The following is a 141,634-nucleotide window of genomic DNA, read 5'->3' as shown; positions in this document are numbered from 1 at the left end:
AGCAGAAGGTCCCAGGTTCAATCCCCGGCATCTCCAACTCAAAAGGGCCCAGGCAGTAGGTGATGGAGATGGGAGGGACGGTGGCTCAGTGGGAGAGCATCTGCTTGGGAAGCAGAAGGTCCCAGGTTCAATCCCCGGCATCTCCAACTCAAAAGGGCCCAGGCAGTAGGTGATGGAGATAGAGGGACGGTGGCTCAGTGGTAGAGCATCTGCTTGGGAAGCAGAAGGTCCCAGGTTCAATCCCCGGCATCTCCAACTCAAAAGGGCCCAGGCAGTAGGTGATGGAGATGGGAGGGACGGTGGCTCAGTGGGAGAGCATCTGCTTGGGAAGCAGAAGGTCCCAGGTTCAATCCCCGGCATCTCCAACTCAAAAGGGCCCAGGCAGTAGGTGATGGAGATAGAGGGACGGTGGCTCAGTGGTAGAGCATCTGCTTGGGAAGCAGAAGGTCCCAGGTTCAATCCCCGGCATCTCCAACTCAAAAGGGCCCAGGCAGTAGGTGATGGAGATGGGAGGGACGGTGGCTCAGTGGTAGAGCATCTGCTTGGGAAGCAGAAGGTCCCAGGTTCAATCCCCAGCATCTCCAACTAATAAGGGTCCGGGCAAGTAGATGTGAAAAACCTCAGCTTGAGACCCTGGAGAGCCGCTGCCCGCCTGAGTAGACAATACTGACTTTGATGGACCCAGGGTCTGATTCAGTATAAGGCAGCTTCATATGTTCAATGTTTTTGAATTATGTTCCCCACCATGAAATAGAACTGCCAGTCCCGAGATGATGGGTGCCAGTTAGGGAGAATTGCTGTAGGAATTATTCTGATGAGGATTCACCTTTGTATCTTGAAGCGAAATGAGGGATCGAGTACGACCTCGTCAGGTCGGCTCTCCCACTAGGCAAATAAGGCATTTGCCTAGGTTGCCTGGCTGGGGAGGGCACCGAATTGGGCTCTCCTGGCCAGGTGCCATAGGCAAATGCCCAAACTTCCTTGCCTCCACAGGCCTGGCGCCATCCCTACCTGCTCTCCGATAAATCCAATCATCAGAGCCAGTTTGGTGTAGAAGAAGAAGAAGAAGAAGATATTGGATTTATATCCCGCCCTCCACTCCGAAGAGTCTCAGAGCGGCTCACAATCTCCTTTACCTTCCTCCCCCACAACAGACACCCTGTGAGGTGGGTGGGGCTAGAGAGGGCTCTCACAGCAGCTGCCCTTTCAAGGACAACCTCTGCCAGAGCTATGGCTGACCCAAGGCCATTCTAGCAGGTGCAAGTGGAGGAGTGGGGAATCAAACCCGGTTCTCCCAGATAAGAGTCCGCACACTTAACCACTACACCAAACTGGCTCTCCTGGTGTAGTGGTTAAGTGTGCGGACTCTTATCTGGGAGAACCGGGTTCGATCCCCCACTCCTCCACTTGCAGCTGCTGGAATGGCCTTGGGTTAGACACAGCTCTGACAGAGGTTGTCCTTGAAAGGGCGGTTTCTGGGAGAGCCCTCTCAGCCCCACCCACCTCACAGGGTGTCTGTTCTGGGGGAGGAAGGGAAAGGAGATTGTAGGCTGCTCTGAGCCTCTGTCCTTGAAAGGGCAGCTTCTTGGAGAGCTCTCTCAGCCCCACCCACTTCCCAGGGTGTTTCTTGTGGGGGAGGAAGGGAAAGGAGATTGTGAGCTGCTCTGAGATTTGGAGTAGAGGGTGGGATATAAATCTAATATCTTCTTCTGCATCAGAGAGTGACTGGGGAGAGCGTCCGGCCAGCTGGCAGTCTCTGTAGCATTCTCCACTTTTGGATGGAAGATGCTCAGAGAGCGCTACAGAGACTGCGCGCCAGCCAGGTGCCTTCCCTGCTCGTTCTCCGATGATTGGAGTAATCAGAGGCCAGGTGGTTAGGGAGTCTGGCTGGCGCACAGTTTTTTGGGGGGGCAGAGTCATCAGAGGCCAGGTGGGGAGGGCGCCTGGTTGATGCACTTTTTTGGGGGGGGCGCTGGGGGCAGGAAGTTGGCAAGCTTGTCTGGGGTGCCCCGTGCCCTAGAGCTGACCCTGAACCATGTGGAGTTGAATTACATGCTGACTGCATTTTCAAAACATGCAGTAAGGAGCTTGGAAGAAATTATTCACTTCTGGAATAGTCACCTGGACTTTCTCGTTTGGAAATTGTGTACATTAAGTGGCGTCTTTTAAAAGAAGAAGAAGCCATTGGATTTATATTCCACCCTCCACTCAAGAGTCTCAGAACGGCTCACAATCTCCTTTATCTTCCTCCCCCACAACAGACACCCTGTGAGGCGGGTGGGGCTGAGAGGACTCTCCCAGAAGCTGCCCTTTCAAGGAGAACTCCTACGAGAGCCATGGCTGACCCAAGGCCATTCCAGCAGGTGCAAGTGGAGGAGTGGGGAATCAAACCTGGTTCTTCCAGATGAGAGTCCACACACTCAACCACTACACCAAACTGGCTCTCTGTTCAAAGCTTCAGGACTTTGGATCTGGGTATTTTGGATGTTCTGTTGTGTATTTATTCAACTATATTTGTTATATATATATATTCATGGAGGATTTTGTAATATATGTTTAGGAGTCATTAATTTTTTGAGGCTGGTAATCTAAGCAGTCTTTTGACTTACATCTCCATCTGTATTATCTGTGATTCTCTGTTTGACTGCGCAATCCCCAGGTGGGGGCAGGGGATCCCCCAGTTTGGAGACCCTCCCCCCACTTCAGGGTCATCAGAAAACGGGGAGGGGAAATGTCTGCTGGGCACTCCATTATTCCCTAGAGAGACCGATACCCATAGGGTATAATGGAGAATTGATCCACAGGTAGCTGGGGCTTGGAAGGACTGGGGGTTTTTTAGGTAGAGGCACCAACTTTTCTGCATAGCATCCAATTCCTCTCCTCAGAAGACCCTCCAATTTTCAACAAGATTGGACTTGGGGGTCCAATTGTATGAGCCCCCAAAGAAGGTGCCCCTATCCTTCATTATTTCCAATGGAGGGACAGCATTTAAAAGGAGTGCGGTCCCTTTAAATGTGAAGGCCAGGTCTACCTTTGGGGTTCAATGATACTTGTCACACCCTTGCTCCTGGCTCCACTCCCAAAGTCCCCAGATATTTCTTGCATTGAACTTGGCAAGAAAAGTTCTACTCAGGCAGAGTAGGACTGTCAACTCCCCTATGTGGAAATTCCTGGAAATTTGGGGGCAGAGCACGAGAAGGGCTGGGTTTCACAAGGGCGGGGGCCTCAGCGGGGCATCATTTAGAAGAGGAGTTGTTGTTTTTTTTTAACACCGTGGCTTTTCTCTACCCTAGGGAATCTCAGAGCAGCTTGCGATCTCCTTCCATTCCTCTCCCCACAACAGACACCCAGGGAGCTGAGGGGGAGTCGAATGCTATTTATTCTATTCTAGGGCTGTTTTTTGAGGTAGAGAAACCAAATTTTCTGCATAGCATCTGGTGCCTCTTCTCAAAAGACCCTCCAAGTTTCAAAAAGGATTGGACTAGGGAGTCCAATTCTATGAGCCCCCAAAGAAGGTGCCCCTATCCTTCCTTATTTCCAACGGAGGGAAGGCATTTAAAAGGTGTGTGGTCCCTCTAAAGGTGATGGCCAGAACTCCCTTTGGAGTTCAACGATGCTTGTCACAACCTTGTTCCTGGCTCCACCCCCAAAGTCTCCTGGCTCCACCCCCAAAGCACCCAAATATTTCTTGTTTTAAACAATTTATTGGTAGCATATGGTTACAAAGCTTATCTATTTCTTAATTTTTTCTTTTTTCACATTAACCCATATGACATTTCCATCCCCCCTCCCTCCAATGTTGACTTCCCCGAGGTTATAAGTTCAAATCCATACTAAAGGCACTTCTGACTGCTCAAAGTTCCGTATATATATTCTTACAACTAAAAAAATGTCCAATATTTCTTTACTTTCCAAGTTTTCTCCATATATCCTTTAAATTTTCTCCACTCCCTTTTGAATATCTCTAAATCATAGTCTCTTAGTGTTCTGGTTAATTTGTCCATTTCACACCACGATAAAACTTTCATGGTCCATTCCCATTTCTCTGGTATTTTTTCTTGCTTCCAAAGCTGCGCGTACAAAGTCCTAGCAGCTGATAACAGGTACCAAATTAAAGTCCTGTCTTCTTTTGGGTATTTTTCTAATTGTAATCCAAGTAAAAACGTCTCTGCAATTTTCTTAAAATCATAGCCCAAAATTTTGGTGATTTCTTGTTGTATCATCTTCCAGAATTCTTTCGCTCTTTCACATGTCCACCACATATGGAAGAAAGAACCTTCATGTTTTTTACATTTCCAACATCTATCCGACATTTTCTTACTTATCTTAGCCAATTTTTTCGGAGTCATATACCACCTATACATCATTTTAAAACAGTTCTCCTTAATGCTTTGACAAGTTGATATCTTCATTGAGTTCTTCCAGAGGTGCTCCCATGTTTCCATTTGTATTTCTCTATTCACATTAATTGCCCATTTGACCATTTGAGACTTTACTACTTCTTCTTCTGTAGACCATTTCAATAATAACTTATATACTTTTGATATCAATTTTTCATTGTCACCTAACAGGACTCTTTCCAGTTCTGTTTGTTCTCGTCTAATCCCCTCTGATTTTATGTCATTTTCCATCAAACTTTTAATTTGTTGCATTTGAAACCAGTCATAATTGTTATTTAGCTCTTCTGAGGTTTTTAATTCAATTTTGTCTCCTTGAATCTTAAGCAGTTGGTTATATGACATTTCTCTTTTTTCTTCAGAATCAGCTGTTATTTTTATTACTTCTGCTGGCACTATCCATAATGGTTTTCTCTCGTCCCCGTATTTCTTGTATTTTATCCAAGTATTTAGTAATGTATTTCTGACATAGTGGTGAGAGAAAAAACCATCCATTTTATTCTTCCCATAGTACATGTATGCATGCCAGCCGAATCTATTTCCGTGAGCTTCTAACCACAAAGGTTTTTTGTCTAACAGCATTATCCAATCTTTTATCCATGTCAAACAAACTGCATCGTGGTATAGTCTTAGATCGGGAAGTTGAAAACCTCCTCTCTCTTTGGCATCCGTTAAGATCTTCATCTTTATCCTTGGTTTCTTTCCGGCCCAAATGAAATCAGAGATTTTCCTTTGCCATTTGTTGAATTGTTTTGCTTCTTTTACAATCGGGATGGTTTGAAACAAATACATTATCCTTGGCAAAATATTCATTTTGATTGCAGCTATCCTGCCCAGTAAGGACAAGTTGAGTTTATTCCATTTCATCAAATCTTTGTCCATCTTACACCACAGTTTTTCATAATTGTTTTTGTATAAATCAATGTTCTTCATTGTTATCTCTATTCCAAGGTACCTAACTTTGGTTGTGACTTCACAACCTGTCACCTTTTGTAGTTCGTTTGTTTTATTTGGTTGCATGTTTTTACAGAGGAATTTCGATTTCTCCTTATTTATGTATAATCCTGCTAGTTCTCCGTACTCTTTTATCTTAGCTAACAGCAGTGGTGACACTTGAACCGGATTCTCCATTATGAACACTATATCATCTGCAAAAGCTTTATATTTATAAGAGAATCTTCTAATTTTTAGACCTTCTATTTTTTCATCTTTTTGAATTTGTTGTAACAAAATTTCAAGAGTCATTATAAACAACAATGGTGATAGCGGGCATCCTTGCCTTGTTCCTTTACTCACTTTCAATTCTTTGGTAAGGTCTGCATTTATACACAATTTTGCATGCTGATCTGTATATATTGCTCTTGTCATTTTTATAAATTGTTCCCCTAAATTAATTTTTTCCATTACCGCAAACATAAAGTCCCAATTTAAGTTGTCGAAGGCTTTCTCTGCGTCAACAAAAAATAAGGCCACTTCTTTTTCCGGGTGCTTTTCATAGTATTCCACAACATTAATAACAGCTCTTACATTGTCCCTTATTTGTCTTTTAGGAAGAAATCCCGCTTGGTCTTTGTTTATAAAGTTGGTCAGGTATTGTTTCAGTCGCTCTGCTAAAATTCTTGTATAGATCTTATAGTCATTATTCAACAATGAGATTGGTCTATAATTTTTTACGTTTGTGCTATCTTTATCTTCCTTAGGAATCAGAGAGACTACAGCTTCCCTCCAGGTCTTTGGGATTTTCCCTTCTTCTCTTATCGTGTTTAACAACTTCAACAGTTTGGGTGTTAATTCATCCTTAAGAGATTTGTAAAATTTTGACGTGAATCCATCTGGCCCTGGAGCTTTACCCTCTTGCATTGCTTTTATTGCTGCTTCTATTTCAATTTTCTCTATTGGGTCATTTAATATCTTTTTCATATGTTCCGTCAAAGGTGCCACCTGAATGTTTCGTAGATACTCTTCCACTTTTTCTTTACTTACATTCACACCCTTGAATAAATTTGCATAGTATTTAAAGAATTCTCTTTTAATTCCTTCTTGATCCACTACTGTTTTCCCATTTGCCATGATTTTATTTATAGTCTTATTTTCTTTCCTTTTTTTTAATTGCCAGGCCAGGTATTTACCAGGTTTGTTTGCACTTTCAAACGATTTCTGTTTCAAATTTTTTAAATTCCATTCTAGTTCTTTATTCAGCAAATGTTTAACTTGGGATTGTAATATCGTAATTTCTTTTATTAATTTTTTCTTCCCTGGTCTTTTTTTTAAGTCCTTTTCTTTTTTATCTATTTCATTTTGCAGTGCTGACAGCCTTTCTTCTCTTGCTCTTTTGTCTTTATTATTCAATGTAATTAATATACCCCTCATTACTGCTTTATAAGTGTCCCATACTGTTGGATATTCCATATCATCCGTTTCATTTATTTGGAAGAATGCTGCAGTCTCCTTTTCTAAGAATGATACAGTGTCTTTATTTTGTAGTAAATCCTCATTAATTCTCCATCTTCTTGATTTTCTTTGCAATTTTGTTGACCAGCATATTGGATTATGGTCCGCCCAAACCTTTGGAAGAATCTCAATTTTTTTTGTTATGAGGCCCAAGCCTTGGGAACCCCACAACATGTCAATTCTGGAAAAAGAATTATGCCTTGCTGAGAAAAATGTATAGTCTCTTACCTCAGGGTTGAACTTTCTCCAAATGTCTTCTAGATTTTCCTGTTTAATCAACTCAAAGAAAGAATTGGGCAGCTTCCCTTCTTTATCATTCTTCTTTGGACTTGATCTGTCAAGGTTGTTTTGTATTGTCCCATTAAAATCGCCCATCATCAATACCTGGTCATAAGTCTCTTCGTCCATTTGTCTATTTATGTCTTTAAAGAATTTGTCTTTCGCTCCATTGGGTGCATAGAGTCCTAGTAGTAACGTTTTTTTCGCCTCTATCGTCACCTCAACAGCAATATATCTTCCTTCTTTGTCTTTAAAGATTAATTTTGGGTCAAGTTGTTCTTTAATGTAAAAAACCACCCCTCTTTTCTTTTGCTCTGCTAGTGAAAAAAATTCCAACCCCAAATTTCTATTCCACAAAAATTTACTGTCCTTGCGTTGTATATGAACTTCCTGTAAACAAATTATATTACATTTTTGCTTTTTAATCCAATGAAATGTTCTCCTTCTTTTCTGTGGTGAATTTAGTCCATTTATATTCCAAGATAGTAATTTGTACTCCATTATGATGTTGGTTCTTTATTTTCTTCAAAAAAGCTATGCATCTCTTGTTCGCTTCTTATTGTAATCCTTTTGCCATTTTGTTCAAATCCAAGACCCTCTGGTATTATCCATCTATATCTTGTGCCCTCTGCACGCAACTGATCGGTTAACTTCTTGTACTTTTTCCTATCGCTGATCACTTCTCTTGGTAGCTCTTTCATTATTTTAACTCTGCTCCCTTCTATTGCCCAGGCTTTTTGGTACCCTTTCCTCAAAATTTTCTCTGCCACCTCTTTTGATCTTAATCTTATGACGATGTCTCTTGGCAGACCTTTATTTTTCGCATAAACTGAGTTGACTCTGTAGGCACCCTCCAACATACTCTTAAATCTGTCAGGGTCTTCTTCTATGTACTCAGTGATGATATCCACCATATAGCCTTTTAAGTCTGTATCTTCTTTTTCAGGTACCCCTCTTAGACGCACTTGTGACTCCAGCAACTTACAGTCGTGTATTATGACCTTTTCTTGAATTTTTAGCAAGGCAGAGGCCTGTGTATCCACTTTCATCTCTACCTCTTTCACTTTATTTTGAGTCTCTTCCTTAAAATTCTCTATCTCCTTCTTAAGGTCTCCAACTTCTTTTTTAATATCTTTTTTTATTGCCAAATGCAATTTGTCCATAGCTTTTAACATTTTTGCCTCCAGAGCGTCAAATTGAGACTGCATCTTGTCAAATGATTGGGCTCTTGCACGTGTTGTTCTTTCTACTGACATATAAAAAATCACCAAACCTTAAAAAAATCCCCACATAAAATTTAGCATCCAATCCAATAGCTTAGAGCCAGTTCTTTCAGATGAGACTAGTTTCGTTTTTCTCCCTTCTTCCTGAGCAAAGATATTGAATTTTAACAATTTTGACAGTTTTTCTCCCTTTTAAAATGGCAATCGTTATTTCTCTATGGTACAGTTCCAGCCTAGAGAGGTCTCTCTTCGTCTTTCTTGATCTGAGTCTTGGACTCAATTCCTTCCTAGTTCAAAGGTCGGATGTCACAGCTCTTGTTGTCCTTATAGGCTCTGATTTATTGTCCAGCCCCTTTTAGTTTCACTTCCTGTCACAGCTTAGACTGATCTCGTGTCTAGTCTCGCAGTTTTTTGAGCTGCATGAAGAAACCGCAACCACAAAAATTCACAACAATATGTCTTTTCTCCAAAATATCTTTGAAGGCAATTGTTTTTACGGCGTTCAGTTTTCACAAGCTGAATTCTTTTCCTGCTATGCCCCCCCTCAGCTCAGTTCATTCTAGGTTCTGCAGTTTATGGGCATATATACACGGCAACTCTCTTTTCTTTCTTCTGCGTCACAAGCCTCCCATTGCCAACTTTCATTCTTATCTTGAAGGGTTTTTTTTTTTGCTGTTGTTCACATCCAAAGCCACAGAGCTCAGCTTAACAAGGTAAAAGTTTTTTTTTTCCCATTCAATTATGCTTTGCCTTCGTCTGTTATTAATCCACTCAGTGTTTAAACTATATTCAAAGTCTCTCAGAGTGAAGATAAGAATGATGAGTCTACCTTTTAGATGTTCTCAACTCCCCCGGCTGCTATTTTCTTGCAATTAAAATCAGTCCTTCTAGAGTGCTTGGATTCCGACAGCCTTAAGTGACCGAAGTCACTTTAGAGTCACTGCAGACGATGGTTGACATTCCATTGCCGGACATCAAGAAATGAAGGAGTCAGCTCCCTGACTGCTCCAGTTCGATATCAACAGCATTAAAGGAAGATAAGTCGTCTTGGGTTAACCCTTGCCTAGGGTTAATGAGCATAGACCTTATCAGGGGTCTTTAATACCCTGAACAGTGACAATAAAATCCCCCTCTGTTAGGGAGCTGCAGACTGTCTTCCAGCCAAACAGGAAGTCCAGCACCCAAATATTTCTTGAATTGGACCTGGCAACCCTTCCCAACAGGTGTGACGGGGCTGTGTGGCGGTAGGTGTACTCCTCCTCAGCATTAGGCTTCCCAATCCCCAGGTCCCAGAGGGGGATCCCCTGGTTTTACAGGCTTCCCCCCTCCCCCAGCCAGCTGGGGAAGGAAGAAGAAGACTGAAGATTTATACCCCGCCCTTCTCTCTGAATCAGAGACTCAGAGCAGTTTACAATCTCCTACTCCCCCCACAACAGACACTCTGTGAGGTGGGTGGGGCTGAGAGAGCTCTCCCAGAAGCTGCCGTTTCAAGGACAGAGTCTCAGAGCAGCCTACAATTTCCTTTCCCTTCCTCCCCCACAACAAGCACCCTGTGAGGCAGGTGGGGCTGAGAGAGCTCTCCCAGAACCTGCCCTTTCAAGGACAGAGTCTCAGAGCAGCTCACAATCTCCTTTATCTTCCTCCCCCACAACAGACACCCTGTGAAGCGGGTGGGGCTGAGAGAGCTCTCCCAGAAGCTGCCCTTTCAAGGACAGAGTCTCAGAGCGGCCTACAATCGCCTTTCCCTTCCTCCCCCACAACAAGCACCCTGTAAGGCAGGTGGGGCTGAGAGAGCTCTCCCAGAAGCTGCCCTTTCAAGGACAGAGTCTCAGAGCAGCTCACAATCTCCTTTATCTTCATCTCCCACAACAGACACCCTGTGAGGTGGGTGGGTCTGAGAGAACTTTCCCAGAAGCTACCCTTTCAAGGACGGAGTCTCAGAGCAGTCTACAATCTCTTTTCCCTTCCTTCCGCACAACAAACACCCTGTGAGGCAGGTGGGGCTGAGAGGGCTCTCCCAGAAGCTGTCCTTTCAAGGGCAGAGGCTCAGAGTGGCCTACAATCTCCTTTCACTTCCTCCCCCCACCAACAGACACCCTGTGAGGCAGGTGGGGCTGAGAGAGCTCTCCCAGAAGCTGCCCTTTCAAGGACAACCTCTTCCAGAGCTATGGCTGACCCAAGGCCATTCCAGCAGCTGCAAGTGGAGGATTGGGGAATCAAAGCCAGTTCTCCCACATAAGAGTCCGCACACTTAACCAGTATACCAAACTGGCTCTGGAAGAAAGGAAAGGTGTGGGAGGCAGGGGAGGAAGTTGGGGTGGGGGAGCTCACCTAGGGTGCCAAAAACCCTGGTGCCAGCCCTGCACATACAAATTACATACCCAGGTTCACAAAATAATGGTACAATTTGAGCAATTCAATAAGTATTACAAAGCAATACTTCAGGCATACGAAGAACCTGCCTGGAACTTTGAAGTGTGAAGAGGTGTCGGATCTACGAGAAATCCCTTTGTGAGAAATATAGTTTGGAAACAGCTTCTTGTGAAAATGGAGTCCTCGGTATTCCAGAAAAACTCCTTAGCTGTGTTCCTGCAGGCCTGAAGTATTTACCTCGTCTGGAACAGAAGCATCTTCTTCAGCGGATGGGACAGGTCCCATTTTGTGTGAACAAAGGAAAAAGCATGAATGGACTTGTCTGTTAACTTTTGCTGAGGATTTTGTGATATACATCTGACACTTTTCAGGGGCATCGAATTCAGTTGTTATGAGGGACAGATCTGACATAAATGAGACCTTGCTGGGCCATGTCGGGCTGGGCCAGATGCGTACCTATTTAAGATTAGGTAGCAGAGATATAAATTTTATAAAGGATAAAGACAAACACAATTAAAGATTTCTTTTTTTTAAAAAAAAGAAAACATGCTTAAAACATTAGCACTCGTTGGTCTTAAAGGCGCTTTCTTTGCATCTCTCCCATGGGATCCAGGGAACTTCGCAAAGGTAGCTCTGGCTCTTTCCTTCCTTCTTCAGGGGACTAGGAGGGGGAGAAGCCTCAGCCAATAGAAGGAAGAGAGGCTTGGCTCAGTAGCTCTGCTGTGTGATTGAGAGAGCCTGGCAAAGCAAGGTATCCCTTCCCTCCGTTCTCCCTAAGGGAGGAGCCTCCGCCAATGGAGAAAACAGAGGTTTTGCTCTGTAGCTCCTGTGCGATTGAGCAAGCCTTGCAAAGCAAGCTGTGATGCAGAAGGAAGCAAGAGAGAGAGAGAGAAGGAAGCAGATGACAGCCAGTTGCTCAAGGGTCGATAGGAGCCCTCGGGTGGCCTGATTCAGCCCCCGGGCCGCATGTTTGACACCCCTGCTTTACCTGTTCCACCCTAGGGTTGTTCCGTGGATTGCTCATTAATTATTCTACTGCTTATACAAGAATGAATATCAGTAAGTTTGTGTTCCAAGCATTCTGAGTGTGCTTGAAGTGCTAAGTTGAGTTGCAGGATGTTTTTCATGGGGGAAGTGCCTTCCTTATGGGGGATAGGATTTCCTTACGGCAACACTAACGGGGGATAGGATTTCACCCGAGGAACTCTGCAAGATAGGTCCCATACTGGTGACAACTGGTCTCCCATAGCAACCCTCTGAATCCAATCTATGAGGAACTATTTAAGAACAGAAGAGAAACTATGTTGGGTCAGGCCAATGGCCGATTCAGTCCAACGCTCTGTGTCACACAGCGGCCCAAACCCAGGTCCCATCAGCAGGCCCACCAGCAGGGCCAGAACTCTAGAAGCTCTCCCACTGTGCCCCCCCCACCAAGCACCAAGAATGCAGAGCATCATTCTCAGAGACATAAGAACATAAGAGAAGCCATGTTGGATCAGGCCAGTGGCCCATCCAGTCCAACACTCTGTTTCACATAAGAACATAAGAGAAGCCATGTTGGATCAGGCCAGTGGCCCCTCCAGTCCAACACTCTGTGTCACATAAGAACATAAGAGAAGCCCTGTTGGATCAGGCCAGTGGCCCATCCAGTCCAACACTCTGTGTCACATAAGAACATAAGAGAAGCCATGTTGGATCAGGCCAGTGGCCCATCCAGTCCAACACTCTGTGTCACATAAGAACATAAGAGAAGCCCTGTTGGATCAGGCCAGTGGCCCATCCAGTCCAACACTCTGTGTCACATAAGAACATAAGAGAAGCCCTGTTGGATCAGGCCAGTGGCCCATCCAGTCCAACACTCTGTGTCACATAAGAACATCAGAGAAGCCATGTTGGATCAGGCCACTGGCCCATCCAGTCCAACACTCTGTGTCACATAAGAACATAAGAGAAACCATGTTGGATCAGGCCAGTGGCCCATCCAGTCCAACACTCTGTGTCACATAAGAACATAAGAGAAGCCCTGTTGGATCAGGCCAGTGGCCCTTCCAGTCCAACACTCTGTGTCACATAAGAACATAAGAGAAGCCCTGTTGGATCAGGCCAGTGGCCCATCCAGTCCAACACTCTGTGTCACATAAGAACATAAGAGAAGCCATGTTGGATCAGGCCAATGGTCCATCCAGTCCAATACTCTGTGTCACATAAGAACATAAGAGAAGCCATGTTGGATCAGGCCAGTGGCCCTTCCAGTCCAACACTCTGTGTCACATAAGAACATAAGAGAAGCCATGTTGGATCAGGCCAGTGGCCCCTCCAGTCCAACACTCTGTGTCACATAAAAACATAAGAGAAGCCATGTTGGATCAGGCCAGTGGCCCATCCAGTCCAACGCTCTGTGTCACATAAGAACATAAAAGAAGCCATGTTGGATCAGGCCAATGGCCCATCCAGTCCAATGCTCTGTGTCACATAAGAACATAAAAGAAGCCATGTTGGATCAGGCCAATGGCCCATCCAGTCCAACGCTCTGTGTTACACAGTGGCCAAAAGTCAGGTGGCATCAGGAGGTCCATTAGTGGGTCCATAAATCCAGAAGCCCTCCCACTGCCACTAAGTTTACAGCAATCTTACAATGGCCTCCAGGGTACCCTGAGGCCCCAGATCAATATTTTCCACCCTGTGCAGGACCTGAGCATTCAAGAGAGCCAGTCTGGTGTGGTGGTGAAGTGTGCGAAGTGTCCGGGTTTCATTCCCTGCTCCTCCACTCGCAACTGCTGGAATGACCTTGGGTCAGCCATAGCTCTCAGAGAGCTGTCCTTGAAAGGGCAGTTTCTGGGAGACCCCTCTCAGTCTCACCCACCTCACAGGGTGTCTGTTGTGGAAGAGGAAGGGAAAGGAGATTGTAGGCCGCTTTGAGCCTCTGTCCTTGAAAGGGCAGCTTCTGGGAGAGCCCTCTCAGCCCCACCTGACTTACAAGGTGTCTGTTGTGGGGGAGAAAGGGAAAGGAGATTGCAGGCCACTCTGAGACTCTGTCCTTGAAAGGGCAGCTTCTGGGAGAGCCCTCTCAGCCCCACCTGCCCCACAGGGTGTCTGTTGTCAGGAGGGGGAGAGGTAAAGAGGTTGTAGGCCGCTCTGAGACTCTGTCCTTGAAAGGGCAGCTTCTGGGAGAGCTCTCTCAGCCCCACCCGCCTCACAGGGTGTCTGTTGTGGGGGAGGAAGGGAAAGGAGATTGTAGGCCACTCTGAGACTCTGTCCTTGAAGGGGCAGCTTCTGGGAGAGTTCTCTCAGCCCCACCCACCTCGCAGGGTGTCTGTTGTGGGGGGAGAAGATATAGGAGAGTGTAAGCCGCTCTGCGTCTTTGCTTCTGAGAGAAGGATGGGGTATAAATATGCGCTCTTTTTCTTCTTCTCCTTCTCCTCCTACCTCTTTAAGCCAGCTAAATTGAGAAAGAGAGACTGCTCTGTACCTGGTTCTTGGCACACAAAATCATCCATCATTCCAAACCCCTCCACTTATCTCAGGAGCGAGACATAAAGTAATGAAGGTTCGCATTGTATCTTCCCGTTCACCCAGTTATCGCTCCACCGCATCTGGCAGCAAAAATTGCAGAGAAGGTAAGCGAGGGGTTCTCCCCCCCCGCCCCCCCACCCGCTTCCTTTCATACCTGACAAAGTCAGAAAGAACAACCTGTCTGCAGTCGGGGCACAGAGAGAATAGGGGAAAATAGCCCTAAGGTTTGTGAGACTCACCAATTGCATTCGCAGCACTTAAATGAACTCCCGCGCCTAAAGGGGCTTATGTCGTGTTTTGCAGGGCACGGTCATTTTGTTTCACCCTATCTGAAAAAAGGAGACCACACCAGGGTGGGAAAGGAGCCGAAAAGGGCAAGCCAGAATGATCAAGGGGTCAGAAGATTTCCCCTGCTTCATTTATTCCCCACCTTCCACCTCAACGGATGTAGTGGTTAAGTGTCCGGACTCTTATCTGGGAGAACCGGGTTTGATTCCCCACTCCTCCACTTGCAGCTCCTGGAGTGATCTTAGGTCAGCCAAAGCTCTTGTAGGAGTTGTCCTTGAAAGGGCAGCTTCTGGGAGAGCTCTCTCAGCCCCATCTACCTCACAGGGTGTCTGTTGTGGGAGATGAAGATAAAGGCGATTGTAGGCCGCTCTGAGACTCTGTCCTTGAAAGGGCAGCTTCTGGGAGAGCTCTCTCAGCCTCACCCGCCTCACAGAGTGTCTGTTGTGGGAGACGAAGATAAAGGAGATTGTAGGCCGCTCTGAGACTCTGTCCTTGAAAGGGCAGCTTCTGGGAGAGCTCTCTCAGCCCCACCCGCCTCACAGGGTGTCTGTTGTGGGAGACGAAGATAAAGGAGATTGTAGGCCGCTCTGAGACTCTGTCCTTGAAAGGGCAGCTTCTGGGAGAGCTCTCTCAGCCCCACCCGCCTCACAGGGTGTCTGTTGTGGGAGACGAAGATAAAGGAGATTGTAGGCCGCTCTGAGACTCTGTCCTTGAAAGGGCATCTTCTGGGAGAGCTCTCTCAGCCCCACCTGCTTCACAGACGTGTGCTACTTCTTGTTTGGGCAGCAGTCCAAAATCCAACAGGTGCGACTTCTTATTTTCTGGAACCCGTGCTTAAGGCAAAAGATCACATGACATGTTATGTCTCTTCCGTTTGCACGAAGACATGTTATGTCTCTTCAGGTGGCTCTTCAGTGCAAACGGAAGAGACATAACATGTCATGTGAGCTTTTGCCTTAAGCACGGGTTCCGAAACATGAGAAGCCACACCTGTTGGATTTCGGGCTGGAATTTGTATTTTGAGTTGTGCTGTATTCATGGACATTTGTAAGAATTTTGGTGAAGAATACATGAACGGGATATAAGAAATATCTGTGGAGCGATTATTTGTAATATATAAGTAACACAGTGGTTTATTTCAGTTGTTACTAATCCCCAGGTGGGGACAGAAATGTTTGCTGGGCACTCCATAATTCCCTAGGGAGATCGATTCCCATAGAGTATAATGGAGAATTGATCCGTGAGTATCTGGGGCTCGGTGGTGGCGGGGGAGAGGTGTTTGTTTGAGGTAGAGGCACCAAATTTGCAGCCTGGCATCTGGCGCCTCTCCTCAAAACATCCTCTAAGATTCAAAAAGATTGGACCGGGGGTGCAGTTCTACGAGCCCCCAAAGAAGGAGCCCGAATCCTTCACGATTTCCAAATGGAGAGAAGGCATTTAAAAGGTGCGCAGTCCCTTTAAATGTGATGGCCAGAATTCCCTTTGGAGCCTGCTTTGGTGGGGAGGGCAGGATAGAAATCAAAATAAATAAATAAATAATGCTTGTGGCAGCCCTGTTCCTGGCTCCACCCCCAAAGTTTCCTGGCCCCACCCACATAGTCCCCAGTTCTTTCTTGAATTGGACCTGGAAACCAATGTTCCCTCTAAGCTGTGGAGTCTTGTGAGCAAAAATTCTACTTTGTGAGCTACTGGCATGAAAGTTTTGATGCTACTGGAATGGAAGTTGTGAGCTACTGGCACTGAAGTTGTGAGCTACTGACATTAAAGTTGTGATCTACTGGCACTAAAGTTGTGAGCTACTGGCACTGAAATTGTGAGCTACTGGCATGGAAGTTGTGAGCTACTGACATTGAAGTTGTGAGCTACTGACATTGAAGTTGTGAGCTACTGACATTGAAGTTGTGAGCTACTGACATTAAAGTTGTGAGCTACTGACATTAAAGTTGTGAGCTACTGGCATGGAAGTTGTGAGCTACTGGCATGGAAGTTGTGAGCTACTGACATTGAAGTTGTGAGCTACTGACATTAAAGTTGTGAGCTACTGACATTAAAGTTGTGAGCTTCTGGCATGGAAGTTGTGAGCTACTGGCATGGAAGTTGTGAGCTACTGACATTGAAGTTGTGAGCTACTGGCACTGAAGTTGTGAGCTACTGACATTAAAGTTGTGAGCTACTGACATTAAAGTTGTGAGCTACTGGCATGGAAGTTGTGAGCTACTGAAATTGAAGTTGTGAGCTACTGGCACTGAAGTTGTGAGCTACTGACATTAAAGTTGTGAGCTACTGGCACGGAAGTTGTGAGCTACTGAAATTGAAGTTGTGAGCTACTGGCACTGAAGTTGTGAGCTACTGACATTAAAGTTGTGAGCTACTGGCATTAAAGTTGTGAGCTACTGGCACTGAAATTGTGAGCTACTGACATTGAAGTTGTGAGCTACTGGCATGGAAGTTGTGAGCTACTGACATTTAAGTTGTGAGCTACTGACATTAAAGTTGTGAGCTACTGGCATGGAAGTTGTGAGCTACTGACATTGAAGTTGTGAGCTACTGGCACTGAAGTTGTGAGCTGCTGCATAAATTAGTTTGATCTAGGGCAGGGGTGGCCAACGATAGCTCTCCAGATGTTTTTTTGCCTACAACTCCCATCAGCCCCAGCCAGCATGGCCAATGGAGAGCTACCCTTGGCCACCCCGCTCTAGGGCCATTTTTTCTGAGCTGCGACAAAAATATGTGAGCTGGAGGCTAAAAAATGGTGAGTTAGCTCACACTAACTCAGCTTAGAGGGAACACAGCTGGCAACCGTTATTAAGATCCAGCTTTTCTTTTGTAAAAAAATCCCATTTTGGAAACCCAAGGGCCGCCTACTGGAAGGCCTGAGAACTACAGGTGGGCTTTGGGAACCCCAAACCCAAGAAGAAAGGAGGGGCAAAAAGGGAAGGGAGTGGGCTGGGAGGTGCTGGACGCGTTGGTGGGTGGGGTCACAGGACCCGGGGTGGAATTCTAGCAGGAGTTCCTTTGCATATTAAACCACACACCCCTGATGTAGCCAATCCTCCAAGAGCTTAAAAAGGTCAAGGTCGTCCCCTGTGCAAGCATCAGTCGTTTCGGACTCTGGGGTGACGTCGCAGCATGACGTTTTCACGGCAGACTTTTTACGGGGTGGTTTGCCCTTGCCTTCCCCAGTCATCTACGCTTTCCCCTTTGACCGACCTCGGAAGGACGGAAGGCTGAGTCAACCTTGAGCCGGCTACCTGAACCCGGCTTCTGCTGAGATCGAACTCAGGTCCTGAGCAGAGAGTCTGACTGCAGTACTTCAGTTTTACCACTCTGCGCCATGCGTCAAGTCTGGCTTTAACTCTGGGTCGACCAAAGAGCATGCTGGGTTGAACCAAAGTAGAACCAAATGCTGCCAGCACTCTTCTCCTGTTCCCCCCTCCCTTCCTTAGAGACTCTCCCTGCTTTGAAATGGTGATGTGTGAAAAGTCTTACCTGAACCTTCTCAGCTCAGGCCCAGGGGAGTCCTAGGAGCCTGAATGAGCATCAAGGCCAACAAGCTTAATCAGCATGAGAATGTATTGGTAACATCTATGTGTGAATGTACCCTGCACAATTTCCCTGCCCGTAGGAATGCCTTTGAAGTACTCCTTATACGCAATGTATCTACAGTATGTTTTCAGTCTTTTCAAGCCTGGGCTTAGGCCACAAGTATCCAGTATCAATAAACTAGTTTCTTTGTATCTACATCGACTCGTTATTGAACCTGCAGACTTGACACCAGGGGGCTTGTTTAAGAATTCATAGCAATGCATATCGACAGTTTAACGATAATGTGGGTTCAATTAGATTGACCGTATTTTGATACAGGAATTATTGCCTCAATTTTAACGTTGTTTTCATCTTGACCTCTCTCCTTGGATAGAAAATGGCCTACATATCTAGATATATCTATATAACTTAAAATCTTTACTCAATATTTTATTGCATGTATGTATTCCTTGGAGGTGACCCTTCCAAAATATTAGCCAAGGAGGACCCTTTTTAGCTTCTGGGATCTGACGAGATTGGGCTAGGCACCCTGCTCCTGTAACAAGAGGAGAATACAAAACAACTGCCTAAAACATACACTTAACTTCCTTAAAGTAAAAAGGTAAAGGTCGTTTTAGACTCTGGGGTGATGTTTTCATGGCAGACTTTTTACAGGGTGGTTTGCCATTGCCTTCCCCAGTCATCTACACTTCCCACCCCCCAGCAAACTGGGTACTTCTTAGACCGACCTCAGAAGGATGAAAGGCTGAGTCAACCTGGAACCAGCTACCTGAACCCAGCTTCCGCCAGGATCGAACAAGTCATGAGCAGAGAGTTTTACTGCAGTACTGCAGTTTTACCACTCTACGCCACGGGGCTCTTTCCAGGAGCTGACAAGACTCTTTTTTGTAAGCTCTTTGGCCACCCAATGAGAAGGGAGCCCTCAATGGAGAAGACCCTGATGCTGGGAAAGGCGGAAGGCAAAAGATAAAGGGGATGCACGCGGCAACCAGCTGCTGCACCTCGTCTCTCCACCCTAGTGTTCCAAGCGGTTGGGGGAACTACGGGGTACAGAGGGACACCACTTTAAACAGACAAAATATTTATTTACAGTAATTAACTACGTACAGGCATTTCAAAGAAGAGTGAACGGAAGAAATAAATTAAAGCGGGGAAACAAACGCTCCTTCTCTCCCTGTTATAATACTTGCCCTAACTAGATGACAACTGAAATAAACCACTGCGTTACTTATATATTGCAAATAATTGCTCCACAGCTATTTCTTATATCCCATTCATGTCTTCTTCACCACAGTGCTTACAAACGTCCATGAATACAGCACAACACGAAACACAAATTCATTTCCTGTTGCTGTAACGGAACCGAAGTCCTTGCTTGGGTAAGAAATTGCACATTTATTCGTCCTGCACACATCTATCAACGAAAGGATACAGACAGTGGATTTTGGTACCATTCCAGCCATTGGAAATTAATTTGTATTTTGAGTTGTGCTATGTTCGTGGGCATTTGTAAGAATTTTGGTGACGAATACATGAATGGGGTATAAGAAATATCTGTGGAGCAATTATTTGCAATATATAAGTAACAATTTCAGTTGTTACTAATCAGTACAATCTGGTTTCCGGTCTTGCCTAACTAGATGACATGCAGGGCAGGCATCTTACTTGGACTGTTGCAAGCTTGATCAGACCTTCTCCAGACTGTTTCCATCCTAACAGACCGACTGCTAACTTTTAACTGTCTGTTTTTCTGCCCAAAATCTCCAATATAAATTGCAGTTCCTGCCCAGGAACTTTTTACCCTCTTGCAGCTATCTGGGAGACCAGCTTGAAAGACTTCCTGCCTCTCTAGGAGGCCTTCTCAGAACGGCTGTTTCTGGACAGAAGGGGAGGAGGAGGAGGAAGAAGAAGACCGCAGATTTCTACCCCACCATTCTCTCTGAATCAGAGTCACGGAGTGGCTTACAATCTCCTTTCCCTTCCTCCCCCACAACGGACACCCTGTGAGGCGGGTGGGGCTGAGAGGGCTCGCCCAGAAGCTGCTTTTTCAAGGACAGAGTCTCAGAGCAGCCTACAATCTCCTTTGCCTTCCTCCCCCACAATAGACACCGTGTGAGGTGGGTGGGGCTGTAAGGCCTCTCCAAGAAGCTGCCATTTCAAGGACAGAGCCTCAGAGAGGCCTACAATCTCCTTTCCCTTCCTCCCCCACAACAAACATCCTGTAAGGTGGGTAGGGCTGAAAGGGCTCTCCCAGATGCTGCCCTTTCAAGGACAGAGGCTCAGAGTGGCCTACAATCTCCTTTCCCTTCCTCCCCCACAACAGACACCCTGTGAGGCAGGTGGGGCTGAGAGGGCTCGCCCAGAAGCTGCCCTTTCAAGGACAGAGTCTCAGAGCTGCCTACAATCTCTTTACCTCCCCGCCCCCGACAACAGACACCCTGTGGGGCAGGTGGGGCTGAGAGGCCTCTCCCAGAAGCTGCCCTTTCAAGGACAGAGCCTCAGAGTGGCTTACAATCTCCTTTCCCTTCATCCCTCACAAGAGACACTCTTTGGGATGCTTGGGGCTCAGAGAGCTCTCCAAGAAGCTGCCCTTTCAAGGACAGAGGGTCAGAGTGGCTCACAATCTCCTTTCCCTTCCTCCCCCACAACAGACACCCTGTGAGGCATGTGGGGCTGAGAGAGCTCTCCCAGAAGCTGCCCTTTCAAGGACAGAGCCTCAGAGTGGCTTACAATCTCCTTTCCCTTCATCCCTCACAAGAGACACTCTTTGGGATGCTTGGGGCTCAGAGAGCTCTCCAAGAAGCTGCCCTTTCAAGGACAGAGGGTCAGAGTGGCTCACAATCTCCTTTCCCTTCCTCCCCCACAACAGACACCCTGTGAGGCAGGTGGGGCTGAGAGAGCTCTCCCAGAAGCTGCCCTTTCAAGGACAGAGCCTCAGAGTGGCTTACAATCTCCTTTCCCTTCATCCCTCACAAGAGACACTCTTTGGGATGCTTGGGGCTCAGAGAGCTCTCCAAGAAGCTGCCCTTTCAAGGACAGAGGGTCAGAGTGGCTCACAATCTCCTTTCCCTTCCTCCCCCACAACAGACACCCTGTGAGGTGGGTGGGGCTGAGAGAGCTCTCACAGAAGCTGCACTTTCAAGGACAACCTCTGCCAGAGCTGTGGCTGACCCAAGGTCATTCCAGCAACTGCAAGCCGAGGAGCGGGGAATCGAACCCGGTTCTCCCAGATAAGAGTTCGCACACTTAACCACTACACCAAACCTGCTAGGCCCCAAAGCCTGCCTTCAGTTTGAGAGAGACTTCTAACCACTCCCAGACAAACACAGGCCTAAAATGGTGTTTCTCCACCCACACCTATGCGATCACTAACTCACAAACAAGAGGCTAGGAAACATAGAGATGATCGACAGAGATCTTTAGGGTTTGTAGAAGCAGGTAATACTAGCTGTCCAAATGTGCAAAGGTCCATGGATCCATGAAGCAGAAGACACGGACGTGGAAACTGGCCCAAACAGAGTTTGGGGGTGAAAGTCTGAGGTAGGGTAAGACAAGACACCCTGAACTGGCAGACCACATGGCCTTATCTTACCAAATTTGTGTCTCCAGGTAATTGTATCAGGTGACCCATGACAGAGGCCAGGGGACTTATGACCCTACACAACACCGGTACATGTGAGCCCTGATGCCACCAAGGAGGCTGACAAGATGAGTGAGTCAAGATGGGTTTACCTCACCTAAACAAAGAAACAGGATGGGATAAAACGGGTCAGATTGCTTCCTACTGTGACACCAAAGCCAAACACAGTGGAGACGGTCTCCATGGCTGGAAATGGTCTTTGTCCTAGCTGCAGTTGTGTTGTGCACGTCACTGGTTTGGCTGTCCGGCAGGAACAGTCTTTTGTCCAGGTGAGAAGTCGAAATTCACAAGTCCATGATCCACCTTGCTATCTTCGCATTCGCATCTGCGTTGACACACCCGGAGTATGCAGTGCTCTTGCTTTCCCTTCATGGAGGCTCAGGAGGAACAAAGATACAGGATTTCTCCCATCATGGCTTCTGGCAAAAGCTGCTCTGGAGCACTGCCTTCTGTTGACAGGATCGCAGTTTGTGTTCTTGGCAGCCTCCGATGGAGCCTCTTTAAATCGCTTCTCCAAAGCAAGTCAGGTGGCGGCTTAGAGAATGCCTTTTAAAGTTGCTTTCTTGCCACCTTTCCGTCCCCCCCATCTATTTGCCTAACTCCCGTCTTGTCTTGCGGCTCTCAAAACATCTGACGTTCGTGTCTTGCGGCTTTCAAACGTCCGATGTTTATTTTATGTGGCTCTTACATTAAGCAAGCTTGCCCACCCCTGCTATAGACAGTAGGCAAGTGGGTACTTGCCATTAACGTCCATATCGGGTTAGTTCTTATACCCAATGTTTTCTGTTTATCGCTGAGTGTTCATAGAAGCAGTTTGCCTGTGCTCGCGCAACAGAAGTTCATCCTGTAAGTTCATAACAATAAGAGTCCTGGATCTATGACACTAGGCCAGAGTAAACTCAGTCCATAAATAGGGAAGAAGGCGGTCCAGGGGGAACATAGCCCGTTAAAGATGGAAGAGGGGGCCCATGCATACACTATGATCCAAACGCTGGCCGAGGCCGACCATGCTCAGCTTCCAGTCTGGGGGGCCCCTCCTCCCGTGGTCTGTGGCCCTGTGCCACGTCCTGGCTTGGGGCTGTCCCTGGATGGCAGGCAGGGAGTTCCCTGGCTGAAGGCAGCTTACCTGGCACTCAGCCGAGGAAGGAGCCTGGGCCTTTTCCCGCGCAGCACCCGGTGGAACAGAGGGAGCAGACAGGGAGCTTTTTTTGGGGAGAGGCTGAATGCCCATTTCCTTCCCCGGGCAGACTTTTCATGGGGAGTCAGGTGGCTGGGGGGGGGGGGGAGCAGCCCCAGCGGTGGCCCCTTTGGGTGGTGCCCATGGGCATCCTGATCCTTGTAGGGGCTTTTCTGGAGGCTGCGAGGTACTTTTCTTCCCCAGCTTTCCCAGCCTTCAGTCAGCCCCTCTCTCCCTCTTCTCCCCCGAGGGGCAGCAGACTTGAAGGGCTTTGAAGGCAGAAAGAAAAGGGGTTAGGATCCCACGAAAGACCCCAGGCCGCCTGCTGGATTTGAATCTGGCTCCCCACGTTCAAGGATTTGCCAGAGCCCTCAGGGGGGTTTGCACCTGACTCCCCATGTCCACCTCTTGCGGCTCTCGCTAACAGCCATGTTGAATCCTGGGAGAAGAGGTCAACCGTTGGTATTTAAAGCTTGTTTCAAGAGGCATTTCCAAGTCATGGTCAAGACAGGATTCCCTAGAGACTCATTTCCGTTCTCTTTGGAGTTACAGTACCTCCTTTCATTCCTCTCCCTCTTCTCGGTGAATTTCAAAAACTCCCAGCAGTGTGATTGTGTGGTATTTTACTCTTCTTTTAGTTGTAACGGCCAATGGCCATATACAATACAATAAACTACCACTACCACCAAACGGTAGCAGGAGTTGAAGGGCTTGGAAGGCAAAGACAAAAGGGGTTGGGGTCCCATGAAGGACCCCCGGCCGCCCACTGGATTTGAACCTGGCTCCCCACGTTCAAGGCCTGCCGCAGGATTCGCCAGAGCCCTCAGGAGGATTTGCACCTGGCTCCCCACGTCCACCTCCTGTGGCTCTCGCTAACAGCCACGCTGAACCCCAAAGAACAAGGAGTCAAGAGCTGATATTTAAAGCTTGTTTCATGAGGAACTTCGAAGTTATGGTGAGGGCAGGATTCTCTAGAGACTCATTTCCCTTCTCCTTGGAGTCAGTGTCTCCCCTCCTTCCTCTCCCTCTTCTCGGTCAATTTAAAAAACTCCCAGTTGGCCTCTTTCTGAGGCCTTCTCTGTCTGTTGGAGTGCTGCAGTGCATTCTGGGAAGCCCTGTATGCAAATGATCTCCTGCTGCCGCCAAGGCTGGCCCCTTGCGGGGGAAGGGGAGGACAGGAGGGCCCGAGCCCCCCCACCATAGGACCCCTACACACAGCGCCACCCCTAGGGTGCATGGTGCCCCAGGAAAGCCACCTGCCTGCCGCCACCCCTGCCACTGCCGCAGCGCTGTGCTGGGGAAGGGAAGGGGGGGTGGGCAGCGGTGGAGGAGACAAACAGGCAATTGTCTTGGGCAGGGGGGGAGCCCAATTCTCCCCCCCTCTTTCTGGCGCCCTAGGCAATGGCCTCGTTTGCCTAGTGGGCAAGCTGGCCCTGCCCCCACCCTTTCTCCTCCGGGGGGAAGAAGGAAGGTAGGAAGAGGGTGTGATTGTGTGTGTGTGATTTTGTGTGTGTCAAGATATGAGGCCTCGTGCGGGCTAGAGGGAAGGGAGAATCCACCCCATTTATTTTATTTTTTATTTTAATTTTATTTTATTGGATTTATATCTCGCCCTCCCCGCCGAAGCAGGCTCAGAGCGGCTCACCACAATAAAACATTTGCAATTCCGAACTTTAACAGTTAAAACACTAAACAAATTAAACAACGAACAATTAAAATATTTTAAAACAATTTGGGGCTAGTGTTATTTCCAGTGTCTTCAGCCTTTCAGTTTACATCCAAGTTACTTGGTACAGAGGAAACGGCAGCTACTATAGAAATGTTCCCAGAATGGCCTCCAGTGATGAAGGTCGAAATTGAGACTTTGATTTCCACATCAGCCACTGGAAGAGCCCATGGGGAGGACTTAATGCCTCCTGAATTAATAAAAACTTTCCCTGTGTGGTGGGTTCCGATTCTGTTTAAACTGTCCAATCAAATAAATAACTCAGGCCTATTTCCAACCGGCTGGAAAACCAGCATAGTAGTTCCTATTTACAAAAAGAGGGAGAAGACAAACTCTCCCAAATTATCACCCCCTAAGTCTCCTTGACATCACTTCTAAACCAGGGGTGGCCAAACTGTGGCTTGGGAGCCACATGTGGTTCTTTCACTCATCTTCTGTGGCTCTCAAAGCTGTCTCGGAGAAGGCATTTGTCTCTTTAAATCACTTCTCCGCCAAGTCAGCCGGTGGCCTGGAGAATGCATTTTAAAGTTGAAGTTGCTTTCTTTCTACCTCTCCCTCCCCATCTAGTTTCCTTCCTACCTTCCTTCCGGCTCTCAAGCATCTGGCATTCATGTCCTGCGACTCTCAAACATCTGATGTTTATTCTATGTGGCTCTTACATTAAGCAAGTTTGGCCACCCTGTTCTATAGTATAAGGGAAATACCTCTTGCAAAGATTAGAAGAATGAATTCTTGGCAATAACATCACAGACCTCTGGCGAGCAGGCTGCAGAAAAGGCCAGGAAACAATTCCCCCTCGTTACACCCTGTGTCAACTGTCCCAATCAGCAACGTCTGGTCCGACCAAAGCCTCGGATGCAGTGCTGTAGATTTAACAACAGCCTTCGATTCGATCGATAGGGATCGATTCGGGGTAAACTGATGAAGACAAACGTAGATGAGAGATTGTTCTTCTTAATCCGTGAGCGACATGCAGATCCATATGCAAGAATGAGAGGAGGCACCTCAGGCTCAGTGGCCAGTGAGATTTCAACAGGAAAGGGGGTAAAGCCGGGCTGTGTTCTAACCCCTACGCTTCTCAATCTGCATGTTAACGACATTGTTCCCAAGCTAAATGGCCCAGAATTTGTCTCACCAACTAGAGGACAGCAGAAAATACCGATACTGTTTTATGCAGATGATATGGTCCTGTTTTTCCTAACCCAAGCTGGTTTAAAGAGGCTTCTGGACAAATTAGGCAAATATTGCAAAGAAGAGAAACTTCCCATCAATGTCCTCATAAACTAAAGTAGTCATTTTTAGAAAAAGACCAAAAAGACATTCTTGGAACATTCAAGGTATCCCAGTAGAACAGTGCAAGATCTGTAAGTATCTGGGTTGAATATTTAGTGAAACGCTGAACTGGAACACACATGTAGCCTCCATCAAAGCATCGGAAATAGGAGCCATACTGAGATTCTATTGAACAAAAGGGGGCCAAACCCCAGGTGGGGGCAGGGGATCCCCCGGTTTGGAGGCCTTCTCCCCACTTCAGGGTCATCAGAAAGCGGGGGGGGGGGGAATGTCTGCTGGACACTCCATTATTCCCCTGGAGAGCTGTGTCCCCAGTCAGGGTAAAGAATATTGAGCTGGATGGATCAAGAGTTTGATTTGGTAGAAAACAGCTTCATGATCCTGACCGCTGTGTGGTCTTTTCCAGGGGCCTGGCAGGCCCTTTCTCAGCTTCCGGTCAGCCCCCCTCAATCTTGTCCCCCTCCCCCAGCGGCAGCAGGAGTTGAAGTGCTTGGAAGGCAAAGACAAAAGGGGTTGGGGTCCCATGAAGGACCCCTGGCCGCCCGCTGGATTTGAACCTGGCTCCCCACGTTCAAGGCCTGCCGCAGGATTCGCCAGAGCCCTCAGGAGGATTTGCACCTGGCTCCCCACGTCCACCTCCTGTGGCTCTCGCTAACAGCCACGCTGAACCCCAAAGAATAAGGAGTCAAGAGCTGATATTTAAAGCTTGTTTCACGAGGAACTTCCAAGTTATGGTGAGGACAGGATTCTCTAGAGACTTATTTCCCTTCTCCTTGGAGTCAGTGTCTCCCCTCCTTCCTCTCCCTCTTCTCGGTCAATTTAAAAAACTCCCAGCTGGCCTCTTTCTGAGGCCTTCTCTGTCTGTTGGAGTGTCGCAATGCACTCTGGGAAGCCCGGTATGTAAATGACCTGCTGCCACCACCAAGGGTGGCCCATGGCCCTCCTGCCACATACTTTTTCTTCCAGGGGGAGGGAGGAAGGGGGGTGACTGTGTGTGTGAGATGATCTGAGGCCTAGTGCAGCCTAGGGGGCAGGGGATCCCCCAGTTTGGAGACCCTCCCCCTGCTTCAGGGTCATCAGAGACAGAGGGGAGGGGACGGAAATGGCCCCTATGGAGACCGGTTTCCACAGGGCAGTGGTCCCCAACCTTTATGGCACCAGGGACCACTTTTGTGGAAGATGATTTTTCCACGGAATGGGGTGGGGTGGGAGCGATGGTTTCGGGATGATACAATTGGGCAATTTGTTTCTAGGAAAATCACAAATGACCCCCCCCCACACACACACACACCATTTTTTACTTTAAATAAAAACATACTTAAAACATTAACAGTCTTGCAATACTTCGTTCCCGATGCCCCAGCGCTGCTTGGAGTGGGGGAGTCTGCAAAACTAAACCGGAGCAAGGGGCACACTACGTAAACGTGGTAGCGCTCCCCCAAACTCCGCTCAAGTGGCTCCAAGTTTCCTTTGCAAACAGAGGGGGTGGGGAGGAAGATCAGATCTTGTGTGGCCCGGTTGCCAAATGTCCGGTCCGCGGGCTGGGGACCCCTGCCTGAGGGTATAATGGAGAATTGATCTGTGGGTATGTGGGGCTCTGAGGGGGCTGTTTGTTGAGGTAGAGGCACCGAAACTTCGTTTCAAAAAGATTGGACCAGGGGGTCTGATTCTATTAGCCCCCGAAGAAGGAGCCCGAATCCTTCATTATTTCTAAATGGAGAGAAGGCATTTAAAAGGTGTGCCGTCCCTTTTCAATGTGAACTCCCTTCGGGAGTTCAGTCGTGTTTGTAGGGTTGCCAAGTCCAACTCCAGAAATATCTGGGGACTTTGGGGGTGGAGCCAGGAGACTTTGGGGGTGGAGCCAGGAGACACTGGGGTGGAGCTAGGGGGAGGGGGAAATGGCGCCAGGGAGCGTGGTGAGCCGCCCCGTCTCGGAGCGGGCAACGCCGCTGCGGCCTCTTCTCCACTCGCCGTGGCTGCTCCTCCGAGATAGGCTCAGGCTGGGCCCATCTCGGAGGAGCAGCTGCGGTGGAATCGGAGGGGGGGGGCGTGGAGGCGGGCTGGGGGTGTGGCGAGCCACGAGTCCGGGTCCTAGAAGGGCCCGGATTCGCGGCTTGCCATGCTCCTGGCCTGCCTCCGCCCTCCCCTTCTCTGGTTTTGCCTCAGAGGCGGGGTGGGCGATGCCGCTGCCGTCTCTTCTCCACTCGCCGTGGCTGCTCCTCCGAGATGGGCTCAGCCTGGGCCCATCTCGGAGGAGCAGCTGCGGTGGGTGGGGAGGGGGCGGCAGCGGCACAGCGGCGTTGCCCGCTCCGAGTTGGGGTGGCTCGCCACACTCCTTGGCGCCGTTTCCCCCCTCCCCTCGCTTCCGTTTTTTGGGGGAGCGGGGGGAAGAGGCTGGAAATCCTGGGGTCCCCCGCCAGGGCGGGGGGGTTGGGAAGCCTACGTGTTTGTCACATCCTTGCTCCTGGCTCCACCCCCAAAGTCCCCAGATATTCCTTGAATCAGACCTGGCAACCCTAATCCCTGTGACTGCTATGTATTTTCTCTGTTTTAATTTTTATGGTTAGAAACAAACGGTATACTTTGGGGTTTTTGCTGGGTTATGGCCTATGGCACGGGTGGGGAACCTTTTTTCTGCCAAGGGCCATCTGGATATTTATAACATCATTCACGGGTCATAAAAAATTAGCAACTTAAAAAAAACAGTGCTCCGCCGAGGGAGAATGATTCAGGCCAGCAAAATTAATGCAAATAATTGTTTTTCCATTTGAAGTCATGTGGGGAGAGCCTAATCTGGCACGCACACTCACACACACACCCAGTCCGCCGCCCTAGGCAAATGCATAGGTCCAGGGCTTTTTTGTAGAAAAAGCCCAGCAGGAACTCAGTAGCATATTAGACCACATCCCCTAATATTAACATATTAGGTAACACACTCATTAGCATATTAGCCACACCCTCTGGGAGAATCAAGTGCAAACTGAACTGTGGCAGTAACTTTTGCAGGCCCTGCAGGAATTCTGGCCGAACAGCCAGCCAGGCCCCAGGGAGGCTGCCGCACAATACATCTGGGCCCTGTGATCCCTGCCTGGCCCTGGGGAGACTGCTGCACAGCGCGGCTGGGCCCCACGATCCTCGCTGGCTAGCCAGGCCCCAGGGAGGCTGCCACATGGCTTGGTTTGGCCCAGCAAGGCCACATATGACCCTCGGGAGGGAGGTTCCCCACCCCTTGCCTATGGTTACAATAAAATACTTTGACTCTCTGACTGGGTCAAGAGGATTGGGAGGAAAAACTTACCAAAAGGGGGGGGGGGGCAGAAAGGAAAGCAGCCCAGGCCGGGCTGGAAAGGAAGGGGGTTCTCCCTGGGAAAGGCTGCAGAAGAGGAGGCAGCTGGGGGTAGGGTTGCCAAGTCCAATTAAAGAAAAATCTGGGGACTTTGGGGGTGGAGCCAGGAACAAGGATGTGACAAGCATAATTGAATTCCAAGGGAGTTCTGGCCATCACATTTAAAGGGACAGCACGCCATTTTAAATGCCTTTCTTCCATAGGAAATAATTAAGGATAGGGGCACCATCTTTTGGGGCTCATAGAATTGGACCCCCTGGTCCAATATTTTTGAAACTTGGGGGGTATTTTGGGGAGAGGCACTAGCTGCTATACTAAAAATCTGGTGCCACTACCTCAAAAAAATAGCCCCCCCAGAGCCCCCAATACCCATGGATCAATTCCCTATTATTCTCTATGGGAATCGTTCTCCATAGGGAATAATAGAGTGCCTAGTAGACATGTATTTTATGTATTTTATCTATTTTAAATAATCACTATGTAATTGATATATTTAAAATTGCTTATATTGTTTTAGATGAATCATGGGATCCCCATGTCTGTTAGCCGCCCTGAGCCCGCCTTGGCGGGGGAGGGCGGGATATAAAAATAAAGTTTATTATTATTATTATTTATTATTTCCCTCCCCCCCCACGCTTTCTAAAGGGGGGGGCCTCCATACCAGGGAATTCCCCCCTCCCTGCCCCCCTCTCTCTTTCTCACACACACACACACAAATACTTACCGTACTTGGTCTTCTTCTAGCAGAATTTGCTCGCTGTGAAAACGAAAGCAAGCTGCACAGAAAAGAAAGGGAGTGGCCGTTCCTGTTTCCTGTGCAGCCTTAAAGGGACACATTTTAAAAACGGATCCCAAGCTGTAAAACAACATGATGCCTACAGGTATGTTCTCCCTCCCCCCGCCCCCAGATTTTTTAAGAGCGGGGGAGGAGGCTGAAAATTCAGGGATCCCCCGCCAGGGCGGGAGGGTTGGGAAGCCTAGCTGGGGGAGTTCCCTCATTCGGGGCGGGGGGGAGTAACTCGATTGAGGTTCTAGCAAGTCACGTTGGGGCTTTTCTTTTTGTTTTGCATGAACCTTTATATCTATTTCCCTGTTGCACTAAAAGTGCGTTAAGAAGTCGATAGGGCTTGCAGCAAGAAAGAAAAGAGAATGGCTACTGAAAGCACTGATATTTATTTACACAGAAATGTCTTTCAACACAACGGTGATCACAACGGGGTTCCCCCCCCCCCCCCCGAATCCAAACTCGGGTTTGTTCATTCTGTGAAATCGTGACTGGACTGTGCTACTGGGCCGCAAAAATGAAATCAATCCCTGCATGTAGAAACGTAGCGATCAGGGAGAAAGAATAGGGAAACCCTGAAATGTTCGATTTCCACAAGTTCTTCCTTTTAAAATTACAGGGAAGCATCGCAACGTGCAACCGCTCCCTCCACCCCACATCTATGGGATACACAGATGCATTCCCAGAGTGCTACAGTCCCGGAAAAGCTTTACCACCTTGATTCTGTAGACCCAGCCCTAATGTTAAGAAATGGACTATAAAAGACACTGTTCGTGCCATTCAATGATGGGAGAGAGGACACTTCCCCCTTTGCATCGAAACAACTTCCTATGGAAACAACCTACAAAATTACAACACAACACCCTCAAATGCTGCATTTGCACGAAGCAGAATACTCAACCGGACGCTGCTATCTGGCAGGCTGAAGCGGAAAGCACAAAAGAATAACTTTGGCTTGTCACTTTAAAAAAATCACACAGAGAAAAACTGACACTAAGAGAAGCAAAATTCCGGAGCAGGGGTCTCAAGAAACCACAGCCACACAAATCTCTTTCCCAACATGGTTCACTGGGCAGAGGACGCGTGACCAAGGGTTCTGTGAAACCCCAAAACTTCCCCACTCCTGCGCCAACCCCACTCCTTCCCCACTCCTGCGCTAATCTAATGCAGGACAGGACGCTGTGGGCCTGTTTTAAAAATCTTGGCTGCGCACTTCTGAAACCCAGTTGTCACCCCAAGAAGCCGCCCCTGGGGCAGAAACAGAATTTGACTTGCTAATGTTTTGAACTAATGAGCTTCCATTCAGTGCTTTGCACTCAACACTTCCAATTAGGGAGGACGCTAAATTTTTAGAGGTAGGGGGCAGCGAGACCAGATGGAAAAGCAACCTGATCCATCGATGCTGATTTTCTCACCTCTGTGTTCTGAAAGTCACATTAGTCAAAGCGGCCTTCAAAATTCACGCAAGACGACGTGATTTCATCAAACTTCAGAATACAGTTTTTTTCACATCAGACCCAATCCACCAAAGATTCCAGGATTTAGAGCTTAAAAACAGCAACCCCCAAAATACACTGGCTAGTCCACATCGGCAAGAATGAAAGTCTGCCGTAAGCTCCAAGTGTCCAGTGGGGGAATGCCCGTTGCACCCCTGCATAATACTCCGGCCTTCCCTTCTTGTAATGTCTCCACAGGGGACAGGCAACATTTCTGTGCCTCCGTTCAAGCAATAGCGAAACAGAGACTGTAGAATTAACTAGTCCTCAGTAGAGGCAGTCTGACAGTTGCTGTTATTCTCCTGAACAGGAAAATACACCCAGGGAGAGAAGCAGAAGCAAAACATATACAATCAGGCAGCTTGTAGGAGGACCAAGACAAAATAAATCGGATGGGAGTAACTCAACTGGGGGACCCGAACTTGGGACAAAGCAGGGCTTTTTTTGTAGCAGGAACTCCTTTCCATATTAGGCTACAAACCCCTCAGGCAGCCAATCCTCCAAGAGCTTACAGGGCTCTTCTTACAGGGCCTACGGTAAGCTCTTGGAGGATTGGCTACAGCAGGGAGGCGTGGCCTAATATGCAAAGGAGTTCCTGCTAAAAAAAAAAAAAAGCCCCGGAGGAAAAAGCACAACTCAGTTCACAGGCTTCTAGGAGGTGACCTGGATTTTTAACACTGTCCCAGCCACGGATATGAAAACCAGAGAAGAGAAATCTTGGGTTTGTCCAACATTCCTCAAAATCTGACACTTGCATGAGAAACGCCCCCTCCCCTGCTTGAACATCCTGATACAGTGTCCTGCAAATAGCCTCTTTCCCTAAAATAACACTATCTCTACGTCAGGGGTCCTCAACCTACGGCTCGCGGGCCAGATGCGGCCCGCCGGGTTATGGCAAAATCAGACCGGAAGTGACGTTCGACCTAAACTTGCATTAGCAATGCACACTTCCGGCACTGGGCTGAGGCGGCGGAGACAGAGTGTGAGGTGATACCGAGGTGAGGTGAGTTCCCAGGCCAGGGTGTGTGGTGTGGGGAAGGGAGAGAGATGCAGAAGACGGAGAACTGACGGCCCGCGGCCTTGTACAGTAACGGCAGTCCGGCCCTCCAACAGTCTGAGGGACAGTGAACTGGCCCCCTATTTAAAAAGGTTGAGGACCCCTGCTCTATGTGATCAAACAAAGGTTTCTTTTAAAGAGCCCTCACCCGCAAACTGAGTGCGGGGTGAAGGTCCAATGCAGCTAGGGAAAGGCTTAGAACCAGGAATGGAATTCTAGCAGGAGCTCCTTTGCATATTAGGCCACCCCCTCCCCGATGTAGCCAATCCTCCAAGAGCTTACAGAAAAGAGCCTTGTAAGCTCTTGGAGAACTCGCTACATCAGGGGTGTGTGGCCTAATATGCAAAGGAGCTCCTGCTAGAATTTCACCCCTGCTTAGACAACATCTCTTGAGAGCTAGTTCACTTTTGTAAGGCTCGTTTCAGGCGCTGTGTCAAAACACCAGCACGGTCTCTTTGAAAAGCCGCCTCGGATGGCATTCAATGGGGCTGCAGTCCCTTTTAAAAAGTGCAGCTTCTTGTCCTCCTATAAGTGCCCTCGCCGTGTGGATTAGTTTCAAAAGAGCCATACCGTCAGCGCAGAGCAAATAAGGAGAAACAGAAAGGATGCCTCGATCCGCTGTTCTTTAGACAGAAGGACATACACATGAAAAGATAGACCATATTACAGTTCATAAAACAGGCCACCATTTTTTCGAGGAGGAAACAATGGAGCAATTTGGCGGGGGGGGGGGGAGTGGAGTGGACCAATCTGGGTTGAGTCTGCCACAGTCAGGCAAAGTAGAGAGCTCACGGGTATAAATAGGCAAATAAATATAGATCACTCTGTGAGAGTTTTTACTAATGCATGTACCAAAACAATTTTATGCTAAACAACACTCAGGAGTCAGGAGTATCCCCCCAAAATACTTTCCAACAGAAAACTGGACAAGGGTCTCTCTTTGCGGAGCTACGCAAAGTCCAAGAAATTCCAAAATAGAGACGACTTCCCAAAACAGGTGTGGCTGCAAACGGACTGCTGTTTCAAAAAGAGGATGGAAACAGCAGTCTGTTTGGAGGCCCACCTGTTTTGGGAAGCTGTCGTATCTATTTTGGAATTCCTTGGACTTTGCGTAGCTCTACAAGCAAAGAGAAAACACTCCGCAATTTTCTGTAGGAAAGTATTTTTTTTGGCATACCACTGAATATTGTTTCGTATAAAATTGTTTTGGTACATGCGTTAGTAAAACCCTCACGGAGTGTTCTGCATTTATTTGTCTACGATCAGGCAAAGGGCTAGATCCAAAGAAGGATTTCTAGAGACCGGGGTGTGTTTGTGCATGTGTGTTGACCAATCTCTTCTCACGGCAGACCTCTGACTCCTCCATGCAGGTTACTGGGGCGAGGGGGCCCTCTGTTCCCACCCCGGGGATTGCATTGGGGGTATTTGGGGGTGCAATGGGCGGGGTATGTCAGGGACAGAAGTCTCTTTCCCTTGGAGAAATCCTTCATGGGCTCTCACCCAAAGTCTATACTTGGCTGAGGATAATTTCGAGTAAAGAAAACAGTTTGAATTTTTTTAAAAATTCCTTCCGTAGAACCACCAAGGGTGCGCGACAGGAATTCGTACGTGCCCGTATGGAGGCCGATAATCTCAACGTGGAAACTCCGGGATTGCTTCCCAAAACCAGGAACCAGTTCCCGAAAACCAGTCCACTGAACACGGAACTTACACGTTCAGAATCAGTCTACCTCCAAAAAGCTGGGCCGGAAACACAGTGGAGGTCGCTGCCTTTGGGACCCAGCTACTGGACTGTTCTGGCTCTCTGGAGGCAATGGGTTCAACTCTGGCCTGATCCAGTAAAGCAATATTTTTTTTAAAAAATGTTCTTGCTTCACTTTAAAAACCTCCTCCCCTCCCCCAGCTGAGAATTAAGGCACTGAAAAGAAGAAAAAAAAATCTACGTTTTGCTATGCCGCACAAAACCAAAGCACAATATAATCCCATGCAATTGCTCTTCCCGGTTAAGGTCAGAGTAAACAATGATTCCGCATCATCGTGCTTATTTTCAAATTACTTGGGAAATAAATACAGGAGCTGACAATCAAAGGGACAGTGGCCGCAGCTGAAGAGGGACAGGATGTGCAAAGCGGCCGCGGGCTCCGTGCGGGGTGGGAAACGTGTGCTTTTTCTGCCTTCCCATAATTTTGTGCTTGCGAAAGAGGAGAGAGGGCACACAACTTTGAACAAATTACAAAAACACGTTGAAGGCCTTCTTTACTGAAATCTGAAAAACCTATCAACTCCCCCCCCCCCCAAAAAAAAGCAAATTGGAAAGCTCACATCTTGTCACTTCATCAGAGCTTAAAACACTTGGTTGTTCTCAGAAGAGAAGCTGAGGGAAGAGAAAAAAATTTGTGTCCCACCAAATCCACCTCTATCATGTCGCAAGTCAGTCAGTTTGAACAAAAAGGGCCAGAAAATGACAGTGTGATTCTGAGCTGAGATGGCAGTGTGCGTGTGTGAAGGGAGGAAACGCCTTTTCTCAAAATAATTGTGTAATGGGGAAGGTGTCAGGGAATTTCACAGCTCCTGGACCTTGAAACCTCCCCTCAATACTCCTCCCTCCAAACCTCTATCCCTCGTGCTACCTTAAGCCACTACCTCACGAAAATCCTTCTGAATTATCAACTGATTCTTTTAACGAAGCCAACACAAATTTCAGTGATGAGCACGGAACTGTGAAGAAAAGGTCCCAATACTCTACTTTTAGACAATGCCCACATGTGCCAGTTTTATGAGTCGCTTCCTGGTCTGTGGAAATGGAGAAGGAAGATTTTAGGAGAGGGAACCTTTCCTTAGGAATGGAGCACAGAGGAGGAACGCCCCATCTTAGGAGGAGAGATAACTTCCTGCAGGGAAACAGGAAGTGCCTCATCACACAAAATTTCCCTTAGGGTCCTTTTTTTTAAAAGAAAAATTGTATTAAAAATAAATTCGCTTTTTAAAAAAGGATTTGAGGGCACTTTTAAAATCTGAGTAAAATCAGTAAAATGTCAGAGGCCTAACATTGTACGGAGGGAGGCGGTTACTTCTGTCAGCGAACCAGAGTCCCTGGAAAGGCCAACAACTTCTGAGCAAAACCGCAATTCGGTGGCAACTTAGCAACGGCCTGCGTGAGGTAAAGAGCAGGTGACGTTGCTGGCAGTGGTAAGGGTTTGTGTTCTTTTTAAAAAATGCGCCGTCATAATTACGCTGCGGACTTTGACCGAAGAACTATACTAGCGTCCCACAGTCCACCACACAGCACCAAATGACGACAATTCAGTTCCGAATCCCCCCCTCCCACGGCCCTCAAACTAGACGAAATTATTCGTTCTTGCCGTTCAATGCTCCCCCCCCCCCCACACACACACTTTGGCATTCACACACACGTTAAATTTCTCTTAAATATTTAAAAAAGCCGACGGAAGAGGGAGGACGGACAAGGAGGTGAGGGTGGCCAAAGAGGTCATCTTCTCCTCTATCAGCTCATTTGCTCCAGGTAAGCCGAAAGCAGGAGGGCCGGGGGGAGAAAGACGGTCCGTTTGTTGCTGACCTTCATCTGCCGCTTCCCGTCGTCTCCGGAGCCTGGGTGGAAAGATTTCAGACATTAAGACTGGTGCTCATGTCGACAGCAGCTGATTTGCAGAGCGCAGAGAAATGACAGACAGCCCTCCAAGCATATACATCTTTTAAAAATAATAATTACTGGATGGGCCATTGGCCTGATCCAACATGGCTTTTCTTATGTTCTTATAGCCAGCTTCAAGAGGGGATTGGATAAGCCCATGGAGCAGAGGTCCACCAGTGCCTATTAGCCACAGTTTATCGTTGGAACTCTCTGTCTGGGGCAGTGATGCTCTGTATTCTTGGTGCTTGGGAGGGGGAACAGTGGGAGGGCTTCTGGTGCCCTGGCCCCACTGATGGACCTCCTGAAGGCACCTGGGTTTTGGCCACTGTGTGACAGAGTGTTGGACTGGATGGGCCATTGGCCTGATCCAATATGGCTTCTCTTATGTTCTTCTGTGACACAGAGTGTTGGACTGGATGGGCCACTGGCCTGATCCAACATGGCTTCTCTTATGTTCTTCTGTGACACAGAGTGTTGGACTGGAGGGGCCACTGGCCTCATCCAACATGGCTTCTCTTATGTTCTTCTGTGACACAGAGTGTTGGACTGGATGGGCCACTGGCCTGATCCAACATGGCTTCTCTTATGTTCTTCTGTGACACAGAGTGTTGGACTGGAGGGGCCATTGGCCTGATCCAACAGGGCTTCTCTTATGTTCTTCTGTGACACAGAGTGTTGGACTGGATGGGCCACTGGCCTGATCCAACATGGCTTCTCTTATGTCTGGGGCAGTGATGCTCTGTATTCTTGGTGCCTGGGGGGACAACTGTATGAGGGCTTCTAGTGTCCTGGCCCCACTGGTGGACCTCCTGATGGCACTTGGTTGTTTGGGGCCACTGTGTGGAACCAGAGTCCTTCTAAGGACCCAGCTGGTGAAACTGAAAGGAAGGCCTGGTGACGTCTTGAGATCTTTCCCCGGCTTCTTGCAGAGAAGCAGAATTTGGAAATGGGGAGATCGCGAAGAGATCGGCAAACCGAGATCAGAGAGCGGAGGTGGCCTCGTGAAAGGAGGCTTCACAGGGCAAAAGAGAGAACCCGTCACACAGCAGCAAGCGTATATTTGAAAAAAACCATTCTCACTGGCAGAGACAAGATCCATGTACTGGCAGAGGGCATGAAGCAACAGCCGTTCGAAGCTGCAAGGAAACAAAGGAAGGTATTAACGGGGCCACAGCCCAAGTGGGGAAGCTTTTCCAGGCACACGAAAACCACGCGCTGCAGCAGAACTCATGCCCGAAAACCAAACTGCTCACTCCACGCCTTTTTGGAGCGGTTATCCAAATCTACAGGGGGGGGGGAAGGTTCTCAAATCCCAGCCCCTCCCATTTCAAAGCAGGGGGTGCCCAAACTGTAGCTCAGGGACCACATGTGGCCCTGTTACACATATTGTGCGGCTCTCAAATTATCGGTTGGCCAGCTTGGGGGGGAAAGCATTTCTGTCTTCACATCACTTCTGCAAGCCTAACCAGTCGGCAGCTTAAAGAATACATTTAAAATTAAAGTTGCTTGCTTTCTACCTCTCCCTCCCCCACCTACCTGTCCTTCCTGCCTTCGTTCCTTCCTTGCGGCTCTCAAACATCTGACATTTGATTCTATGTGGCTCTTACCCTTAAGCAAGTTTGGCCACGCCTGATTTAAATCATTTCTTCCTTTTTTCAAAAAAGAAGAAAAACTGCAGATATGTACCCCGCCCTTCTCCCTGAATCAGAGACTTAGAGCAGCTTACAATCTCCTATATCTTCTCCCCCCACAACAGACACCGTGTGGGGTGTGTGGGGCTGAGACGGCTCTCCCAGAAGCTGCCCTTTCAAGGAAAGAGGCTCAGAGCGGCCTACAATCTCCTTTCCCCTCCTCCCCCACAACAGACCCCCTGTGAGGCAGGTGGGGCTGAGAGAGCTCTCCCAGAAGCTGTCCTTTCAAGGATAGAGGCTCAGAGCAGCCTACAATCTCCTTTCCCTTTCTCTCCCACAACAGACACCCTGTGTGGTGGGTGAGGCTGAGAGAGCTCTGACAGCAGCTGCCCTTTCAAGGACAACTCCTGCCAGAGCTATGGCTGACCCAAGGCCATCTCAGCAGGTGCAAGTGGAGGAGTGGGGAATCAAACCCAGTTCTCCCAGAAAAGAGTCCGCACGCTTAACCACTACACCAAACTGGCTCTCAAACTGGAGCAAAAAAGCCATGGTTGAATATATTCAAGTGTACTCTGCCAGTTCCAAGAATGTGCCTCCCCCCAAAACACCCCAAATGGTATCCAATGATAAGCCAAATTTCTAGTTCTCATTGGCTGCCTACGGTGATGAAGGCAGCGCTGAAGAGGGTGTGAAAGGGGTGAAGATTTCTTACAGTCCCCCCCTCTCCCAAAGGACTGCCTTAACTGTGCTGTGGCTCAGTGGTAGAGCATCTGCTTGGGAAGCAGAAGGTCCCAGGTTCAATCCCCGGCATCTCCAACTCAAAAGGGTCCAGGCAGTAGGTGATGGAGATGGAGGGACGGTGGCTCAGTGGTAGAGCATCTGCTTGGGAAGCAGAAGGTCCCAGGTTCAATCCCCGGCATCTCCAACTCAAAAGGGTCCAGGCAGTAGGTGAAGGAGATGGAGGGACAGTGGCTCAGTGGTAGAGCACCTGCTTGAAATGCAGAAGGTCACAGGTTCAATCCCCAGCATCTCCATTTTAAAAGGATCAGGCAGTGGGTGATGTAAAAAACCTCTGCCTGAGGCCCTGGAAAGCTGTCGCCAGTCTGAGTAGACCAGGGGTGTCAAACATGCAGCCCAGGGGACGGATCAGGCCCCTAGAGCAGGGGTGTCATACTCATTTATTATGAGGGCCGGATCTGACATAAATGAGACCTTGTCAGGCCGGGCCGTGTGTGTACCTATTTAAGATTAGGTAGCAGAAATATAAGCTTTTTAAAGGAAACAAACAAACATGACTAAAGATTTTTTTAAAAAACTTAAAACATGCTTAAAAACGTTAGTACTTGTTGGTCTTAAAGGTGCTTTCTTTGTATTTCTCCCAGGGGATCCAGGGAACTGGGCAAAGGAAGCTCTGGCTCTTTCCTTCCTTCCCCAGGGGACTGGGGGGGAAGCCTCAACCAATAGAAGAAGAGGCTTGGCTGAGTAGCTCTGCTGTGCAATTGAGAGAGCCTGACAAAGCAAGCTATTCCTCCCCCCTTCCTCCTCAAGGAAGGAGCCTCAGCCAATGGAGAAAATAGAGATTTTGCTCTGTAGCATTGGAAAAAGTTCAGAAAAGGGCAACTAGAATGATTCAAGGGTTGGAAGACTTTCCCTATGAAGAAAGGTTAAAACGCTTGGGGCTCTTTAAGCTTGGAGAAACGTCGACTGCAGGGTGACATGATAGAGATTTACAAGATTATGCATGGGATGGAGAAAGTAGAGAAAGAAGTACTTTTCTCCCTTTCTCACAATACAAGAACTTGTGGGCACTCGATGAAATTGCTGAGCAGACGGGTTGAAACGGATAAAAGGAAGTACTTCCTCACCCAAAGAGTGTTTAACATGGCCTAGGACCTGCCTACCTGAAGGACCGTCTCTCCCCACTGAGATCGGGAACTCAAAACCTCCTTGTTATCCCCGGGCCAAAAGAAGCCCGCTTAAAATCTACCAGAGACAGGGCCTTCTCCGTTATGGCCCCTTCCTCATGGAACCAGCTGCCGGAAGAGGTGAGGGCTCTGCGGGACCTTGCTCAGTTCCGCAGGGCCTGTAAGACAACCCTCTTCCGGCTGGCTTATAACTAAGCGGCACAAGAAAGTGTGGTTCTATTAGACTTCTGTTGCTCTTAATGTTTTAAATGTTTTAAATATTTTAACTGTATTAAATACCTAAACTTAATTTATATGGGACTTTATGCTGTAAGCCGCCCTGAGCCACTTGGTGGGAAGGGCGGGATATAAATCATAAAATAAAATAAATAAACATGTGGAATTCACTGCCACAGGAGGTGGTGGCGGCTACAAGCATAGCCAGCTTCAAGAGGGGGTTAGATAAAAATATGGAGCAGAGGTCCATCAGTGGCTATTAGTCACAGTGTGTGTGTGTGTGTATATATATATATAATTTTTTTTGGCCACTGTGTGACACAGAGTGTTGGACTGGATGGGCCACTGGCCTGATCCAACAGGGCTTCTCTTATGTTCTTATGTGACACAGAGTGTTGGACTGGAGGGGCCACTGGCCTGATCCAGCATGGCTTCTCTTATGTTCTTATGTGACACAGAGTGTTGGACTGGATGGGCCACTGGCCTGATCCAACATGGCTTCTCTTATGTTCTTATGTGACACAGAGTGTTGGACTGGAGGGGCCACTGGCCTGATCCAACAGGGCTTCTCTTATGTTCTTATGTGACACAGAGTGTTGGACTGGATGGGCCACTGGCCTGATCCAACAGGGCTTCTCTTATGTTCTTATGTGACACAGAGTGTTGGACTGGAGGGGCCATTGGCCTGATCCAGCATGGCTTCTCTTATGTTCTCATGTGACACAGAGTGTTGGACTGGATGGGCCATTGGTCTGATCCAACATGGCTTCTCTTATGTTCTTATGTGACACAGAGTGTTGGACTGGAGGGGCCATTGGCCTGATCCAACATGGCTGCTCTTCTGTTCTTATGTGACACAGAGTGTTGGACTGGATGGGCCACTGACCTGATCCAATAGGGCTTCTCTTATGTTCTTATGTGACACAGAGTGTTGGACTGGAGGGGCCATTGGCCTGATCCAACATGGCTGCTCTTCTGTTCTTATGTGACACAGAGTGTTGGACTTGATGGGCCACTGGCCTGATCCAACATGGCTGCTCTTCTGTTCTTATGTGACACAGAGTGTTGGACTGGATGGGCCACTGGCCTGATCCAATAGGGCTTCTCTTATGTTCTTGCAAAGCAAGCTGTTATGCAGAAGGAAGCAAGAGAGAGGGAGAAGGAAGCAGATGAAAGCCAGTTGCTCGGGGGCCTGATTTGGCCCTTGGGATGCATGTTTGACATCCCTGCCCTAGAGGGTTCCTATAAGGCCTGCGAGGAAGTCTGCTTCCTTCTCCCTCTCTCTTTCTTCTTTCTGCGTCTCTGCTTGCTCTGCCAGGATGTCTCAATTGCACAGAAGCTACAGAACAAAGCCTCTGTTTTCCCCATTGGCTGAGGCTCCTCTCCTGGGGAGGAAGTGGGGGAGGGGGGGAAGGAGAGCTTGCTTTGACACTGTCCACAGTATTGCAAGCCTGCTAACTCTTTCAGCATGTTTTAGTTTAAGTTAAAAAAATAATTGTTTTCGTCTGTGTCCTTTACAAAGTTTATATTTCCGCTACCTGGCATTACATTTTATGACGCATGCCGCCTGGCCTGACAAGGTCTCTTTATGTCAGATCCGGCCCTCATAACAGATTTAAAGAAGGCTGCAGATTTCTACCCAACCCTTCTCTCTGAATCAGAGACTCAGAGCGGCTTACAATCTCCTATATCTTCTCCCCCCCTGTGAGATAGGTGGGGCTGAGAGGGCTCTCCCAGCAGCTGCCCTTTCAAGGACAACTCCTGCGATAGCTAATCTAAGGCCATTCCAGCAGGTGCAAGTGGAGGAGTGGGGAATCAAACCCAGTTCTCCTATATAAGAGAGCTATGGCTGACCCAAAGCCATTCCAGCAGCTGCAAGTGGAGGAGTGGGGAATCAAACCCGGTTCTCCCAGAGAAGAGTCCGCGCACTTCACCACTACACCAAACTGGCTCTTATTTATTTATTTCATATCTGCCCTGACTTTCTCCCCAACAGGGAGGCTGAGTTGCTGAACTCCTTCTGCGCTCTTCCATTTTATTCACACAACAACCCTGCGAGGCAGGTTAGGCTGAGAGCGTGTGACTGACCCAAGATCACCCAGCAAGCTTCCACAGCACAAGTGGGGATTCAAACCCAGGCCCCCCAGATTCTAGCCGACACGTGAACTGCTACATCACACGAGGCTCTCAGAAGGAGGACGCTGCACACCCAACGCCAACGAAGAACGGCCTAAATGCGGTGGTGCCGGTGTCTGGAGATGCGATCTAAGCCAGGAAACAGCAAGCAGGCAGCTCAAGTCTGACACAAGGGGGCGCCACTCACATGGAACCCAGAGTTACCTATTATCCATCATTGCTGTGTAGACAGAGTGGGGGCGAACAGAAAAAAAGGCCAGTATCTCCTCCTCCAAACCCTCCAGGGTCCCCTACAAAGGTAAGAAAGGAGGCCTTTAAGCAGGGCGGCGCAGGTGTTCAAAATATCAAGGAAAACCCCAAACGAGACAGACCCCTCCGGGTGAGAGTGGCCCCTGTCGAGGCCCCGCCGTCTTGGATGCTGCTCTCCGAAAGATGCAGAAACAAAAAGCCAAAGATGCAGAAACAAAAAGCCAAAGCCCACGGTCTGTAACTGCATTTCTAACGGACTTTTAAAGTAATATTCATACTACGTGAACCATGCACGAAAAAGCCAACTTAAGAACAAGTACTTGTAATAAAAAGTGATCAATGAGAACACTTATGTATTCAATAGCGGGTGTCTGCTGCAGTTTCTCGTGGATCCAAGTGGCATTGAATATTGTAGACTCTGTGTGTAGTCTCAATGTCCAAAGTCCCAAATTGTCGAACCAAAAATGTGCAACAGCACACCGGTAAAGCACCATTTCCCAGATGGCTTCCTTGGGTGCATGCATACTGTAGAGACTATGTTACTCCTGATGCCATCACAGTTTCTACGTCAAGTCAAGCCAAAAGGTGCTGACTTTAAAAGTCTGTAAAAAGTGCAAAGCTCCAGATGGGCAGCCGTGCTGATCTGAAGCAGTAGAACAAAGCAGGAATCCAGTCGCACCTTTAAGACCAACAAAGTTTGATTCAGAATGTCAGCTTTCGTGTGCTCTAAGCACACTATAGAGTAGAACGGCAAGCAGTCCTAAATATAGAGAAAGTGGGCTGTGGGTTAGTATGCAGAGCCATGGAAATGTTTTTTAGCAGACTGAAAGAGACACAAGTTGGGGTCTGGTGTTTGTTAGTGTTAACTGGGCCGAAACAACAACAAAAAGGTGATATAAAGGAGATTGATGTCCATGTACTAAACCCATCAGTTATCCTGAAGTGAAGTGCAAGAAAAGAGAGCCTGTTGTAATGTTTCTGTTGTTCAGTCTGGGTTAAAACGAAGGCACGGGTTATTTAGAGGTTATATTTAAACATATAACACACATATAAACGTAATTCTAGTTTACCATTAGAAAAAAGAATACATTAAAATATAGTGGAAGATGGGTTAGTATATGTAATGAGATAAACAGCCAGTATCCCTTTATATGTGTGTTGCATGTTTAAATCTAACCTCTAAGTAATCCATGTTGGGTTGCCAATCCCCAGGTGGGGGCAGGGGATTCCCCAGTTTGGAGGCCCTCCCCCTGCTTCAGGGTCATCAGAAAGGTGTGGGGGAGAGGGAAATTTCTGCTGGGAACTCTATTATGGAGATTTATTCCCATAAGAAATAATGGAGAATTGATCCACGGGTATCTGGGGCTCTGGGGGGGCTGTTTTCTGAGGTAGAGGCACCAAACTTTCAGTATAGCATCCAGTGCCTCTCCCCAAAATACCCCCCAGGTTTCAAAAAGTTTAGACCAGGGGGTCCAATTCTATGAGCCCCAAAAGAAGGTGCCTCTCTCCATATTTTCCTATGGAAAGAAGGCATTTAAAAAGGTGTGTGGCCCTTTTAAATGTGATGGCCAGAACTCCCTGTGTTCAATTATGCTTGTCACACCTTGCTCCTGGCTCCATCCCTAATATTTCCTGGCTCCACCCCCAAAGTCCCCAGATATTTCTTGAATTGGACTTGGCAACCCTAAACCCATGCCTTCACTTTAACCCAGAGACTGAACAACAAAAACATTAGAACAGACTCTGTTTTCTTGCACTTCACTTCAGGATAACTGATGGGTTTAGTGCATGGACATCAATCTGCTTCATATCACCCTTTTGTTGTAGTTTCGGCCCAGTTCACACTAACTAACAAACCCCAGACCCCAACTCGTGATTCTTTTAGTCTGCTAAAAAGCATTTCCATGACTCTGCCCACTAACCTACAGCCCGCTTTCCCAACATTGAGGACTGCTTGACATTCCTTACGATTGTCTGAGGAAGTCTGCTCGGAGCACACGAAGGCTTACCTTCTCAATAAAACTTTGCTGGCCTTAAAGGTGCTCCTTGACTCCCGCTTTGTTAAAAGCGCAGTTAGGGACCGTGGGCTTTGGCTTTTTGTTTCTGCGGTTTTACACAATCCCCTTGGTTGGTTCGGCTGTTCTTTAAGACAAACGTCTGTGCCGGCCCTCACAGAACAGCAACTCCAGGACTGGTGACAAACTGTCCTTTCCGGATCGGAGCAGGGCTCTGTGTGTCCAGGATTCGTTCACAGGGTTCAACCGTGGCACATCACGTTTTCCCACCCAGCAGCTCAAATTCATGAGACTCGCCACCCAGCACTGATTTATCGACTTCGTTTCTACCCCAGCTGTCTCCCCAAGGGGGTGGTGGTGGGGGGGACACATGGCGGCTGACATCATTTTCCTCTTCTCTATTTTAACCTCACAACAAGCCTGTAAGGTAGGGCTAGACAGAGAGGGTGTAACTGATCCTCTGGCTCAGATCTATTTTATTCAATGTATATTTATTTATAAATAAATAAATACTTATTAATTAATATAGCCACAAATAAATAAATTTATTATTTATTTATAAAAGGAAGTATTGGATAAAAGGAAGTCCTTCTTCATCCAAAGGGTGATTAACACGTAGAATTCACTGCTACAGGACGTGGTGGTGGCTACAGGCATAGCCAGCTTCGAGAGGGGATTGGATAAACATCTGGAGCAGAGGTCCATTAGTGGCTATTAGATCAGGGGTAGGGAACGTTGGCTCTCCAGATGTTTTCTGCCTAAAACTCCCATCAGCCCCAGCTAGAATGGCCAATGGCTGGGGCTGATGGGAGTTGTAGGCAAAAAATCATCTGGAGAGCCAACATTCCCTACCCCTGCTATAGATGGAACTCTCTGCCTGGGGCAAGTGATGCTCTGTATTCTTGGTGCTGGGGGGGGGGCACAGCGGGAGGGCTTCTAGTGCCCTGGCTCCACTGGCGGACCTCCTAATGGCATCTGGTTTCTTTGGCCACTGTGTGACACAGAGTGTTGGATTGGATGGGCCATTGGCCTGATCCAACATGGCTTCTCTTAGGTTCTTATGTCTGGGGCAGTGATGTTCTGTATTCCTGGTGTTTTGGGGGGGGGGGGCAACAGTGAGAGGGGGCTACTAGTGTCCTGACCCCACTGATGAACCTCCTGATGGCACCTGGGTTTTTAGCCACAGTTAGACATAGAGTGTTGGACTGGATGAGCCGTTGGGCTGATCCAATATGGCTTCTCTTATGGTGTGTGTGCCTCTGCACTTGGAAGTCATGGCGACTTCTGGTGACTGACCCCTACTGGTGGCCTGGAGGATATTCAGAGAGGTGGCTGAATAAAGCCTGCCCCTGCCCTCCCAACTCCCGGTATTCCTTGGAGGTCTCCCATCCAAGTCCTTGCCAGGGTTAAACCTGCTTAGCTTCCAAGATCTGTCGAGATCAAGGTTTGCCTGGGCTATCCGTATCAGGCCCTCCTGTTCAGATTTATTGACCTGTGTTCTTCGGCCACGTTCAGATTTAGACGAGGGACTCATTTTGTAGCAGGGGCTCCTTTGCATATTAGGCCACACCCTCCTGATGCAGCCAATCCTCCAAGAGCTTGCAGCAGGCTCAGTACTAAGAGCCCTGTAAGCTCTTGGAGGATTGCCTACATCAGGAGGGTGTAGGCCTCATATGCAAAGGATCTCCTGCTAGAAAATGAGCCCTGAGACGTATAGATTACAAGGGTTATTTTTTCCCCACCATCGCAGCGTCGGTTTACTAGTTCCACGAGTGGCTCTTACAATAAAACCCTGATCTGTGTAAGCCTTTCTAGTTGTGCAATAATCAGATGAACTGAGACTAAATATGTGGTGTTTGCGTCACAAGTGGTGTTTACATCACAAGCGCCAGTCGTTTCTGACTCTGGGGTGACGTCGCATCATGACGTTTTCACAGCAGACTTTTTTAACGGGGTGGTTTGCCACTGCCATTGTCGTCTACACTTTCCCCCCAGCAAGCTGGGTCCTTATTCTACCACCTCAGAAGGATGGAAGGCTGAGTCAACCTTGAGCCGGCGACCTGAACCCAGCTTCTGCAGGTCGGGAGCAGAGCTTGGACTGCAATACTGCAGCTTTACCACTCTGCGCCACGGGGCTCTGTTTGCGTCACTACTTTAATAATAATGATACAAAAATTCAGCTAACTTTTCTTTCCTTCAAAGCACAAGAGCGGAGCCAAAAAAGATCTGGCACCTTTCTCTGTAGAAGAAGAAAAGAAGAGAAGGGATTGGATTTATACCCTGCCCTCAGAACGGCTCACCAATCTCCTTTCCCTTCCCCTCCCCACAACAGACGCTGTGTGAGGTGGGTGGGGCTGAGAGAGCTCTTCCAGAACTGCCTAGAGAGAACTTGTGTGAATTAAAAACCGCTCAGAGGACACCATAACTTTTAAACAACCAGACAGTGTAATGTAGAGATCAGTGGTGTTCTGACCAAGCTTGCACAAAGACCTTCAAATAAATAAGAATATGTAGCAAAAAGATATTCAGAGAAGACAGTTCAAAAACAGTCTTTCCAATCACAAAGGAGTAACAATATTCCACCATTTAATTCATGGAACTAAAAGAAGCCCTTCCAAAGACGTCTGTTTCAGATATCAAGACGTTTCATCCGTCTTTCTTCAGTTTGGAGGCTTATTTATCACTGGAACTAGAAATATATACATACATATACACATATGTATATACATACGCATCATACATACATGACTATTTTTTGACTATTGTATAACAATTGAATACGACATGTACGTATATATTTCTACATTACACTGTCTTGTTTAAAATTCATGGTGTCTCTTAGCGGTTTTTTATTTACACAGCTGTACGCTAAGATCCTATAGTTTCGCTAGAGAGAATTTGTGGCTGACCAAAGGTCACACCAGCAGGTGCATGTGGAGAAGTGGGGGAATCAAACCTGGTTCTCCCAGATAAGAGTCCGCGCACTTCACCACTGCACCAAACCTTACAGATGAGGACTATGCTTAATCAGCAAGTTGGATTTGAAAGCCATCTCCTCCAACTAACTCAAGACAATTCCCTCTCTTGAAACGAAGGGGACATTTCTCCCTCACCCCGCCCCCCCATCTGGGAACCTACCGTGGGGATCCGGCCACGCTTCAGGGTCATGCGCAGCCGTCGGCTGATGCGCTGGAAACATTCTTTAGGCGTGTACGCAAGGTGTTCTGTAGAGGAAAGGAAGAAAAGGGGGGAAAACCCTATTTTCCAGCCTGTTAAATAGCGAGATCTCGCATGGGTTTATGACCCCTGAGCTATTGTTCTCTCTGCTCCTGTCACAGAAGCAAAAGAGCGCTTTAAGAAAACCGAGAAATGCAAACAAGAAGTGGTGTCAGAAGCGGAGCCTACGTCAGCTCTGCTGCTATCCTCAATAAAAGATGCTCTCCGGGTTGTCTGGGGAAGTCCTTTATTTGATAGACAGAATGTAGACACTTCCAAGGAAGTGTCAAAACTAAAGATTGCACAGGTGCCACAGGTAATATACCAGGGGTGGCCAAACTTGCTTAACGTAAGAGCCATATAGAATAAATGTCAGAGAGCCGGGAGGGAGGGAGGAAGGGAGGGAGGGAGGGAGGAAAGGAGGGAGGGGAGGGAGGAAAGGAGGAAAGGAGGGAGGGGAGGGAGGGAGGAAAGGAGGGAGGAAGGAAGGGAGGGAGGGAGGAAAGGAGGGAGGGGAGGAAGGGAGGGAGGGAGGGAGGGAGGAAGGAAGGAAGGAAGGAAGGAAGGAAGGAAGGAAGGAAGGAAGGAAGGAAGGAAGGAAGGAAGGAAGGAAGGAAGGAAGGGAGGGAGGGAAGAGAGGAGGGGATGAAGGGAAGAAGGAAGGAAGGGAGGGAGGGAAGGGAGGAGGGGAGGAAGGAGGGAAGGAAGGAAGGAAGGAAGGAAGGAAGGAAGGAAGGAAGGAAGGAAGGAAGGAAGGAGAGGAGGGGATGAAGGGAAGAAGGAAGGAAGGGAGGGAGGGAGGGAAGGGAGGAGGGGAGGAAGGAGGGAAGGAAGGGAGGGAGGGAGAGAGGGAGGGAGGGGAGGGAAGAGAGGAGGGGATGAAGGGAAGGAAGGAAGGAAGGGAGGGAGGGAGGGAAGGGAGGGAGGGGAGGAAGGAGGGAAGGAAGGGAGGGAGGGAGAGAGGGAGGGGAGGAAGGGAGGGAGGGAAGAAGGAAGGGAGGGAGGGAGGGAAGGGAGGAGGGGAGGAAGGTGGGAAGAAAGGGAGGGAGGGAGGGAGGAGGGGAGGAAGGAAAGGAGGGAAGGGAGGAGGGAGGAAGGAAGGAAAATAGATGGGGGAGGGAGAGGTGGAAAGAAAGCAACTATAACTTTAAATTCATTCTCTAAGCCCCTGGTTGGTTTGGCTTGAAAAAATGATTTAAAGAAAGAAATGCCTTTTCCAAGCCAGTCAATGGGGTGGCGGGGGCTTCAAGAGCTGCACAATATCTGTGAACGAGTCACATGTGACTCCTGAGCCACAGTTTGGCCACCCCCATTATATACCTTATCTGGGACTGTTCTGGAATCCCGCAGGAAGGAAGGAAGGAAGGAAATAGATGGGGAGGGAGAGGTGGAAAGAAAGCAACTTTAACTTTAAATGCATTCTCCAAGCTGACGGTTGGCTTGGCTTGGAGAAGTGATTTAGACAGAAATCCCTCCTCCCAGCCAGCTGACGGGGCAGTGGGGGCTTTGAGAGCCACACAGTATGTGTGAAAGAGTCATACGTGGCTCCTGAGTCACAGCTTGGCCACCCCTGGTACAGAGCAAGAAGCGCAGTTGGGGCCATTCCGAATTCCCCATCGCAGTACCTTTCCAGTTATCCTCGGCTCTGTCGGGCAACTTGCTCCTCCGCTTCTTGGTGGCCTTCTGCTCCAAATATGAGATCATTCGCTCCTGCTCTTCTCCGGAGCGGTTCACAAAATCGTTCCAGATCTAGGCAAGAGACACAGCATGTCACGGGATGCAACTAGGGTTGCCAATCCCCAGGTGGGGGCAGGGGATCCCCCGGTTTGGAGACCCTCCCCCCGCTTCAGGGTCCTCAGGAAGCGGGGGTGGGGGAGGGAAATTGCTGCTGGGCACTCCATCATTCCCTATGGAGATTCCCATTGAGTGTAATGGAAAACTGATCTGTGGATATCTCCAGAGGGGCTGTTTTTTTTGAGATAGGGGCACCAGAATTTCAGCATAGCATCCGGAGCCTCTCCTCAAAACACCCTCCAAGTTTCAAAAGGGTTGGACCAGGGGGTCCAATTCTATGAGCCCCCCAAGGAAGGTGCCCCTCCCCTTCATCATTTCCAGTGGAAGGAAGGCATTTAAAAGGAGCACAGCCCTTTTGAATGTGAGTGCCACAACTCCCTTTGGAGTTCAATCGTGCTTGTCGCACTTTTGCTCCTGGCTCCACCCCCCAAAGTCCCCAGACATTTCTTGAGTCAGACTTGGCAACTCTAGATGCAACCCTGGGTCAACTCTCTTCCTCCCCTCCCCCAATGCCCACCACCTTGGTTATCATCTGCGCTAACAGCGGCAAAGGCAACGCTCCATTATAGCTTCAGACAGCCATCTGGAGAACTCCTTCTTTGGTTCCTGTGAACCCGGCTCAAACATGTTCATTTGTCAGCTTGGCAACATGTTTTGGAAAGACAACCTCAAGGTGAATAGGAAGCTGCGTTATTATTGATCATTGCATCTATCAGCATTTAATGGGGGTTTTTTTAATGTGTCTCTGTTGCTAGTTTGGTGTAGTGATTAAGTGCGCGGACTCTTATCTGCAGGTCTTTTTTGGTAGAAAAAGCCCAGCAGGAACTTATTTGCATATTAAGCCACACCTCGTGATGTCGCCATTTCCACACACGGTTCTTTGTAGGAAAAGCCCAGAAGGAACTCATTTGCATATCAGGTGAAATTCTGCTAAAATTCTGGTGCCTCTATCTCAAAAAAACAGCCCCTCTGGAGATACCCACAGATCAATTTTCCATTACACCCAATGGGAATCGATCTCCACAGGGCATAATGGAGTGCCCAGCAGCAATTTCCCTCCCCCACCCCCTGACACCAAGCCAGCCGGAACTGCGTTCCTGGGTGTTCCTGCTCAAAAAAAGCCCTGCTTATCTGGGAGAACTGGGTTTGATTCCCCACTCCTCCCCTTGCACCTGCTGGAATGGCCTTGGGTCAGCCATAGCTCTGACAGAGGTTGTCCTTGAAGGGCAGCTGCTGTGACAGCTCTCTCAGCCCCACCCGCCTCACAGGGTGTCTGTTGTGGGGGAGGAAGGGAAAGGAGATTGTAGGCCACTCTGAGACTCTGTCCTTGAAAGGTCAGCTTCTGGGAGAGCTCTCTGAGCCCCGTTCACCTCACAGGGTGTCTGTTGTGGGAGAGGAAGGGAAAAGAGATTGTAGGCCGCTCTGAGACTCTATCCTTGAAAGGACAGCTGCTGGGAGAGCTCTCTCAGCCCCACCTACCTCACCGGGTGTCTGTTATGCGGGAGGAAGGGAAAGGAGATTGCAGGCCACTCAGAAATGACAATGAAAGCAATAAAACCAAATTTCTCCCCCCCACCCCAATCAATTGAAAAAGGGCAAAAAAGAGCAACTCGAATGATTGAAGGGTTGGAACACTTTCCCTGTGAGGAAAGGTTAAAACGCTTGGGGCTCTTTAGCTTGGAGAAATGTAGGCTGAGGGGTGACAAGAGAGAAGTTGACAAGATTCTGCAGGGGATAGAGAAGGTAGAGGAAGAAGTACTTTTCTCCCTTTCTCACAATACGAGAACTCGTGGGCATTCGATGAAACTGCTGAGCAGTCGGGTTAGAACTGATAAAAGGAAGTCCCTCTTCACCCAAAGGGTGATTAAGCATAGCCAGCTTTAAGAGGGGATTGGATAAACATCTGGAGCAGAGGTCCATCAGTGGCTATTAGCCACAGCGTATTGTTGGACCCCCCCGGTCTGGGGCAGTGATGCTCTGTATTCTTGGTGCTTGGGGGGGCAACAGTGGAAGGGCTTCTAGTGTCCTGGCCCCACTGGTGGACCTCCTGATGGCACCTGGTTTTTGGGCCACTGTGTGACACAGAGTGTTGGACTGGATGGGCCATTCGCCTAATCCAACATGGCTTCATAGAATCATAGAGTTAGAAAAGACGTCTAGAGTCATCTAGTCCAACCCCTTTCAGGAAACTCACAAACACTTCCCCACTAAATTCACATGATCTTCATTGCTGTCAGATGGCCATCTAGCCTCTGTTTAAAAACCTCCAAGAAAGGAGAGCCCACCACCTCCCGAGGAAGCCTGTTCCACTGAGGAATCGCTGTAACGGTCAGGAAGTTCTTCCTAATGTTGAGCCGGAAACTCTTCTGATTTAATCTCAACCCACTGGTTCTGGTCCTACCTTCCAGGGCCACAGAAAACAATTCCACAGCATCCTCTATATGACCTTCAAGTACTTGAAGATGGTGATCCTATCACCTCTCAGCCACCTCCTCTCCAGGCTAAACATCCCCATCTCCTTCAACCTTTCCTCATAGGACTTGGTCTCCAGACCCCTCACATCTTCGTCACCCTCCTCTGGACCCGTTCCAGCTTGTCTAGATCCTTCTTAAAATGTGGTGCCCAAAACTGAACACAAGACTCCAGGTGAGGTCTTACCAGCGCAGAGTAAAGCGATACCATCACATCACGTGATCTGGACACTATACTTCTGTTGATGCTCTGGGCAGTGATGCTCTGTATTCTTGGTGCTTGGGAGGGGGTGCACAGTGAGAGGGCTTCTAGTGTCCTGGCCCCACTGGTGGACACCCTGATGGCACCTGGGTTTTTTGGCCACTGTGTGGCACAGAGTGTTGGACTGGATGGGCCACTGGCCTGATCCAACATGGCTTCTCTTATGTTCTTATGTGACACAGAGTGTTGGACTGGATAGGCCATTGGCCTGATCCAACATGGCTTCTCTTATGTTCTTAAGTGACACAGAGTGTTGGACTGGGTGGGCCACTGGCCTGATCCAACATGGCTTCTCTTATGTTCTCATGTGACACAGAGTGTTGGACTGGATAGGCCATTGGCCTGATCCAACATGGCTTCTCTTATGTTCTTATGTGACACAGAGTGTTGGACTGGGTGGGCCACTGGCCTGATCCAACATGGCTTCTCTTCTGTTCTTATGTGACACAGAGTGTTGGACTGGATAGGCCATTGGCCTGATCCAACATGGCTTCTCTTATGTTCTTATGTGACACAGAGTGTTGAACTGGAGGGGCCATTGGCCTGATCCAACATGGCTTCTCTTCGGTTCGTATGTGACACAGAGTGTTGGACTGGGTGGGCCACTGGCCTGATCCAACATGGCTTCTCTTATGTTCTTATGTGACACAGAGTGTTGGACTGGATAGGCCATTGGCCTGATCCAACATGGCTTCTCTTATGTTCTTATGTCTGGGGCAGTGATGCTCTGTATTCTTGGTGCTGGGGAGGGTGGCAACAATGGGAGGGCTTCTAGTGTCCTGGCCCCACTGATGGACCTCCCGATGGCGCCTGGTTCTTTGGCCACTGTGCAACACAGAGCGTTGGACTGGATGGGCCATTGGCATCTAACATGCCTTCTCTTATGTTCTTAATTTTAAAAAGCAGCTTATGATGTGACACAGTAATTATAGATGAGCACACAAGAGCCTTGCTGGACCAGGCCAGTGGTCCATCTAGTCCAGCACCACACTTCTCAGTGGTCAACAAACAGGGCATCTCCTCTCATGCTGACTCCCAGATCTGGCGTTTAGAGATGGACTGCCTCTGATTGTGGAGGTTCCCTTTAGTCACCATGGCCAGCAGCATCTGCCATGAATGAGATCATAAGAAAAATAACACCTCTTATGGCAAATCTGTGCAAGCCACTTCCTCCCCACACAAGCTGCACTTTGGCTTCATATCGAGGTTGTTTTGAATTTAAAAAAAGAACGTGTCAATATTGACTCATTTTCTGGGGCACTTTGTTCCGGGGAAGAAAACTGGATGGGCAGGAAGCAGGAGGAATGACTCAACACAGATCCTGCATCCACTGTTGAATCACCCACCTGCAGGGCACACCATAGAGTCCTCCAGCAAAGGAAGCCAGAAAGGGATATTGTGGCCGCCAGGCATTTTGGTCCCATCTTTACGGCTGCAAAACCAAGAGGGGGGGAAGGAGGAAGAGGAGGAGAAGAAGACTGCAGATTTATACCCCGCCCTTCTCTCTGAATCAGAATCTCAGAGCGGCTTACAATCTCCTTTATCTCTTTCCCCCACAACAGACACCCTGTGAGGCAGGTGGGGCTAAGAGAGCTCTCCCAGAAGCTGCCCTTTCAAGGACAGAGGCTCAGAGCAGTCACAATCTCCTTTTCCTTCTTCCCCCACAACAGAAACCTTGTGAGGCAGGTGGGGCTGAGAGAGCTCTCCCAGAAGCTATCCTTTCAAGGACAGAGTCTCAGAGCGGCCTACAATCTCCTTTCCCTTCCTCCCCCACAACAGACACCATGTGAGGCGGGTGGGGCTGAGAGAGCTCTCCCAGAAGCTGACCTTTCAAGGACAGAGTCTCAGAGCGGCCTACAATCTCCTTTCCCTTCTTCCCCCACAACAGAAACCTTGTGAGGCAGGTGGGGCTGAGAGAGCTCTCCCAGAAGCTGACCTTTCAAGGACAGAGGCTCAGAGCGGCCTACAATCTCCTTTCCCTTCCTCCCCCACAACAGACACCATGTGAGGCGGGTGGGGCTGAGAGAGCTCTCCCAGAAGCTGACCTTTCAAGGAAAGAGTCTCAGAGCGGCCTACAATCTCATTTCCCTTCCTCCCCCACAACAGACACCATGTGAGGCGGGTGGGGCTGAGAGAGCTCTCCCAGAAGCTGACCTTTCAAGGACAGAGGCTCAGAGCGGCCTACAATCTCCTTTCCCTTCCTCCCCCACAACAGACACCCTGTGAGGCAGGTGGGGTTAAGAGAGCTCTCCCAGAAGCTGCCCTTTCAAGGACAGAGGCTCAGAGCGGCTCACAATCTCCTTTCCCTTCTTCCCCCACAGCAGACACCCTGCGAGGCGGGTGGGGCTGAGAGAGCTCTCCCAGAAGCTGCCCTTTCAAGGACAGAGGTTCAGAGCAGCCTACAATCTCCTTTCCCTTTTTCCCCCACAACAGACACCCTGTGAGGCAGGTGGGGCTGAGAGAGCTCTCCCAGAAGCTGCCCTTTCAAGGACAGAGGCTCAGAGCGGCCTACAATCTCTTTTCCTCTCCTCCCCCACAACAGACACCCTGTGAGGCAGGTAGGGCTGAGAGGGCTCTCCCAGAAGCTGCCCTTTCAAGGACAACTCCTGCGAGAGCAATGGCTGACCCAAGGCCATTCCAGCAGGTGCAAGTGGAGGAGTGGGGAATCAAACTTGGTTCTCCCAGATAAGAGTCTGCACACTTAACCACTACACCAAACTGGCTCTGTAGCAGGTGGGTTTTAAACACAGCAAGTTTCAAGTCTCAGAGGTAAGCATATAAGTTGGGAGGTGTGGAGGGGGGTCAGGTTGAAAACCGGGTGTGGGGGAGCTTCCTGACAGCAGATCTGATATGCAGCACCAAGAGAGCGCACGTACCCTCATATACGACTCATTGTTGCATGCTTCTGAGAAAATGCTTGGGGTAGCTGGATGAGCTGGTTCCCTCTCTTCGGTGGCGTAATCATCCCGTTCCAGAAGAGTCATAAGATACCGGGCTGGGGACAAATGGGAAAAAAAAATGTAAAAGTTAGCCAAGGATAAAAAACCTAATGCAATATAACAGGGGTGGCCAACGGTAGCTCTCCAGACGTTTTTGCCTACAACTCCCATCAGCCCCGGCCATTGGCCATGCTGGCTGGGGCCAATGGGAGTTGTAGGCGAAAAACATCTGGAGAGCTACCGTTGGCCACCCCTGGGTAGTTGTTAAGTGCGCGGACTCTTATCTGGGAGAACCAGGTTTGATTCCCCCACTCCTCCACCTGCAGCTGCTGAATGGCCTTGGGTCAGCCATAGCTCTCATAGGAGTTGTCCTTGAAAGGACAGCTTCTGGGAGAGCTCTCTCAGTCCCATCCACCTCACAGGGTGTTTGTTGTGGGGGGAGAAGATATAGGACAGGGGTGGCCAATGGTAGCTCTCCAGATGTTTTTTTGCCTACAACTCCCATCAGCCCCAGCCATTGGCCATGCTGCCTGGGACTGATGGGAGTTGTAGGCAAAAAAACATCTGGAGAGCTACCATTTGCCATCCCTGCAATATAACTGTACCAAAGTCAACAACTGCATTTCTTATTTTTCTTTTAATTTTTCAATTCCTAAATATTTGTAAACACTCTACTCACGTTTTCCATTTATACGTTCTCAATAGAAGCTTAATACTCTTCCAAAAAGAAAAAAGCAAACGTACGGACTGCTATTACTCTCATTGTTTGTTAGCTACCGTTTTGACTGCAAACTGCAACCCATACAGCATTTATTGTACTGCTTGTTAAAATAATAAAATTATATTGGAGGGGAGGGGAAGTTAGCCAAGGAAATATGGGCTTGACTCTTTGAAAGGTGGCTCTTCTTCCAGGGCCTACTGTAAGCTCTTGGAGGATTGGCTACATCAAGGGGGTGTGGCTTAATATGCAAAGGAGCCCCTGCTACAAAAAAAAGCCCTGATTATTAGGCCATGTGCCCCTGAGCCAGCCAATCCTCCAAGAGCTTACGGGGCTCTTTGCACAGGGCCTACTGGAAGCTCCAGAAGGATTGTCCACATCACGGGGTGTGGCCTAATATGCAAAGGAGTTCCTGCTCCAAAAATAAAAAGCCCTGAGACAAATGAACACAATGCTGCCCAACCTTACTGGTGGACTGAAACCCCCCCTTCGCCCTCGTAGGCTGGCTTGAGATTTTGCCAGTGACCAGGGGTGGAATTCTAGCAGGAGCAACTTTGCTTATAAGGCCCCACCCCCCTGATGTAGCCAGTCCTCCAAGAGCTTACAAGGCAGGTGGGCTGAGAGAGCACTCCCAGAAGCTGCCCTTTCAAGGACAGGAGCTCAGAGTGGCCTACAATCTCCTTTTACTTCCTCCCCCCGAAATTGACACCCTGGGAGGTGGGTGGGGCTGAGAGACCTCTCCCAGAAGCTGCCCTTTCAAGGACAGAGTCCCAGAGCGGCCTACAATCTCCTTTCCCTTCTTCCCCCACAACAGACACCCTGTGAGGTGTGTGGGGCTGAGAGAGCTCTCCCAGAAGATGCCCTTTCAAGGACAGAGTCCCAGAGCGGCCTACAATCTTCTTTCCCTTCCTGCCCCACAACAGATACCCTGTGAGGTGGGTGAGACTGAGAGGGCTCTCCCAGAAGATGCCCTTTCAAGGACAGAGTCCCAGAGCGGCCTACAATCTCCTTTCCCTTCTTCCCACACAACAGACACCCTGTGAGGTGTGTGGGGCTGAGAGAGCTCTCCCAGAAGCTGCCCTTTTAAGGACAGAGTCCCAGAGCGGCCTACGATCTCCTTTCCCTTCTTCCCCCACAACAGACACCCTGTGAGGTGGGTTGGGCTGAGAGACCTCTCCCAGAAGCTGCCCTTTCAAGGACAGAGTCCCAGAGCAGCCTACAATCTTCCTTCCCTTCCTCCCCCACAACAGTCACCCTGTGAGGTGGGTGGGGCTGAGAGCTCTTACAGCAGCTGCCCTTACAAGGACAGCTCTGAGACAGCTCTGGCTGACCCAAGGCCATTTCAACAGCTGCAAGTGGAGGAGTGGGGAATCAAACCCGGTTCTCCCAGATAAGAGTCCACGCACTGAAACACTGAAACACTACACCAAACCGGCTCTCTATCTATGGGCCTCTTACTGTTCTCCAGCCGTTGGAGGCTCTTGCGTCCTTTGGCCTTGGGAATGAGGTCTGAGTTGCGAATAGCCTGGTTAATGTAATGTTGCTTCCTTTTGGCTGGAGAGAATCTCTTGGTGGAAGAACTGGGCAGAGGCTGCAGACAGTCTTCGATCCTCCTGAGGAGAGACAGAAGCAAATGGAGAAGAAAGAACGTTAACTTGACGCTTTCCAGTCCAATCCAGTCCCCGTTCCTTCCACCGCAGTCATGAACAGAAGCACCATATACAAGATCCTCAATACCTGATCCCCTCGTCAGATGTAGTGTGCTTAGAGAGCACCCGAAAGCTGACGTTCTAAATAAAACTTGGTTGGTCTTAAAGGTGCCGCTTGACTCCTGCTTTGTTCAGCTATATACAAGAGGAAGCCGTGAAACAGACCGGCACAAAAGCAAATGCTCACGGCTGAATGCTGCAAAATGTAGACTGTGCTGTAAAAATACTCAACAAAATACTTGTGCAAAAATTCTTCCGTCCTGAAATCATTATACTACTGTGCAGAGACAGTTACATTCAACGCTGACTCGAACAAACACACCTTAGTGCCACAGGCATAGAACCAAAACCAAAGTCCACAGTAAAGCTTTAAAAATGCTCAAGAGCCTTGCTCTATCTTCTGTTGCTTGTGGATTCAAAATAGGAAAAGGAAAGATGGTCCCCTGTGCAAGCACCAGTCGTTTCCGACTCTGGGGTGACACTGCTTTCACAACGTTTTCACGGCAGACTTTTTACGGTGTGGTTTACCATTGCCTTCCCCAGTCATCTACACTCCCCCCCCCCCCAGCAAGCTGGGCACTCATTTTACCAACCTCGGAAGGATGGAAGGCTGAGTCAATCTGGAGCCGGCTAACTGAAGCCAGCTTCCGCTGGGATCGAACTCAGGTCACGAGCAGAGGGCCTCCGACTGCAGTACTGCAGCTTTACCACTCTGCGCCACGGGGCTCTTAGCCGTGCAATAGACCAGCACAAAAGCAAATACTCACGGCGGAATGCTGCAAAATGTAAACTGTATTGGGAAAATACCCAATGAAATACTTGTGCAAAAATTCTGAAATCATCACACTACTGGGCACAGACTGTTCCATGCAATGCTGACTCGAACAAACACACCTTAGTGCAACAGGAATAGAACCAAAACCAAAGTCCACATTGGAGCTTTAAAAATGCTTAAGAGCCTTGCTCTAACTTCTGTTGCTCGTGGATTCAAAATAAGCTTGGCCCAAAAGTCCCAACAGAAAGGAAAGGAAGCGCGCTACAGCAGACTGTAATCAAAACCGTTTCTCAGAGCTTCGTCAGGCGTATACTTGAAATTGGGACCAGTGATACAATCACAAATTCACTTCGAGTCATGTAGGAAATGCTGGTGTCTAGGAAAAGGAACAGACCATGCAGTAGAACAAACCAGGCAGGTGGTTTCAGATACGCTGTGCTATATTACCGTTGCCAAGTAAGGGTAGAATTAAGTTTGGTCTTAAATCTGAAACTAGAAGAAGAAGAAGATATTGGATTTATATCCCGCCCTCCACTCCGAAGAGTCTCAGAGAGGCTCACAATCTCCTTTCCCTTCTTCCCCACAACAGACACCCTGTGAGGTGGGTGGGGCTGGAGAGGGCTCTCACAGCAGCTGCCCTTTCAAGGACGGAGTCTCAGAGTGGCTCACAATCTCCTTTACCTTCCTCCCCCACAACAGACACCCTGTGAGGTAGATGGAGATATTGGATTTATATCCCGCCCTCCACTCCGAAGAGTCTCAGAGCGGCTCACAATCTCCTTTCCCTTCCTCCCCCGCAACAGACACCCTGTGAGGTAGATAGAGATATTGGATTTATATCCCCCCCTCCACTCCGAAGAGTCTCAGAGTGGCTCACAATCTCCTATAGCTTCTCTCCCCCACAACAGACACCCTGTGAGGTAGATGAAGATATTGGATTTATATCCCGCCCTCCACTCCAAAGAGTCTCAGAGCTGCTCACAATCTCCTTTCCCTTCCTCCCCCACAACAGACACCCTGTGAGGTGGGTGGGGCTGGAGAGGGCTCTCACAGCAGCTGCCCTTTCAAGGACAACCTCTGCCAGAGCTATGGCTGACCCAAGGCCATTCCAGCAGGTGCAAGTGGAGGAGTGGGGAATCAAACCCGGTTCTCCCAGATAAGAGTCCGCACACTTAACCACTACACCAAACCGGCTCTCCAACTACATACCAGGAGTGCCCAAGCTGTGGCTCGGGAGCCACATGTGGCTCTTTCACATATATTGTGTGGCTCTTGAAGTCCCCACCGCTCCATTGGCTGGCTTGGAAAAGGTATTGCTCTCTTTAAATCGTTTTGCCAAGCCAAGCCAACCAGTGGCTTAGAGCAGGGAGTGTCGAACTCATTTGCTATGAGGGCTGGATCTGACATAAATGAGACCGCGTCGGGCGGGGCCATGTGTGTACCTATTTAAGATTAGGTAGCCCTCTGCTCACGACCTGAGTTCGATTCCAGCGGAAGCTGGATTCAGGTAGCCGGCTCCAGGTTGACTCAGCCTTCCGTCCTTCCGAGGTCGGTCGAATGAGTCCCCAGCTTGCTGGGGGGAAAGCGTAGAGGACTGGGGAAGGCAATGGCAAACCACCCCGTAAAAAAGTCTACTGTGAAAACGTTCTGAAAGCAACGTCACCCCAGAGTCAAAAATGACTGTGCTTGCACAGGGGACGACCTTTACCAATTTTTTTAGCAGAGATATAGACTTTTTAAAGGGCACAGACAAACACAACTAAAGATTTTTTTTTTAAGCCTTAAAATAAAACATGCTTAAAACATTAGCACTTGTTGGTCTTAAAAGTGCTTTCTTTGTATTTCTCCCCTGGGATCCAGGGAACTGGGCAAAGGAAGCTCTGGCTCTTTCCTTCCTTCCCCAGGGGACCAGGAGGGGGAGGAGCCTCAACCAATGGAGAAGATCGAGGTTTTGCAATGTAGCTCCTGTGCGATTGGGCAAGACTTGCAAAGCAAGTTGAGATGCAGACGGAAGCAAGAGAGAGGCAGAAGGAAGCTGACAAGAGCCAGTTGCTTGGGAGCCTGATAGGAGCCCTCCAGGTGCCTGGCCTGGCTTAGAGAATTTAAAGTTGCTTTCTTTCCACTTCTCTCTCCTGCATCCATTTTCCTTCCTTCCGGCTCTCATACATCCGACATTCATTTCTTGCGGCTCTCTAATATCTGACATTTATTGCATGTTGCTCTTATGTTAAGCAAGTTTGGCCACCCCTGCTACAGACCCATCTAATACTGTATAGTCAATTGAGTCTATTCAATCTGTGCTTATACCATAAGAATTAATTATGCCTGATCTATGCTGATTGATTCTTTCAGGAAGGGACTGACACATTTCCCCACAGCAGATCCCCACCGATTGTGGGAGACATCCAGCGACAATCTGTTCCCGCCTCCTGTCTGTCTGTCACAGAGCGGGCTGGGCTGCCTTTGTGAAGCTGCTGCTTTACCTATGCAGGGAGGCTGTTCCGCTAGATTTGAATTCAGGAGCTCCCTAGAGCTCTGGAGGAAGAAATATTTCAAATCAATAAAAAAAGCTGTGCTGAAACCTGACATGGAAACCAGTTATTTCTGCCTCAGTTCTGCCTAGCTAATGTAGTTTTATCGGTTGTAGCTTTATTAAAAGAAGCACAAATATTAGGAATAACCCAGCTTCGATTTTCCAAATGTTAAAATATGCATAAATATTTCGCAGCCACAACACCAGGGATCAGTGTCCCCTCTGAGCTGAGTTAGTGTGAGCTAGCCCACAGATTTTTAGACTCCAGCTCACACATTTTTGTCTTAGCTCAGGAAAAATGGCCCCAGAGCACAATAATTTATGCAGCGGCTCACAACTTTCATGGCAGTAGCTCACAACTTTAATGCCAGTAGGACTCACAACTTTAATACCAGTAGCTCACAACTTTAATACCATTAGCTCACAAAGTAGAATTTTTGCTCACAAGACTCTGCAGCTTAGAGGGAACGTTGCCGGAGTCCACCGCAAAAAGCTTTCTAGATTCTCCCAGTTTTTTTCTCCCCTACCAAAGAATCACCCCGATTGTGAGGCAGAAGAGAGACACCCCTTCCCTTTGTTCGCTTTTGGATGGTTCCATTGTCTCTTTTCAATAAAAGGCTTTTGGTGTTCCCTATTTTCCACATAGGACATCACGGAACTAACTCATAATGGCCAGGAAAGAGAATCACGGCTTCCTGCTCAGGTCTTCTGGAGCAATCCAGTTCTGCTCCAGCCGTGAAAGAATTTCACACACATGAATGCTTGCAAAACATTTCTTTTCCAGCTCACCTTCGAAACAGAACCCAGCTAAACTGACGTGTAGTTACCTAGCCATCTTGTGGATATTATAACCTATAGTATTTATAGCACCTATTTTATCTTTTTTATTTAATTATTTATGTAACTGATTATATTTAAATTGTTGTGTATATTGTTTTATTTGAATCATGGAATGCCATGTCTGTAAGCCGCCCTGAGCCCGCCTTTGGCGGGGGAGGGCGGGATATAAAAATAAATTTATTATTATTATTATTATTATTATTATTATGAATGTTCCTCCACTGTGCTTTGAGCTCAATGCTTATTGTTCATATTGCTTGTTGGTCTTAAAAGTGCTTTCTTTGTATTTCTCCCATGGGATCCAGGGAACTGAGCAAAGGAAGCTCTGGCTCTTTCCCTCCCTCCCCAGGGGACCAGGAGGGGGAGGAGCCTCAGCCAATGGAGAAAATTGAGGTTTTGCTCTGTAGCTCCTGTGCGATTGGGCAAGCCTTGCAAAGCAAGTTGAGATGCAGAAGGAAGCAAGAGAGAGGGAGAAGGAAGCAGACAAGAGCCAGTTGCTCGGGAGCCTGATAGGAGCCCTCCAGGGGCCTGCCCTGGCTTAGAGAATGAATTTTCTCCTTTTCAGACAAAACCTATCATCCCAAGCAGCTTTCTGGGAAAATACAACACAAACGCAATTTTAAAAAGTAATAACATTTCCCCCTTGAGCTGGAAGATTTTCTTTTCAGCAGATTCAGATTCACACATTGCTGGATACATAAGAATCCTAGAGTTGGAAGGGACCTCCAGGGACATCCAGTCCAACCTCCTGCACAATGCAGGAAACTCACAAATATCTTCCCCTAAATTCACAGAAAGAGCCCTGTGGTGCAGAGTGGTAAAGCTGCAGTACTGCAGTCGGAGCCCTCTGCTCACGACCCGAGTTCGATCCCGGTGGAAGCTGATTTCAGGTAGACGGCTCAGGTTGACTCAGCCTTCCGAGGTCAGTAAAATGAGTACCCAGCTTGCTGGGGGGGACGTGTAGAGGACTGGGGAAGGCAATGGAAAACCACCCTGTAAAAAGTCTGCTGTGAAAACATGAAAGCAACGTCACCCCAGAGTAGAAAACGACTGGTGCTTGCACAGGGGACCTTTCCTTCCTTTGCCATTGCCTTCCTCAGTCCTCTACACTTCCACTCCTCCCCCCGCAAAATGGGTACTTTGACCGACCTCGGAAGGATGGAAGGTTGAGCCAACCTTGAGCCGGCTACCTGAACCCACCTTCCGCCGGGATCGAACTTGGGTCGTGAGCAGAGAGTTTGAACTGCTGTACTGCAGCTTTACCACTCTGCAAAACAGTCTAGCATTAAAATGACTTTAGCTGGCTTTGAGCATTTCTATGTAAGTATACTTTCAGGACTGAAAGCAATGCATAAGACAAAAAAGAGACGCCAAGCTCAGCAGTTTACTCCATTAGCAATTAAAGACAAGAGGACATGAAAACTACTTGCATTAAGGCAGGGGTGGCCAAACTTGAATAATGTAAGAGCCACACAGAATAAATGTTTCAGATGTTTGAGAGCTGCAAGACATGAGTGTCAGATGTTGGAGGGAGGAAGGAAAATAGGTGGGGAAAGGTGGAAAGAAAACAACTTTAATGAGTGCACTCTCCAAGCTGGCCAATGGGGCAGTGGAGGCCTCAAGAGCCACACAACATGTATGAAAGAGCCACAGTTCGGCCACCCCTGCTCTAAGCTGTGAAGTCTTGTGAGCAAAAATTACACTTCGTGAGCTACTGGCATTAAAGTTGCGAGATCCTGCATAAATTATTGTGCTCTGGGGCCATCCTTCCTGGGCGAAGACAAAAATGTGTGAGCTGGAGGCTAAAAACTGTGAGCTAGCTCACACTAACTCAGCTTTCCCCTCCCCAAGAAACAGGGCTATGGGGTACATTGCCCCTAAACAGGGAAGTTCTACTTAGACACCAACTGTAGGGCTCCAAATCGGGCAGCAGCTTTTGGGGGGGTTTTAAACCTCTTGTTGCACGGCATTCCACAAGTTAAATGCAATCCTCATTTTATTTACCCTCTCTCGTGTCTACAAATATGATAGCTCTCCTTACACGATATATCTAAAAGCCTCAGCTTTTTGATTAACATTTACTGTTCCTGATGAGTTATACATATTTTTTTCATTAGTAAAGCATAAAAGGACTGCTATTTTACTCTTATCAGTTCATCGTTGGCTACGTTTTTTAGTGTTTTGAATGTATCTCAGCATGCATTATTGTTAGACACGTTTTATGGATGCAAATAACTGATATGTATAAGTGCCCTTTTTATTATTTGTTCCTTGGTAAAGCTGCAGTACTGCAGTTGGAGCCTTCTGCTCAGGTCCCTAGTTTGATCCCAGCGGAAGCTGGATTCAGGTAGCCGGCTCCAGGTTGACTCAGCCTTCCATCCTTCCGAGGTCGATCAAAGGAGTCCCCAGCTTGCTGGGGGGAAAGTGTAGAGGACTGGGGAAGGCAAGGGCAAACCACCCTGTAAAAAGTCTGCCGTGAAAATGCGAAAGCAACATCACCCCAGAGTCAGAAACGACTGGTGCTTGCACAGGGGACCTTTTCTTTTCCTACATTAAGTAGAGGAGCCCCGTGGTGCAGAGTGTTAAAGCTGCAGTACTGCAGTCCTAAGCTCTGCTCACGATCTGAGTTCGATCCCCGGCAGAAACTGGGTTTTCATGTAGCCGGCTCAGATCGACTCAGCCTTCCATCCTTTCGAGGTCGGTAAAATGAGTCCCCAGGTTGCTGGGGGGAAAGCGTAGATGACTGGGGAAGGCAAGGGCAAAGCACCCCCGGCAAACCACCCCGTCAAGTCTGCCGTGAAAACGTTGTAAAAGCAACGTCACCCCAGAGTCGGAAACAACTGGTGCTTGCACAGGGGACCTTTCCTTTCCTTTTTGTAGGTTAGGATCTGTGAGATTTGGGGCGGAATCCCTACTCTGTCTATGGGAAATTGCTTAGCTGACTTTGAGCTAGGCACAAACTCTCAGCCTAACCTACCTCCCAGGGTTGTTGTGAAGATACAATGGAGGGGAGGGTGACAAAGTCCCCTTTCCAGCTTTGGGTCCCCATTCCAGTGCAAAGTGAGACGTAAAGGAAACAGAAACTTGCCCTGTGGCCTCAGGAAGCCTCAGTCTCTCTGCCTGCACTTCCCATCTGGAATATGACGCAATCCTTTAGTTTTTCGTGTGCGTTGTTTTCCAATTATGTCATCCTAGCCTTACTGAAAGAGCCCCGTGGCGCAGAGTGGCAAAGCTGCAGTACTGCAATCGGAGCCCTCTGCTAATGACCTGAGTTCGATCCCAGCGGAAGCTGGTTCAGGTCGCCGGCTCCAGGTTTGCTCAGCCTTCTATCCTTCCGAGGTCGGTCAAATGAGGCCCCAGCTTGCTGGGGGCAAAGGGTAGATGACTGGGGAAGGCAATGGCAAACCACCTCGTAAAAAGTCTGCCGTGAAAACGTTGTGAAAGCAACGTCACCCCAGAGTCGGAAACGACTGGTGCTTGCACAGGGGACTACCTTTAGCCTTATTGAATTGTTGGTTGGATTCCTGATTTTTTTTTTTTTTTTAACATTTTGGAATCCTCCTTGAATATGAAGCGACAATGATGGACTATACATGAAGGCAGTGAAAAAATCCTAAGCAAAGTTACATCTTCCGAGTCCATTGAAGTCAACGGTTGCCCGAGAGCTGGGGTGGCCAAACTTTGGCTCTTTCACACATATTATGCGACTCTCAAAATACCCCACACCACCTTGAAGAAGGCATTTGTCTCTTTAAATCACTTCACCAAGCCAAGCTAGCCAGTGGCCTGGAGAATGCATTTAAAGTTGTTTTCTTTCTACCTCCCCCTCCCTCCCCTCCCTTGATTTGCTTTCCTTCCTTCCTGATCCCAAGCATCTAACGCAGGGCTGGCCAAACTTGCTCAACCTAAGAGTCACATAGAATAAATGTCCGATGTTTGAGAGCCGCAAGAGAGGGAGGGAGGGGAAACAGGTGGGAGGGAGGGAGAGGTGGAAAGAAAGCAACTTTAACTTTAAATGCATTCTCCAAGAAGTGCCTTCTCCAAGATGGCCAACGGGGTGGGGTGGCTTTGAGAGCCATACAATACATGTGAAAGAGCCATATGTGGCCGCAGTTTGGCCAACCCCAATTTTAACCTTTATGTCTTTCCACCTTTCCCCATCTAGTTTCCTTTCAAGCCAAGCCAGCCAGCAGCTTGGAGAATGCATTTAAAGTTAAAGTTGTTTTTTTCTACCTTCTCTCCCTCCTTCCTTCCCCCACCCCGCCCCATCTATTCTCTTTCCTTCCTTCCTTCCCGCTCTCAAGCATCTAACCATTGGCAAGCTCGGAGAATGGCATTTCTCTCTTTAAATGCCTTCACGAAGGCGAGCCAGCTGATGGCTTGGAGAAGTTAAAGTTGCTTTCTTTCCACCTCTCTCTCCCGGCTCTCAAACATCTGACGTTTTGTTTCCTGTGACTCTTATGTTAAGCAAGCTTGGCCACCCCCGGGGGCTCTTCAGAGTGGGAAGGAAGCATGCAAAACCATGCAAGGCTGCAGCTGCTGCTACTCACCCAGGGGTCTGCTGCTCCAGGGGGGCGGCTGCTGCTTCCTCCTCCGCCCTCCCGGCTGCCCTCCCCTCGAGAACCACCATCTCTAGGGCAGCAGCCCCGGCCTGGCCGGGCCCAAACAGGGAAGGCGAGCTGCCCCGCCCCAGGAAGTGGCGTCAGAGGCGGGGAGGTGAAGCCAGGAGGGAGGGGCGCCTTGCCCGGAACCTTTCCAAGGCTGGGCTTTTGCAGAGGCAATGCTGTGTTATGTTGTGTTGTGTTAGGGGAATACTTTTTTTGTTATTTTTGGAGGGATATGATTTTTTTTTTAATTGGTTTAAATATGCAGTTGGATCAACCAAAGGGCATTGCAGAACTGGGCAGAGGGCAAGCCAATAAGATCACAGAATCCTAGAGCTGGAAGGTACGCCCCAAGGTCATCTAGCCCAACCCCCTGCACAATGCAAGAAGCTCACAAATACCTCCCCCTAAATTCACAGGATCCGCATTGCTCTCAGAGGGCCATCTAGCTTCTGCTTAAACACCTCCAAGGAAGGAGAGCCCACCACCTCCCGAGGAAGCCTGTTCCACTGAGGAACAATACAAGCCCTAGCCCTAGCACCATAGAATCCTAGAGTTGGAAGGGATCTCTAGGGTCCTCTAGTCCAACCCCCTGCACAATGCAGGAAACTCACAAACACCTCCCCCCTCAATTCACAGGATCCTCGTTGCAGTCAGATGGCCATCCAGCCTCTGTGTAAAAACCTCCAAGGAAGGAGAGCCCACCACCTCCCAAGGAGGAAGCCTGTTCCACTGAGGAACCGCTCTGACGGTCAGGAAGTTCTTCCTAATGTTGAGCTGGAAACTCTTCTGATTTAATTTCAACCCCTTGGTTCTGGTCCTGCCTTCTGGGGCCACAGAAAACAACTCCACCCCATCTTCTGTATGATGTGGCAAGCACCTTCTTTTGGGGCTCCTAGAATTGGACCCCCTGGTCCAATCTCTTTGAAACTTGGAGAGCATTTTGGGGAGAGGCGCTGGATGCTATGCTGCAAATTTGGTGCCTCTACCTAAAAAGACAGCCCCCCCCAGAGCCCCAGATACCTGCAGGGGGGGGGAACAGTGGCTCTCCAGATGTTTTTTTGCCTACAACTCCCATCAGCCCCAGCCATTGGCCATGCTGGCTGGGGCTGATGGGAGTTGTAGGGGAAAAAACATCTGGAGAGCCACTGTTCCCCACCCCTGCACGGTCTCCATAGGGAACAATGAGGTGCCCAGCAGACATTTCCCTCCCCCCCGCTTTCTGATGTCCCTCCAAACCGGGGGATCCCCCGCCCCCACCTGGGGATTGGCAACCCTAGTTGGAGCTCTGCCCTAGGAGGAAAGGTTTCTGTCGCCTTTGCATTTGGTGCACATTTCGGGCTCCGTTGCATTCCGCAGCCCGGACCTGGCAAGAGCGTCTTATTTGCATAACCCCTCCCAGAATGCAACGCGTTGAGAGCCCCAGACGGCTGTTTTCGCATAATATTTGTTTCCTAATAAAAACAAAAAAAATGCTAGGAGGTGAAAAGGATCCGGTATTCCCCAACGGGAGCGCGTAACCCCCCCAAGCAAGTAGGTAAAATACAAAGCAGAAACAGATCTACCGTGCAACTCACACCAATCTGAAAATATTTCCAAAAGAAGGCTTGAAATACTTCTTGACGCACACTGTAATTTGTGCTCGCTTCGGCAGCACATATACTAAAATTGGAACGATACAGAGAAGATTAGCATGGCCCCTGCGCAAGGATGACACGCAAATTCGTGAAGCGTTCCATATTTTGACGCCCCAGACAACCAGTTGTGTATGCTTTTTTCAGGAGGGTGAAACTCATTGGTTACGAGGACCAGATCTGATATAAACCAGACCTTGTTGGGCAGGGCCATCTGTGCACCTTTCTGAATTAGGTAGCAGAGATGTAAACTTTATAAAGGACACAGACAAACGCAAACTTTTTAGTTTTAAGCTTAAAACATGCTTAAAACTTTAGCACTCTTTGGTCTTAAAGGTGCTTTCTTTGTATTTCTCCCAGGGGATCAAGGGAACTGGGCAAACGAAGCTCTGGCTCTTTCCTTCCTTCCCCAGGGGACCAGGAGGGGGAGGAGCCTCAGCCAATGGAGAAAATAGAGGCTTTGCTCTGTAGCTCCTGTGCGATTGAGCAAGCCTTGCAAAGCAAGTTGAGACGCAGAAGGAAGCAAGGGAGAGGAAGAAGGAAGCAGACAAGAGCCAGTTGCTTGGGGGCCTGACAGGAGCCTTCCAGGGGCATGATTTGGCCCCCGGGCCGCATGTTTGACACCCTTGAGATAGTTCCAGGTGAGCTGCCACGTTGGTCTGAACTAGCAGTAGAACAAAGCGGGAATCAAGTATCACCTTTAAGACCAACAAACTTTTATTCAGAATGGAAGCTTTCATGTGCATGTACACTTTATCAGACAATGGAATGGGGTACAGTGAGCAGTGTAGGGTTGCCAAGTCCCATTCAAGAAATATCTGGGGACTTTGGGGGTGGAGCCAGGAGACATTAGGGGTGGAGCCAAGAGCAAGGGTGTGACAAGCATAATTGAACTCCAAAGGGAGTCCTGGGCATCACATTTAAAGGGACGGCACCCCTTTTCAATGCCTTCCTTCCATAGGAAATAATGAAGGAGAGGGGCACCTTCTTTTGGGGCTCATAGAATTGGACCCCCTGGTCCAATCATTTTGAAACTTGGGGGATATTTTGAGGAGAAACACTAGATGCTGTACTGAAAATTTGGTGCCTTTACCTCAAAAAACAGCCCCCCCCCCCCGAGCCCCAGATACCCACAGATCAATTCTTCATTATTTTCTATGGGAATAAATCTCCCTAGGGAATAACAGAGTTCCCAGCAGACATTTCCCTCCCCTCCCCCCGCTTTCTGACGACCCTAAAGCGGGGGGAGGGCCTCCAAACCGGGGGATCCCCTGCCCCCACCTGGGGATTGGCAGCCCTAGAGCAGTGCTATGTATAGCTGGTGGGGTTTAGAATGCTATTGGATGTGAACTTTGTACCACTTTGCATTCTACATGTTACTGCTTTCTTGGTTTTTGGGAAAGAAATGCCCTCATTTTGACCCAGTCTTATTAGCAATAAAATAATTAACAGACATTCTCACATTCTGACATCTTACTGTTTTATTGGTTTCCCACCCTAATGCTACCCGGATCAAAAGTTTTCTGAATTTGTTAATTTTACTGTTCTGCTATCGGATTTTAACTTTATATCACTTTGCATTCTAAACCCCACCGGCTATATGTAGCTCTGCTTACTGTACCTCATTCCTCATCTGAAGAAGCGTGCTTCTAGCACATGAAAGCTTACATTCTGAATTACAAATTTGTTGATCTTACAGGTGCCACTGGACTCCTGCTTTGTTCTAACGCACAACATAGAGTTTTTGCAATCCCTGGAGAAATACAAAGATGCATGCACTAGATGGCGTGGACAAATCTCAAGAGCTAAAGCGTGGTCGGCCTTGGCCAGTTTTTGGAGTCTTCCAAGAAATATTTATTTATTATCATTTAACTATGATTCAAATTTCTATTCCGCCCTCCCTGCTAGCAGGCGTAGCGCAGCTCACAACACACAAAAATAAACATAAAATCCATATACGGTAAATAGCAATTGACTTCAATAAAACAATATACACTCTTTTAAAACACAGGACTCAACAGGTCTCCACTGCATAAACTGGGCTATCTGCAATATCAGCAATTATTAGCAATATGGAGGGCGGGAGTGGGGGGGCAGAGATCTTCCGGCTCAGATATCAGGGGGCGTGAGGCGGAGGCAGGCAAGGCAATGGAAAACCACTTCTTGCCTTGGAAAACCCTACTGGGTCACCCTCAATCGGCTGGGACTTCATGGCATTTTCCCACCACCACACGCACGAAAAGGGTTGCCAATCTCCAGGCGGGGCAGAAGAAAGGTAAATAACTCTGCGAAGAACCGGCCTCAAAAAAGTACAAACTACTAAACGTTTTATAAATAAAGCACAAATGTAAGATGAACCTAATCACAATATATGAAGCAAAAGCCACATCTACACCCAAAGTCTCATAGAGGACGAATCATCGTCAATACATCCAATGATGATATTCAGGTTATGTCCAGGTTATGGCAAAAAGTAAGTTCTTCAAGGTGCCCAAAGCTCCAAGAACCGCAACAGGATTGTATTCAATTCCATGTTTCACATTAGCTACTTTGCTAAGAATTCTGAAGCTTTGCTCTCTTTAAAAATGTATATGGTTCTTTGAAGTTTGTAGAAGCTCTTATATGAAACGGAATTTAGTACAACCCCGTTGCAACCCCGTGGCGCAGAGTGGTAAAGCAGCAGTACTGTGGTCTGAACTCTCTGCTCATGACCTGAGTTCGATTCTGGTGGAAGCTGGATTCAAGTAGCCGGCCCAAGGATTAGACATCAGCTTCCATCTTTCCGAGGTCAGTCAAATGAGAACCCAGCTTGCTGGGGGGAAAGCGTAGACGACTGGGGAAGGCAACGGCAAACCACCCCCGTAAAAAGTCTGCCCTGAAAAACGTTGTGAAAGCACGTCACCCCAGAGTTGGAAATGACTGGTGCTTGCACAGAGGACCTTTCCTTTCCTGTTGCAGTTTGTATGTGCCTCGCTGCACAGGATTACTTCATTTATAATCCATGAAGACATCTTGGAGCTTTGGACACCTTGAAGAACTTACTTTTGCCATAACCTGGATTTCATCATTGGATATATTGACATTGATTCGTCCTCTATGAGATTTTGGGTGTGGGTGTGGCTTTTGCTTTTATATTGTGATTAGGTTCTCGTTACATTGATATTTTGTGCTTTATTTGTAAAACGTTTACTAGTTTGTACTTCTTTGAGGCTGGTTCTTCGCGGAGGTATTTACTTTACTTCTGTTCCATTGTTCCATGTTTCTCTGTTTGGGAACCAATCCCCAGGTGGGGGCAGGGGTTCCCCTCGTTTGGAGGCCTTCCCCCCCTGTAGGATCATCAGAAAGAGTGTGTGTGGGGGGGAATGTCTGCTGGGCACTCCCTTTCCCCTTTGGAGACCGATACCCGTAGGAATATTGGAGAATTGATCCTTAGGTATCTGGAGTCTTTGGGGAGAGCTTTTTTGAGTTATAGGCACCAAATTTTCAGCATAGCATCTGGGGAGAGCTTTTTTGAGTTATAGCACCAAATTTTCAGCATAGCATCTGGTGCCTTCCCCCAAAGCACTCTCCAAGTTTCAAAAAGATTGGACCAGGGGGTCCAATTCTATGAGCCCCCCAAGAAGGTACCCCTATCCGTCATTATTTCCAATGGAGGGAAGGCATTTAAAAGGTGTGCGATTCTTTAAATGTAAAGGCTGCAACTCCCTTTGGAGTTCAGTTATGCTTGCCACAACCTTGCTTCTGACTCCACCCCCAAAGTCTCCTGGCTCCACCCCCAAAGTCCCCAGATATTCTTGAATTGGACTTGGCAACCCTATGCACGAGCAAGTATCCGACATGATCCGAAATACAAGTTCTTTGTATGTATTTCTATAATCATGTGAAAAAAACCCAAGCATATTCTGCTTTGGCACGGAAGTATTTCAAGGAGGTTATGGTCACTCCCTCCACTTTCTCAGTTTCACCTTCATCTTGATTCCTATATAGTGAGATCTCAAAAGATAAATGAAGACACCTCGCTTGGTAATAAAGAGGAGGGAAAACGGAATTGGGGAAGAGAAATGCTGAATTAGGCTAGGGGAGAGCATTTTTAAAGAGCATAAAGCAGGGGTGTCAAACAAGTGGCCCCAAGGGCCGAATTAGGCCCCCAGAGAGCTTCTATCAGGCCCCAAGCCAATGGCGTGTCATCTGCTTCCTTCTCCCTCTCTCTTATTTCCTTCTGCATCACAGATTGTTTTGCAAGTTGTACAGGAGCTACAGAGCAAAGCCGCTATTTTCTCCATTGGCTGCGGCTCCTTCCTTGAGGAGGCGGGGGGGGGGCGAGGGATAGCTCGCTTTGCCGTGCTCTCTCAATTGCACAGCAGAGCTACTGAGCCAAGCCTCTCTTCCTTCTATTGGCTGAGGCTCCTCCCCCTCCTGGCCCCCTGGAGAAGGAAGGGAAGAGCCAGAGCTTCCTTTGCCTGGATTCCCTGGATTGCACGGGAGAGATACAAAGAAAGCACCTTTAAGACCAAAGAGTGCTAATGTTTTTAAGCACGTTTTATTTTAAGTTAAAAAAAAATCTTTGTGTTGTCTGCGTCTTTTATAAAGTTTGCATCTCTGCTACCTAAGTTTAAAAAGGTGCACTGATGGCCCAGCCCAACAGGGTCTGGTTTATATCAGATCCGGCCCTCATAACCAATGAGTTTCACCCTCCTGAAAAAAGCATACACAACTGGTTGTTTGGGGCGTCAAAATATGGAACGCTTCACGAATTTGCGTGTCATCCTTGCGCAGGGGCCATGCTAATCTTCTCTGTATCGTTCCAATTTTAGTATATGTGCTGCCGAAGCGAGCACGAATCTAAGTTCCACACTATTAGTATATAAAGCTCACTTTTTGAAAACTTTTGGGATCATAGTGAGTATGAAAATTACCTAATTATTCATTTCTTGCCTATTTCTAATCATTGCTTCTTTATTTAAGCTACCCCTGGATTGTAATTTTTTTTAAAATCGTTTATATCTTTATTGGACATTTCTTCCCTTTTTTTGTCTCCCAATGCACCATGGGAAACCACGTATGCAACGACCCGCTTCCGAGGCTTCTCCGGGAAGCGATCGCTGATAGGAAGCGAGATGAGGTCCTCTCGACCCAGTGAGGCTTATCTTTTAAGCTGCCTGAATAAAAAAAACATGAAGAAACAAAACTTGGGGCGGGGGGTGTTTATACAAAAGGATGCTTTGCGCAGAGCCGCGAAAATTGTATTTTTAATGTGGCGCAAAAAATCAGGCGTTCTATTAGACAGCCACAAAGAAATAAGAGGGCAGTTACTCAGCCGGCAAGAGGTGCGCAGGCGCAGAGGAGTGGGAGATGGACGCTGCTTAAATTGGAGGGAGGAATGGAAGACTCCATTTGATAGCGGGGGGAGAGAAAGGTGAGTCTTTTTTAATGCCTTGAGACGGAGCAGTTTGCAAAGCAGCAACCATTCCCAGCAAGGGGGGGGGGAAGCATTATTTTTAAAAGACGGTTGCTTTGCAAATTTCAGTAGAAATATGGCTGCAGAGAAAACTGGTGGAACTCTGGGCAGGAAAGCACAAGAAGAGTGAAGAGCCCTGTTGGACCAGACCAGCGGTCCATCTAGTCCAGGGGTGGCCAAACTTGCACGATGTAAGAGCCACATAGAATAAATGTCAGATGTTTGAGAGTTGCAAGACATGAATGTCAGATATAGGAAGGAAGGAAAATGGATTGGGGGAGAGGGAGGTGGACAGAAAGCAACTTTAACTTTGTGTTTTCCAAGCTGCCAGCTGGCTTGGCTTGGAGAAGTGATTTAAAGCAGGGGTCCCCAACCTCCGGGTTGTGGACCGGTACTGGTCCGTGGCCTGTTAGCAACTGGGCTGCAGAGTGAGGCTGAGACCTTTGCCTACTCCTCATTTAAAGACCCCCATGGGAGGGCAGGGATAGGGTGTGGGCAAAAGCCCAGCACCCCCACCGGTCTGTGGAAAAATTGTCTTCCACAAAACCGGTCCCTGTGCCAAAAAGATTGGGAGCCACTGATTTAAAGAGAGAAATGCCTTCTACAAACCAGCCGACTGGACGGTGGGGGCTTTGAGAGCCACACAATATGTGTGGAAGAGCCACATGCGGCTCCCGAGCCACAGTTTGGCCACCCCTGGTCTAGTCCAACATCCTGTCTCACACAGTGGCCCCAACCAGTGTTCCCTCTAAGTTGAGTTAACGTGAGCTAGCTCACAGTGTTTTAGCCTCCAGATGTAAAGAATTCATGTCACCATGTTCCTAGCAATCCAAATCCCGTTTTTGCCCGCCTTAGAGCCAGTTTGGTGTAGTGGCTAAGTGTGCGGACTCTTATCTAGGAGAACAGGGTTTGATTCCCCACTCCTCCACTTGCACCTGCTAGCATGGCCTTGGGTCAGCCATAGCTTTCATAGAAGTTGTCCTTGAAAGGGCAGCTACTGTAAAAACACTCTCAGCCGCACCCACCTCACAGGGTGTTTGTTGTGGGGGGTGGGGGGAAGGTAGAGGAGATTGTGACCGCTCTGAGATTCAGAGTATAGGGTGCGATATAAATCCAAAATCATCATAATCTTATTGACAACTTACGTTTGTTTTGTCAGAACTTGTGTTCTTTTCTGTTCACCTTACATGAGTGAGCCTTCTACTTGTAGGTGTCCTTGACTTGGGTCCTTCGCCGTGCTGCCATCTTTTTAGACTTGGGGATACCTTGCCTAACCTGAGGGAAGCATTCTCCCTAGGCCTCAGTTGGTGTGTTTTTCAATCGTTTCAAAGATATTGAAAGCAGTGGGCTCCCTCAAGCCTTCCATTTGTTTCCTCCCTCCTTTCTGTAACGTTCTCCTTCGGATCTGCTTCCTGTAAATAACCTCTTTGTTTATGTTCAACAGACACAAGAGTCTCCCAGTAACAGTGCTTCCTCTACGAAGCCTCCGGCTGCAAAGATGGATTTGGCGTACGTCTGCGAGTGGGAGAAACGGCCAAAGAGCAACCACTGTCCCTCCATCCCGCTGGTCTGTGCCTGGTCTTGCCGCAACTTAATCGCTTTTACCACTGACCTCAAAAATGAAGAGGAAAAAGGTCAAACCAGCCCCACCCATTCCCTCTACCCTGTGTAACTCTGCATCAGGGGTCCCCAAAGTTTTTTTTAAGTGTATTTTATGTGTGTGCGCTCGTGTGTGCACCTGGAAGTCATGGTGACCTCTGGTTACTGACTCTTACTAGGGGCCTGGAGAATGTTCAGAGATGTGGCTGTATAAACCCTGCCCCTGCCTCCCAGCCCTGGTATTCCAAGGAGGTCTCTCATCCAAGTGCTTGCCAGTGCCGACCCCACTTAGTGTCCAAGGTCTGACGAGATCAGGCTTACCTGGGCTATTCAGGGTAGGGCGGTCCCCAATTTTCCCTTTTTATGTTATTTCATAGTCACTTTTCCTTACCACCGTTTCCCAAAACAAATTGACTCTCCCAGCAACTAATACACGAGATGCGGACTCCCCATTCCATAAACAACCGATAACATTTTATTCTTCTCGGTACCCAAGCTACTTAGAGGAAAAGGCAAACAGTTTCCAGTTTTAGATAACAAAACATACACGCTATACTCTTAAAAAAATTTTGTACCTGCGAGATTCTAAGACTGCTAAGTATTTCAGAGGTCCGTAGCGAAGACACAGATTGCTGCTATGAGGAAAGCTAAAAATGCGTCCGCAATTCAGTCCTTGTATATTAAAAACTTGGGACTACTTCGTACAAAGTAAACTAACCTTTTCCCTTAATTACTCTTCACCACATTTGTACGACAAAACAATAGCTCCATCTTGGTTTCCTGTTATTTTGTATTTAACGGATAATGCGTTTTTACCATCAAATCCATTATATGCTCCAGTTATTTACTTTTGACTGAGCATGTAGTCAGTCTTTAAACACTTAAATTTCATGCATTATATCCTCTTGTACTTGTTCGCCTGAGAATTGTACTTAAGTTGCTCGCCCCCCCCCCACTGCTGTTACCTCTTTTATGGAACCTGGTTTCCCTCCTACAGGAGCTAACATAGCTTGGTGGAGGGTGAGGAGGCAAGAATTTGTGGGGGGAAATGTTAAATATTTTGTAGAGCTGTTTTTCAGGCTTTAGAATTACTTGATTGTTTATAATACGTTATGCGGTATTATATTTGATTATGCCGATGTTCTCAATAAACATTTTAAACGAGGGGGGAAAAGTATTTCAGAGGCTAAGTCTAAAGGCTCTCAAAATTTTTCTAAGTGCTCTAAAATCATATTTACTAGAGATCTCGAAAAGAAATCAGAACCTTTAGCCCTCTAAGGCAGGCAGGAAGCGAGGGCAAAAAACGTAAGGCTTATATAGAAGCTGGCTGTGAGAACTCTTGTCTTTTCGCATACTTATCTCTCAGACAAATATCGTGCCTATTAATCCTACTTTTTCTCAGCACTTGCTAGAGCAGATGGACTCGCATGTTGGCTAATGTCCACCTCTCTTGGATATCAAGCGGGACTCAGATAACGTCCTGTGAGAAATCTTGCTATCTAAAATTTCTCATCTCTTAGCTAACCAAAACATCTTTCGGGCAGATAATTGTTCCTTTCCCATCTGAGATCTCCTTAGATAAACCCTCTTGACCTCGAATACTCTTCAAGCAGCTTGATCCTGCAAAGCTCATAGGCAATAAGTGATTTTTAAGTGCTTCAAACAGTGTATGAGGGGTTTTTTTTCCCACAAGGGTTGTTTTCATAAAGGGCCCAACTTAAAAGTTTTTCCGTGACACTATGAAATGGCCGTCACAGCTCACTTTGAATCTCACATGAAGATCCTTGTGCTGTGGTGAAGAGAGCCAGTTTGGTGTAGTGGATAAGTGTGTGGACTCTTATCTGGGAGAACCAGGTTTGATTCCCCACTCCTCCACTTGCAGCTGCTGGAATGGCCTTGGGTCAACCACAGCTCTTGTAGGAGTTGTCATTGAAAGGGCAGCTGCTGTAAGAGCTCTCAGCCCCACCCACCTCACAGGGTGTCTGTTGTGGGGGAGGAAGGGAAAGGAGATTGTAAATTGCTCTGAGTCTCTTGGTTCAGAGAGAAGGGTGGATTATAAATCTGCAGTCTTCTTCTGGTGGCCGCTGCTGCTGAAGCCGTGTTTCTAAAAATCCGCAGTCTCCTGCGGTCAGTCCGAAGCCTTGCTGGGCAAACATTTCCCCTACAAACCCTTGGTGGTCTCTAGGAAGGGTGTCGACCATGTTGGGGACACCTGTTCTTCATGTCCTGAAGTTAAGATCACACTGAGACCCCCCCCCCTTCTTCTCCCTCCACAGACCTCACCCACATGATCCACATGATTGACACGGAACATCCGTGGGACGCCTATTCCATTAATTCCGGACACGTGGAGATGATCACTTGCTTGGAGTGGGACCAGTCAGGTGAGGAACAAACCCTTTGTTTGGGGGTAAGGGGCACTGGCTTGGCTTGCCTTGGGTTCAGGCTTGAGTTTAAGGGTTTCCAGTGCCACGAAAGGGACTGAAGAGCTGCTAGTCAGAGGAGACAAGAATTAGTGCCATGCAGGTAAAGTAAGTAAATAATCAGGGCTTTTTTAGTAGCAGGAACTCCTTTGCATATTAGACCACACCCTCCTGATATAGCCAGTCCTCCTGGAGTTTACAGTAAGCTCTGTATGAAGAGCCCTGTAAGCTCTTGGGGGATTGGCTACATCAGGGGGTATGGCCTAATATGCAAAAGAGCTCCTGCTACTAAAGTGGCCCAGTAAATAATATTGGTTCAGAAAACCCACCCCAAGATTGCTGGCAAAATTTACATCCAATGAGAGATGTCTAACCTGGAGAGGAGGCAGCTGAGAGGTGATATGAGCACCATCTTCAAGGACCTGAAGGGCTGTTCTATAAAGGATGGTGTGGAATTGTTTTCTGTGGCCCCAGAAGGTCAGACCAGAACCAGTGGAGGAAAGGTTGAAAAGGAGCTGGGCATGTTTAGCCTGGAGAGGAGATGATCACCATCTTCAGGTACTTGAAGGGCTGTCCTTTAGAGGATGGGGTGGAGTTCTCTGTGGCCCCGGAAGTAGGACAAGAACCAGTGGGTTGAAATTAAATCAAAAGAGTTTCCGGCTCAACATTAGGAAGAACTTCCTGACCGTTAGAGCGGTTCCTCAGTGGAACAGGCTTCCTCGGGAGGTGGTGGGCTCTCCTTCCCTTGGAGGTTTTGAAACAGAGGCTAGAGGGCCAACTAACAGCAATGAAGATCCTGTGAATTTAGGGGGAGGTGTTTGTGAGTTTCCAGCACTGTGCAGGGGGTTGGACTAGATCACCCTGGAGGTCCCTTCCAACTCTACGATTCTATGATTCTAGGGCTAAAAACTTGCTCCTTAATAAAATCCATGCAATGCTTCGCTTTCTTAGCAGCCCGTGGGGCCATGTCAGTTTAGTCCCCCACCCCACCCTGGTGGGCAGAAACAGGGGTGAAATTCTAGCAGAAGGTCTTTTGCGTATTAGGCCACACACCCTTGATGGAGCCAGTCCTCTAGGAGCTTACAACAAAGAGCCTTGTAAGCTCTTGGAGGATTGGCTACATCAGGGGTGTGGCCTAATATGCAAAGGAGGTCCTGCTAGAATTCCTTACAGGCTCTTCTCACAGGGCCTACTGGAAGCTCCAAGAGGACTGGCTACATCAGGGGTGTGTGGCCTAATATGCAAAGGGGGTCCTGCTAGAATTCCTTACGGGCTCTTCTCACAGGGCCTACTGGAAGCTCCAAGAGGACTGGGCTGCATCAGGGTGTGTGGCCTAATATGCAAAGGAGGTCCTGCTAGAATTCCTTACAGGGCTCTTCTTACAGGGCCTACCTGGAAGCTCCAGGAGGATTGGCTACATCAGGGGTGTGGCCCTAATATGCAATATCCTGCCCCTGGGCACTGCTGATCTCTTTGTCTTTTGACCGCTCTAGCTCAAGGCTTCTGTCTGCAGATGCAGACGGCCACATCAAATGCTGGGGGCATGACGGAACCACTTGGCCAATGGTTGGGAGAGCACTGTGGGCTGCAGTGTGGAAGGGGACCCCATCGTGGCTCTCTCCTGGCTGCACAACGGGGTGAAACTGGCACTGCACGTGGAGAAGGTGAGTTGTCGCAGCTGGATGGGAGGGAGAGAATTGCAGAGGCACGGCGGGACACCTGAGGGTCATCCAGCCTGACCTCCTCTTCCCCGCACACCTCGAGACAAATTCTCCTAGGATTCTTATAAATGAAGGTCAAAAAGCCCTTTGAGATCCAGGCAGAAGTTCCTTCTGTGTAGTTGTTGGGGGCGGTGAACTCTAATCTGGGAGAACTAGGTTTGATTCCCACCGCCTCATCCACATGCAGCTGCTGGGTGATCTTGGGTCAGTCCCAATCCTCTCAGGGCTGTTCTCTCAAGAGCAGTTTTCTTAGAGCTCTCTCAGCCCCACCTACCTCACAGGGTATCTGTTGTGAGGAGAGGAAGGGAAAGAGATTGTAAGCCGCTTGGAGACTCCAAGTGAAGGGTGGGGTATAAATCCAAACCTCCTCCTCCTCTCTCCCTGCCCCCCATCTGGAAATTATCAGCTGAGTAAAATAACATGCCAGTATCAGACAGCTCAAGTGAGTGAGCCAAGTCGCTTTGCTGCGAATGGCAGCCACGTAGTAAGAATGACTAGCATGGCAAGCAAAGGGGTGAGAGGAATTCCTACAACTCTTAAATATGGTGGTCAGTTAATATCCAAGGCCGATGCTATGCTGGGAATTACTAGGAAGGGAACTGAAAACAAATCAGCCAGTATCATAATGCCCCTGTATAAATTGATGGTGCGGTCTCATTTGGAGTACTGTGTGCAGTTCTGGTCACTGCACCTCGAAAAAGATATTATAGCTTTGGAAAAAGTCCAGAAAAGGGCAACTAAGATGATTAAAGGGTTGGAACACTTTCCCTATGAAGAAAGGTTAAAATGCTTGGGACTCTTTAGCTTGGAGAAACGTTGACTGAAGGGTGACATAATGGAGGTTTACAAGATTATGCATGGAATAGAGTAAGTAAAGTAAGTAAAGTAAATTTATTTTTATATCCCGCCCTCCCCCACCAGAGAAGGTAGGGGGAGGTAGAGAAGGTAGAGAAAGAAGTACTTTTCTCCCTTTCTCACAATACGAGAACTCGTGGGCACTCAATGAAATTGCTGAGCAGTTGGGTTAGAACGGATAAAAGGAAATCCTTCACCCAAAGGGTGACTAACACCTTGAATTTACTGCCGTAGGAGGTGGTGACGGCTGCAAGCAAAGCCAGCTTCAAGAGGGGATTGGATAAACATCTGGAGCAGAGGTCCATCAGTGGCTATTAGCCACAGGGTATAGATGGAACTCTCTGTTTGGGGCAAGTGATGCTCTGTATTCTTGGTGCTTGGGAGGGGCAACTGGGTGAAGACTTCTGGTGTTCTGGCCCAATTGATGGACCTCCTGGTGGCACCTGATTTTTTGGGCCACTGTGTGACACAGAGTGTTAGACTGGATGGGCCATTGGCCTGATCCAACCTGGCTTCTCTTATGTTCTTATGTGACTCAGTGTTGGACTGGAGGGGCCATTGGCCTGATCCAACAGGGCTTCTCTTCTGTTCTTATGTGACACAGAGTGTTGGACTGGATGGGCCATTGGCCTGATCCAACAGGGCTTCTCTTCTGTTCTTATGTGACACAGAGTGTTGGACTGGATGGGCCACTGGCCTGATCCAACAGGGCTTCTCTTATGTTCTTATGTGACACAGAGTGTTGGACTGGATGGGCCACTGGCCTGATCCAACAGGGCTTCTCTTATGTTCTTATGTGACACAGAGTGTTGGACTGGATGGGCCATTGGCCTGATCCAACAGGGCTTCTCTTACGTTCTTATGGGACACAGAGTGTTGGACTGGATGGGCCACTGGCCTGATCCAACATGGCTTCTCTTATGCTCTTATGTGACACAGAGTGTTGGACTGGATGGGCCATTGGCCTGATCCAACAGGGCTTCTCTTATGTTCTTATCTGACACAGAGTGTTGGACTGGATGGGCCACTGGCCTGATCCAACAGGGCTTCTCTTATGTTCTTATGTGACACAGAGTGTTGGACTGGATGGGCCATTGGCCTGATCCAACAGGGCTTCTCTTATGTTCTTATGTGACACAGAGTGTTGGACTGGAGGGGCCACTGGCCTGATCCAACAGGGCTTCTCTTATGTTCTTATCTGACACAGAGTGTTGGACTGGATGGGCCACTGGCCTGATCCAACAGGGCTTCTCTTATGTTCTTATGTGACACAGAGTGTTGGACTGGATGGGCCATTGGCCTGATCCAACAGGGCTTCTCTTATGTTCTTATGTGACACAGAGTGTTGGACTGGATGGGCCATTGGCCTGATCCAACATGGATTCTCTGATGTTCTTATGTGACACAGAGTGTTGGACTGGATGGGCCACTGGCCTGATCCAACATGGCTTCTCTTATGTTCTTATGTGACACAGAGTGTTGGACTGGATGGGCCATTGGCCTGATCCAACAGGGCTTCTCTTATGTTCTTATGTGACACAGAGTGTTGGACTGGATGGGCCACTGGCCTGATCCAACATGGCTTCTCTTATGTTCTTATGTGACACAGAGTGTTGGACTGGATGGGCCATTGGCCTGATCCAACAGGGCTTCTCTTATGTTCTTATGTGACACAGAGTGTTGGACTGGATGGGCCATTGGCCTGATCCAACATGGATTCTCTGATGTTCTTCTGTGACACAGAGTGTTGGACTGGATGGGCCATTGGCCTGATCCAACATGGCTTCTCTTAAGTTCTTAAGGCATAAGTGGAATCCCTCCAAGTCTTCCCAAACAAAGGATTGTTTTCCGCTGTGGGATGAGAGAGGCCAGACAAATAGATAGAACCAGGCATAAATCTCCCCCGTCAGGGTTCCTTAATATGGTGTCCACCGGAGCCATGATACCTGCCGAGACTTTTTCTGGTGCCCACCAAGTGTTTTTAGAAAGTAGGTGGAGCTTCTGCCTAACAACGTGACTTGCCACTTAAAATTTGGTAGGGCTGTGCAGATTTTTTAAAAAAACATTGTTTTGGCAACAGTTGCCGCCACAGCACAAGGACCTTCACCGCGTGGCCGAATGTAAGCTGTAGCCACCATTTTGGGCTAGTTTTGCCTCCGGCGGCAGCCATTTTGTTCCCAATTGCCCTTTCTTAACTGACGCTCTCCACAGAGTTTCATTTGAACTGACTGTCACTCAAAGGCTCTCAGAGACTCTGTCAGAACGTTAAGCCTTGATAGTTCGTCACAGTGCCACAGTGCAAGCGTCCTAGCCAAACTACACACAAAGTCAAAATGCCAGTTTGTGTAGAAAACTAACATATAGAGGAAAAGGTTTGGGCTAGCCTGTGTGGCCAGTTCTCTACATGCATGGAACATTTGTGGGGAGGGGGTTTGTGCATGATAGAGAGAATCTAAGCCATCAGCCCCATCCAGAACACACAGGTAGCCCAGGATTATTTCTAATCTGATTTTGCTGATTGTTTGGACTGGGCCTTCGGTGTATTAGTTGCAATTGAAGGGTTTGGGGCGGGCATGTGGTTTTGGGTTGTTACAGGAGTCCAGGGTTACTTTTGAGCAGAAATGCACAGGAACGCAGTTTCGGCTGGCTTGGTGTCGGGAGGCATGGCCATTTTGGTGTAGTGGTGAAGTGCGCAGACTCTTAACTGGGAGAACCGGGTTTGATTCCCTACTCCTCCACTTGGCAGCTGCTGGAATGGCCTTGGGTCAGCCATAGCTCTGGCAGAGGTTGTCCTTGAAAAGGGAGCTTCTGTGAGAGCCCTCTCAGCCTTACCTACCTCACAGGGTGTCTGTTGTGGGGCAGGAAGGGAAAGGAGATTGTAGGCCTCTCTGAGCCTCTGTCCTTGAAAGGGCAGCTTCTGGGAGAGCTCTCTCAGCCGCACCCACCTCACAGGGTGTCTGTTGTGGGGCAGGAAGGGAAAGGAGATTGTAGGCCGCTCTGTCCTTGAAAGGGCAGCTTCTGGAAGAGCTCTCTCAGCCGCACCCGCCTCACAGGGTGTCTGTTGTGGGGCAGGAAGGGAAAGGAGATTGTAGGCCGCTCTGAGACTCTGTCCTTGAAAGGGCAGCTGCTGTGAGAACCCTTTTCAGCCCCACCCACCTCTCAGGGTGTCTGTTGTGGGGGAGGAAGGGAAAGGAGATTGTTGAGACTCTGATTCAGAAAGAAGGACGGGGTGTAAATCTGCAGTCTTCTTCTTCTAATATGCAAATAAGTTTTTCTACAAAAAAGTTGCTTTCTTTCCACCCCTCCCTCCCCTTTTCTCTCTTTCTCTCATCTCTCTCTGTCATCCATCTATCTATCATCTATCAATCTATTTATCATCTATCTATCATCCATCTATCTATCATCATCTATCAATGGGGAAGGACGGTGGCTCAGTGGTAGAGCATCTGCTTGGAAAGCAGAAGGTCCCAGGTTCAATCCCCGGCATCTCCAAAAAAGGGTTCAGGCAAATAGGTGTGAAAAACCTCAGCTTGAGACCCTGGAGAGCCGCTGCCGGTCTGAGAAGACAATACTGACTTTGATGGACCAAAGGTCTGATTCAGTATAAGGCAGCTTCATATGTTCACTTATATATGTATGTTCTATCTATCTAATCTCCTTCCTTCCTTCCAGCTCTCAAACATCTGATATTTATTCTTTGCAGTTCTTACATTAAGCAAGTTCGGCCACCCCTGTTTTAAACTTAACATCGCCTAGAGCCTAGCGTCTAACAATTAAGTCTAATAAATAAATAAATAGTGGGCTTAAGTAGCAATCCCTGCCATCCTAAGCAAGTCTACTCTGAATCCTGTTCACTGCGGCTTACTCTCAGGAAAGGGCTTTAAAAACACCACTGCCAAGGGAAGTGGCCTTCCCAACCCCCTTTTCAATGTCCTGCAACTCCTCCCTTTTAAAAAATTTGCCTTCCCTTTCTCAGTCCGGAGCGTCCAACTTTGGGGAGAAGTTTTCCCGGGTCAAGTTCTCCCCATCGCTGACCTTGTTTGGTGGGAAGCCCATGGAGGGCTGGATCGCGGTCACCATCAGCGGCTTGGTCACCGTCTCGCTGCTGAAGCCGAACGGGCAGGTCCTGACCTCCACGGAGAGCCTGTGCCGCCTACGTTGCCGCGTAGCCCTGGCGGACATTGCCTTCACGGGTGGGGGCAACATCGTGGTGGCCACCTCGGACGGCAGCAACGCCTCCCCGGTCCAGTTCTACAAGGTCTGCGTCAGCGTGGTCAACGAGAAATGCAAGATTGACACGGAGATCCTTCCCTCCCTCTTCATGCGCTGCACCACGGATCCAGCTCGGAAGGACAAGTACCCGGCTATCACCCACTTGAAATTCTTTGCTCGGGATATGTCGGAACAGGTCGGGATCTTGCGCTTCCTCTCTGTTCTGGGGTTTTAGTTCCATCCCTTGCCCTTTAAAGAAGAGGGTCACCTCTAAAGGTTTTGGTCACCACACCTCAAAAAAGATACTATAGCATTGGAAAAGGTGCAGAAAAGAGCAACTAGAATGATTCAAGGGTTGGAACACTTTCCCTATGAAGAAAGGTGAAAATGCTTGGGGCTTTTTAGCTTGGAGAAACGTCGAATGAGGAGCGACATGATAGAGGGTTACAAGATTATACAGGGGATAGTGAAGGCAGAGAAAGAAGTACTTCTCTCCCTTTCTCACAATATGAGAACTCATGGACACTCCATGAAATTGCTGAGCAGTCGGGTTAGAACAGATGAAAGGAAGTCCTTCTTCACCCAAAGGGTGATAATTCACTGCCACAGGAGGTGATGGCTTGCTCCAAGCATAGGCAGCTTCAAGAGGGGATTGGATAAACATATGGAGCAGAGGTCCATCAGTGGCTATTAGCCATAGGGTACAGATGGAACTCTCTGTCTCTGGCAGTAATGCTCTGTATTCTTGGTGCTGGAGGGGGCAACAGTGGGAGGGCTTCTAGTGTCCTGGCCCCCCTGGTAGACCTCCTGATGGCACCTGGGTTTTTTGGCCACTGTGTGACACAGAGTGTTGGACTGGATGGGCCATTGGCCTGATCCAACATGGCTCCTCTTATGTCTGGGGCAGTGATGCTCTGTATTCTTGGTGCTTGGGGGGCACAGTGGGAGGACATCTATTGTCCTGGTCCCACTGATGGACCTCCTGATGGCACCTGGGTTTTTTGGCCACTGTGTGACACAGAGTGTTGGACTGGATGGGTCATTGACCTGATCCAACATGGCTTCTCTTAGGTTCTTATGTGACACAGAGTGTTGGACTGGATGGGCCATTGACCTGATCCAACATGGCTTCTCTTATGTTATGTCTGGGGCAGTGATGCTCTGTATTCTTGGTGCTTGGGGGGGCACAGTGGGAGGGTTTCTAGTGTCCTGTTCCCACTGGTAGACCTCCTGATGGCACCTGGGTTTTTTGACCACTGTGTGACACAGAGTGTTGGACTGGATGGGCCATTGGCCTGATCCAACATGGCTCCTCTTATGTTATGTCTGGGGCAGTGATGCTCTGTATTCTTGGTGCTTGGGGGGGCACAGTGGGAGGGCATCTATTGTCCTGGTCCCACTGATGGACCTCCTGATGGCACCTGGGTTTTTTGGCCACTGTGTGACACAGAGTGTTGAACTGGATGGGCCATTGCCTGATCCAACGTGGTTTCTCTAATGTTCTTAAGATATTTGGGGGCTCTCTCCAAGACAATTAAGAGTGTAGCAAGGCTGAAATAGACAAATTCAGTCCCAGGCAGGGCTCATTTTGCAGCAGGAATTCCTTTGCATATTAGGCCATGCACCCCTGATGTAGCCAATCCTCTTAGGGTTTACAAAAAGGAGCCTTGCAAGCTTTCGGAGGATTGGCTACATCAGGGGTGTGTGGCCTAATATGCAAAGGAGCTCCTGCTAGAATTCCACCCCAATTAGGCCACACCCCCTAATGTAGCCAATCCTCCGAGAGCTGACAAGGCTCTTTTTTGTAAGCTCTTGGAGGATTGGCTACATCAGGGGGGCGTGGTCTAATATGCAAAGGAGCTCCTGCTGCAAAATGAGCCCTGCAATTGAGGTGGGAAAAGTGTGGAAGTGGGCAACCAAGACTATTGAGGAGCTGGAGGAAAGGCTAAAGTCCTTCAGGAATTGTTCAGAGAAACGTTGGCTGGGGCGTGACCAGGGCTTTTTTGGTAGCAGAAGCTCCTTTGTATATTAGGCCACACCCCCTTGATGTAGCCACTCCTCCAAGAGCTTACAGGGCTCTTCGTACAGGGCCTACTGTCAGCTCCAGGAGGATTGGCTGCATCAGGGGTGTGTGGCCTAATAGGCAAAGGAAGTCCTGCTAGAATTCCTTACAGGGCTCTTCGTACAGGGCCTACTGTAAGCTCCAGGGGGATTGGCTACATCAGGGGTGTGTGGCCTAATATGCAAAGGAGGTCCTGCTAGAATTCCTTACAGGGCTCTTCTTACAGGGCCTGCTGTAAGCTCCAGGAGGATTGGTTACATCGTGGGGGCGTGGCCTAATACTCAAAGGAGTTCCTGCTAGAATGCCACCCCTGATCATGACAGACAATGTCCACAACAAAACCCGAGGCGGAGGCCCCAAACGGGGAGCCCCGTTGGTAGTTCTTGAGCTCCGTCAGTACCATTCCCAAGGAAGGTGTGCAGAGTTTGCACTAACAGTTTCCCTGTTGCTCCCATCCCTCCCCAGATCCTGCTCTGCGCCTCCAATCCAAACAACAGCATCGTAGAGTACTGGTCGCTGCGCAAAGAGGGCCTCCCGGTGAACAACATCTTCCAAAAGCTCTCGCCCACAGGTGAGTCTCCTGCAGGCTTCGGCCCGGGCCCAGGGGGAGGCCACGGCTGTGAGTTGGCGTGCCTGTAGCAAGTCCTGCCGTGGGGAGATTTCCATCTCCGTCTGAAGTAGGCAGAGGGGCCTATTCCAGCGTTCTGGTGAAGGCTTCTAATAGAAGAATTGTAGATTTATACCCTGCCCTTCTGTCTGAAAGCGTCTCAGACTGGCTCACAATCTCCTATATCTTCTCCCTCCACAACAGACACCCTGTGAGGCGGGTGGGGCTGAGAGAGCTCTCCCAGAAGCTGCCCTTTCAAGGACAGAGGCTCAGAGCGGCCTACAATCTCCTTCCCTTCCTCCCGCACAACAGATACCCTGTAAGGCAGGTGGGGCTGTGAAGGCTATCCCAGAAGCTGCCCTTTCAAGGACAGTCTAAGAGCGGCCTACAATCTCCTTTCCCTTCTTCCCCCACAACAGACACCCTGTGAGGCAGATGGGACTGAGAGAGCTCTCCCAGAAGCTGCCCTTTCAAGGACAGTCTAAGAGCGGCCTACAATCTCCTTCCCCTTCCTCCCCCACAACAGACACCCTGTGAGGTGAATAGGGCTGAGAGGGCTCTCCCAGAAGCTGCCCTTTCAACGACAACCTCTGCCAGAGCTATGGCTAGGAGCTGCAATAGAGGAGCAGGGAATCAAACCCGGTTCTCCCAGATAAGAGTCTGCACACATAACCACAACACCAAACTCATGTGTGGTCCCTTTAAATGTGATGGCCACAGCTTCCTTTGGAGTTCAGTTATGCTTATCACACCCTTGCTCCTGGCTCCTCCCCCAAAGTCCCCAGATATTTCTTGAATTGGCACCCCGAAAGACCATGCAAAAATTTATTACGAATGATCATTCTGATGTGAGCTCATTGGAGTGCTCAAGACTCACTGATGAAGACAAACAATTTTATTTTTGATATAGAAGACAAGACTAAAGAAAGTGCGTTAGGGTTTGGTATTTGAGAACGAGTTTAACGATTTTGTTTATAAGCATAATTTACTTTCTTTCTGTTTAAAGTGCATTTTACACTTCTAAGAGGATTAGAAGGAAAACAAACATTATACACTTTTTTTTTAAAGATAAGGATGGCCCTGCCCCTTGACTGGGATATTGTTGCTAAGAGATTAAGCGGTCACAGAACAGAAGAAGAAGAATTGCAGATTTATACCCCGCCCTTCTCCCTGGATCAGAGATTCAGAGCGGTTTACAATCTCCTTTATCTTCTCCCCCCACAACAAACACCATGTGCGGTGGGTGGGGCTGAGAGGGCTCTCACAGCAGCTGCTCTTTCAAGGACAACTCCTGCCAGAGCTATGGCTGACCCAAGGCCATTCCAGTAGGTGCAAGTGGAGGAGCGGGGAATCAAACCCGGTTCTCCCCGATAAGAGTCCACGCACTTAACCACTTAACCGCTACACCAAACTGGCTCTCCGGTTTGCCAGGTCCAATTCAAGAAATATCTGGGGATTTTGGGGTGGAGCCAGGAGACTTTGGGGGTGGAATCAGGAGCAAGGGTGTGACAAGCACGATTGAACTCTGAAGGGAGTGCTGGCCATCACTTTTAAAGGAACCGCACACCTTTTAAATGCCTTCCCTCCACTGGAAATAATGAAGGATATGGACACCTTCTTTTTGGGCTCCTAGAATTGGACCTCTCTGGTCCAGTCTTTTCGAAACTTGGAGAGTGTTTTGAGGAGAGGCACCCGATGCTATGCTGAGAATCTGGCGCCTCTAGCTCAAAAAACAGCCCCACCAGAGCCCCAGATACCCGTGGATCAATTCTGCATTTTACCCTATGGGAATCGGCCTCCATAGGGAATAATGGAGTGCCCAGCAGATATTTCTCTCTCCCCGCCCCCCCCCAGCCCCGCTTTCTGATCACCCTGAAGTGGGGGGAGGGCCCCAAACTTGGGGATCCCCTGCTACCACCTGGGGATTGGCAACCCTGTAACAGATGCAAGGACCAAACAAAGGTCTTTGCATTAAAGCTTTAATATTTTCAGTAATATTCCCTGTTTAAAAGTGGAAAAACAATACTTCCCATTTATTTATTTTATTTATATATTTATATTTCAATTTATATCCCGCCCTTCCCACCGAAGCGGCTCAGGGCGGCTTACAACATATAAAATCTAACATAGCTTTAGCTTTAAAACATCAATTTATAACAATTTAAAACAATAAGATAATAAAACATATAGAACAGCGGTCTGTCGGAATGTTACACTGCAGCCTTCCAAAGTTTCCAGTGTCAGTTAGTTATAAGCCGGCCGGAAGAGGACTGTCTTGCAGACCCTGCGGAACTGCCCAAGGTCCCGCAGGGCCCTCACCTCTTCTGGCAGCTGGTTCCACCAGCAAGGCGCCGTTACCGAAAAGGCTCAGTCCCTGGGAGATTTCAGACGGGCCTCCTTTGGCCCGGGGATTACAAGCAGGTTTTGAGAACCCGATCTCAGTACTCTCTGGGGAACGTGTGGGGAGAGACGGTCCCTAAGGTAGGCAGGTCCTAGGCCATATAGGGCTTTAAAGATAATAACCGGCACCTTGTACCGGACTCGGTATATTATTGGCAGCCAGTGCAGATCCCGAAGCCCCGGCCGAATGTGCTCCATCTTGGGAGCCCTAATAACAGCGGGGCAGCGGCATTCTGCACTAACTGCGGCTTCCGGGTTCAGTAACCTTGATGTAAATTAAAGGGTGAGTGGGAGGAATGGAAGGTCTGGTCTTTGGAACCGTTAAGGACAGGGCTGTGTGAAAATTACCCTCGTTTTCCTGCGTACCTCATTTGACATTTAATTGCTCTCCATTTTTGTTGTTCCGCATTCCGCCTTTGTCTCCCGCCTTCGCTGATGCCCTGCAATTTGGGCCCGTGAAAGAGCAGGCAGCGCGGTTTTCTCAAGATGCGGGAAATGGAAGATAATTTAAACGGATGGTTTTGCACAAGGGGACAGGCAATCTGGTAACTTGGGAGAGTTCCAGGGTGTACCCTGCATAATCAGGGAGAGGTTTTGATGTTTTGTTGTTCTCTTAAAATCCAGGTGGCTCGTGAGCATCTGTAATCTTCAAAATTACTCTGGTATTTTCTTATGAGAGGGTGAGAAGAGGAATCAGAGGTGGGGAAGAACTACACAGGCTTTGCGTCAAGCGAGACGTCAGGAGAAAACAGAGCAAGTTCTGGTTCAGGACTAAATTCTTCTGGCTGGGTTACGGACTGGGCCAGAGGTGCCCAACACAGTTTTACTGGTGCCTGCAGGGGTCATTTCGTAGCAGGAGCTCCTTTGCATATTAGGCCACACCTCCTGAGGTAGCCAATCCTCCAAGAGCTTACAGGGCTCTTTTTTGGTAAGCTCTTGGAGGATTGGCTACATCAGGAGGGTGTGGTCTAATATGCAAATGAGCTCCTGCTAGAATTCCACCCGTTAGGCCACACCCCCTGATGTAGCCAATCCTCCAGGAGCTCACAGGACTCTTTTTTTGATAAGCTCTTGGAGGATCGGCTACATCAGGGGTGTGTGGCCTAGTGTGCAAAGGATCTCCTGCTACGAAATGACCCCTGGGTGCCTGCCAAGTCTTTTTGGAAAATGGGTGGGGTCTGATGGGGCTTTTGCCCAGCAAGGCTTCTGATTGGCCATTGGAGAGTTGACTGGTTGTGCCTGTTTTTTTAAAAGAGTGTTACTCTGGCAGCAGTTGCCATGCTCCTGCCAGGGGCTGGGGTGGACCCCCTGGTTTGGGGGGCCCCAACCTGCTGGCGCGGAGCAGGCTGCCTAGGGTCTCCCCACCCCCAGAGAGCCCCATTGTTGCGTGACGTGCCCTGTGCAATGACGTTGCCTGGAAGTGATGTCATCCTGGAGGGCACATCGTGCTTGGGATGCTCTAGGATTTGTGGTAAAACTCTATGGTACCATGAGTTTTTATCGCAAATCCTAGAGCAGGGGTGGCCAAACCATGGCTCGGGAGCCACATGTGGCTCTTCCCACGCATATTGTGCGGCTCTCAAAGCCCCCGCATGCCCGGTTGGTCTGCTTGGAGAAGGCCTTTCTCTCTTTAACTCACTTCTCCAAACCAAGCCAGCCAACAGCTTGGAGAAGGCATTTAAAGTTGCTTTCTTTCCATGTCTCTCTCTCTCTCCCTCCACCCATCTATTTGCCTGCCTGCCTTGCGGCTCTCAAACATCTAATGTTTATGCTGTGTGGCTCTTACCTGAAGCAGTTATGGCCATCTGTGTCCTAGAGCGTCTCTGGTGCGACGTGTCCTGCACGTTGACATCACTTCCAGGTGACATCATCGCCCCGCACGCATTTTGTACACAAGAGGGGAGCCCCCGCTGTGGCGACAGGGGGACTCGGCAGCCCTAGCAAAGCACAAGGACCTTCCTTGTGTGACTGAAGGTCAGCTGTGGGTGTCATGTCGCAGCTTCCTGGTGACCTCGAGGGGCATGGCCTAATATACAAATGAGTTCCTACTGGGCTTTTTCTACCCCCCAAAAAGCCCTGGGCAAGTGGTGTCACTTTCTCTGCCAATGGCAGAGTGGGTTTGCCCTTGCTGTACAGATAAAGCGGAAACGATTGACCATGTTTTGCTTGTGTGGGGACTATACAAAAGCACACGTGCCAAGCAGCGTTCCCTCTAAGCTGCAGAGGGAGGGACAGTGGCTCAGTGGCTGAGCATCTGCTTGGGAAGCAGAAGGTCCCAGGTTCAATCCCTGGCATCTCCACTCAAAAGGGTCCAGGCAGTAGGTGATGGAGATGGAGGGACGGTGGCTCAGTGGTAGAGCATCTGCTTGGGAAGCAGAAGGTCCCAGGTTCAATCCCCGGCATCTCCAACTCAAAAGGGTCCAGGCAGTAGGTGATGGAGATGGAGGGATGGTGGCTCAGTGGTAGAGCAACTGCTTGGGAAGCAGAAGGTCCCAGGTTCAATCCCCGGCATCTCCAAAAAAGGGTCCAGGCAAATAGGTGTGAAAAACCTCAGCCTGATACTCTGGAGAGCCGCTGCCAGTCTGAGTAGACAATACTGACTTTGATGGACCCAGGGTCTGATTCAGTAGAAAGCAGCTTCATATGTTCAGTGTCTTGTGAGCAAAAATTCTACTTTGCGAGCGACTGGCATGAAAGTGGAGAGCTGCTGCAGAAATTATTGCGCCCCGGGGCCATTTTTCCTGAGCGAAGACAAAAACGTGTGAGCTGGAGGCTGCAAATCTGTGGGCTAGCTCACGCTCACTCAGCTCAGCCTTTGCTAGGGGGCTTTTGGACTCCAAAACTGGAAATATATTGCTAGCAGACTCTAATCCCCAATATATTGTTAGCAGACTCTAATCCCCAATTTGCACCAGATTTCTGGCAGCTGCCGGGAGAATTTGTGACGATGTTGTAAAGGAGGGACTTTGAAGTTGACCGTTTTTATCCTTTTTGTATATTTTACAAATTTTGCAGAGCTCCCTTTTCCAAATATTTTTTATTCTGCTGTAACCATTGTGCCTCAACGTTTGAGTAAATTATTAAAATAAAATGTTTAAATTACCGTATTTTTCGCACCATAAGACGCACTACCCCCCCCAAAAAAAAAGTGGGGGAAAAGTGCGTGCGTCTTATGGTCCGAATACTAAAAGATGAGGGGGGGAGGGGCCTGCAGCCCCCCGGGAGACAAGCGGCGAGATCGCTCCCTCCGCCCCCATCGCCAACCCAGCACTTCGCAGGGAGCGATCTCGCCGCTTGTCTCCCAGCCAGGCGTGCTTCCCCCGCGCCTGCGTGCCTGGTTGGGAGACAAGCAGCGAGATCGCTCCCTGCAAAGTGCTGGGTTGGCGATGGGGGCGGAGGGAGCGATCTCGCCGCTTGTCTCCCAGCCAGGCACGCAGGTGCGGGGGAAGCACGCCTGGCTGGGAGACAAGCGGCGAGATCGCTCCCTCCACCCCCATCGCAAGCCCAGCACTTCGCAGGGAGCGATCTCGCTGCTTGTCTCCCAGCCAGGCGTGCTTCCCCCGCGCTTGCGTGCCCGGCTGGGAGACAAGCGGCGAGATCACTCCCTGCGAAGTGCTGGGTTTGCGGTGGGGGCGGAGGGAGTCGCCGCTTGTCTCCCAGCCAGGCACGCAGGCGCGGGGGAAGCACGCCTGGCTGGGAGACAAGCGGCGAGATCGCTCCCTCTACCCCCATCGCAAGCCCAGCACTTCGCAGGGAGCGATCTCGCTGCTTGTCTCCCAGCCAGGCGTGCTTCCCCCGCGCTTGCGTGCCTGGCTGGGAGACAAGCGGCGAGATCGCTCCAGGCACCTGCGTCTTATGGTCCGGTGCATCCTATGGACCGAAAAATACGGTAGTTACTGTTTTAAAATATTTATTGTATAATTTACTGTATTGTATGCTGTTAGCTGCCAGAGCCTGCTTCGGCGGGGAGGGCGGGATATAAATAAAATGTTGGTTGGTGGTTGGTAGTAGATTACACATCGGATTTGAATTGGATTGACTTCTTAAATTGTTTTTATTTATTGGTTATGTACCGTAACAATAAATAATCTGAATCTGTGTCACGCTCTCACATGCATTTAAACTGCGGTTTGCATCACCAAGAAGTGGGTTAAAAATCCGTCACTTGGTCGGCGCTGGCATTCAAAAGTCACATTTGGGAAGGAAAAGAACGTGCCAGTTTTCTTGAGGAATCCACCCCCTGGTGTTTTCTCGGATCTTTAATTTCTTGCAATCGGGCCTTTTTTTGTAGCAGGAACTCCTTTGCATATGAGGCCACACCCCCTGATGTAGCCAGTCCTCCTGGAGCTGAAAGTACGCCCTGTAAGCTCTTAGAGGATTGGCTACATCGGGGTGTGTGGCCTAATAGGCAAAGGAGGTCCTGCTACAAAGAAGTCCTGATATTAAACCACACCCCCCTGATGTAGCCAATCCTCCTGGAGCTTACAGTAGGCCCTGTACAAAGAGCCCTGTAAGCTCTTAGAGGATTGGCTACATCGGGGTGAGTGGCCTAATAGGCAAAGGAGGTCCTGCTACAAAGAAGTCCTGATATTAGACCACACACCCCTGATGTAACCAATCCTCCTGGAGCTTACAGTAGGCCCTGTACGAAGAGCCCTGTAAACTCTTAGAGGATTGGCTACATCGGAGGGGTGTGGCCTAATAGGCAAAAGAGTCCCTGCTGCAGACAAAAAGCCCTGCTTGCAATATAACAACAGTGTTGTGAGTAACTCTGCCCCCATCAACCTGCCTGCTTGTTTTGCTTCCTTCTGAAGTGGGGGACAAGCCGCCGATGATTCTGAAGTGGCGGATCCTCTCGGCCACCAACGACCTGGACCGGGTGTCGGCCGTGGCCTTGCCCAAGCTGCCCATCTCCTTGACCAACACAGACTTGAAAGTGGCGAGTGACACCAAATTCTTCCCTGGGTTGGGTGAGGAACCTTTTCATTGTTGGCTTCAAAAAAGAATACAAACCGTTTGGGGGGGGGGGTTGGCGGTGCCAGTTCTGCGGGGGAGGCCACCTGAGCGGACGCTTTGTTTGAACTGGTGCTCAGTGAGACGGACTTCTGGACGCTGTTTTTGGGCCGATCAGGGGTACCCCGAAATTTTCAATTTGGGTGTTCCAATGAGGATTCCATCTTCTTGTAGAGAACTGGGGGATGAGTGTCCTGGGGCAGCAGGAGTAGTTTGGGGGGCTAGGAAGGATTTTCATGATTTTGAGCTGCACCAGCGGTAGCCGAACTGTGGCCCGGGAGCCACATGTGGTTCTTTCACACGGATTGTGTGGCTCTCAAAGCCCCCAGTGCCCCATTGGCCAGTTTGGAGAAGGCATCTCTCTCTTTAAATCGTTTCACGAAGCCAGCCAGCAGCTTAGAGAATGCAGTTAAAGTTGCTTCCTTTTCACCTCTCCCTCCTTCCCCATCTATTTCCCTCCCTCCCCCCTCCCCCTCCCTCCCTTCCCTCCCCTCCCCTTCCCTTCCCTCCCCTCCCCTCCCCTCCCCTTCCCTCCCCTTCCCTTCCCTCCCCTCCTCCCTTCCCTCCCTCCCTCCCCTCCTCCCTTCCCTCCTCCCTTCCCTCCTCCCTTCCCCCCTCCCTCCCTCCCTTCCTTCCTTCCCTCCCTTCCCTCCTCCCTTCCTTCCTTCCTCCCTTCCTCCCTCCCTTCCCCTTCCTCCCTTCCCTTCCTCCCTTCCCTCCTCCCTTCCCTCCTCCCTTCCCTCCCTCCCTCCCTCCCTTCCTTCCTTCCCTCCCTTCCTCCCTTCCTTCCTTCCTCCCTTCCTCCCTTCCTCCCTCCCTTCCCTCCCTCCCTTCCCTTCTCCCTTCCCTCCTCCCTCCCTCCCTCCCTCCCTCCCTCCCTCCCTCCCTTCCTTCCTTCCTTCCTTCCTTCCTTCCTTCCTTCCTTCCTTCCTTCTTCCTTCCTTCCTTCCTTCCTTCCTTCCTTCCTTCCTTCCTTCCTTCCTTCCTTCCTTCCTCCCTCCCTCCCTCCCTCCCTCCCTCCCTCCCCTCCTTGTCTTGCAGCTCTCAAACATTAGACATTTATTCTATGTGGCTCTTAACATTAAGCAAATTTGGCCACCCCTGGGCTATGCCACCCCTGCAATGCGGACCATGCCAAGTGGTACTTTGTTTCATTTTGGGGTGGCATTTAAAATTAGTTTTTTTGTACACCTGTCCCAAAATAAAGCATTCCATAACTTGTGCTACTTTTTAGGTCGCAGGGGGTCAGATTTCAATTTGATGAACACCTAAAGGGGGCTTGAAGATGCCAAAGTGCAGGGAGTATTTTGTAGCAGGCCACACCTGATGTAGCCAGTCCTCCGAGAGCTTACCAGTCTCTTCGTACAGGGCCTCCTGTAAGCTCCAGGAAGGTTGGCTGCATTAGGGGGGCAGGGTGTGGCCTAATATGCAAAGGCGTACAATTCTGGTCACTGCACCTGAAAACGGATATTATAGCATTGGAAAAAGTGCAGAAAAGGGCAACTAGAATGATTAAAGGTTTGGAACACTTTCCCTATGAAGAAAGGTTAAAACGCTTGGGGCTCTTTAGCTTGGAGAAACGTCGACTGCGGGGTGACATGATAGAGGCTTACAAGGTTATGCATGGGAAGAAGAAAGTAGAGAAAGAAGTCCTTTTCTCCCTTTCTCATAATACAAGAACTTGTGGGCGTTCAATGAAATTGCTGAGCAGTCAGGTTAAAACGGATAGAAGGAAGTACTTCTTCACCTAAAGGGGGATTAACATGTGGAATTCACTGCCACAGGAGGTGGTGGCGGCTGCAAGCATAGCCAGCTTCAAGAGGTGGTTAGATAAAAATATGGAGCAGAGGTCCATCAGTGGCTATTAGCCACAGTGTGTGTGTGTGTGTGTGTGTATATTGGCCACTGTGTGACACAGAGTGTTGGACTGGATGGGCCATTGGCCTGATCCAACATGGCTTCTCCTTATGTTCTTATGGAGTTCCTGTTACCAAAAAAAGCCTGCCAAAGTGTAGTGTAGGATGGGGTTGGGGGTTGACCGTTTGTTGTTAACCATTAACAGAGACACATACCCCTGGCCAAAACTTAAAAGATAAGACTAACTAAGAGTTTCGGCTCCCTCATTAAAAAGTAACTTGGTGTCCTCTAGTTGGATTAGGAGACAGGGCACTATTCTGCAGTATGTCAAAAGGATTAAATGATTCGGAAAACTTCCTTTTCATGTTCAAGGAGCTTAACGGGCGGATTAATCAATTACCAGTAAAGTGGAGAAAGTAAATCTGCATTTTCCCCATCTGTGGCATTCAGCGTGATTGGGTCGTGGCCAACATATCTTAGTGTTCCCTCTAAGCTGCGGAGTCTTGTGAGCAAACATTCTACTTTGTGAGCGACTGGCATTAAAGTGAGCTGCTGCATAAATGAGCGTGCTCTGGTGTCATCCTTCTTGAGCGAAGCCAAAATTCTGTGAGCTGGAGGCTAAAAATCTGTGAGCTAGCTCGCGCTAACTCAGCTTAGAGGGAACACTGCTTAGTGGGTAGAGGGGAAAAGTGCAAATGTAGGTAAAAGGCTATCCTGGAGTAATAAACCATGAAGGTAATATTATCCGCTCTTAGTTATGCAGAGTGTAGTAACTAACGGGCAGGAAACTCATTGGTGGAGAGGCTGTGACTTCACACATTTTGTCTCCCATGACACGTGGCTTGGGGCTGCTGATATAAGTAAGGTTAGCTGTGATCTTCACTTGTCTGAGCCAAGCGTGTGTGAGGGAAACTTGGCGGCGATGTTCCCTCTAAGCTGCAGAGTCTTGTGAGCAAGAATTCTACTTTGTGAGCTACTGCCATTAAAGTTGTGAGCCGCTGCACCAATTAGCGTGCTCTGGGGTCATCCTTCCTGAGCTGCCGAAAATGTGTGAGCTGAAGGCTAAAAATCTGTGAGCTAGCTCACGCTAACTCAGCTTAGAGGGCACACTGCTTGGCCACCCTGAGATTCAGTAGAGATTTTTAACGGTGTTTTTCATCAGTAATTCACTGTAGATGCAACCTCTGTATAAAGAGTTCTGAGCGCTGTTCCCTCTGAGTTCTTGGTGAGCAAGTAGTTCTAGCCCCTCCATAAGCTGATTCTCTAATCAAATGAAAATGAGCAAATCATATGAACACATGAAGCTGCCTCCTACTGAATCAGTCCCCCTTGGGTCCATCAAAGCCAGGCTTGTCTACTCAGACTGGCAGCGGCTCTCCAGGGTCTCCAGCTGAGGTTTTTCACGCCTATTTGCCTGGACCCTTTTTAGATACAGATGCTGGGGATTGAACCTGGGACCTTCTGCTTACCAAGCAGATGCTCTACCACTGAGCCACTCTCCCTCCCCTAATATGAACATCTGAAGCTGCCTTCTACTGAATCAGACCCCCCTTGGGTCCATCAAAGTCAGTCTTGTCTACTCAGACTGACAGCTGCTCTCCAGGGTCTCCAGCTGAGGTTTTTCACGCCTATTTCCCTGGACCCTTTTTAGATACAGATGCTGGGGATTGAACCTGGGACCTTCTGTTTACCAAACAGATGCTCTACCACTGAGCCACTCTCCCTTCCCTAATATGAACATCTGAAGCTGCCTCGAACTGAATCAGACCCCCCTCGGTCCATCAAAGTCAGTCTTGTCTACTCAGACTGGCAGCGGCTCTCCAGGGTCTCAAGCTGAGGTTCTTCACACCTATTTGCCTGGACCCTTTTGAGTTGGAGATGCCGGGGTTTGAACTTGGGACCTTCTGCTTACCAAGCAGATTCTCTAGCACTGAGCCACTCTCCCCCCCCCCCCCCCAATCCATCGATTTGAAGCTTTTACACCGTGCACAAAGCATCTAATGTTTCAGAACTGCAGTCAGGAGAGAAGTCGGTTTATATTAGCTTATGATATAAAGCTTAATTTTATTTTATTTTTAATTTTATTTATTATTTATGTTTATTATTTTTGTTACATTTATTATAATCACAAAACAATTGCTATAAACATTTTCACATATATTTCACACTGCTATAAACATTTTCACATGTATTATCATTTTTTTCCTGTCTCGCCGATCTTATCTATTATATGATCTAACGGTCACAATAGACTTTTATTGGCATATCAGCAGTCACAGAATACATAAAATGCCCAGTCCATAATTTATAAAATCAATCCGGTGTAAAACTCCGCACAAAAATTACATTGAATAAGACAATACTATTTAAAATTTAATTTTGAGAACTTCAGCGAGAAAAATTGCTACGGCCTTGGTCATTTTAGGAGCCAAATCGTTCAGAAGAAACTGACATTTGAGATTGTTACTCTGGTCTCTTTTAGAATTTAAGAAGAAGATATTGGATTTATATCCCGCCCTCCACTCTGAAGAGTCTCAGAGCGGCTCACAATCTCCTTTCCCTTCCTCCCCCACAACAGACACCCTGTGAGGTAGATGGAGATATTGGATTTATATCCCGCCCTCCACTCCGAAGAGTCTCAGAGCGGCTCACAATCTCCTTTCCCTTCCTCCCCCACAACAGACACCCTGTGAGGTAGATGAAGATATTGGATTTATATCCCGCCCTCCACTCCGAAGAGTCTCAGAGCGGCTCACAATCTCCTTTCCCTTCCTCCCCCAAACAGACACCCTGTGAGGTAGGTGGGGCTGAGAGTGCTCTCCCAGAAGCTGCCCTTTCAAGGACAGAGTCTCAGAGTGGCCTACAATCTCCTTTCCCTTCATCCCCCACAACAGACACCCTGTGAAGTGCGGGGGGCTGGAGAGGGCTCTCACAGCAGCTGCCCTTTCAAGGACAACCTCTGCCAGAGCTATTTAATACATTTGGGGTCTGGGGATCTCTCAGTTTTGCAGCTGATCTCCAGCTGGCAGAGATCAGCTCCCCTGGAGAAAATGGCTGCTTTAGAGAGTGGAGTCTATGACTTTGGCCCCTCCCCTCCCCAAACCCCGCCCTCTCCTGGCTCCACCCCCAAAGTCTCCAGGTATTTCCCAACACAGACCTGGCAACCCTACAAGGCCGTTGTTCAGAATTAGTTATATATTTATTTATTGCATTTATAATCCCGCCTCCCAGCACGCTCAGGGCAGCTAACAACAGTTAAAACAACAGAGTGTTAAAAGCAAAGCACAACAAAATCATTAAAACATTTCAACAGTTCATACGATTTAAAATATGTAGTACGGTTCCAGGTTCACTCGTCAGGATCCAGATGGAGGGTTTTAATTCTTATCGAGTGCCGCGTGTAGTGATATTATAAGATGTTATTTGGCACTCTGGGATGGTTCAGGAGTCGACGCTGTGGGGAGGTGGAACAGCGGTCCCTATTATTTGTTAAACGCCGGTTTAAACAATTCTGTCTTACAGGCCCTGCGGAATTGTGGGAAGTCCCGCAGGCCCCTGATGTTTTCGGGTGGGGGGGCCGTTCCACTGAAAAAGCTCTTGCTCTGGTGGTGGCCAGCCGTCCTTCTTTTGGCCCACGGATCATAAGGAGATTTTGTGAACTTGATCAAAGTGCTCTCTGAGGCTCATGTGGAGAGAGGCGATCCCGGAGGTAGATGGATCCCAGGCCCTAAAGGGCTTTAAAGGTCGTATAAGGAGGTTAAAGGTTCTGAGGACAACATTATTTTCCAGGACAGCTTTTTGCCCCCAAGTCCCCATCCTCATAAGAACATAGGAGAAGCCATGTTGGATCAGGCCAGTGGCCCATCCAGTCCAACACTCTGTGTCACATAAGGACATAAGAGAAGCCATGTTGGATCAGGCCAATGGCCCATCCAGTCCAACACTCTGTGACACAAAAGAACATAAGAGAAGCCATGTTGGATCAGACCAGTGGCCCCTCCAGTCCAACACTCTGTGTCACAGAAGAACATAAGAGAAGCCATGTTGGATCAGGCCAATGGCCCATCCAGTCCAACACTCTGTGTCATATAAGAACATCAGAGAAGCCATGTTGGATCAGGCCAGTGGCCCATTCAGTCCAACACTCTGTGTCACATAAGAACATAAGAGAAGCCATGTTGGATCAGGCCAATGGCCCATCCAGTCCAACACTCTGTGACACAAAAGAACATAAGAGAAGCCATGTTGGATCAGGCCAATGGCCCCTCCAGTCCAACACTCTGTGTCACATAAGAACGTAAGAGAAGCCATGTTGGATCAGGCCAATGGCCCATCCAGTCCAACACTCTGTGTCACATAAGAACATAAGAGAAGCCATGTTGGATCAGGCCAATGGCCCCTCCAGTCCAACACTGTGTCACATAAGAACATAAGAGAAGCCATGTTGGATCTGGCCAGTGGCCCCTCCAGTCCAACACTCTGTGTCACATAAGAACGTAAGAGAAGCCATGTTGGATCAGGCCAATGGCCCCTCCAGTCCAACACTCTGTGTCACATAAGAACGTAAGAGAAGCCATGTTGGATCAGGCCAATGGCCCCTCCAGTCCAACACTCTGTGTCACATAAGAACATAAGAGAAGCCATGTTGGATCAGGCCAGTGGCCCCTCCAGTCCAACACTCTGTGTCACATAAGAACGTAAGAGAAGCCATGTTGGATCAGGCCAATGGCCCATCCAGTCCAACACTCTGTGTCACATAAGAACGTAAGAGAAGCCATGTTGGATCAGGCCAGTGGCCCTTCCAGTCCAACACTCTGTGTCACATAAGAACGTAAGAGAAGCCATGTTGGATCTGGCCAGTGGCCCCTCCAGTCCAACACTCTGTGTCACATAAGAACGTAAGAGAAGCCATGTTGGATCAGGCCAATGGCCCCTCCAGTCCAACACTCTGTGTCACATAAGAACGTAAGAGAAGCCATGTTGGATCAGGCCAATGGCCCCTCCAGTCCAACACTCTGTGTCACATAAGAACGTAAGAGAAGCCATGTTGGATCAGGCCAATGGCCCATCCAGTCCAACACTCTGTGTCACATAAGAACGTAAGAGAAGCCATGTTGGATCAGGCCAGTGGCCCCTCCAGTCCAACACTCTGTGTCACATAAGAACGTAAGAGAAGCCATGTTGGATCAGGCCAGTGGCCCCTCCAGTCCAACACTCTGTGTCACATAAGAACGTAAGAGAAGCCATGTTGGATCAGGCCAATGGCCCATCCAGTCCAACACTCTGTGTCACATAAGAACGTAAGAGAAGCCATGTTGGATCAGGCCAGTGGCCCTTCCAGTCCAACACTCTGTGTCACATAAGAACGTAAGAGAAGCCATGTTGGATCAGGCCAGTGGCCCCTCCAGTCCAACACTCTGTGTCATATAAGAACATAAGAGAAGCCATGTTGGATCAGGTCAATGGTCCATTCAGTCCAATACTCTGTGTCACATAAGAGAAGCCCTGTTGGGTCAGGCCAATGGCCCATCCAGTCCAACACTCTGTGTCACATAAGAGAAGCCCTGTTGGATCAGGCCAATGGCCCATCCAGTCCAACACTCTGAGTGACATAAGAAAAGCCATGTTGGATCAGGTCAATGGCTCATCCAGTCCAATACTCTGTGTCACAAAGTGGCCAATATATGTGTGTGTGTGTGTATATACACACATACACACACACACACACATATATATATATACACTGTGGCTAATAGCCACTGATGGACCTCTGCTCCATATTTTTATCCAATCCCCTCTTAAAGCTGGCTATGCTTGTAGCTGCCGCCACCTCCTGTGGCAGTGAATTCCACGTGTTAATCACCCTTTGGGTGAAAAATTTCTTCCTTTTATCAGTTCTAACCCGACTTCTCAGCAATTTCATTGAATGCCCACGAGTTCTTGTATTGTGAGAAAGGGAGAAAAGTACTTCTTTCTCTACTTTCTGCATCCCATGCATAATCTTGTAAACCTCGATCATGTCACCCTGCAGTCGACATTTCTCCAAGCTAAAGAGCCCCAAGCGTTTCAACCTTTCTTCACAGGGAAAGTGTTCCAACCCTTTAATCATTCTAGTTGCCCTTTTCTGCACTTTTTCCAATGCTATAATATCCGTTTTGAGGTGCGGTGACCAGAATTGCACACAATATTCCAAATGAGACCGCACCATCGATTTATACAGGAGCATTATGATACTGGCCGATTTGTTTTCAGTTCCCTTCCTAATAATTCCCAGCATGGCGTTGGCCTTTTTTATTGCAATCGCACCCTGTCTTGACATTTTCAGTGAGTTCTCTACCACGACCCCAAGATCTCTCTCTTGGTCAGTCTCTTCTAGTTCACACCCCATCGACTTGTATTTGCAGCTGGGATTCTTGGCCCCAGTGTGCATTACTCCTCCTCTCTTTCCCCGGCAGGACTCGCTCTCGCCTTCCACGACGGCAGCGTCCACATCATCCACCGCCTTACCTTGCAGACCATGGCGGTCTCCTTCGGCTCTCAGCGCCCGGTCGACGAGCAGGCCCTCAAGAGGCAACGGGCCGCCGGTCCCTCGGTCCACTTCAAAGCCGTGCAGATGTCGTGGACGTCGCTGGCGCTGGTCGGGATTGACAACCACGGCAAGGTAGCGAGCCAGGCCGGGAATTGCGGGGAAAGCACGTGGTCTGGTCTCTCAGCAGTGAGGCACAGGCAAACCTTGGGGGTGTTTAGGTAGCTGTGGCTTGGGCCTTCCCCCTCTGGAGTCATCTAATTCCATTTGTTTTCCTTCTTCAAACAGGGGTCCTAGCGGGTATAGCCAGTAAGGGACGCTAGTGGCACAGTTAGTGAGGGAGCTGTGCAAATTCCCCGTGCCGCGCTGGTTTGGCAAAGGAGACGAGCAAAGGGAAAAGCGCTCTGGCTTCAATTCTAAGCAACAATCGCAGAGTCGGAAGGGGCCGCACAGGCAATCTAGTCCAGGGGTGTCAAACATACGGCCCGGGGGATGGATCATGCCTCCGGAGGGCTCCTATCAGGCGCCCGAGCAACTGGCTCTAGTCTGCTTCCTTCTCCCTGTTTCTTGCTTCCTTCTGCATCACAGCTTGCTTTGCCAGGCTTGCTCAATCGCACAGGAGCTACAGAACAAAAGCTCTACTTTCTCCATTGGCTGAGGCTCCTCCCTTAGGGAGGAAGGAGGGAGGGAGAACTTGCTCTGCCAGGCTCTGTCAATTGTACAGCAGAGCTACTGAGCCAAGCCTTTCTTTCTACTATTGGTTGAGACTCCTCCCGCTCCTGGGGAAGGAAGGAAAGAGCCAGAGCTTCCTTTGCCCAGTTCCCTGGGGCTGGGAGAAATACAAAGAAAGCACCTTTAAGACCAACCAGTGCTAATGTTTTAAGCATGTTTTATTTTAAGCTTTTAAAAAAATCTTTGTGTTTGTCTGTGTGCTTTAAATCTCTGCTACCTGGCATTACATTTTATGACATACATGGCCTGGCCCAAGAAGGTCTCATAATGTCAGATCCGGCCCTCATAACAAATGAGTTGGTACCAGTCCGTGGCCTGCTAGCAACCAGGCCGTGAGTTGTATAATTATTTCATTATATATTACAATGTACTACTACTACTACTTCTACTAATAATAATAGTATCCTGCCCTTCACTCTGAATCTCAGAATGGCTCACAATCTCCTTTCCTTCCTCCCCGACAACAAGCACCCTGCAAGGTGGGTGGGGCTGAGAGAGCTCTCCCAGAAGCTGACCTTTCAAGGACAGAGTCTCAGAGCAGCCTACAATCTCCTTCCCTTCCTCCCCCACAACAGACACCCAGTGAGGCAGGTGGGGCTGAGAGAGCTCTCCCAGAAGCTGCCCTTTCAAGGACAGTCTCAGAGCAGCCTACAATCTCCTTTCCCTTCCTCTCCCACAACAGACAGTCTGTGAGGTGGGTGGGGCTGAGAGAGCTCTCCCAGAAGATGCCCTTTTAAGGACAGAGTCTCAGAGCGGTCTACAATCTCCTTTCCCTTCCTCCCCCACAACAGACACCCTGTGAGGTGGGGGGGCTGAGAGAGCTCTCCCAGAAGCTGCCCTTTCAAAGACAGAGTCTCAGAGCGGCCTACAATCTCCTTTCCCTTCTTCCCCCACAAGACACCCCCCCGTGAGGCGAGTGGGGCTGAGAGAGCTCTCCCAGAAGCTGCCCTTTCAACAACAACTCCTGTGAAAGCCATGGCTGACCCAAGTCCATTCCAGCAGCTGCAAGTGGAGAAGTGAGGAATCAAACCCCGTTTTTCCAGATAAGAATTCGAACACTTAAGCACTACCCCAAACTGGCTCTCTGATTCCCAGAATGCCGCTAACGGTCCTTTTCTTCTGCCCCAGCTGAGCATGCTCCGGATCTCCCCCTCCATGGGCCACGTCCTGGATATGAACATGTCCCTTCGCCATTTGCTTTTCCTGCTGGAGTACTGCATGGTCACCGGTTACGACTGGTGGGACATTTTGCTTCACGTCCAGCCCGGGATGGTCCAGAACCTGGTGGAGAAGCTGCATGAGGAATACATGCGCCAGAATGCAGCCCTGCAGCAGGTGAGTCCGCGAGTTCAAATCCTTCCCAGCTCCAAAGGTTAATTCGGTTCTTGGCATTCCCTTCGCCGTCTTGGACGTCTGTTTAACGGGCAGGATTAAAAAAAATATTTAAAAAGAAATGGTTCCGTTTTCTACGCCCCCCCCCTGCGGTTTTCCACCGGAGTTCGTTAGGGTTCACCAATAATAATAATAATAATAATAATAATAAATTTTATTTATATCCCGCCCTCCCCGCCTAGGCAGGCTCAGGGCGGCTAACAACACTTCAATAAAATTATACAATATACAATATAAGGTGATTTAAAACAACATTTAAATTATACATTAATTTAAAACAACAATCTAAAACCAGTTCCAAATGTCTAGGTCATTCCATAGTTTAAACGGCGGTGATCTTCCTGATGTTATTCTGAACACTTATATTATGGCAGGGGTCACTAGATAAATCGATGGTGGATTAAATAGCCATCCTATCAACGTCTACAAAAGCCTGCTTGAAAAGAATGGTCTTACAGGCCCTGCGGAATTGGTCCAAATTCCGCAGGGCCCGTACCTCCTCCGGAAGTTGATTCCAAAGGCACGGGGCTATAACAGAGAAGGCCCGTGCCCGTGTACTCTGTAATTTTGCCTCCTTTGGCCCAGGGATAGTCAGTGTGTTCTTCCCTGCTGACCAAGCAGCTCTGATGTTTTATAGATAGACCCAGGGGGGCAGCCGTGTTGGTCTGAAGCAATAGAACAAAGCAGGAGTCCAGTCGCACCTTTAATAATAAAACTTGGTTTATTGTTTTTCAATTTTATTTATTTTGTACCTTTGTAGCCCGCCTTTTCCCGTGAAGGGCTCAGGGCGGATTCCAACAAGCGGAAACATTAAAACCGACAATGAAACATCAAAAGAGTTAAAACGATTAAACCAATACATTAAGTCAATCGTTTAAGATGGTGCGGGTGGTATAAGCGCTTGAGGCGTAATTATCGTGGGCAGCCTCCGTTGCCTCAAGGTGGCAACGGTCTTGGCCCCAAATGAAGCGGCAGTCATTGCTGGGGGGCCAGTGGGATGGTGTAGGGTCAAGCTTTGATATTTTTCAAGAATCAATCTTTTGTTATTTAATCAAAAGTTGTTTTATTGTAGAAACTCCATAGCTTTGCCAAGGACAGAATCCTTGGAAGCAATGACGCATACTGGATTACTTCGTTATTTTATAGAAAAGCTTCAAAGAATAACATACAAAGATTTCAGGTTTTCACGGCTGGTAACATCATTAGGGTTTGTAGAATCTTTTGGGCTCAAGTGCCGTGTTCTACTGGAGAAAGTTTTCCTTCCAGACATTTCGTTCTCGGCTGCGGAGAACATCCTCAGTGGTGTTGCAGCCAGAGCAGGCGCTCTGACCTTCTTGGCTGCTTTCAACCACTTTCAACCCCTGGAGTCTACAAAATACCCTGCTCCTGTGGTGCAGTCTACATTGGCACTACCCAACACAGTATCAACACCCGCCTCACCGAACACAAGAGACACTGTCGCTTGTTTCAGCCAGAAAAATCAGCTGTAACTGAACATGCACTTCAAGAAGGAGACCACGGCATCCACTTTGAAAGAACTGAAGTCCTTTCTACAGTCTCACATTATCATACCCGCCTGAACAGAGAAGCTATTGAGATTTACAAACACCAGCACAACTTTAACAGAAAGGAAGAAGGCATTTCCATCCACCAATCTTGGTATTCAACTCTGCAAAACACCCTACTTACTGTAAATTGCAGAAATTCACAGAACAACCAGCACATTCCACAGAACAATCAGCACAGTCAACAACCATCTTCCTTTTCTTCACACCCCTTCCAACCCTCCCAGCAATTAACACAGAACAATGGTCACATTCCGCAGCCAGTTTCCTTATCACTACCCTTCCAGGAAGCCCCACCAAAAAATGGGCACATCCACAAACCTATTGCCCTTTCACCACACCCCCTCCAGCCTAGAAATAGCAGCTCTCCAGCAGCCCTGGCCTCACTCAATGCACAGCAGCCAAGAAGGTCAGAGTGCCTGCTCCGGCTGCAATGCCACTGAGGATGTTCTCCGCAGCCGAGAACAAAACGTCTGGAAGAAAAACTTTCTCTAGTAGAACACGGCACTTGAGCCCGAAAGATTCTACAAACCCTAATAACATACAAGTACACTTTGAGTCACGGGTTCAAAGGCTACTACCTATTATCTCTTTTATTACTAAGGAATGTAGGTTATTAAAAACATCTCCCTTTCCCACATTTCCTCTGGGAGCAGATAAGACCTGGCTGTGTGAATCTGGGGGAGAGGCACATTGCACCGTTACTCACAAGGCTAACTTACACATCCTTGGGCCAGATGGATTTTATTATTCACCCTTTGGAAGAAAGGAGGGGGAAGCAGGTTATGGTGGTGTTCTGCTCTTTGTCTTGTGAACTCTCATGGCACCTAGGAATATGCATGCTTGACATGTAGCAGGGTGAGGACGTCCGCTTGCCTCATCCATAGACCTGGAGGAACAGCTCCATTTTACAGGCCCTCTGGAATGGTGACAAATCCGGAAGGGCCCGAATCTCTGTAGGGAGCTGATTCCACCAGGTCGGGGCCAGGGCTGAAAAGGCCCTGGTCCTAGTCAAGCCGGACGTCCTTTGGGCCAGGGGTGGTCAGAAGATGTTGGCCGGCCAATCACAATGGCCTTCGGGGCTCATTAAAGGTGCTACTGGACTCCTACTTTGTTTTATAGATGGGCTGTTTCTTTTAAAAGAATTTTTAAAGAGCCCCGTGGCGCAGAGTGGTAAAGCTGCAGTACTGCAGTCCGAGCTCTCTGCTCACAACCTGAGTTCAGTCCTGGCAGAAGCTGGGTTCAGGTAGCCGGCTCGAGGTTGACTCAGCCTTCCATCCTTCCGAGGTCGGTCAAATGAGTACGCAGCTTGCTGGGGGCAAAGTGTAGAGGGCTGGGGAAGGCAATGGCAAACCACCCCATTAAAAAGTCTGCCATGAAAATGTCACGATGCAACGTCTCCCCATGGGTCAATAATGACTCGGTGCTTTAATAATAAAATTGTTTCCTTGGTGCTTGCACAGGTGACTACCTTTACCTTTTAAGCCCTGTTGGAGAAAACCCTGTGGTGCAGACTGGTAAAGCTGCAGTACTGCAGTCCAAGCTCTGCTCACGACCTGAGTTCGATCCCCAGCGGAAGCTGTGTTTTCAGGTAGCCGGCTCCAGGTTGACTCAGCCTTCCATCCTTCCGAGGGTTGGTCAAATGAGTCCCCAGCTTGCTGAGGGAAAAGCGTAGATGACTGGGGAAGGCAAGGGCAAACCACCCTGTAAAAAGTCTGCTGTGAAAACATTGTGAAAGCAACGTCACCCCAGAGTCCGAAACGACTGGTGCTTGCACAGGGGACTACCTTTACCTTTTTTGTTTCTTGTATGGCCCTGGGTTAGCCATAGCTCTGGCAGAGGTTCTCCTTGAAAGGGCAGCTGCTGTGAGAGCCCTCTCAGCCCCACCCACCTAACAGGGGGTCTCTTGTGGGGGGAGAAGATATAGGAGATTGTGAGCCGCTCTGAGTCTCTGATTCAGAGAGAAGGGCGGGATGTAAATCTGCACATCTTTTAGCTGTCACTCAGTGGCGCTGTTGCTTCGCTTATCAAACAGGGTTTAAAATGTACCTCAAGGAACGCAGCTCTAAACCGGTGTGCAATTGCTTCCAAACAGATTTCATTGTAATTGTTCTTTGAAAGGGAGGCGGGGGTGGAAACTGGGAAGGGCGGTGCTGTGATAACACTCAGCTTTTTTTCGCTCCTCAGACAGTAGAATTGCAAATCGATTCTCCCCAGGTGGGTAGCCGTGCTGGTCAGCCCTCTGATAGCAAGATTTGAGTCCAGTAGCGGCCAGCTAGATTTCCAGGATATAAGCTTTTGCGAGTCAAGCTTCCTTTCTTCAGATACCAGTCTGGGACGAAGGAAACTCTGACGCTCAAAAGCATATACCCTTGAAATCGTGTTGGCCTAATCGGACTCAGATCTCACTCCTGAGCTACCCGAATACACGCAGCCGCCTTGTACTGAATCAAACAAACAATCCAAGATCACGGTGTAAAAGAACAGAAACGGAACGATTGCTGGGAGTAAAGGCTACAGTGCTTTCTAACGCAGTTAACATCTAGCCCAGGGATGCCCAAACGTGCTTAGCCTAAGAGCCACATAGAATAAGTGTCAGTTGTTTGAGAGCCGCAAGACGTGAATGAAAGACATTTGAGAGCCGCAGGAAAGGAAAGAAAGTAATAGATTGGGGGGAGGGAGAGGTGGAAAGAGAACAACTTTAAATTTAAATATCTTCTCCAAGTCCCCATTTGGTTTGGCTTGGAGAAATGATTTAAAGGAACAAATGCCTTCTCGAAGCCAACCAATGGAGTAGTTGGGGCTTCAAGAGCCACCCCTGATCTAGCCTTTACTTGTTAAGTAGATAACAAAGATAACACAAGAATTTGCGTGATCGTGTAATGTGAATTAAGAAAAGTCCCAGCTTTCTAATGCAGCGGAATGGCTTCTGTAACGAACCGGCGAACATAGAGACGCAAGCCCGTTTCGTGGTTCGTCTTCCTTAGAAGGCATTCTCGGTCTTCCTCTGTGGTTGTTTCCCTAGAATTAACAACGAACATTACAACAAAGAGGTTACGGCATAGCTGAATGGAGTTTAAATATTCTATACAAATGAAAGGAGCCCCACGGCACAGAGCGGTAAAGCTGCAGTCCAAGCTCCACTCACGAACTAGGTTCGATCCTGGCGGAAGCTGGGTTCAGGTCGCTGGCTCCAGGTTGACTCAGCCTTCCATCCTTCCGAGGTCTGTAAGATGAGTCCCCAGCTTGCTGGGGGGAAAGTGTAGATGACTGGGGAAGGCCATGACAAACCACCCTGTAAAAAAGTCTGCCGTGAAAATGTTGTGATTCGAAGTCCCCCTACGGGTCGGTAACGACTTGGTGCTTGCACAGGGGACTACCTTTACTGCTGCCTTTTACAGGCACTTACCCATCGTTTATAACTCTGTATTTGTATCAGGAGCAAGCCGGTCCTTTAATCTTTTCCTAGTATGATGCAAAGCCTTCTGTATGGTGCAAAGGCTCTCTAAACAGTACCCTTCTTAAAGTTTGCACAGGGGACTACCTTTACTGCTTCCAGTTTACGCAGGGCTGTCAAACATGCAGCCCATTGTAACCCTTATTCACATTATATTATATTTGAATCAGACCTTTCCTCTCTCCAAGTCAGTATTGTCTATTCAGACGGGCAATAGCTTTCCGGGATCTCAAGAGAGCCAGTTTGGTATAGCTGTTGTGGAGAACCCGGTTTGATTCCACCTGTAACTGCTGGAATGGCCTTGGGTCAGCCATGGCTCTCGCAGGAGTTGTCCTAGAAAGAGCAGCTTCTGGGAGAGCTCTCTCAGCCCCACCTGCCTCACAGGGTGTCTGTTGTGGGAGAGGAAGGGAAAGGAGATTGTAGGTCACTCTGAGACTCTGACCTTGAAAGGGCAGCTTCTGGGAGAGCTCTCTCAGCCCCACCCGCCTCACAGGGTGTCTGTTGTGGGGGAGGAAAGGAAAGGAGATTGTAGGTCACTCTGAGACTCTGACCTTGAAAGGGCAGCTTCTGGGAGAGCTCTCTCAGCCCCACCCGCCTCACAGGGTGTCTGTTGTGGGGGAGGAAGGGAAAGGAGATTGTAGGCCACTCTGAGACTCTGTCCTTGAAAGGGCAGCTTCTGGGGGAACTCCCTCAGCCCCACCTGCCTCACTGGGTGTCTGTTGTGGGGGAGGAAAGGAAAGGAGATTGTAAACTGCTCTGAGACTCTGAGATTCAGAGTGTAGGGCGGGATATAAATCCAATACCACCTTCTTCTTCTTCTTCTTCTTCTTCTTCTTCTTCTTCTTCTTCTTCTTCTTCTTCTTCTTCTTCTTCTTCTTCTTCTCAAGGCTGAGGTCTTTCACATCACCTCCTTACGTGATCTTTCTAAATGGAAATGCCGGGGATTGAACCTGGGGCCTTCTGAGTGCCAAGCAGATGCTCTACCACTGAGCCACGGCCCCTTTCTTTTTCAAAACGACCTTTTGCCCCCAAGTTCCCATCCCTTCACTCTCTTTTCCTGGCTGGTTTGGTGAGAGCTAATTTGGTGTACTGGTTAAGAGCGGTGGACTCTGATCTGGAGAACCAAGTTTGATTCTCTGCTTCTGCTCCACACGAAGGCTGCTGGGTGACCTTGGAGCAGTCACAGTTCTGTCAGAGCTCTCTCAGCCTCACCTACCTCACCGGCAGTGTTCCCTCTAAGCTGAGTGAGTGTTGGCTACCTCGCAGGTTTTTTTAGCCTCTGGCTTGCACTCTTTTTTTCCTAGCTCAGGAAGGAGAGCCTCAGGGCGAACTGATCTATGCAGCGGCTAAATTGCTCACTCACATCCTTAATGCCGGTAGCTCGCAAAGTAGAATTTTTGCTCACAAGATTCCGCAGCTTAGAGGGAGCCTTGCTCACAGGGTGTCTGTTGTGGGGAGAGGAAGGGAAGGTGTTTGTAAGTTGCCAGAGCCAGTTTGGGGTAGTGGTTAAGTGCGTGGACTCTTACCTGAGAGAATCGGGTTTGATTCCCCCACTCCTCTACTTGCAGCTGCTGGAATGGCCTTGGGTCAGCCAGAGCTCTTGTAGGAGTTGTCTTTGAAAGGGCAGCTTTTGGGAGAGCCCTCTCAGCCTCACCCACCTTACAGGGTGTCTGTTGTGGGGGAGGAAGGGAAAGGAGATTGTAGGCTGCTCTGAGACTCTGTCCTTGAAAGGGCAGCTTCTGGGAGAGCTCTCTCAGCCCCACCCGCCTCACAGGGTGTCTGTTGTGGGGGAGGAAAGGAAAGGAGATTGTAGGTCACTCTGAGACTCTGACCTTGAAAGGGCAGCTTCTGGGAGAGCTCTCTCAGCCCCACCCGCCTCACAGGGTGTCTGTTGTGGGGGAGGAAGGGAAAGGAGATTGTAGGCTGCTCTGAGACTCTGTCCTTGAAAGGGCAGCTTCTGGGAGAGCTCTCTCAGCCCCACCCACCTCACAGGGTGTCTGTTGTGGGGAAGAAAGGGAAAGAGGATTGTAGGCCGCTCTGAGACTCTGTCCTTGAAAGGGCAGCTTCTGGAAGAGCTCTCTCAGCCCCACCCACCTCACAGGGTGTCTTTTGTGGGGGAGGAAGGGAAAGGAGATTGTAGGCTGCTCTGAGACTCTGTCCTTGAAAGGGCAGCTTCTGGAAGAGCTCTCTCAGCCCCACCCACCTCACAGGGTGTCTGTTGTGGGGGAGGAAGGAAAAGGAGATTGTGGGCTGCTCTGAGTCTCTGTCCTTGAAAGGGCAGCTTCTGGAAGAGCTCTCTCAGCCCCACCCACCTCACAGGGTGTCTGTTGTGGGAGAGGAAGGGAAAGGAGATTGTGGGCTGCTCTGAGTCTCTGTCCTTGAAAGGGCAGCTTCTGGAAGAGCTCTCTCAGCCCCACCCACCTCACAGGGTGTCTGTTGTGGGGGAGGAAGGGAAAGGAGATTGTAGGCTGCTCTGAGACTCTGTCCTTGAAAGGGCAGCTTCTGGAAGAGCTCTCTCAGCCCTACTCACCTCACAGGGTGTCTTGTGGGGGAGGAAGGGAAAGGAGATTGTAGGCCGCTCTGAGACTCTGTCCTTGAAAGGGCAGCTTCTGGAAGAGCTCTCTCAGCCCCACCCACCTCACAGGGTGTCTGTTGTGGGGGAGGAAGGGAAAGGAGATTGTAGGCCGCTCTGAGCCTCTGTCCTTGAAAGGGCAGCTTCTGGAAGAGCTCTCTCAGCCCCACCCACCTCACAGGGTGTCTGTTGTGGGGGAGGAAGGGAAAGGAGATTGTAGGCCGCGCTGAGACTCTGAGATTCAGAGTGGAGGGTGGGATATAAATCCAGTATCTTCTGCTGCTGCTTTGAGACCCCTTCAGGTAGTCAGGGTATAAAACCAACTCCGCCTCCTCCTCCTTTCCCAGCGTCCTTTTTTTAGGTGCTCTGTAGCAGCCTGTGTTTCCAGCCTGTGCAGCAGCTGCATCCATAGGTAGGGGCAGGGTGCACTGAGAAAGCCTCCTGTGAACAGCCTTTCGCTCGGCAGGTTCTCTCCACCCGCATCATCGCCATGAAGGCCTCCTTGTGCAAGCTGTCCTCCGCCACGGTGGCTCGGGTGTGCGACTACCATGCCAAGCTCTTCCTGATCGCCATCAGCTGCACCTTGAAGTCGCTTCTCCGTCCCCCGATCTTGAACACCCCCGACAAGAGCCCCGGGGACCGACTCACCGAGATCTGCTCCAAAATCACCGACGTCGGTGCGTTCACGGTAACGGGGGGGGCCAAGTGGTTGGGGTGGGACTCGGGGAGCTGGGTTCGAACCTCTCTCGTGGGGCAGTTTCAAGCCATTCTCGGACTCCTCTGAGGGAATTGAGTTGAAGGGAAGGGCCTTTTCGGTGGCAGCCCCTGCCCTCTGGAACGCTCTCCCTGAAAACACGAGGGCCCTGCGGGACTTGCCACAATGCCGCAAGGCCTGCAAGGCAGAATGATTTAAATAGGCTTTTAACATCTAATGGAGGTGTCCAGTTTTTCACCACTCCACAGCATTAATATCTTAATCTCCACTGGAGAGCCGGTTTGGTGTAGTGGTTAAGTGTGCGGACTCTTATCTGGGAGAACCGGGTTTGATTCCCCACTCCTCCACTTGCACCTGCTAGCATGGCCTTGGGTCAGCCATAGCTCTGGCAGAGGTTGTCCTTGAAAGGGCAGCTGCTGTGAGAGCCCTCTCCAGCCCCACCCACCTCACAGGGTGTCTGTTGTGGGGGAGGAAGGTAAAGGAGATTGTGAGCCGCTCTGAGACTCTTCGGAGTGGAGGGTGGGATATAAACCCAATATCTTCATCTACCTCACAGGGTGTCTGTTGTGGGGGAGGAAGGTAAAGGAGATTGTGAGCTGCTCTGAGACTCTTTGGAGTAGAGGGCGGGATATATATCCAATATCTTCATTTACCTCACAGGGTGTCTGTTGTGGGGGAGGAAGGGAAAGGAGATTGTGAGCCGCTCTGAGACTCTTCGGAGTGGAGGGCGGGATATAAATCCAATATCTTCTTCTTCTTTTTAATCCGACTCAAATAGAAATGCAGGGCACTCAGCAACACCTAATAAGGTCAGAGTAAACAGTGGTAATTAAGAAGTAGCAACGACGCCATCTAGGGATTAAAATTGTATATGCATGAGATGTTCTAATAATTGTGATTTTACTATAATAATGTAATTTTACGTTGTTTTAATTGACGTTAGCCGCCTTCAGCCCATCAGGGGAGGGCGGGATATAAAAAAATTAATAAAAATAAATAAAACAAAACAAATCAGCCAGTATCATAATGCCCCTGTATAAATCGATGGTGCGGCTTCATTTGGAGGACCGCGCACAGTTCTGGTCACCACACCTCAAAAAAGATATTATAGCATTGGAAAAAAATCCAGAAAAGGGCAACTAGAATGATTAAAGGCTTGGAACACTTTCCCTATGAAGAAAGGTTAAAACACCTGGGGCTTTTTAGGTTGGAGAAACGTCGACTGCGGGGTGACATGAGAGAGGTTGACAAGATTATGCATGGGATGGAGAAAGTAGAGAGAGAAGTCCTTTTCTCCCTTTCTCACGATACGAGAACTCGTGGGCACTCAATGAAATTGCTGAGCAGTCGGGTTAGAACGGATAAAAGGAAGTCCTTCTTCACCCAAAGGGTGATTAACATGTGGAATTCACTGCCGCAGGAGGTGGTGGCGGCCACAAGCATCGACAGTTTTAAGAGGGGATTGGATAAACATATGGAGCAGAGGTCCATCAGTGGCTATGAGCCACAGCATATTGTTGGAACTCAGGAGGTCCATCAGTGGGGCACCATCAGGAGGTCCATCAGTGGGCCCAGGACATTAGAAGCCCTCCCACTGTGCCCCCCCCCCCACTAAGCACCAAGAATACAGACCATCACTGCCCTAGAGAAAGAGTTCCATCTATACCTTGTGGCTAAGAGCCACTGATGGACCTCTGCTCCACATGCTTATCCAATCCCCTCTCGAAGCTGTCTATGCTTGCAGCCGCCGCCACCTCTTGTGGCAGTGAATTCCATGTGTTCATCACCCTTTGGGCAAAGCTGCCTAGTGCTGAATTAGATCATTGGTCCTTCAGAGTTGGCATTGTCCGCTCAGACCGGCAGCAGCTTTTCAGCATCTCTGGTCTTTCGCAGCATGTCCTGACCTGATCCTTTTTTAACTGGAGATGCCAGGGATCGAACCCGGGACCCCGTGCATGCCAAACAGTCGCTCTACCACTGTGCCACAGCTTCTAGGAAGCAAAACGTTTTCCCGGGGTTCAGACGATCGGGCCCAGCCTCCGGCTGAAAGGCAGGTCGCCTTGCTGGGGGGGGGGGGTGACTCGGATTTCTCCCCCTGCAGATATTGACAAGGTGATGATTAACCTGAAGACGGAGGAGTTCGTCCTGGAAATGACCACGCTGCAGTCTCTTCAGCAGCTGATCCAGTGGGTGGGCGACTTTGTCCTCTACCTCCTCGCCAGTCTGCCAAATCAGGTGCTGCCCTTTCCCTGCCGTGTTTTTGTATGTGTGTGTATTAATACGTTCTTTGTATTTTTTAAGAAAGGGTCAAGGTAGTCCCCTGCGCAAGCACCAGTCGTTTCCGACTCTGGAGTGACGTTGCTTTCACGTTTTCATGGCAGACTTTTTTTTACGGGGTCGTTTGCCATTGCCTTCCCCAGTCATTTACACTTCCACCCCAGCAGTCTGGGGACTCATTTTACCAACCTCAGAAGGATGGAAGGCTGAGTCAACCTGGAGCCGGCTACCTGAACCCAGCTCTCTGCGGGGATTGAACTCGGGTTGCAAGCAGGGAGCTCAGAATGCAGTACTGCAGCTTTACCACTCTGCGCCACGGGGCTTTGTATATGCAAGTTTTATTAAATTTTATACAGGAAAAAATTGGGGGGTTGGAGGGAAAGAGTAAGGGATAGAGTACCAAAAAGGAATGACGTAGATGACAATTATTACTACTTTAAAAGAAGGGGGGAAAGATATATAGTTGATTATACCTGCAAATATTCAGAATTATCACATAAGTATTACCTTTAGATTCTACAAACATTTTGTAACCTTTGGATATTATTATAAAATCCTGCTGTTTTACAAAGTATTTAATAACAAATTCCAAATTCACATCTATCATATGTCATCTCTGAAAGCCAGATCCTTATATCCTTAATCTTTTAGAAGAAGAGGAAGAAGAAGAAAAAAGCAAATTCTGGTCTTCAATACAAGCTTATTAGCCACCAAATGGGTTTCCATATAGAACAACACCAGCTAGGTTTCTTTGTCTGAGTTACAAACAAGGGAATTTCAAGGCTAAAGATAGTGGGACAGAATTCTCATTAAACATTTGAGGACTCTTAAGTTGAAAAGTTCAGCCGCGTTTTGATTAGGGCATCATCGTTTCGTTTAGGGGTCCCTAACACAGCGCCCTGAGGTGCCATGGCACCCAATGGCACCTTTCCTGGCACCTCTCAAGTATTTGGGGGGGCAAGCCGAAAGAAGGGATCTCCCAGGGTGAATACCTGGGCAGGGCTTTTTTGTAGCAGGAGCTCCTTTGCATGTTAGGCTGCACCCCACTGATGTAGCCAGTCCTCCTGGGGCTTACAATAGGCCTTGTACGAAGAGCCCTGTAAGCTCTTGGAGGATTGGCTACATCAGAGGGGTGTGGCCTAATATGCAAAGGAGCTCCTGCTACAAAAAAGCCCTGCCCAGTCAGAAAACAAAAACCACTGGGGAACTAGGGTAGTCAGGTCCGATGGAATAAATATCTGCGGACTCTGGGGGTGGAGCCAGGAGACTTTGGGGGTGGAGCCAGGAGACATTGGGGGCGGAGCCAGGAGCAAGGTTGCGACAAGCACAGTTGAACTCCAAAGGGAGTTCTGGCCATCACATTTAAAGGGACCGCACACCTTTTAAATGCCTTCCCTGCATTCAGGAATAATGAAGGATTTCTCAATTGGTTAGGCTTTGATTAGGGCAGGGGTGTCAAACTCATTTGCTATGAGGGCCGGATCTGTTATAAATGAGACCTTGTTGGGCCGGGCCATGTCGGGTTGGGTCGAACCATGTTGGGCCGGGCCATATGTGTACCTATTTAAGATTAGGTAGCAGAGATATAAATTTTATAAGATATAATAGATAGCAGAGATATAAATTCCTCCCTTTCTCCCTCCCTCCCTCCCTCTCACAGCCAGTTTGGTGTAGTGGTTAAGTGTGTGGACTCTTATCTGGGAGAACCGGGTTTGATTCCCCACTCCTCCACTTGCACCTTGCTGGAGTGGCCTTGGGTCAGCCACAGCTCTGGCAGAGGTTGTCCTTGAAAGGGCAGCTGCTGTGAGAGCCCTCTCCAGCCCCACCCACCTCACAGGGTGTCTATTATAGGGGAGGAAGGTAAAGGAGATTGTGAGCCGCTCTGAGACTCTTCGGAGTGGAGAGCGGGATATAAATCCAATATCTTCTTCTTCATCTTCTTCTTCTCTTCCTCCCTCTCTTCCTCCCTCCCTCCCTCCCTCCCTCCCTCCCTCCCTCCCTTCCTTCCTTCCTTCCTTCCTTCCTTCCTTCCTTCCTTCCTTCCTCCCTCCCTCCCTCCCTCCCTCCCTCCCTTCCTTCCTTCCTCCCCTCCCTCCTTTCCTCCCTCCCTCCCTCCCTTCCTTCCTTCCTTCCTTCCTTCCTCCCTCCCTCCCTTCCTTCCTTCCTTCCTCCCCTCCCTCCTTTCCTCCCTCCCTTCCTTCCTTCCTTCCTTCCTTCCTTCCTTCCTTCCTTCCTTCCTTCCTTCCTTCCTTCCTTCCTTCCTTCCTTCCTTCCTCCCTCCCTCCCTCCCTCCCTCCCTCCCTCCCTCCATCTTGCAGCTCCCAAACACCTGATGTTTATTCTGTGTGGCTCTTAACGTTAAGTGAGTTCGGCCACCCCCAGATGGGAGGTTTTGATAGCCTTTCCCCTTTCCCCAGGGATCCGGCCCGGTCCGCCCGGGCCACAGCTTCTTGCGCGACGGCGCCTCTCTGAGCATGCTCCGCGAACTGATGGTCATGATCCGGATCTGGGGGCTCCTGAAGCCCAGCTGCCTCCCCATTTACACGGCCACTTCGGACACCCAGGACAGCATGTCCCTGCTCTTCCGCCTCTTGACCAAGCTGTGGCTTTGCTGTGAGTGATTCGCACCCAGCCCCAGGGCCGTCGGGAGGTTTCGAGGCTCTGCAGCCACGGCACAAGGAGGCAGGGCAAAGCGGACGTCTGAAAGGCAGGACCCGGTGCCTCAGTTTCTTCTCATTAGGCCTGTCTCTGTCCTCAGAGAACTTGGTCTTCAATGGCCCTGGAGGGGGGGCTCGTCTCTGAACGAGGGCTGCAGTTTGATTGATCAGTCATAGAATCATAGAGTTGGAAGGGACCTCCAGGGTCATCTAGTCCAACCCCCTGCACAATGCAGGAAACTCACAAATACCTCCCCCTAAATTCACAGGATCTTCATTGCTGTCAGATGGCCATCTAGCCTCTGTTTCAAAACTTCCAAGGAAGGCGAGCCCACCACCTCCCAAGGAGGAAGCCTGTTCCACTGAGGAACCGCTCTAACGGTCAGGAAGTTCTTCCTCATGTTGAGCCGGAAACTCTTTAGATTTAATTTCCACCCATTGGTTCTGGTCCTACCTTCTGGGGCCACAGAAAACAATTCCACGCCATCCTCTAGAGCAAGGGGGGGGGAACAGTGACTCTAGATGTTTTTTGCCTACAACTCCCATCAGCCCCAGCCAGCATGGCCATGCTGACTGGGGCTGATGGGAGTTGTAGGCAAAAAACATCTGAAGAGTCACTGTTCCCCACCCCTGCTCTAAAGGACAGTCCTTCAAGGACTTGAAGATGGCGATCCTATCACCTCTCAGCCGCCTCCTCTCCAGGCTAAACATGCCCAGCTCCTTCAACCTCTCTTCATAGGACTTGGTCTCCAGACCCCTCACCATCTTTGTCGCCCTCCTCTGGACCCGTTCCAGCTTGTCTAGATCCTTCTTAAAATGTGGTGCCCAAAACTGAACACAAGACTCCAGGTGAGGTCTTACCAGAGCCTCCATGTTCAGTGGCACTCTACCTCTGAGTTGCATTTGCCATCTAGGGAGGCGGTGGATTGAAAGCCCAGTGCTGATGTGGCGGGCCCAGAAATGAGCATGTAGGAAAGGAAGATTGCGGGCGGGCCTTTCCCACGGTGAGCCAGCTTTCTGTATGTGAGGATTTGTGGTGTAGTGGCTAAGAGGTGCTGAGGTAGGGTCTGGGAGACCCAGGTTCGAATCCCAACTTGTGCCATGGAAGCTCGCTGGGTGTCCTTGGGTTAGTTACAGGGTTGTTGTGGGGATAAAAATGGAGGAGAGGCAAAGGATGCAAGCTCCCGTGGGATTCCATTGGGGAGAAAGGTGGGGTATGAATGAATGAAGGAATGAACGAATGAATGAAGGAATGAACAAACGGAATTAATGAACAAATGAATGAAGGAAGGAAGGAATGAACGAAGGAAGGAACGAACAAAGGAATGAATGAACAAACGGAATGAATTAACGAACAAAAGAAGGAAGGAAGGAATGAACAAACAAATGAATGAACGAACAAACGATGGAATGAAGGAATGAATGATGGAAGGAAGGAAGGAATGAACGAATGAACAAAGGAAGGAATGAACGAAGGAAGGAATGAACGAAGGAATGAATGAACAAAGGAAGGAACGAACAAAGGAATGAATGAACAAATGGAATGAATTAACGAACAAAGAAAGGAAGGAATGAACAAACGAATGAAGGAAGGAAGGAACGAACCAACGATGGAATGAATAATAATAATAATAATAATAAATTTTATTTGTATCCCGCCCTCCCCACCTAGGCAGGCTCAGGGCGGCTAACAGCATTTCATAAAACATACAATAATAAATAAAACCTTTAAATTTAACAATATAAAACTTTAAATTTAACAACATTAAAAACCAGTCAATACAATTAAAATAAGTTGGTCTGGCAGTGCCGATGGTGTTTGACGCTAGTTCTGTCAGTTTATACATTCTATACAGTTTACACAGCGGTATAAGTCTTTAATTAGAATAAGATCCTTAATTAACAGCCTTCTTCAGCAGTCCGAATATGCAAATTTAAAGAGGACAGTCTTGCAGGCCCTGCGGAACTGATCAAGGTTCCGCAGGGCCTGCACCTCCTCCGGGAGCTGATTCCACAAGGCAGGGGCCGCAACTGAAAAGGCCCGTGCTCTGGTATTCTGGAGCTTGGCCTCTCTTGGCCCAGGGATAGTCATTTTATTTTTCCCGGCTGACCTCAGTGCTCTCTGGGGTTCATATGGGGAAAGACGGTCCCTCAGGTAGGCGGGTCCTCGGCCATATAAGGCTTTAAAGGTGATGACCAACACTTTGTACTGGACCCGGTATATAATCGGCAGCCAGTGCAGTCCACGTAGCCCCGGCCGTATATGTTCCCACTTCGGGAGTCCCAACAACAGCCTGGCCGCCGCATTCTGCACTAGCTGCAGCTTCTGGGTCCGGCACAAAGGTAGCCCCAAGTAGAGGGCATTACAGTAGTCTAATCTTGAGGTGACAGTTGCATGGATCACGGATGCGAGGTCCCGGCGCTCAAGGAAAGGGGCCAACTGCCTTCCCCGCCTCAGATGGAAGAATGCTGACTTGGCAGTGGCTGCTATCTGGGCCTCCATCGATAATGAAGGCTCCAGTAAAACACCCAGGCTCTTTACCTGGCGCGCTGCTTTCAATGGCTCACCGTCGAAGGCCAGGAGAGCTATTTCCCCTCCCAGAGCGCCGCGACCCACACAAAGGACCTCTGTCTTCGCTGGATTCAACTTCAGCCCACTCAGCCTAAGCCATGTCGCAACAGCCTGTAAGGCCCGGTCGAGATTCCCTGGGGCGGAGCTGGGCCGGCCGTCCATTAGTAGATAGAGCTGGGTGTCATCTGCATATTGATGGCAACCCAGCCCAAACCTCTGGGCAATCTGGGCAAAGGGGCGCATATAGATGTTGAACAACATCGGGGAGAGAACTGCTCCCTGAGGCACCCCACAATCCAGTGTGCGCCTCCGGGATCGCTCACCCCCAATAGCCACCCTCTGTCCCCGACCCAGGAGAAAGGAGGAAAGCCATTGCAAGGCCGACCCCTCAACCCCAATGTCGGCGAGGCGGCGTGTCAGTAGCTGATGGTCGACTGTATCAAATGCCGCCAACAGGTCTAACAACATCAGCACCGCAACGCCGCCTCGATCCAGTTGCCGCTGGAGGTCATCCACCAAGGCGACCAACACCGTCTCCGTTCCATGGCCCGGCCGGAAGCCAGACTGGCACAGGTCTAGGACGGAAGCGTCATCCAGAATGAATGATGGAAGGAAGGAATGAACAAAGGAAGGAATGAACAAAGGAAAGAACGAACAAATGGAATGAATTAACGAACAAAGGAAGGAAGGAATGAAGGAACGAACGATGGAATGAAGGAATGAATGATGGACGGAAGGAAGGTATGAACGAACGAATGAACAAAGGAAGGAATGAAGGAATGAATGAACAAACGGAATGAATTAACGAACAAATGAACGAACAAACGAATGAAGGAAGGAAGGAATGAACGATGCAAGGAAGGAAGGAACGAAGGAATGAATGAATGAACAAACGAATGAAGGAAGGAAGGAAGGAGTGAATGAACGAATGGAATGGAATGGAATAATTTAGACAGGATTGGTCTGTGACTTGTAAACCTCTTACCAGACTTTTCCGTGTTGAAGGACTGTAGATTTGTAGAGGCTCAAGGTGATGTCTTGGAGGAAGGTGGGGCAGAGAGCTGGGGAAAGCCGGAGGGGGGGAGCTGAGAAAGGCTGTTTTCCTCCAAGCAGGCCGTGACGAGAACCACCCCAGCGAGCCGGACGACGCCCTGATCGACGAATGCTGCCTCCTGCCCAGCCAGCTTCTGATCCCCAGCATCGGCTGGCTGCCCGCCAACGACTCCATCATCAGCAAGCTGCAGAACAAGCAGCCCCTCCGCCTGCAGTTCGGGAAGCCCCCGGGGCTGGGGGCCCACTCTGCCTTGCTGCACTTCGATGCCTTTGCCAGGTAGGCACGGCAGACCCAGGTCTGCTGTGGCTCTGTTCCAGCTGGACTCGTAGAGCGGATTCGCTCCGTTCATGGAGCCTCCAGTTGCAGTGGCAGTGTACCGTGGCTTTGGGGCTTCCCGGAAGCACCTGGCCGGGCTGCTGCGGAGAGGGTGGGCTGTTGGTCCGACCCTGCAGGGTTGTTGTTAGGAAAGGTGAACAGAGCAGCTGCCTTCCCCCTACAGTCCTTGCAGTGGGGACAGGAATTAGATGAGCAGTGTTCTTTATTTTTGCCCTGCTCCATGGACTTCTCAAAGGGAAGCTGGTCGGCAGCGGGTTCAGGGCTAACAGGAATGCTTCTTTCACACAACGAGCTGTGGAACTCAGTGCCACAAGGCAAACTGATGGCCACAAGCCTTTAGACACCTTTTGGATGTGGAAAGAAAAGGATTAGACTGGGGTGGCCAGACTTGCTTACCATAAGAGCCACATACGATAAACGGCAGAGGTCTGAGAGCCGCAAGACATGAACGTCAGATGTTTGAGGGAAGGAAGGAAGGAAGATGGGGAGAGAGGTGGAGGTGGAAAGAAAGCAACTTCAAATGCATTCTCCAAGCCACCAGCTGACTTGGCTTGGAGAAGTGATTTAAATAGAGAATTAAGAGAACACAAGAGAAGCCACGTTGGATCAGGCCAACGGCCCCTCCAGTCCAACACTCTGTGTCACACAGTGGCCAAAAAACCCCAGGCGCCATCAGGAGGTCCATCAGTGGGGCCAGGACACTAGAAGCCCTCCCACTGTGCCACCCCCCCAGCACTAAGAATACAGAGCATCACTGCCCCAGACATAAGAACATAAGAGAAGCCTTGTTGGATCAGGCCAGTGGCCCATCCAGTCCAACACTCTGTGTCACACAGTGGCCAAAAAACCCAGGTGCCTTCAGGAGGTCCATCAGTGGGGCCAGGACACTAGAAGCCCTCCCACTGTGCCCCCCCCCAGCACCAGGAATACAGAGCATCATTGCCCCAGACATAAGAACATAAGAAAAGCCATGTTGGATCAGGCCAACGGCCCATCCAGTCCAACACTCTGTGTCACACAGTGGCCAAAAAACCCAGGTGCCTTCAGGAGGTCCATCAGTGGGGCCAGGACACTAGGAGCCCTCCCACTGTTGCTCCCCCTCAAGCACCAAGAATACAGAGCATTACTGCCCCAGACAGAAGAACATAAGAGAAGCCATGTTGAATCAGGCCAACGGCCCATCCAGTCCAACACTACGTGTCACACAGTGGCAAAAAACCCCAAGTGCCATGAAGAGTTCCACCAGTGTGGCTAGAATGGCCTTCTCCAAGCAGGCTGATGGGTTGGTGCGGGCTTTTAGAGCCACACAATGTGTGTGAAAGAGCCATATTTGGCTCCTGAGCCACAGTTTGGCCACCCTTGGGCACCCAGCCTTTTTGAGCCTGCGGGCACCTTTGGAATTCTGACAGAAGGTGGTCGCAAAATGGCCACCGCAGAAAGTGGAGCTGAGCACAAAATGGCTGCCGATTTAGCACCAGCTGGCTGTTCACCACTGAGGGTGCCAGACTGGGTACTGGACAGCATTGAGCTGGGCCCAGCTCCAGCCCAGCTCCCTTCACAGTCAGCCAGAGTGACATTTTCCTTCCCTTCCAGGGCACCCGGGCAGCCCAAAATCGACCACTTGCGCCGGCTCCACCTCGGGGCATACCCCACCGAGGAATGCAAATCCTGTACCAGGTAAGCCGCGTGGGCTGGGATGTGGGGGCGGGAAGGAAGTATCTCGTTCGGCGGGGGGGAGGAGGGATTCTCGGCCCTGACGGCGGTGCCCTCCCTGTGCCGCCCGCAGGTGCGGCTGCGTCACAATGCTCAAGTCCCCCAACAAAGCGACGGCCGTGAAGCAGTGGGAGCAGCGATGGATCAAGAACTGCCTCTGCGGCGGCCTGTGGCGGAAGATGCCCCTCAACTACTCGTGACGGCGCCCCCTGCAGGGAGGGAGGACTGCGGGGAGAGATGTTCTCAGAGGAGGAAACGGCAAGTCTCCTGGATCCCGGGGCGCCACAAGATAGTCTCATGCCTGGACTTTTTTTGGGGGTGGGGGAAGGTGAAAGAAAGGCAGAGAATTTGGAAGACTGGACTGGTGTGGGGAGGGGAGGGGGGGGGAAGCTGGATTTGAAGCCACCAAAAAGGTGCGGAGGAACATTTGTGGGCCGTTCTCACCACACTTAGCGGGCTCCAAGAAAAGTGGGGAACCCCTCTCACCACAGAGAGGCTAACTCTCCCGCTCCCCAATTTCTGTACCACGATCTCTATCTGAAAATGACTGCTATCCAATACTGGCCGGTTGGGACTAAATCGGGCTCCGTCTGCACATTTCTCCCCTCTCTCCTGTAAAGAAAAAGAGGGAGAGAGAGAGAGAGAAACAACCCCTCTACCTGTGGCAGAGATAAACTACCTCTTTACCTGTGGCACACCAGTAAGCGGGCAGTGCTTAAACTTTTTTCTCGGCACGTTATCTTTCTACCTGCTGGTATCCCCGCTCAGTTTTTGTCACGGCTCTTTGTCCCGATACGTGGCGCTGTGCTGCTGTGGGATTCCTTCCCCAGCCCCCCGTGTCTGAGGGAAATTTCACCCAGTAGAGCTTCATGCACCAAAGTTCGCTGTACCATTCTCCTACGTTCCCGGGACATGATTCCCAGATAAGGGGAGGGTTTTTTTGTGACAGGAATCCTTTGCATCTTAGGCCACACACTCCTGATGTAGCCAGTCCTCCTGGAGCTTCCAGTAGGCCCTTTACGAAGAGCCCTGTAAGGAATTCTAGCAGGACCTCCTTTGCCTATTAGGCCACACACTCCTGATGTAGCCAGTCCTCCTGGAGCTTCCAGTAGGCCCTTTACGAAGAGCCCTGTAAGGAATTCTAGCAGGACCTCCTTTGCCTATTAGGCCACACACTCCTGATGTAGCCAGTCCTCCTGGAGCTTCCAGTAGGCCCTGTAAGAAGAGCCCTGTAAGCTCTTGGAGGATTGGCTACATCAGAGGGGTGTGGCCTAATAGGCAAGGGAGCTACCAAAAAAAGGCCCTGCCCCAGATATCCGCTGAGCACAAACCTTCGCCTTTGTGACCCTGTTGTGGTTTGGTGCGGCCGTTCCACAGTTGCGGGTGCCGTGTTCTTCAAGCACCGCTCCCCGTGTTTGTGCATGGCCCCTGCAAGGTCAGACGTTAACAGGGAAGATGAAAAATTCCTTGCAGCGGAGAAGGGGAAGAAGGGGTCGGGGTCGGTGTTCGGTTGCTGGTTACTCGTTGGTTTTTCTAAATCCGTCTTCGAATAAAGCTTTTCTAACAAATTGCACAGGGAAACCCCGTCTCGTGAGTGCTATTACAGGGAGCCACCCACACTGCCACCATGAGCAGCCCGGCTTGGCCCAGTTTATGAGTGGCAGTTCTGGGCTGCCATGGAGAAAAGTTGGCTCTCCCAGTTAGCTTTCAACTTGGGGGGGGGGGGGGGGGAAGGAGAATGACACTTGACTGCTTGGTGGCCAAGATCCACAGAGAACAGGCACTGTTGACTCCGTACGGGAAGTTAATTAGAGGCACTGAACAGTCGAATGCGGGGACAGAACCGTCTTCATGGGGGCCCTTTGACTGGAAAATTGTTTCTGCCCCAGGAGGAAAGAAACCAACCAGTTTGGTGTAGCGGTTAAGCGTGCGGACTCTTATCTGGGAGAACCGGGTTTGATTCCCCCACTCCTCCACATGCAGCTGCTGGAATGGCCTTGGGTCAGCCGTAGCTCTCACAGAGTTGTCCTTGAAAGGGCAGCTGCTGGGAGAGCTCTCTCAGCCCCACCCACCTCACAAGGTGTCTGTTGCAGGGGGAGAAGATAAAAGAGATTGTAGGCCGCTCTGAGACTCTGTCCTTGAAAGGGCAACTTCTAGGAAAGTTCTCTCAGCCCCACCTGCCTCATAGGGTATCATGGGAAGGAAGGGAAAGGAGATTGTAGGCTGCTCTGAGACTCTGTCCTTGAAAGGGCAGCTTCAGGGAGAGCTCTCTCAGCCCCACCCACCTCACGGGGTGTCTGCTGTGGAGGAGGAAAGGAAAGAGAGATTGTAGGCCGCTCTGACACTCTATGCTTGAAAGGGCAGCTTCGGGAGAGCTTTCTCAGCCCCACCCTACCTCACTGGGTGTCTGTTGTGGGGGAAGAAGGGAAGGGAGATTTTAGGCCGCTCTGAGACTCTGTCCTTGAAAGGGCAGCTGCTGTGAGAGCTCTCTCAGCCCACCCGCCTCAAAGGGTGTCTGTTGTGGGGGAGGAAAGGAAAGGAGATTTTAGGCCGCTCTGAGCCGCTGTCCTTGAAAGGGAAGCTTCTGGGAGAGCTCTCTCAGCCCCACCTTCCTCACAGGATGTCTGTTATGGGGGAGGAAGGGAAAGGAGATTGTAGGCCACTCTGAGACTCTGTTTTTTAAAGGACAGCTTCTGGGAGAGCTCTCTCAGCCCCACCTTCCTCACAGGTTGTTGTGGGGGAGAAAGGGAAAGGAGATTGGAGGCTGCTCTGAGATGCTGTCCTTGAAATGGCAGCTTCTGTTAGATCTCTCTCAGCCGCACCTGCCTCACAGGGTGTCTGTTGTGGGGGAGAAAGGGAAAGGAGATAGTGAGCTGCTTTGAGATGCTGAAATTCAGTGTGAACTGACAAGACATATCTATGAATCTGAAAAAGTCCCAAATTTGCAGAAAAATTTGAAATCTAAAAATGAAAATACATTTATTTATTTATTTATATTTTGATTTATATCCCACCCTTCTCACCGAAGTGGGATTAATATCCCTTAAAATAACAAACAGCGCCTGAATCTTGATGAAACAACGTAGCCATTTCTAGGCAACCACCCAGTATTGCCAGCCTGCAAGCCCCGTCAGTTAAATGCATGGTGAGGAGATAGGATCATTCACAGCACTGTTGTGGCTTTTTTAAAAAAACCAAAACCAAAATATACTATACTAATTTGATACACGTAAAAAGACAGCAGATATTTATATTAAAAAGAAAAAGCCTATTCAGTGGCATTGCATATATTTATTGTCACACGGGGATTCTTTGCTCTGTTTTCTTAGCCTGTGCCCTTTCCCTGGGGCTCCATTTTTTCACTCGAGAGGACAGCAAAACTCACGGGTGCCTTTGCCCTCCCAGGGTGTGCCCAAGCGACCCCCATCTTAAGGCCCAGCAGCTGCCTTGGGCCCCTCCGTCGGCTGTTGCGTCATAGCCCAGACACTCTCGATCCAGTTAATATAGGGCGGGATCCGGGTGTAAATGCCGGGCTTCTTCCAGTAGCCGCAGATCCGGGCGCCCGTGGCCACCACACCTTCGGCCACCCCATTGCAAACGAGAGGCCCGCCAGAGTCCCCCTGGAAAATAAAAACGAATCATCAGGAGGGAATGCTTCCAAGTGAGCTCCAAGCAGGGATGGGATTCTAACAGGAGCTTCTTTGCATATCAGGCCACGCACCCCTGATGTAGCCAATCCTCCAAGAGCTTACAAGGCTCTCTTTTGTAAGCTTTTGGAGGATTGGCTGCATCAGGGGTGTGTGGCCCAATATGCAAAGGAGCTCCTGCTAGAATTCCACCCCTGGCTCTAAGGCTTGGACCCCCAATCATTGCCTTAGTTTGAGGGGCAGAGCTGCTCTTAAGAAAAGCTGTTCCAATATGCAAGCCCCCTATAAGATCGCTTCCCTCCCCCAGCAGGAAACTGTGGCTGTATTTGTGGTCATTGGTAGGTGGCTCTTAGAGAAGGGACCTCCAGGGTCATCTAGTCCAACCCCCCACACGATAGCAGGAAACTCAGAAATGCTATCCGCAGTGACCCCTGCTCCACACCCAAAAAATGGCCAAAGACCCCTCTTGGATCTCTGGACAAACTGGCCTGGAGAAAAATTGCTGCCTGACCCCCAAAGTGGCATTTGGCATTTCCGAAGAAGAAGAAGAAGGAAGAAGAAGAAGAAAGAAGGAACATAACAGAAGAAGCTATGTTGGATCAGGCCAATGGCCCATCCAGTCCAACACTCTGTGTCACAAAGTGGCCCAAAAAATTTATTTATTTATATATACACATACATACATATATATACGCACTGTGGCTAATAGCCACTGATGGACCTCTGCTCCATATTTTTATCTAACCCCCTCTTGAAGCTGAAGGAGAAGAAAGAAAAAGAAGGAAGGAGAAGAAAGAAAAACAAGAAAGAAGGAAGGAAGGGAAAAGAAGAAGAAAGAAGGAACGTAAGAACATAAGAGAAGCCATGCTGGACCAGGCCAATGGCCCATCCAGTCCAACACTCTGTGTCACACAGTGGCCAAAAAAATTATATATACATACACACACACACTGTGGCTAATAGCCACTGATGGACCTCTGCTCCATATTTTTATCTAACCCCCTCTTGAAGCTGAAGAAGAAAAAAGAAGAAGGAATAAGGAAGGAATGTAAGAACATAAGAGAAGCCATGTTGGACCAGGCCAGTGGCCCATCCAGTCCAACACTCTGTGTCACATAAGAATATAAGAAGAAGCTATGCTGGATCAGGCCAATGGCCCATCCAGTCCAACACTCTGTGTCACACAGTGGCCAAAAAAATTATACACACACACACACACTGTGGCTAATAGCCACTGATGGACCTCTGCTCTATATTTTTATCTAACCCCCTCTTGAAGCTGAAGAAGAAGGAAGGAGAAGAAAGAAAAAGAAGGAAGGAAGGAAGGAAAAAGAAGAAGAAAGAAGGAACATAAGAACATAAGAGAAGCCATGTTGGATCAGGCCAATGGCCCATCCAGTCCAATCCTTTGTGTCACATAAGAGAAGCCATGTTGGATCAGGCCAATGGTCTATCCAATCCAACACTGTGTGTCGCACAGTGGCCAAAATTTTTTTTATATATATATATATATATACACACACACACACACTGTGGCTAATAGCCACTGATGGACCTCTGCTCCATATTTTTATCTAACCCTCTCTTGAAGCTGAAGGAGAAGGAAAAAAAAGAAGGAAGGAAGGAGAAGAAGGAAAAAGAAGGAAGAAGGAAGGAGAAGAAAAGAAAGCAGAAGAAGCAGAAATAAGGAAGGAGAAGAAGGAAAAAGAAGAAGAAAGAAGGTAGGAGGAGGAGAAGAAGAAGAGTAGTTTGCCTAGTGCGTGAGTGGGTCAAACCTAGCTACTGACGGACCTCCCATAAGAGAGAAATGCCTTCTCCAAGCTGGCTGACAGGGCAGAGAGGGCTTGGAGAACCACACAATATATATAAAACAGCCACAGTTTGGCCACCTCTCTATCTTAAACTGTCAGCCATGATGGCTCAATGGAGCAAATGGATTCGGGGACGAATCGAAAGGGAACGCTCGACGCTCAACACTTTTACTTCCTGGTTGTGAGCTCTGCCATCCATCTCACCACCAGATGCCGAAAGATTTGGTCTCCTCCAGCAGGGCAAGTCGTAGCTCTGACATCCTTTGGGTTACCAATCCCCAGGCGTGGCCTGGGAGTTTCCCAGAATTCCAACCCATCTCCAGACTAGAGAGATCTGTTCCCCTGGAGAAAATGGCTTGCTTTGGCGGGTGAGCTCCTTCCTTTCCCTGAATCTCACCCACTCCGGACTCCACCCCTCCCTCCCAGATCTCCTGCAATTTGCCCTATTTCACAAGGCCTCTGGCAAATTGGTCATGAAAAAGCCCTTGGGTCATTGCAGGGCCCGATATAGCAGCGCTGCCAAATCCGATTCAAGAAATATCTGGGGGCTTTGGGGGTGGAGTCAGGAGACCTTGGCAGTGGAGCCAGGAGTAAGGGCGTGACAAGCACAATTGAACTCCAAAGGGAGTTCCGGCCTTCATGTTGAAAGAGGGACCACACACCTCTAAAATGCCTTCCCTCCACTGGAAATAATGAAGGATGGGGCACCTTCTTTTGGGGCTCATAGAATTGGACCTCCTGGTCCTATCCTTTTGAAACTTGAAGGGTATTTTGAGGAGAGGTCACAGATGCTGTGCTGAAAATTCAGTGCCTCTATCTCAAAGAACAGCCCCCTCAGAGCCCCAGATACCTGTGGATCAATTCTCCATTATACTTTATGGGAATTGGTCTCATAGATAATAATGGAGTGCCCAGCAGAAATTTCCCTCCCCTCCTTCTGCTTTCTGATGGCCTCCAAGCTGTGGGGTCCCCTGCCCCTTCCTGAGAATTGAGTAACCCAAACAGCAACGTGGAAAAGTGAAGAAAAAACACAGCCCAAAGGCATCCACTTTAATCTGCAGAAAATGATTTCAGCTATTGCTTTGTATGAATGTCTCAGGAACAGTGAAGCTTGTTAAAGCCTCCGGTGAAACAGGGCTATATGCGCTTCCCTGTCGCTCAAATGCGCTCTGCTGCTTTTGCGAGATAGCGGTATATCGCTTTTCGCGTCTACAATTTTTCAGCTTCAAAAATTACGAAGTTGCGCTGTGTCGCCTTAGCGGAATAACGCTGTATATATTATTCCATATACAATAAGCCTTCTCGACTTAAAGAATTACTCTTGAAATTCCTGTTCACAGCTTGGCAAGAATTTTTTTCCCCTTTGTACTCAATATATCACATGTAAGGTTTCCAGAATTGGTTGGTTGAACATATGAACATACGAAGCTGCCTTATACTGAATCAGACCCTTGGTCCATCAAAGCCACTCTTGTCTTCTCAGACTGGCAGCCAGTCTTGTCTTCTCAGACTGGCAGACTCCAGGGTCTCAAGCTGAGGTTTTTCACACCTATTTGCCTGGACCCTTTTTTGGAGATGTCAGGGATTGAACCTGGGACCTTCTGCTTCCCAAGCAGATGCTCTACCACTGAGCCACTGTCCCTCCCCATTGTTTGTGGATGCCTTTGGGCTGAGTTTTTTCTTCCCTACCTGGGGATTGGCAACCCTAGTCCAGTACCTTGCATGAATCTTTCTTCTTGGATTCTGTACACATCAGCTTTTCCGTAATGTCGCCGTCATAATGGATCCGCGTGTTGCAGACGGTCCGGCTGATGACGGACAGCTCTACGTGATGCAGTTTATCAGGAAGTCTGCCAGTGTTGCTGATGAACCCCCACCCGGCCACCTCGCACTGCGTCCCCGCCGGCACGTCCCTGTCTTCCCTCTGAAAAACCAGGACTTGCACATCCACGTTGATTGACGCTCTCTCACCTAGCTGGTTTGGAGAAGGGCAGAAGGGAAAGCAAGAGGCAGGCAGCTTGAGACCTTGCTATTGAGCAGGGGTGGTTTTGTAGAAAAAGAGGTGCTGGAGCTCATTAGCACAACATTTGCATATGCCTCACCCTCCTGACATCACTGGAAGGTGGACATAAGAACAGAAGAGAAGCCCTGTTGGATCAGGCCAATGGGCCATCCAGTCCAACACTCTGTGTCACATAAGAATATAAGAGAAGCCATGTTGGATCAGGCCAGTGGCCCCTCCAGTCCAACACTCTGTGTCACATAAGAACATAAGAGAAGCCCTGTTGGATCAGGCCAATGGCCCCTCCAGTCCAACACTCTGTGTCACATAAGAACATAAGAGAAGCCATGCTGGATCAGGCCAATGGCCCCTCCAGTCCAACACTCTGTGTCACATAAGAACATAAGAGAAGCCCTGTTGGATCAGGCCAATGGCCCCTCCAGTCCAACACTCTGTGTCACATAAGAACATAAGAGAAGCCATGTTGGATCAGGCCAGTGGCCCCTCCAGTCCAACACTCTGTGTCACATAAGAACATAAGAGAAGCCATGCTGGATCAGGCCAATGGCCCCTCCAGTCCAACACTCTGTGTCACACAGTGGCTAAAATATATATACACACACACACACAGAGTGGCTAATAGCCACTGATGGACCTCTGCTCCATATTTTTATCCAATCCCCTCTTGAAGCTGGCTATGCTTGCAGCCGCCGCCACCTCCTGTGGCAGTGAATTCCACATGTTAATCACCCTTTGGGTGAAGAAGGACTTCCTTTTATCCATTTTAACCCGACTGCTCAGCAATTTCATGGAATGCCCACAAGTTCTTGTATTGTGAGAAAGGGAGAAAAGGACTTCTTTCTCTACTTTCTGCATCCCATGCATAATCTTGTAAACCTCTATCATGTCACCCCGCAGTCGACATTTCTCCAAGCATTTTAACCTTTCTTCATAGGGAAAGTGTTCCAACCCTTTAATCATTCTAGTTGCCCTTTTCCGGACTTTTTCCAATGCTATAATATCCTTTTTGAGGTGTGGTGACCAGAATTGCACACAGTACTCCAAATGAGACCGCACCATCGATTTATACAGGGGCATTATGATACTGGCTGATTTGTTTTCAATTCCCTTCCTAATAATTCCCAGCATGGCGTTGGCCTTTTTTATTGCAATCGCACACTGTCGATATTTTCAGTGAGTTATCTACAACAACCCCAAGATCTCTCTCTCGGTCAGTCTCTGCCAGGACGAAATTATATCAGCTCAGCATCTCCCTTAAAATGCTTCTTGAATTATAATGGTCATAATAAGGCCTTCCTCCCATCCTACTTTTTCAATTACTTTCTCCATGTGGCCCCAGTGGTATGATGAAGATTTCCATCTGTCTGCTTTAGATGGTTTGGTTTTCCCATTTTTTGTGTGGCGGGGGGAGAGATATTAGAAAGTTTTTCAAACGTTTTAAGAGTCCAGCAAAATTCTTCCAGGGGGTTTGAACAATGGAGCCCAGAAGCAGGGAAGGGGGGGGGAATTTAAGGGGAAAAAAGCACAATAAAATTTAGAGGTTTCAGAGCTCCATGCAAAATGAGGCTTGTATATATGCATGTGTATAGAGATGTAACATTTCCGGGGGGGGGGGGGGGGCGGGACGGAAATTTTTGGAAAAATTGGGAGGGGGGGAAATGCTACAGTAGTACTTTTTTTCTTTCTTTTCCAGATTGAAAGACATTCTGTTGCGTTAGGAACATAAAATATGACTGTGGACAATTTTACTTGGCATGAAATTATCACAATGAGCATATTAAAAATATAGTGTATTCAAACAACTATTACAATCAGAATTTCTTTTTAAATAATATTTATTTGTAATTGTAACAAATGGAGCAACAATCTCCTGAACTGTTTACTAGTTTATGTCCACAAAAAATTTTAAAATCCAGAAGTAACAATTATTCATATTTCCTTTCCACAGTATTAAATAAAAATAAAAAGCTCATTCTCATGAAAATAACTGAAGATGGGGGAAGTGTCTTGAAGGGAGTGTAGGACTAAGTTAGAATGAATGGGCATGACCTGGGACTTGCTTGTCCTCAGTGCACAGAAATTAGAACAATCTGAGACCATACTTTTTTTTAGAAATGATTTGGAAAATACTTGAACACCTTATCTTAATATATTTCATTCATCATGTTAAAATAAAACATTCCATAATCAATTCCCCCCCCCTCCCCAATTTTTCAGGAAAAAACCCAAAAAAGTCTTCAGGAAAAAAAACTGGATTTTTTCCAGATTTTTCAGGGTTTTTTTCCCGGGCCTTCACATCTCTAACGCACAAACACACATACTGACACTGTCATTTCCCCCCCTCACTATTAGAGGGGGGGAAATCATAACAAAACCCACAGCTATATAAAAACATAGAAGATAACCTTGGGCTATGATATAAACCCAAGAGTATCATCTTAACTATGAATTCAATTTGCCAACTCTGGGCTGGGTATTACCTGAAGGCAGGGGTGGAATTCTAGCGGGAGCTCCTTTGCATATTAGGCCCCACCCCCTGATGTAGCCAATCCTCCAAGAGCTTACGAGGCTCTTTTTTTGTAAGCTCCAGGAGGATTGGCTACATCAGGGGGTGTGGCCTAATATGCAAAGGAGCTCCTAGAATTCCACCCCTCCTTGAGTCCAAGTGAGAAAAGGGAACTATAAATAACATAAAGAATAAATAAAGCTTTTAAAAAAAATTTTAAATGGGAAAACATGTCTGTCGGTGGTTATACCTGGATGGAACCTCCATGTTCCAAGGCAGTTTACCTTGGAGAGTACTAGGGGAAAATAAAAGAAGTTTGCCATCTCTGAGCTTTGAAGAAGGCTCAGGGAGGGGCACTGCTGGAGATGAGACTGGAAACAAGAGAATGGACTACCTGGGCCTCTAGCGGCTAGCCTCATCCTGCCAAGGTCTACACAGGACACCCCAAAAGGAATGTGGAAATGCACCTTCGTTGGGGTCTCTGAGCCATTTTTGGAGACGCGAAACCAAAGAAGATGACGACTGCAGATTTATACCCCGTCCTTGAATCAGTCTCAGAGTGGCTTACAATCTATGAATCAGAGTCTCAGAGTGGCTTACAATCTCCCTTAGCTCCATCCCCCACAACAGACACCCTGTGAGGTGGTTGGGGCTGAGAGAGCCTTCCCAGAAGCTGCCTTTTCAAGGACAGAGGCTCTGAGCAGCCTACAATCTCCATTCCCTTCCTCCCCCTCAATGGACACCCTGTGAGGTAGGTGGGGCTGAGAGAGCTCTCCTGGAAGCTGCCCTTCCAAGGACAGAGTCTCAGAGTGACCTACAATCTCCTTTCCCCTCCTCCCCCACAACAGACACCCTGTGAGGCAGGTGGGGCTGTGAGAGCTCTCCCGAAAGCTGCCCTTTCAAGGAGAGAGTCTCAAAGCGGCCTACAATCTCCTTTCCCCTCCTCCTCCACAACAGACACTCTGTGAGGTGGGTGGGGCTGAGAGGACTCTCACAGCAGCTGCCCTTTCAAGGACAGCGTCTCAGAGCGGCCTACAATCTCCTTTCCCTTCCTCCCCCACAACAGACATCCTGTGAGGTAGGTGGGGCTGAGAGGACTCTCCCAGAAGCTGCCCTTTCAAGGACAACCTCTGCCAGAGCTATGGCTGACCCTAGGCCATTCCAGCAGCTGCAAGCGGAGGAGTGGGAATCAAACCTGGTTCTCCCAGATAAGAGTCCGCGTACTTAACCACTACACCGAACTGGCTCTCTGGACACCTACCTGGATGAGCAAGAGGTCATCGTGGTTGTTCCCGACACTGCTGTTTGGGTGGGGGAAGAGCGCTTTGACTTCCAGCAGGCGCTTGTTTGGTTCTGCCTCCGAGAGGGAATGTGCCCCCACCAGGACCCGTAACGTCTCGTTGCCCCTGTGAATGGCATCAGGTGTTAACGTACGCTGTTTGCACCCGGCACACTGCATGACTTCAAATTCAGAGCAAAAAAACATCCTCTATTTCCTTACTCCTTGCTTCCTTTCCAAATCCCAGGCGAGGAATGCAGCATACCTTTTGAGGGGTTGCCACCTTCCAGGTGGGAAGGGGTTTAGAAGGAGAAGATGATGATATTGGATTTATATCCCACCCTCCACTCCAAATCTCCATTCCCTTCCTCCCCCACAACAGACCCTGTGAGGTGGGTGGGGCTGAGAGAGCTCTCCCAGAAGCTGCCCTTTCAAGGACAGAGTCTCAGAGCAGCCTACAATCTCCTTTCCCTTCCTCCCCCACAACAGACACCCTGTGAGGTGGGTGGGGCTGAGAGAGCTCTCCCGGAAGCTGCCCTTTCAAGGACAGAGTCTCAGAGTGGTGTACAATCTCCTTTCCCTTCCTCCCCCACAACAGACACCCTGTGAGGCGGGTGGGGCTGAGAGGGCTCTCCCAGCAGCTGCCCTTTCAAGGACAGAGCCTCAGAGTGGCGTACAATCTCCTTTCTCTTCCTCCCGCAACAGGCATCCTGCGAAGTGGGTGGAGCTGAGAGAACTCTCCCAGAAGCTGCCCTTTCGAGGACAACTCCTGCAAGAGCTATGGCTGACCCAAGGCCATTCCTGCAGTAGCAAGTGGAGGAGCTGGGAATCAAACCCAGTTTTCCCAGATAAAAGTCCACACACTTTAACCACTACACCAAACAAGCCTCCATGTAACAAGGTCCCAAATCAATTTCCAACGTTCTTTATTATGTGGGGTTTTTTTAAAAAAAAGAGTAAAAGTCTTAAATCAAGGGTGGCCACACTATGGCTCAGGAACCACATGTGGCTCTTTCACACATATCGTGTGGCTCTTGAAGCCCCTACTAACCCGTTGGCTAGCTTGGAGAAGGAACTTGTCTCTTTAAATCAGTTCTCCAAGCCAGCTGGCAGCTTAAAGAATGCATTTAAAGTTACTTTCTTTCCACCTCTCCCTCCCCATCTATTTCCTCCCTCCCTCCCTTCCTTAGAACATTAGAAATTTATCTGAGACCTTGTCACATGGAGGCCTGTTGCCTAGACCCTTTCCCGCCAGATCTGTGTTTCTCACTTTGCTGCCAACCCTCCAGGTGGTGGCTGGAGATCTCCCACTATTACAACTGATCTCTAGGCAACATAAACCAGTTCACCTGGAGGCAATGGCTGCTTTGGAAGGTGAACTCTCTGGCCTTATGCCCCCCTGAAGCCTCCCCCCCCTCCAGAAAACCCTGCCCTCTTCAGGATCCACCCGCCAAAATTTCTAAGCATCTCCTGACCTGGAGTTGGCAACCCAATTTCCCCCCTAGCTGGGGCTCTCAAGGTCTCAGAGCAGAGGAAGGTCTTTCCCAGCACCTGAGAGGGTGGGTCCTTCTACACCCAAAAGAGGGGCTTAGGACCACCCCCCGGATCTGTGCTCATCAACCTCCCAAAGTATGCTGCCCCTTCGCCCACCCCAGAGAGCAAAAGTGCAATTAGGGTTGTCAGGTCCAATTCCAACTAATATCTGGGGTCTTTGGGGGGCGGAGGCAGGAGACATTGGGGGTGGGGCCAGGAGCAAGGGTGTGGCAAGCATGGGTGGAATTCTAGCAGGAGCTTCTTTGCATATCAGGCCACACCCCCTGATGTAGCCAGTCCTCCAAGTGTTTACAAAATAGAGCCTTCTAAGCACTTGGAGGATTGGCTACATCAGGGGGTGTGGCCTGATATGCAAAAGAGCTCCTGCTAGAATTCCACCCCTGGTGACAAGCAGAATTGCACTCCAAAGGGAGTTCTGGCCATCACATTTAAAGGGACCACACACCTTTTAAATGCCTTTCCTCCATTGGAAATAATGAAGGATAGGGACACCGTTTTAGGGGCTCATAGAATTGGACCCGCTGGTCCAATCCTTTTGAAACTTGGAGGGTATTTTGAGGAAAGGCATTGGGTGCTCTGCTGTGAATTTGGTGCCTCTACCTCAAAAAAACAGCCCCCCAGATACATGCAGATCAATTCTCCATTATATCCAATCTCCATAGGGAACAATGGCGTGCCCAGCAGACATTTCCCTCTGCCCCCTCCCCTGCTTTCCGATGACCCTGAAGGGGGGGAGGGCCTCCAAACTGGAGGATCCCCTACCCCCTCCTGGGGATTGGCAACTGTACGTGTAATACTCACGCATCCTCCAAGCAATGAGCTGCGCTCAGCACCCACTGGTCAGCGATGAGGAAACCTCCGCAGATGTGCTTCCCGGCGACTTGTAAGGAGACCATGTAGGGTCGTTGGTGGGGAAGCGTCTCCTGTCCCCGCAGAATTCGGCCTCGAGGCCTGGCCTCTGTAAAGGCAGCCGCAGAAGAGCGCAGGAGACACACTTAACCATAAGGCTGAGCTCTTTCACCGAACTACAGTTCCCAGGATCCACGGGGGAAGGGAGGGGAAGCCGAGCTCCTTATACCCCCAGTTTCTCCTGGCTTCACCCCCAAAGTCTCCAGATATTTCTTCAGTTGGACTTGGCAACCCTACATCCCTATCTGGCCTGGCCTATTTCCAATCAAGACCTCCTGTTAGGAACTCATTCTCCCACCTTGGCAGTGACCAGGTCACTCACTAATGCTGTGCAAAAAAGACTCTCCAGTTGCAACTCTGTGTGAGTCCTTCTGAGTTGGGCTACGCTTCCCCTCACATACAGAGACTCGCTCAGAGAAGCCCCTAGAGCAGGGGTCCTCAAACTTTTTAAATAGGGGGCCAGTTCACTGTCCCTCAGACCGTTGGAGGGCCGGACTGCCGTTACTGTACAAGGCTGCGGGCCGTCAGTTCTCCGTCTTCTGCATCTCTCTCCCTTCCCCACACCACACACCCCAGCCTGGGAACTCACCTCACATCGGTATCACCTCACACTCTGTCTCCGCCGCATCAGCCCAGTGCCGGAAGTGTGCGTTGCTAACGCGAGTTTAGGTCGAACGTCACTTCCGGTCTGATTTTGCCATAACCCGGCGGGCCGCATAAACGTCCTCAGCGGGCCGCATCTGGCCCGCAGGCCGTAGTTTGAGGACCCCTGCCCTAGAGGATGCCATCCTCTGAAAGTGGGTCATTGACTCTCCCACGTAGGTGGGTAACCTTTCTCAGCTGCCAAAGTGAAGGGAGCTCCCAGTTTCAAATCATTACTTACAGGGCGCTTTTTTTTAGCAGGAACACACTGGAACACAGTTCCAGCCGGCTTGCTGTCCAGGGGTGTGGCCTAAGATGCAAATTAGTTCCTGTTGGGCTTTTTCTACAAAAAAGCCCTGTGTGAAACAATGGTGAGGTCAGGGGGTGTGGCCTACTATGCAAATGAGTCCCTGCTGGGCTTTTTCTACAAAAAAAGCCCTGTGCGAAACAATGGTGAGGTCAGGGGGTGTATACTACTATGCAAATGAGTTCCTGATTGCTTAAAGTGCCTTTGGGGAGAGGGATTTTGCTGGAAGCAAGGGCAGGCCAGGCTGCTTGCTCCTGTAACAGGAAGAGAATACAAAACAACTGTGCCTAAAACATACACTTAACACTTCTTTAAAGTAAAAAGGTAAAGGTAAGCATCAGTTGTTTTAGACTCTGGGGTGACGTTTTCATGGCAGACTTTTTACGGGGTGGTTCGCCATTGCCTTCCCCAGTCATCTACACTTTTCCCCCAGCAAGCTGGGCACTCATTTGACCGACCTCAGAAGGATGGAAGGCTGAGTCAACCTCGAGCCAGCGACCTGAACCCAGCTTCCGCCGGGATCGAACTCAGGTCATGAGCAGAGGGCTCCGACTGCAGTACTGCAGCTTTGCCACTCTGCACCACGGGGCTCTTTTGCTTAAAGTAGAAACACTCAAAACCTTATAAGTATACAAGCATCAGTATATGAACAATATGATTACAAAACTTAAAAAGCACAGAGTCTCATAAAGAACAAGTCAGTTTCACTGCTTGACTCCAGAAGACTTCTCAGTCCTTGAAGGATTGTAGAAAATCCCAAATTAATTTTGAACCCAGAGTCTACCCCCAAAAATCGGCTCCCAAGGGAAGTTTGCCTTCACGGGATCGCCAGCTTGAAATATCGCATTTTGCTGAATATCACAGCTTTTTCATAAGCTGAATAAATATTACTGACAGGGTTTTTTTTTTTTTAGCACGAATGCACAGGAACACGATTTTGGCTGGCTTGGTGTCAGGAAAGGAAAGGAAAGGTCCCTTTGCAAGCACCAGTCATTTCCGACTCTGGGATGACATTGCTTTCACAACGTTTTCACGGCAGACTTTTTACGGAGTGGTTTGCCATTGCCTTCCCCAGTCTTTTACACTTTCCCCCCTAGCAAGCTGGGGACTCCTTTTACCGACCTCAGAAGGATGGAAGGCTGTCGACCTTGAGCCGGCGACCTGAATCCAGCTTCTGCTGGAATCGGTGTCAGGGGGTGTGGCCTAATATGCAAATGAGTCCCTGCTGGGCTTTTTCTACACAAAAAGCCCTGATTACTTATAAACTCAGCAAACCTAGTTGTTGAGGAGCGGCAGGACAGCAACAGGTGATATCTGGGGAGGAGAGGCCAAGACATAACCTGGTCTAGGTGGGGTATGAGTGGGTGGTGACCCCCCGGGCAGGTGCCAATATTGCCCAGCCAGGGCCAAATTCTACAGAGGACCCGTCGACTCACCACATAGATGGAAGACGCCTGCCCAGAGAAAGAGCGCCCAGAAGGAAAAGCCCCCCATCTCCGCTCAGTCTCAGTCTTCTGTGAAGCTCACCTGAAGTCAGTGTCTCCCCTTTAGAAGGAAGCCTGTGATAGGCTGGGGCAGTGTGTGTGGGGGGGGGGATGGACTTTCAGGGAAACAGGCTTATCAGATGGAATTTTTCAGCACAAACAACGGGAGGGGAGGGCTGGGCTATGGCCTGTCCGTCCCAGCTGTTGGTTTTGGCAGGAACGCAACTTCCTCCTCATCTTGTGAAATCCGAACAAGCGGTGATGTTGCTTTTGGTGCGGACTCTGCTTGTCTTGTCGAATGGTGGCGTTTGGGATGGTTCCAAACGTAGGTTTTCCCCTGGCCAGCCTTGGATAACACTTTCCTATCCAGTTGAGCCAACGTCATCAGTTCTAGAGGAAGGCTAGGGTTGTCAAAAACGCAAATCCATACAAGATGCAGTGTACCAGCATCAGTAGCAGGTAGGGTTGCCAAGTCCAATTCAAGAAATATCTGGGGACTTTGGGGGTGGAGCCAGGAGACTTTGGGGTGGAGCCAGGAGACATTGGGGTGGAGCCAGGAGACATTGGGGGCAGAGCCAGGAACAAGGGTGTGACAAGCATAATTGAACTCCAAGGGAGTTCTGGTCATCACATTTAAAGGGACTGCACACCTTTTTAAATGTCTTCCTTCCATAGGAAATAATGAAGGGTTGGGGCACCTTCTTTTGGGGCTCATAGAATTCGACCCCCTGGTCCAATCGTTTTGAAACTTGGAGGGTACTTTGTGGAGAGGCACTAGATACTATACTGAACATTTGGTGCTTCTACCTCAAAAAAACAGCTCCTTCTGAGCCCCCGAAACCTCCAGATCAATTCCCCATTATACCCTATGAGAATCGATCTCTACATAGGGAATAATGAAGTGCTCAGCAGACGTCCCCCCCAGCCCTTTTCTGGGGACTCTGAAGTGAGGGCCTCTCTACTCACGAGTTGCTGCCAAAGTAAACAGACACACCATCCCAAGAGGAAGCCTTTCAATCGGAGACTGAAGCCTCCGGAGGTAGAAAGGCCCATGGTCTCCCCCCCCCCCCCCCGCCGGCCAGCTGACTGGGGGCGGGAAGGAGCCTGGGAAAGCGGAAGAACCCATGCTGGGACCTGGGGATTGTCAAGCCGAGTTGCAGAGCATTTTTTGAAGCAGGAGCTCCTTTGCATATTAGGCCACACACACACACACACACACCCGATGTAGCCAATCCTCCTGCATCTTACAGTAGGCCCTGTATGAAGAGCCCTGGAAGCTCTTGGAGGATTGGCTACATCAAGGACGTGTGGCCCAAAAGGCAAAGGTGTGCCTGCTACAAAAAAAAAAGAAGCCCCATTCAATTGTAAGTGATTTCATTAAATGTATTAATCCAACGTAGAACTATACTTTAGTCTACTAGAAATGCAAAAGTCTCATAGAAATTGCAAATAAGTCCATTTCCTTCAAACCAGAATGCCGAAAAAGGTGAGGGGGGGGGGGGAATTCCTCTTCCCGTGTCAAGATTAAAGCTGAAAAAAGTCTTTAAGTTTGGCTGATTCTTTTGAAAGTGGTCCTTTGGTCAAGAGCACATACAATGTTAATATTCCATTCAGGGGTGAAATTCTAGAAGGAGCTCCTTTGCATATTAGGCCATACATCCCTGAGATAGCCAGTCCTCTTGGAGCTTACAGTAGGCCCTGTACTAAGAGACTTGTAAGCTCTTGGAGGACTGGCTACATCAGGGGTGTGTGGCCGAATATGCAAAGGAGCTCCTGCTAGAATTCCATC

General features: G+C 49.0%; 3 protein-coding genes and 2 non-coding genes across 5 annotated transcripts; 2 read left to right on the top strand and 3 right to left on the bottom strand.

Annotated features, from left to right (window-relative positions):
* Positions 1–36,008: 36,008 nt before the first annotated feature.
* Positions 36,009–66,300, bottom strand: R3HDM4 (R3H domain containing 4). Its single transcript, XM_060233133.1, has 8 exons — positions 66,221–66,300; positions 57,272–57,426; positions 55,033–55,151; positions 49,255–49,378; positions 47,552–47,637; positions 42,354–42,439; positions 37,322–37,377; positions 36,009–36,198 (listed from the first exon to the last, which is right to left on the bottom strand). The coding sequence occupies exons 1-8, from the start codon at positions 66,298–66,300 to the stop codon at positions 36,095–36,097; spliced, it is 810 nt and encodes a 269-aa protein (XP_060089116.1). The 3' UTR covers positions 36,009–36,094.
* Positions 66,301–67,912: 1,612 nt separating this feature from the next.
* On the top strand, positions 67,913–68,019 carry LOC132567856 (U6 spliceosomal RNA). Its single transcript, XR_009555129.1, has one exon. It is a non-coding gene; the product is annotated as a U6 spliceosomal RNA (small nuclear RNA).
* Positions 68,020–72,639: 4,620 nt separating this feature from the next.
* LOC132567855 (U6 spliceosomal RNA) lies at positions 72,640–72,746 on the bottom strand. Its single transcript, XR_009555128.1, has one exon. It is a non-coding gene; the product is annotated as a U6 spliceosomal RNA (small nuclear RNA).
* A 2,068-nt stretch (positions 72,747–74,814) lies between these two features.
* Positions 74,815–125,264, top strand: MED16 (mediator complex subunit 16). Its single transcript, XM_060232805.1, is given in 15 exon segments — positions 74,815–75,000; positions 77,242–77,349; positions 78,881–78,933; positions 78,936–79,052; positions 83,941–84,372; positions 86,704–86,809; positions 94,060–94,215; positions 102,571–102,776; positions 104,502–104,708; positions 112,826–113,036; positions 115,176–115,309; positions 117,769–117,964; positions 121,694–121,910; positions 123,564–123,647; positions 123,757–125,264. Coding segments are annotated over 15 exon segments (2,490 nt in total). The 5' UTR covers positions 74,815–74,864; the 3' UTR covers positions 123,884–125,264.
* A 1,690-nt stretch (positions 125,265–126,954) lies between these two features.
* On the bottom strand, positions 126,955–139,976 carry LOC132567154 (complement factor D-like). The gene is made up of 5 exons (XM_060232802.1): positions 139,798–139,976; positions 137,305–137,461; positions 134,932–135,076; positions 130,859–131,116; positions 126,955–127,303 (listed from the first exon to the last, which is right to left on the bottom strand). The coding sequence occupies exons 1-5, from the start codon at positions 139,853–139,855 to the stop codon at positions 127,112–127,114; spliced, it is 810 nt and encodes a 269-aa protein (XP_060088785.1). The 5' UTR covers positions 139,856–139,976; the 3' UTR covers positions 126,955–127,111.
* Between the last annotated feature and the right edge of the window lie 1,658 nt (positions 139,977–141,634).

The sequence above is a fragment of the Heteronotia binoei genome, chromosome 2, assembly GCF_032191835.1.
Source record: "Heteronotia binoei isolate CCM8104 ecotype False Entrance Well chromosome 2, APGP_CSIRO_Hbin_v1, whole genome shotgun sequence".
NCBI lineage: Eukaryota > Metazoa > Chordata > Lepidosauria > Squamata > Gekkonidae > Heteronotia > Heteronotia binoei.
Note: the sequence above shows the minus strand (reverse complement) of the source record. Positions and strands in the feature narration are given on the sequence as shown.

Bases quoted from the DNA above. Each gene is read 5' to 3' on its own strand.
- R3HDM4 (XM_060233133.1), bottom strand. From the start codon at position 66,300: ATGGTGGTTCTCGAGGGGAGGGCAGCCGGGAGGGCGGAGGAGGAAGCA. The intron at 47,638-49,254 runs GTACTGCGATGG...TTTCCTCTACAG, and splicing joins AGCCGAGGATAACTGGAAAG to AACACCTTGCGTACACGCCT. The intron at 37,378-42,353 runs GTAACTCTGGGT...GTTTCCTTGCAG, and splicing joins ACAGCAATGATGGATAATAG to CTTCGAACGGCTGTTGCTTC.
- LOC132567154 (XM_060232802.1), bottom strand. From the start codon at position 139,855: ATGGGGGGCTTTTCCTTCTGGGCGCTCTTTCTCTGGGCAGGCGTCTTC. The intron at 135,077-137,304 runs GTGAGTATTACA...TGCCATTCACAG, and splicing joins GCTCATTGCTTGGAGGATGC to GGGCAACGAGACGTTACGGG. The intron at 127,304-130,858 runs GTACTGGACTAG...TTTATTTTCCAG, and splicing joins AGAAGAAAGATTCATGCAAG to GGGGACTCTGGCGGGCCTCT.